At 38.9% G+C, this 104854-nt stretch overlaps 4 protein-coding genes across 4 annotated transcripts in view; all 4 read left to right on the top strand.

Annotated features, from left to right (window-relative positions):
* Positions 1–8156: 8156 nt before the first annotated feature.
* On the top strand, positions 8157–25135 carry LOC122985691 (NLR family CARD domain-containing protein 3-like). Its single transcript, XM_044356534.1, has 7 exons — positions 8157–8164; positions 9306–9553; positions 9688–11479; positions 14870–15043; positions 21600–21773; positions 24821–25034; positions 25130–25135. The coding sequence occupies exons 1-7, from the start codon at positions 8157–8159 to the stop codon at positions 25133–25135; spliced, it is 2616 nt and encodes an 871-aa protein (XP_044212469.1).
* Positions 25136–39794: 14659 nt separating this feature from the next.
* Positions 39795–55161, top strand: LOC122985690 (protein NLRC3-like). The gene is made up of 7 exons (XM_044356532.1): positions 39795–39820; positions 40008–40112; positions 42886–43121; positions 43256–45047; positions 49476–49649; positions 53863–54042; positions 55085–55161. Exons 1-7 carry the CDS (start codon positions 39795–39797, stop codon positions 55098–55100), a joined length of 2529 nt encoding a protein of 842 aa, XP_044212467.1. The 3' UTR covers positions 55101–55161.
* Positions 55162–69031: 13870 nt separating this feature from the next.
* Positions 69032–79246, top strand: LOC122985689 (protein NLRC3-like). Its single transcript, XM_044356531.1, has 4 exons — positions 69032–69137; positions 70339–70574; positions 70709–72497; positions 79060–79246. Exons 1-4 carry the CDS (start codon positions 69070–69072, stop codon positions 79244–79246), a joined length of 2280 nt encoding a protein of 759 aa, XP_044212466.1. The 5' UTR covers positions 69032–69069.
* An 18076-nt stretch (positions 79247–97322) lies between these two features.
* The window catches only part of LOC122985202 (protein NLRC3-like), a 24216-nt gene continuing 16684 nt past the window's right edge, over positions 97323–104854 (top strand). Inside the window, exons 1-5 of the mRNA XM_044355679.1 lie at positions 97323–97390; positions 98905–99009; positions 100206–100441; positions 100576–102131; positions 102441–102724. Coding sequence (XP_044211614.1) covers positions 97323–97390; positions 98905–99009; positions 100206–100441; positions 100576–102131; positions 102441–102724 — 2249 coding nt within the window. The remainder of the gene's footprint in view (positions 97391–98904; positions 99010–100205; positions 100442–100575; positions 102132–102440; positions 102725–104854) is intronic.

The following is a 104854-nucleotide window of genomic DNA, read 5'->3' as shown; positions in this document are numbered from 1 at the left end:
GCGCCACCAAATGACAATACAAGAAAACAGCAATCCATACAGACTTAAACCTGCAGTGTGGAACTTCTGTCTCCCCTATCTGGCAGTGACAGTAAATAGTAGTTACCTGAATGTAACTCCAGTTAAGTACTGTTACAGCTGTAAAATGGTGGATACATTTTTCTGAGCATCACAACTGACAAAATGACTTGTTTCACTATCTGGTGCTCATGCTCTATGGCCCTTCAGCTCTGGCAAACCAATCATCAATGGTTGACGTAAAATGCATCACTACTGGTGAACCAGCGCGGGAAACTCGCCACCAGATTAAAAACTCTGTATACTGTGAAGTATATATATGTATACAGAGAGATTTATCTGGCAGTGATAGGTTTAATCAGCAATGTGTGAACTTGTTTGGCTTGAATGTAGCGGACATTCATTTATAAGTAAAAGTTCTGCATTATAGGTTTAAGATGCAAAACAAGGAGAAATAAATACATGAAAAAAGACATTTTAAAAAATGTGAGGAGAGGAGAGTAAATCTAGTTAGAAATGTTCCTATTAATCATTTTGTCCATGAAATGTCAAAAAATAGAGAAAAATTAAAATTTAGGGAAATTGGTTTTACTTAACAAACACAATAAAAGAAACACACACACTAAGAAGAAAAAAGCAATCCAAGACATAGTCCACACATGGCACACATCCTTCATAAATACACTAAACTACTACACAGCAGCGTCCAGCAGTGCTCCTGGAGTACAAAGATTCAATGTGAGAGAAGACACAATGCAGCCCAGAAATATACACAATACTATACTTTCCACTGTGCAGCAATGACTACAGTACTGCTGTGAGTACCAGGAGTTTTTATGTGCTGCTGTGTGTTATAGAGAGCGATGGCTGATGGGATAAAGGAATTCCTCGCTCTGTTACTGTTGCAGCTGGAGGCCTGAAGACGTGGGCCTGATGGGAGGGGCTGAAGCTCACTGAACAGGGTGTTGTGGGTGAAGCAGCAGGTTTTCAGTCTTTGAGAATGAGATTGGAGGTTCAATTCTTTTTACTGACTCGACATTTTATGAGTCACTGACTAAATAGAGTTGGATTTTCAAGTGACTCGAGTCACCGAGTCAGTTGCCCAGAGCCTGGAGAATCCCCCACCGCTTAACAAACACTCGTCTACTGATTACAGCCGACAACTCGGCCCTGACTGGTACAAATAAATAAACCCCATGAAATATTTCTCTTGAAGAAGGTTTGTGATTTGAATAGGGGTGATAGTCAATATATTACACTGTTGAATGTCATGGTTGATCAATCAGAATCCAGTTGTAGTAAACTACTAAAAAGGACAAATTAAAATTGATGGATGGTTACTGTCTGTGGCGTGGAGCTTGTTGGTGAGTGAGTGATTCGTGCATCCCGAGTTAGACCTTCAGCTCCGGGCTTGGAGAGCGAATACTGAGCTGAAACAAGCACCAAAGTGGTTGCTTTTCTGAGATTTCATCCTAAAATGTCCTGAAACTATTAGAAAACATGAATCCATCAGAGCAGCGCTGCACTGTGACAGAAATAAAGAGGAAACACTGCGACATGAAGTTAGATGCTAAAAAATGTCTTTCTAAAGAAAAGAGCTCCATTACTAATATGAGAGGCGACATGTCGACTGTGATGCAGTTTTGTTGTTTCCAACTGAAAAAAGGACCAAGAAGAAGATATTTACCTGTTTTTCTATTTAGGTGTTTGACTATAAAACCTCCTGAAACTCTTTGTGGACAAAAACAACAACTGAGTGTAAAATCAGACAGCTCAGTGTAGACATGATCAGATTCAGGTGAAAGATGCAGCACAGATCCTCATTATTGATCTACTGAGGGAAAAGTAATCAAAGTAAAAAATCAGTCAAGTTCTTCTTGAACATCTACACTGGTTCTGTTGTTGAAGATTTTTTAGAGACAATTAGGACTGAAACTAACTTTTATTTTCATTATCTATGAATCTTTGCAGTATTTTCTTGATTCACAGTCTATAAAATGTCAGATAAAAGTGAAAATCACGTTATAATCTGCGACAGATGTTTAATTTTGTCTGACCAACATCCCAAAACCCAAAAATATTCAGTTTATAATGATTTAAAACAGAAAAGGAGCAAATCCTCAGAAGCTGGAACCAGCAGATGTCACTAAAACAATCGATCGATCTGCTTCTGTCATGTTGACCTGATCTGATGTTTATCTAAAACTATTGTATCTTTACTGGTTTCTAACCTTCATCACAGTGACTGAAGACGACACCAGGAGACTAATTGAGCTGCGAGCTGCTAACGAGTCTCTGTTCACCGGGAGGAGGAACACCGCCAAGCCGGCCTGGAGGTAAAGAAGCACAAGATAGAACATCTGCACTGATGTTCACATGTTCAGTCTGTGATCATTAAACCTCTGGAGCTTTATAATCAGTTTAATAAGGTTCCTCTTCATGTGTTTAATGAGATGTTTGACACCACAACAGAGCAGCTGCATGGTTATTGTACGTGTGTGTTTATATGATGTTGGTGTTGTTTGGTCTGCAGGGGAATAGTGAAGGAGATGGGTCTGACGGGGAAGATAACACCTGACCAGGTCGCCAAGAAGTGGGACAACCTGAAGACCAAATTCAAGGTGACAAACCTTCAGTTTCCAACCGTCAGGGTCGTGTTACGCTGAGAAGAAGTCGATCATATGACGTGTTTAGATGTGTTTACAGCTTGTTAGCAGCTGCAGTGGAAGGAGTTCAAAGTCTGTCGTTATAGATCAGTGAAGTGTTTTTCCTTGTTCTGTATTCAGTTTTCTTTAAACAATTTCCTGATTGTGACTGAACACAGAAACGCTCCTGGATCATGTGACCATCATATGTTTAAAGTTCCTCCTCTCAGAAACCTGTTCGTTCTTGTTCCTTCAGCTGGATGTTTGTTCTCGTCTCTGTGCAGAGTTTGTTTTCATTCATCTGCTGAAGGAGGAAATTTCTCTGTGCTCACTGAAAATCTGATTTTCAGGATGTGACATCACAGCTAGTTTGGAGCCAATCATGGTCCAGTGTTCAACTTACACAGTGTGATGATGAAACTTGAAGCCTCCAGAGCACAAACACTGAGAATGAACATTACAGTAAAGGAGGAGACATCTGGTGTCCAGCAGGAAAACTGTAGAAATGAAATATATTTACATATTCATAGATTCTGAATTTTTAATGAGGCAGAAGGAAGAGATGTAAGTTTTTTAAGGTATTTTATATACATCTTACAACATGTCAGGAGTGGATCTGTAAATTCTGACCATCAGTTCCAATTATTTACACTTTTGTTTCTGAGAAATCAAGTTTTGTCCGTTTTAGTTTCTAAATACTACAATACCCATGATCCTCAGCTGTGTTGCACTCGATTCACTATCAGTTACAGAAATAGTTTGTTTAGTTCCTCCACACACTTGAGTCCTCACAGTGTGAATCATGATTTGTTGTGTTTGGTACGTGATGAGTCTGTTGTTCTGCTTTAATTACAGTAGAATTTATTTGGGCGTCTGAGCCGAACTGAATTTTTCTCATTTTTGTATTTATTTGTATTTAAAAGTCGTCTGGCAGCAGTTTGTACCTCTCATGTGTTTCCATTACAGCACAAAACATCCAATTAAAATCTGAAAATAAACTGTGATGTTCAGGAGATATTTCCAGAATCTTCAGAGACTCTTTGAACCGTCTGGATGAACAAATATTCTGTCTGTTGCTCCATGAAAAAGACTGAAACCTGCTTCTGGATCCAAACAAAGATGGCGGCTGTAAAAAGATGTGAAACAATATTAAAAGGTGTGATCAGTTATATTGGTATTATGTTACTTTTTATTATGTTTTCATATAAAACAACATGTTCATATTTTTCTTGCGTTGTACAGAAAGTGCAGTGTCAGGTTATTTTCAGCTACCTGGACATGAGACCTTGAAAAGTAAGAACATGTTTTGTATGAAAATATAAAATAATTATTAATAATAGTGACGCAATATATCTAAATATAACTGACAAAAACCTTTCAGTCGTGTTTCACGTCGTACAAATTGAGCAGGAAGAGTCGACAGTTTTCAGCTTCCATATTTGTTTGGATCAGAAAACAAAGAAAATATTTTTCATGAAGCAACAGACGGAATATTTTTTCATCCAGAAGATTCTGAAACAGCTTCAGAACAGCAGGACGTGTTAGTTAAACATCTTCTGGGTTTTTAAAGATCAACATGTAATTATATTTCAGGAAATACAGAATGAATATTTGTGTTATTGTGTCATGAATATAACTGCCTACCAGTCAGAGCAGAGTGCTGCGTTTACATTTACAAACCAGAATAGAAACTTAAACTTTGACGTCAGATCTTCAGACCTTCACCGTCTACAACAAACTTCATAAATCACAGACAGAAACATAAACTGAACACTGCTGCAGAAGCCAGAGGAAACACCAGAACATTTCAGGTTTTTGTTGAGTCATTTTATGGTAAATTAACTCTTTTAAATATAATATTATAACATGAGACAGATGTCACGCGTCTTATCTTTACCAGGTAGAGTGACGTTTGAAGCTGTTTGCTGCTGCATTTGTAGTATTTTCTCTGGATAAATGAACCAGAACTTGTAGGACTGAAGCTGCTGATGAAGGAGATAAAAACTTACTCAAATGGTAAACAGACTGTACTTGTAAAGCGCTTTTCTAGTCTTCTGACCACTCAAAGCGCTTTTACACTTTGAATCACATTCGCATCCATTCATATGCTGAATGGATACAGGGGCCAACATGCAAGGTCCCAACCTGCCCATCAGAGGAAACTAACCATTCACACACTGATGCTGCAGCCATCAGGAGCAATTTGGTGTTCAGTATCTTGCCCAAGGACACATTGACATGCAGACTGCAGGAGCCGGGAATCAAACCACCAATCTTCTGATTAGTGGACGACCCGCTCTACCTCCTGAGCCACAGCCGCCCCGTCACACTCAAGTGTCCCTTACTACAGAAGACTTTTTGTTTTTAAGTGCTTTAAACACAAACTGTGATTGTTCTCCAGTTCAGACATTTTATAAATGCATTTTGTTTACACATCCTGGTTTCATTTGGTTTTAGCAGAAATCATCTAGTTGAGTGTTAAAGTTCATTCTTGGAAATAGTTTGATGAAATAATCTTAACACAAAGTCCACTTACTAGCTTTTTTCCAGAGCTTTCAGTGGATGAAGTTGTCACCTGTTGTCATGTGACTGAAGTTAAGACTCTAGTAAGTAGATCTTGTGTTAAAATCATTTTGTCAGACAAGTAAATCAGTTTTAATGAGTTCAGGTTGTTTCTGACCTCTGACCTCCACAGATAAGTTCTCTTCCTGTGGGAAACACTGACTTTGTCGTCGGTCCTGAACACAGACTCACGTCTTCTTTCTCTCTCAGACGTTACTGAGCTGTTTGGAAGCACAGAAGCTCCTTTTTAAAGCCTTCAGACCTGAGAGCTGCTCGGAGGCTCAGCTGTATGTTTCTTCTTCCTGTGAATGCAATAAACTGTGTTGTGTGGAGTCAATGTGTCCGAAACATCACGTCTGTCGGTTTGCTACATGCGTGTGAAATGTGTAGTTGATTTACATCACAGATGATTGTCTGCGGTCGGCTCTTTAACCAAAGCTCATCTGTTTGTTTGTAACGTCACATTTTACAGGAAGGACTGACGAGAATGACGTGTTCCTGCTGAAGCCTTCAATAAACGGACCAGAAAAAGAAAAGACATGCCCGCTTTACTAAAAGACATGCCCACTTTACTAAGATACCTCCACTTTACTAAAAGACATGCCCACTTTACTAAAAGATACCCCCACTTTACTAAAAGATACCCCCACTTTACTAAAAGACATGCCCACTTTACTAAGATACCTCCACTTTACTCAAAGACATGCCCACTTTACTAAGATACCCCCACTTTACTAAAAGACATGCCCACTTTACTAAGATACCTCCACTTTACTAAAAGACATGCCCACTTTACTAAGATACCCCCACTTTACTAAAAGATACCCCCACTTTACTAAAAGACATGCCCACTTTACTAAAAGATACCCCCACTTTACTAAAAGACATTCCCACTTTACTAGAAGATACCCCACTTTACTAAAAGACATTCCCACTTTACTAGAAGATACCCCACTTTACTAAAAGATACCCCCACTTTACTAAAAGCAATGCCCACTTTACTAAAAGACATGCCCACTTTACTAAAAGACATGCCCACTTTACTAAGATACCCCCACTTTACTAAAAGACATGCCCACTTTACTAAGATACCCCCACTTTACTAAAAGATACCCCCACTTTACTAAAAGACATGCCCACTTTACTAAAAGATACCCCCACTTTACTAAAAGACATGCCCACTTTACTAAAAGATACCCCCACTTTACTAAAAGACATGCCCACTTTACTAAGATACCCCCACTTTACTAAAAGACATGCCCACTTTACTAAGATACCCCCACTTTACTAAAAGATACCCCCACTTTACTAAAAGACATGCCCACTTTACTAAAAGATACCCCCACTTTACTAAAAGACATGCCCACTTTAACAAGATACCCCCACTTTACTAAAAGATACCCCCACTTTACTAAAAGACATGCCCACGTTACTAAAAGATACCCCCACTTTACTAAAATATACCCCCACTTTACTAAAAGACATGCCCACTTTACTAAAAGACATGCCCACTTTACTAAAAGATACCCCCACTTTACTAAAAGATACCCCCACTTTATTACAAGACATGCCCACTTTACTAAAAGACATGCCCACATTACTAAAAGATACCCCCACTTTACTAAAAGACATGCCCACTTTACTAGAAGATACCCCACTTTACTAAAAGATACCCCCACTTTACTAGAAGACATGCCCACTTTACTAGAAGATACCCCACTTTACTAAAAGATACCCCCACTTTACTAAAAGATACCCCCACTTTATTACAAGACATGCCCACATTACTAAAAGATACCCCCACTTTACTAAAAGATACCCCCACTTTATTACAAGACATGCCCACATTACTAAAAGATACCCCCACTTTACTAAAAGATACTCCCACTTTACTAAAAGATACCCCCACTTTACTAAAAGACATGCCCACTTTACTAGGAGATACCCCACTTTACTAAAAGATACCCCCACTTTACTAAAAGACACCCCCACTTTACTAAAAGACACCCCCACTTTAAAAAATGAGGAAATATATGTATTTGTGGATCGGTTAACAGTGAACTAATAGTCATGAATCTTATCAGAAACGTCTTCAACTAAATTTGAAACTGAATTAGAACTTTGTAATTGACTGCTGGCCTGTTGTTCATTCAACACATTACCTCTCTCTCTCTCTCTCTCTCTCTCTCTCTCTCTCACCACACAAACATGTAACTTCCAGTAAAGAAGAAGAAGGGAGGAGCAAACAGTAAAAGTGAAACTATTCAGTCAGACTCCATTTTAAAGTCAACAGAGCAGAAGGAAGAAAACAGTCTGAGGCAGGGTGAGTGTTCATATCAGAGCTGCTAATAATGATTACTGTCATTATTGATCAATCTGCTGATTATTTTACTGATTAATTGTTTGGTTGATTAAACTGTGTCAGAAAAATGTGAAATCACAGTGTTGACGTCTTCAAACGTTGTTTCCTTTGTTCTTTTGCTGGTTTCTGCGTCCTCACAGTGATGTAACGTGACACACTGCTGCAGTTCAAATAGAGAGAAGTCACAGTTAAGAATCACACAGATGTTTATCTGAAGTCTGTTTGTTGGATTTAAAGCAGAGTCAAAGTTTATCTTTGTGATGGATGGAAAACACACATGGTTGTAGTTAAAGTCATGTAAACTAATAAGAAGCTACTAAGTTGAGAGGAAGGACTGGGTTTATTATACTGTGTATGTGTGTGTGTCTCCAGTGTTACTGGTTTACCTCTCAGACTCCAGAAGATGAAGGATTTGGAGGAAGAGGAGGACGGAGCAGAGTCTCTGATATCCAGCTGTCTGTCTATGAAGAGTGACCGGTCTAAAGGTCTTCCTCCTCCAAACTTCAGTAATGAACCTGGACCCTCAGACACAAAGTAAGAGACTGTTTCTACTGTAAACTGACCTGAAGATGATTCAGTGAGACGGTTTCATTAAGGTTGTAGTGTAGATATGAAGGAAACACAGTAGAAAGAAATAATGAACTACCTTCCATTCAGCTGTAATCTAGAACAGATCTTCATGTACATGTTAACCAGAGACAGAGACAGGGCTGCTGTTGCTATTTGATTTTCCAGTCTAACAATCTAAAGTAGTAGCAGGTAACCCAGGGTGATATTTACTAAGGATTTAGTAACAAGTCACATTGTGTCTCCTTATTTACTAAAGGACTGCACCGGGGTTTTGTGCAGGTAAAATTGAAGAAAATGGAGTGTTTGGTCTCCTGCAATACAGAATGTGTTTTAACATGTTCCTGTTCAAAGACACAAAATATGGGAGGAAGTAATGGAAATGTATACAAACAGCCTGCTGCAGCTGATTTATCACTGCAGACTGACCACTGCAGCAGAGGAAACTGAGTCTGACATTTAACAAATGTGTAAAACTGTTGTATGACACTCACACAGAGGGAGAGAGATTATAGCAGAAACAGTGAGAGAGAGAAACACAAATGAAAAAATGCATTATGAAGATATTTAGCAGAGCTCTCTGTTCAGCACCACAACACAAGACAAAAGAGCAGCAGTCTGTTATTTTTCTGTTTTGCTCAGTTGCCTCCTGCTTATTTTTCCTGACTTTTAAAGTCTCATAGTAGCTTAAAGGAGCCCTGTGGAGTTTTCTTGTTAACAGACAAAAGTCATGTTTACATTGACTTACTGACCAAAACACATTGTGTGAATCCTTGTGGTCTAACAAATGTGTTGAATCCATTTCCCTCCTCATGAAACATTTGCAAAGTCGATTTTTGAAGCTAGTATTTTAAATCCTGCATTGTTTACATCCATGTTTACTAGTTTCCACTCTTCTTCTTCTTCTCTGCCTTTGCTGGCACATTGTTGTGTCTGTCTAATTACTTCTGAACCCTTGTAAATATATTATATATTATTTTATTTAAATTGAATGTGCTGAAGCTCAGAGCCTGAAGATCAAAAAAATGTGTAACTGTCCAAACACTGACAGTCTGGACTGTTTATGGAGGGAAAGAGCTGCATCAACTTGTGAGCTGTCGGTTGGCCACCATTAATGTCATGTGTCATAAAGAATGTGTTCATGTCCACAGAGAGAGGAAGAGGAAGAGGAAGAGGAGGGGTGTTTCTGTGGAGGAGCAGCTGTCCTGCTGTTCTTTGTGTCAGGACATCCTGAAGGATCCAGTCTCTACCAGCTGTGGACACTGGTTCTGCAGACAGTGCATCACCTCATACTGGGACCAGTCTGCTCCATCAGGAGACTCCTCCTGTCCCCAGTGTGGAAAAAGATCCAGAACAAGACCTGGACTGCAGACAGACAGTCAGACCAGCACTGTACAAAGTAAGACTGAAGATCTGTCTGCTGATGTCATCATCTCTGAAAACAGGACAGGAATCTACCTCCTCTATCCTACTGAAAATTAACACAGTCAGACATATTTCTTTTTAATTATACCTTTTTTTCTTCTCTTTCAGCAGAAAGTGGTCTGCAGGAGGTTTTAGATGAACATAAGATCAGTCTGAGGAGGAGATGTGAATGTGTGACTGAAGGAACTGATGAAGCAGGAAGTGAAACCCTCCTCAACAGGATCTACACTGAGCTCTACATCACAGAGGGACAGAGTGAAGACGTTAATAGTGAACATGAGGTGCGGCAGCTTGAAGCAGCTTCCAAGATGGAGACTCTCCATGACACTCCAATCAGGTGTCACGACATCTTTAAAGTCTTACCTGACCAACAGAAACACATCAGAGTCGTTCTGACCAATGGCGTCGCTGGCGTTGGAAAAACCTTCTCAGTGCAGAAGTTCACTCTGGACTGGGCAGAGGGCTCGGAAAACCAAGATGTCAGTCTGGTGATTCTGCTTTCGTTCAGGGAGCTGAACTTGATCAAAGATGAGCAGTACAGTCTCCTCATGCTGATCCATGATTTCCATCCAACATTACAGAAGGTCACAGCAGAGAAGCTCGCTGTCTGGAAAGTTTTGTTCATCTTTGACGGCCTGGATGAAAGCAGACTTTCACTGGATTTCAAGAACATGAAGGTCGTGTCTGATGTCACACAGAAGTCATCGGTCAACGTGCTGTTGACAAACCTCATCGAGGGGAAGCTGCTTCCCTCGGCTCTCGTCTGGATAACATCCCGACCTGCAGCAGCCAATCAGATCCCTCCTACATGTGTTGACAGGGTAACAGAAGTACGAGGCTTCACTGACGCCCAGAAGGAGGAGTACTTCAGGAGGAGATTCAGTGATGAAGAGCTGTCCAGCAGAATCATCTCACACATCAAGACATCCAGGAGCCTCCACATCATGTGTCTCATCCCAGTCTTCTGCTGGATCACTGCTTCAATTCTGGAGCACATGTTGACTACAGACCAGAGAGGAGAGCTGCCCAAGACCCTGACTGACATGTACTCACACTTCCTGCTGGTTCAGACAAAGAGGAAGAAGCACAAGTATGATGAAGGACATAAGACGAGTCCACAGGAGCTGACGAAGGCTGACAGGATACTTCTTCTGAAGCTGGGGAGGCTGGCGTTTGAACATCTGGAGAAAAGAAACATCATGTTCTACCAAGAAGACCTGAAGAAGTGTGGTCTTGATGTCACAAAGGCCTCGGTGTTATCAGGAGTTTGTACAGAGATCTTCAAAAGAGAGAGTGTGATCTTCCAGAAAACAGTCTACTGCTTTGTTCATCTGAGCGTTCAGGAGTTTCTGGCTGCAGTCTACATGTACCACTGTTACACCAACAGGAAGACAAAGGTACTGCAGGAGTTCCTGGGAAAACACTACAGGTACTCATCTCTGGATGACTTCCTGAAGAGAGCCATGAAGAAATCTCTCAGAAGTGAAAATGGCCGCCTGGACCTGCTTATGCGCTTCTTTCATGGCCTCTCTCTGGAGTCCAACCAGAGTCTCTTAGGAGGCCTGCTGGGTCGGACAAAGAACAGTCCACAAATCATCCAGAGAGCCATCAACAACCTGAAGACGATGAACAGTGAGGATATCTCTCCTGACAGAAGCATCAACATCTTCCACTGTCTGATGGAGATGAACGACCGCTCAGTACATCAGGAGATCCAAGAGTTCCTGAAGTCAGAGAACAGATCAGAGAAGAAACTCTCTGAGATCCACTGTTCAGCTCTGGCCTACATGCTGCAGATGTCAGAGGAGGTTCTGGATGAGTTGGACCTGATGAAGTACAACACATCAGAGGAGGGAAAACGGAGACTGATCCCAGCTGTGAGGAACTGCAGAAAGGCTCGGTAAGTCTGGATGTGATTATCAACATTATAAAGCTGCCATCAGTATTACAGTAAAGATTCACACATGCACACTATCAAAGTGTTAAACATGTGTTACACCTGCTTGTTGCCAAAGTTATACATGAGTAGTACTTCACTACAAGGAGTACTTGCAAGCACATTCACATGTGTCAAGACATCCTTATCACAAGGAAAACATATTGCTATTCACATTAATGTTTTTATTTTCATAGTGATGAGGATATCTTGACACATTGATTATGTCACTGGTCATTTTGATATAAATATCCTTCATTTCCCTCCTGTGGGTATTTGTCTGAGGAAGACCTGTAATCAGTTGAAATGTTACCAGTAAATTTAAATGGAGCTGTGATTCCAGTGTGTGAGTTCTCCTTGTATCCCAGTTGAATAGATTTTGTATCTAGCACCTATCCCACTGAGGGTTTGTGGATGTGAACACGACGACTCTGACTTATAGTGCTTCACTTCAAATGTTCTTCAGATGTTCAAATGCTATGAGAGCAAGAAAAACTTATTATTGTTGGTGTGTTTATACCTCACATTAGTAAACACAGTTATTCTGTTTATTTATAATGATTTTACAGTTTATTGTTCACCTTCTAGTTTTCTTCCTTTGGGTTTAATACAAATCCAGCAAAATATCTTCAGGTTACAAGTTTTAGTTGAAAATGTTTAAAGAGTCATTATTTCATCATAACAGACAACAGTATTTTCCAGTGGACAGAACCTGCTGTACCTTTCTATAATGTGTCTGTTTATTTTATATACAGACACATACATGTAATATCTGTGATCTGCTGCAGCTACCAGCTTGTATGAAGCCTGAGAGGCGAAACCCAGGGCATAAAAAGTCTACAAAGCTCTTCCTGCTGATAACACTTAATTGCTGTGAGTGCACGGTGATAATTGAAGAGACTCAGTTTGAAGCTGCTCAGGTTTTATGAGCAAGACAATTTCATTTGAACTTTGTGGAGACGCTCTGATATGATGGGTGCTTCTCATGATCTTATTTCATGTCTTCTCTCTCCTCGGGTGACCCGGAAATTGATCTGGAAATTGGTCTCATCATGAAGGATGTTTGAATTTGCTTATTTCTGTTTGGAGGAAAGAGGAGGCTGCCTGAAGGAGGGAGTAAACAGTACACAAGATCATCCTTCATCTTTTATCAAACTGACACAACCCTTTATTGGAAATCTGTAGTGATTAGACGCAGCAGCTGATCGGACTGATTTGATATTACATCACTAACATCTCAGTTTTATATCGAGACAAATAACAGAACCAACTCAGGTGTAATATCACTCCCAAGTTTAGATTTAATTTGTTTTCTGACTAAGTTACCATGGTTACTGAGCTGGGACTCATATAAGCCGCGGTGATGGAACGAACTCTCAGTCAAATTATCGAGGCTTATTGAAATAAACCAGGCTATCTCGTTAGCCAGCTTGATGGAACATCCCCCAGGATTTAAATAAAACTAAACTGAAGAGGGGATGAGGTGCAGGTGGAGCAGGAGAACAGGAAAGGAGCTGATTGGCTGGTGAAGACACAGGGAGCAGGGCAGGACTAACGAGGCTGATGCAGGGCAGGTGTGGAGGGAAAGTGAGGAGGGAAAAGCAGGCTGGGGAGGAGTACATGAACACAGGAAGGAAACACAGAGCAAACAGAAAACTAAAAACCCCCAAAACACAATGAGACAGATGATGTTCCTGTAAAATAAAATGCAGTAGTGTCTCAGATTACATTTTCCTCATAACAATTCCTTAAACTAAACACATGCTCTTATATAACAGCAGTGAGAAAGGTGAAACTGTCTCCTGATAGTTTGTGTGTAGGGAGATGGGCGGGAAGCTCAGGTGAGGGGAATGAGGTGATTGCAGTGATAGCAGGGCAGATGGGAGTGGCATAGTGCATCTAATGTTGAACACAAACTATATACAGACATCACTACTGTGGTGAAATAAGATGCTCATAAAAACTGGCAACTCATCGTATGAATGAGTAAAATTACATGAGCAAAAGGACTGGATAACAGAAGTGTAACACATAAATGATGATGGTTAAATACAACCTAAGAAAGTGATGTCTAGATGAAGAGTAACTAAGCCAACACTAAACAAGCCGCTCCATAACCAGCACTGTACATGACTAGATAGTCACATAAAGCAGTGAGGAAGAAAGTTGGTGTGAGTGAGACGTGAACTCTGTAGAGCCAGACTCACTCAGAGCTGAGAGGAAGATACATAGAGCCAGACTGTGACAAGGTAGAAAGTAAACATTGATGTCAGATATATTTACATATTTCCTCTTTCCTTAAAACATATAAACTACAAGTTTAAATTATTCCTACAAATTATGAGACGTTCTCATCATAACATGAATTATTAAATAATGAATTTACAAACAGAATATCAATGAATGCAGATGCAAATAACAAATATATTTTAGAAAAAGTTGCTGCCAGTAGAAATGTGTATTCAGTGTCTGAGCAGTTACAAACTGTTTGATGGATCTGTTCACAATATAACATGCAGATGTTTGTCAAACAGTTTATTTCAGGAGAAACATGCAGAGATGTTTCACGTTGTCTTTTGTCATGTTGGAGGACATCACTACATCACTGTGCTGGCAGTGGTAACTGTTATTATTCATTTTTTAGACAGTACATCACATTTAAAGTCCAGCACATCAAAAGACACTGAAGAGCTGTTAACACCTGTAGACTGACAGCTGACGTCACTTCAGATGACGCCTGAAAGGAAAGGACGTCCAGAAACATGTTTCCTTGATTCTTCTTCCCTCACATCTTTTCCTGCATCTCTCCCTTGTACCTTAGGTGGGAGGGACTCAAGACACAAGGATATGACTCAAGTGAGCAAAGCAAGGAGACATTTAAGACAAATAAGAAGCAATCACTGTGGACTTTATAGAAGCATAAATGCAACTCCATTTTCTTTGCCTTTGTCTGCAAGATGAAACCAAAACAGAGAATCCCATTAAAAAGTCTGCAGTACAGCAGCAGAGAGAGTGGGGAGAGTTACTGAATAGCTCAACTTTGATTTGAAGGGTAAATCACAACATGACACGTTTACATTACTTTCATTTTCAGATGCTTTTGTCCAAAGTGAATTACATTTTTTTACATACACGTACAATTTTGGATTGAGTGTGTTGCTCAAAGACACTTGGACATGTGGATAGAAGGAGCTCAAGTTTCAAACCGCCAACCTTGTGATTAATGGCCGACCAGCTCTGCCAACAGAGATAACTGAGCTATTCATCACATCTTAGTTTGTTTAGTGATCAAAATGCCTAGAATCTATATTTATTATTAAAGTGTATATTGTATGTATGTTATCTGCATTACAGACTTGATGGATGTGGACTCTCAGAGACTCACTGTGAAGTTGTGGCTTCAGCTCTGAAGTCCAACCCCTCCCATCTCAGAGAGCTGAATCTGAGCTTGAACCGTCTGTCTGACTCAGCAGTGGAGCATCTGTCTGCTGGACTGGAAAGTCCAAACTGTAGACTGGAGACTCTGATGTAAGTTCACTGACTGTCTGTTACTATTGTTGATCTTAATGTTTAACAACTGAACCTAATTCATGTACATACATAACTTACATCCATTAAGTTATTTTTTTCCCATATTTTCATTTTTTACTGTACAAAGTTTAGTCTGTAGTTATAAAAGATGACTGATTCTTAAAGAAACTATAGAAAATGTCCACTGTTCGTTGTTAAAGTCATGTCATGTTTATAATTTTTGGTTAAGAGTCACATCTGTATACAGAAGATCCTCTCAACTAATATCTGTTTTAAATGGATCAAGTTTCCTTGATGAAGGAGAAATATTTCTTTATTATGTTCTTTAATGTGTTTTAATGAATAATGTCTGATCATTGATATTGATCCTTCAGAACACACACAAACACACACACACGCACACACAGGGACACAGGGACACAGAGATCAATACAGGTGACCTCAGAGTCTTCAGTCCACACTGTAGACTGGAGACTCTGAGGTCAGACACCATTTCTTACTGCTGTACTGAGATTAATATGATGTGACAGTTGTGGTGACACTTAACTGCAGACATAAAGCTGATATTATGCTGATCCACACTGAGCCTCTGAACCACTGAAACTTTTTTTGTCTTTTATATTTAACAGTTTTTAACCTGCATCCTGTTGGGTTCAGGTGTTTGGAGTTTCCGTCTTCTAAACTTTAGGGCTGGACAAAAAATAAATAAAATAGTTGTGATTAATTGCAATTCTTATTTGATCAATAATCAGTTCTTGAAATCCAGAGAAAACTTTGCATTTGCACCTTTAGTCAGTAAACGTGTACATGTGCACTGTGTTGTGTGTATGCAGTGGTTACTTATTGTAAATGGTTTCAGTTAGAACTGTGTGACGTGTAAAATGTCTACTTTGTGGAAATCAAGTTATTACAATGTGCACAAAAATCTGATTTCAAGTTTGAAAGTAAGGTAGATGCTAGCTGCTATATTAGCTGCCCTGAGTCATGACAGTCCCATAGAAGGATGGCGGAAGGAAGATTGAGGTGGACGAGCTTGAAAGAGGCAGCGGGAAGAAATCAGGAGGAAAACAGAAGAAAGAAGAAGAAATTTGAAGTTACAGTGATGATAGAGAGAAAGAAAGAGAAATCCACTTGGCTGGAATAAAACTGATTGGGAACAAGGACAGATTTGGAGTTCTGTTGAACAAACATGAAGTCGCCAGTTGGATTAAGGACAAACTTGGTGATGTCAACTTAGTTGATGTTAAAAGAAATGGATTGATCATTGTTGGATGGGTTTCACAGACACGGCTGAAGAAGTTGTTGGAAATATGAGTTAGATGGTTAGCAGGTGTCATGTTTCTCACTTCATAGAAGAGTTCCAGTAAGTTGTTGACAGTCATTGAATGATCAGGATGAGTGACGGAGAAAAGTTTGAAACAAGACCAGGGGCCAGATGCATAAACGATACATACACACAAAAACCAGGCACACGCCATTTCCCACACATAAACTGGTATTTATAAAGACAGAATGTACAGTGAGAATGTGAACACCTCACGCATACTTTAGACCAGGCGTACACATGTTTTTTCTTAGAGATTGTTGTATCAAATTGTTGCAGAAAAATGTACCAGAGCAAAAAAACTAAACTCTCTCTTGAAAATAAAAATTGAGTCAGAGGTCCAAGCAGCAAAGTGTTCTTTAATGCCGGCAAAAAAGGGGAGCAATCAGCACTTTTACAATGAACCAAATCGCTCTGAAGGTTTTTTCTTTGGGGCATTGTTTTTATTCCCTTGGTTCGGCATAGGTCACACCTTATCATCCACCCTCCCTAATTTTTGACCAATTATTATGTTACTTTTATCTCCGTCACTCGTTGTTGGTCAAAACTCTTCAAAACAGGTTTTGAGCTGTTTGAGGATATGTACTGGCATATTTAATTCTACCTGATTATATCCAATTTTTATATAAGTATTGGGAATCATTTTAAACCATTATTGCCAAGTTGTCTTCTGGCCTTTTATTTTTTTATAAGTTATTCTAGTCATTTTGCACCCTTATTTCTTGATCTCCTCCAGAGAGTATTTTTTTAAGAGGTGAAGACTTTAATGCAGACCCAAGCAAAGTGACATGTAATACAAACACACTCAAATTTCTCCAGTGTATGATTATAATTCTTCTACCGTGCCTCTATACGTACATTGTGATTAAATATGGTTCATGAGATTATAACTACACCAATACAAATTGTATCACACTAGCCCTTATTGCTTATAAACTTATAAAATCAATATGCATAGCTTAATATTGTCTTTAAGCACACCAATGACTTTTAATGAAAGTACACCACAAGATCTGAGGCTGATGTGATGAGGTGGAGGTGAAATATAAGCTGAGAGACGGAATCTTTTAGTAAAACATTGTTTGTTCAGGTTGATAACCAGCTGCACTGATTGTGTGTGTCTTTGGGTTCTTTTTGGGTGTTTACACAGATATTTGTAAAATGTCAATCAAAGGCGCATTTATTAATTTAACATTGATTAATTATTTTTGTGTTTAATTTTGTCATTCCTTTAATTTACATAGGAGCCAACATTTTATTTTGCTCTTACTATTCTTTTTATTTTATCCTTAGTTGTGGCACACCTTGTAAAGTCGGTTTAGATATGAGCTACAAACTACAACATTGATTCCATTTCTGAGATATTACTGCTGACGATGGTTTACAGTCCATGTGATGAATTAATGATATGGATGGTATAAAGAGCTGTACAGCCATGTGTAATGGTGGCACGTAATGACAGCTATTCTGACTGTTGGAGAAACTCGCCGCTGCAACACAATTTAGTGAAACTGCACTTCTTCTTTCCCGTTTGTTTCATTGACAGCTGTACAGACTGATGAGACAGGTGACCAATTGATATGAAAACGGCTGGTTCAGGGTGTGTCTTCATCCATTTATGGTTAATTGTGGGAGCGGAAATGAGGCTTGTGCACGTGAGCTCAGTTCCTCAATGATTGAGATTTATAAAACAGAACCATGCGTACACACGGCTTTATAAATCTGATGAAAAGAATGCGTCTGCATGTTTGTGGCTTTATGCGTACACACAGTTTTAGTCATGAATCTACACAGAGTTTTATGCATCTGGCCCCTGGTGTGTTGCATTTTGAATGAGAAATCCTGCCTGACAAAGTATTCTTAGATCATATCAGTTACCCAGTAAGGCTGTTTGTTCCCAAACACATTCAGTGCAGACGTTGTTGGAAATGTGGACACAGCTGGCTTGTGTGTAGACATGATTTGGGGATATGTGGATAATGTGGAGATGAGACGTGCAGCAGCAGAAACTGTGAAAAAGAACGCCAGTGTAATCAGTGTGGGGGGAGACATGAGGCAAGCAGACAGATCAGTGACTGTGGTTATATTATCACTAGACTGGATAATATCAGATGTATAATTAAAATGATGGTGTAGGCAACTTAAGAGAACCAACTTACCAACATTACCATACTATTTGACATATTTTCTCTGTCACAAAATGTCCATTTACAAGCATCGCTGAAAGTTAAAAATTAAGTTGCAGTTGGAGATAAAGAAACAGGAGAAGGATATAAATAAGTGGAAACTGCTGATCACGTCTGTCCGGGTCAAATATCACTATAATATCATAACCTTTTCTTTTTCTTTATTTGTCATGCAGAAAACCATCTAATTGACATGTGTATATTTATTAGCCTACACGAATATAAAGTTACTGAATTTTATTGACTGTTTCATGATACAGTACAGCTGTTTCAAATGCATTGTGAGCATTTTTGAAGCAGCAGGTTCTGTCTTTTGCCAATGACAAGTTTCTTATTTTCCCCGGCGGCAGAACAGGCGAAGAGAGCAGTGAATTTCACTTAAATTTCTTCCCCCCTTTATTGCCATAAGCTTCAAGTAGACAACGTTTGTCACTGAGAGAAAATGACTTTCTGTCTCTGTCATGATGTCAGTGTTCACGCAGCAGCAGCTGCTTATCATGGGAGTAAAGTACAAAAATAGATTTACGTGGTTTAAAATGTTTTTCCACATGTTGTCATGTATGAAGAGACCCAAAATGATCCCTGTAGGTAGACTACTTGATTTCTATAGGTGACTTATTTAAACAGCATAAATGTTGTATATGAATGATTCTGTCTCAGAGCTTTTTGATCCATATAAACAGCTGATCACTGTAACTGTGATCACTATAAGCAGTTAATACTGTATACATTTAAACACAGCAGAAGGTCATAGTTTGGACTTTATTTAATTTTCTTATTGTCTTCACAGCTTGAACAAAATGAGTCAATGAATAAATAAATAACTTCAAAATAACGCTGGCACACTTTTATTTCTTAAATTATAAATGCTGAGCTTTTAAATAAAAGGGTTGTGAGTGTGAAAAGACTCTTGATGGAACCGTCTTTTGAGAGTCTGTTTCCGTCCGTCAGACATTCTTTGACACGCAGCTGAATTAAGTTTGACCGTTAACCTGCCACGGAGCAGCTAGTGCTGACTAAGTTACCATGGTTACTGAGCTGGGACTCATATAAGCTGCGGTGATGGAATGAACTCTCACTTAAATTATCGAGGCTTATTGAAATAAACCAGGCTATCCCGTTAGCCAGCTTGATGGAACACCCCTCAGGACTTAAATAAAACTAAACTGAAGAGGGGATGAGGTGCAGGTGGAGCAGGAGAACAGGAAAGAAGCTGATTGGCTGGTGAAGACACAGGGAGCAGGGCAGGACTAACGAGGCTGATGCAGGGCAGGTGTGGAGGGAAAGTGAGGAGGGAAAAGCAGGCTGGGGAGGAGTACATGAACACAGGAAGGAAACACAGAGCAAACAGAAAACTAAAAACACAATGAGACAGATGATGTTCCTATAAAATAAAATGCAGTAGTGTCTCAGATTACATTTTCCTCATAACAATTCCTTAAACTAAACACATGCTCCTATATAACAGCAGTGAGAAAGGTGAAACTGTCTCCTGATAGTTTGTGTGTAGGGAGATGGGCGGGAAGCTCAGGTGAGGGGAATGAGGTGATTGCAGTGATAGCAGGGCAGATGGGAGTGGCATAGTGCATCTAATGTTGAACACAAACTATATACAGACATCACTACTGTGGTGAAATAAGATGCTCATAAAAACTGGCAACTCATCGTATGAATGAGTAAAATTACATGAGCAAAAGGACTGGATAACAGAAGTGTAACACATAAATGACAATGGATAAATACAAACTAAGAGAGTGATGTCTAGATGAAGAGTAACTAAGCCAACACTAAACAAGCCACTCCATAACCAGCACTGTACATGACTAGATAGTCACATAAAGCAGTGAGGAAGAAAGTTGGTGTGAGTGAGACGTGAACTTAGTAGAGCCAGACTCACTCAGAGCTGAGAGGAAGATACATAGAGCCAGACTGTGACAAGGTAGAAACTAAACATTGATGTAAGATATGTTGACATATTTCCTCTTTCCTTAAAACATATAAACTACAAGTTTAAATTATTCCTACAAATTATGAGACGTTCTCATCATAACATGAATTATTAAATAATGAATTTACAAACAGAATATTAATGAATGCAGATGCAAATAACAAATATATTTTAGAAAAAGTTGCTGCCAGTAGAAATGTGTATTCAGTGTCTGAGCAGTTACAAACTGTTTGATGGATCTGTTCACAATATAACATGCAGATGTTTGTCAAACAGTTTATTTCAGGAGAAACATGCAGAGATGTTTCACGTTGTCTTTTGTCATGTTGGAGGACATCACTACATCACTGTGCTGGCAGTGGTAACTGTTATTATTCATTTTTTAGACAGTACATCCCATTTAAACTCCAGCACATCAAAAGACACTGAAGAGCTGTTAACACCTGTAGACTGACAGCTGACGTCACTTCAGATGACGCCTGAAAGGAGAGGACGTCCAAAAACATGTTTCCTTGATTCTTCTTCCCTCACATCTTTTCCTGCATCTCTCCCTTGTATCTTAGGTGGGAGGGACTAAGACACAAGGATACGACTCAAGTGAGCAAAGCAAGGAGACATTTAAGACAAATAAGAAGCAATCACTGAGGACATTATAGAAGCATAAATGCAACTCCATTTTCTTTGCCTTTGTCTGCAAGATGAAACCAAAACAGAGAATCCCATTAAAAAGTCTGCAGTACAGCAGCAGAGAGAGTGAGGAGAGTTACTGAATAACTCAACTTTGATTTGAAGGGTAAATCACAACATGACATGTTTACATTACTTTCATTTTCAGACACTTTTGTCCAAAGTGACTTACATTTTTTTACATACACGTACAATTTTGGATTGAGTGTGTTGCTCAAAGACACTTGGACATGTGGACAGAAGGAGCTCAAGTTTCAAACCACCAATCTTGTGATTAATGGCCGACCAGCTCTGCCAACAGAGATAACTGAGCTATTCATCACATCTTAGTTTGTTTAGTGATCAAAATGCCTAGAATCTATATTTATTATTAAAGTGAATATTATATGTATGTTATCTCCATTACAGACTTGTTGATTGTGGACTCTCAGAGACTCACTGTGAAGTTGTGGCTTCAGCTCTGAAGTCCAACCCCTCCCATCTCAGAAAGCTTGATCTGACCCGGAACAGTCTGTCTGTCTCAGCAGTGAAGCATCTGTCTGCTGGACTGGAGAGTCCAAACTGTAGACTGGAGACTCTGAGGTCAGTTCACTGACTGTCTGTTACTATTGTTGATCTTAATGTTTAACAACTGAACCTAATTTATGTACATACATAACTTACATCAATGAAGTTATTTTTTTTCCCATATATTCATTTTTTACTGTACAAAGTTTAGTCTGTAGTTATAAAAGATGACTGATTCTTAAAGAAACTGTAGAAAATGTCCACTGTTAGTTGTTAAAGTCAATTAATGTTTATAATTTTTGGTAAAGAGTCACATCTGTATACAGAAGATCCTCTCAACTAATATCTGTTTTAAATGGATCAAGTTTACTTGATGAAGGAGAAATATTTCTTTATTATATTCTTTAATGTGTTTTAATGAATAAAGTCTGATCATTGATATTTATCCTTCAGAACACACACACACACACACACACACACACACACACACACAGGGACACAGAGATCAATACAGGTGACCTCAGAGTCTTCAGTCCACACTGTAGACTGGAGACTCTGAGGTCAGACACCATTTCTTACTGCTGTGCTGAGATTAATATGATGTGACAGTTGTGGTGACACTAAACACATGTTTTTCCTAAGAGATCTGAGGCTGATGTGATGAGGTGGAGGTGAAATATAAGCTGAGAGACGGAATCTTTTAGTAAAACATTGTTTGTTTAGGTTGATAACCAGCTGCACTGATTGTGTGTGTCTTTGGGTTCTTTTGGGGTGTTTACACAGATATTTGTAAAATGTCAATCAAAGGCGCATTTATTAATTTAACATTGATTAATTATTTTTGTGTTTAATTTTGTCATTCCTTTAATTTCCATAGGAGCCAACATTTTATTTTGCTCTTATTATTCTTTTTATTTTATCCTTAGTTGTGGCACACCTTGTAAAGTTAGTTTAGATATGAGCTACAAACTACAACATTGATTCCATTTCTGAGATATTACTGCTGACGATGGTTTACAGTCCATGTGATGAATTAATGATATGGATGGTATAAAGAGCTGCACAGCCGTGTGTAATGGTGGCGCGTAGTGACAGCTATTCTGACTGTTGGAGAAACTCGCTGGTGCAACACAATTTAGTGAAACTGCACTTCTTCTTTCCCGTTTGTTTCATTGACAGCTGTACAGACTGATGAGACAGGTGACCAATTGATATGAAAACGGCTGGTTCAGGGTGTGTCTTCATCCATTTATGGTTAATTGTGGGAGCGGAAATGAGGCTCGTGCACGTGCGCCCAGTTCCTCAACGACTGAGATTTATAAAACAGAACCATGCGTACGCACAGCTTTATAAATCTGATGAAAAGAATGCGTCTGCATGTTTGTGGTTTTATGCGTACACACAATTTTAGTCATGAATCTACACAGAGTTTTATGCATCTGGCCCCTGGTGTGTTGCATTTTGAATGAGAAATCCTGCCTGACAAAGTATTCTTAGATCATATCAGTTACCAAGTAAGGCTGTTTGTTCCCAAACACATTCAGTGCAGACGTTGTTGGAAATGTGGACACAGCTGGCTTGTGTGTAGACATGATTTGGGGATATGTGGTTAATGTGGAGATGAGATGTGCAGCAGCAGAAACTTTGAAAAAGAACCCCAGTGTAATCAGTGTGGGGGGAGACATGAGGCAAGCAGACTGTCCAAAGAGAAAGAAAGAGATGGAAGTCATGAGAATCAGGTCCAAGAGAAGGCTGAGCCATGAGGAAGCAGCTAGGAATGAAAAGATTCAAGAAGTGAAGAACTAATCAGGTAGGAAGCATGATGAATATTGTTTTTGTGAGGACAAGATGAAGTTCTGAGCACTTCTGTCCATGGTGATTAAGTGTGCCGCTGAGGCAGAAAGGAAATCTGAGAGAATAGAGATTATTACTGGAGAGGAAGTGCAGAGGCTGCTGAGAGGCTTTCAGACTCTCTCAGAGCCTCAATTGAGAAGTTATATTAGAGAATGGGATGAGGGTAGGAATATATATATTAGTTTTATTTTATATATAATCATTTAGATTAAATAGGAGAACTGAGTCTTATTTTCAATCCAGTAGAAGGCAGTAATGTAACTGACAGTCCATGTGTTGCATTATGGGATAGCATTTATGTTTTTTAAATGTGCATAATGATGAAGCCCTCGCAAGTGATGCAGGTCTTTTATTATTCTTGCTCAACTGTTTTGCACATGTAGGCCTAAAACATATAGCTGTGTCATGTTTGAGTCTTTTTGCATTTTTACTTGTGTTTGGCTGCACAACATGAGTTTGTATAGATGGAGTCACTGGTGGAGCTGCAGAGTTTAAGAGGTGAAGTCACTACGTCTTTATTGAAGTAGCAGCATGTTGTCATTAATATTAAGGAGAGCTCTTTTTCACTGTTTGTATTTGACAGTTTTTAACCTGCATCCTGTTGGGTTCAGCTGAGTTTCCATTTTATAAACTTCTACATTCTATCAATCAATCAATCAGTCAATCAATCAAACTTTATTTATATAGCACCTTTCAACCAAATAAAATACAATTCAAAGTGCTGCACAAGTGACTGACAAAACGTAGGATGTTAAAAATGGATTTAGAGACTAATGAACACCAAAGCAATTAAAAAAGCAAAAAAGGTTCAATAAATAAGACAACAATAAAAAATGGGTAGTTAAGATAATAAAATATAAATAATAAAAGATAATACAAGCAATAAAAATAACAAAAGGTTGTAAAATACTACACATTATAAATAGATTAGTGAAATAGTAAAATGTTAATAAACAATTTAAAAAATTGATAATGATCAACAGTAAAATGTTGATAAACAAAATAGAATAAAATGAATCATGATGATAAATAAAATAAATATAAATAATAAAACCATAAAATGATAAAACACTACATAAAAGCCAGACTAAACAGATGGTTTTTAGTTTATGTTTAAAAATATGTATATTTTCAGCTGCTCTCAGATCCTCTGAAGGCTGTTCCAGCAGCTTCTAAACCTTCTTCACACTCGAACAGATTATGAAACATTGAATGATTTAAAAAAGGAACTTTGTTTTCTAAAGTGACGTCATTTATTCTTTATTCAGATTGGGGAACTGCAGTTTGTCAAAGATCAGCTGTGATTCTCTGGCCTCAGCTCTGAAGTCCAACCCCTCATCCCATCTGAGAGAGCTGCATCTGTGGGGAAACAAGCTGCAGAGCAAAGACATGAAGCTGCTGTCTGATCTTCAGGAGAGTCCAGACTGTAGACTGGAGACTCTGAGGTCAGTAGAGAGTTGGAGTCAGTCTGTGCTGGTTTCAGCAGTATTGTATTAAACACAGTTAGTATCAAAGCAAAGATCCAGTATTTCCTGGTGAACCTTCAACCTTCTCAGTGGCTGCTTTCCTCAGTGAAGCTGTGAGAGGAGAATGGTGACAGGCTTCAGTATTGGACATAAAGACAGAGAGAGAGAGAACAGTCAGCCAATCAGATCAGCCAGAAGCTTGTTGTGATCATGTGTTTGAGTTGATGTTAAGACGACTGTTGTTGTTGTGTTCATGTCTGCAGGAAATAAAGCTGGATTACAGCTGACAGCCTTACAAGATGTATAGAGACAGTGGTCCTCATCATCAAACTGTCCTACCATCAAATCTGATCTGAAAGTGTTTGTTCTCTCATTTCAACACTAAAGAATTGATCAGTTCATCTTTGTCAGAGCTCTAAGATCAGTCTGACTGCAGCCTGTGTTACCGGCGCCAGACCTAGGGGAAATCTGGACCGGCAGCAAAGGTTACACAGGCAAGGGTGCACTGTGTAGCCGATAAAAACATGGTCTGTGGACTGTGGATTAATAAGGGAGAGAGCCAAAGTTAGCGTCTTGCTCTAGCCGATGCTCATTTAATATTGACACAACAGTATAAAACTGTACATATTTCTCAGTTACGTTAGTTTCCTGAAACCTACAGCTTCAAGGTTCATATTTCACATTCACACAAAACATGTTATAGAAATAAAATAAATGTTGAAACCAAATTCACAATAAACAATATAAAACATTTTGTCAAAGAAAAATAACTTCACACAAATTCAAAATATGACTTACATTTCTAAATAAATAAGAATAGGCTTAACTACAATATAATGTAATATATGTATAAAATATAATATACAGCACAAAAATTATATTACCCAAAACACACATTTACTTTACTGACATTACTACAATCACTCCTATTTTAACACATACACCACAGTTACACTCATCCTACACTGATATAACGTACACAGAACCTTTCTGCAACATTAGCGTAACACTCCTTTGCACTTGCACTTAACCTCTTAACAAAATGGCGCGACTCTGCCTTGTTAACGAGCGACCGGAAGTGAAACTGGTTTGAATATAGCATCTCTATTTACCATTAACTCGCAACTGACTGGCTTATACTCTAAAACAATCTTTTAAACACATTTTCATATGTTACCACATGCAAAGGTCTGTAACTTTCACTGACAAAATAGTAGAAAACCAAAATTCACGGAGATAACTATTATCAATGTCGGCGCCCACGAAACATACAGCAACAAAAATACGTTTCAAATACATCTCTAAACCATGTCACAACTTCACAGAACGATTTGCAATGCATTTACATTAGTTATTAAACAAAGCTAATCATAGAAAAGCAAGTTTTAACATACCTGTGGATTAATAAGGGAGAGAGCCAAAGTTAGCGTCTTGCTCTAGCCGATGCTCATTTAATATTGAGCTGCGCATGAGCAGAGCAGATACGAGTGACCTCCTTCAGGTATCCACAGTGGCATTAGAGCGCTGCCTACTGACATCTTTGAGTATTGACCTGATGTCAAAACTGTATAAACAGAGTTAGATTAGTTCAAATAATTAACAAAAAATTAGGGGGTGTCTGTTTACATACAAAACTTAACATGTGGCATTTCCAACCCATTACACCTGCAAATCACTGGCTCTGATTTCACACAAGCATCATTACGTTTAGTAAACATGTGGTCTTTATACAGACCAGAACCTCTGCTGAAGTCCAGGAATCACAGCAGCTGTTTAGCTGAGAGCTCTGACTGATTGTCATGTGATGATTTAACAGCAGGAAAGATCTTCAAATCCCACAGAGACTCTGTAGCTTTCAACTTTTCTAACAGTTCACATGTATCAACAGTAAATCCATCAGTAAACTGATGAGTGAATGTCTCTGTTTCTGCAGTAATGATGTGTTCATGACTCTCAGCACTTTATTTCCTCTGTGTACTTGAGTGAAATCTGCAGAGTAAACAGACTTGATAGCAAAAGTCTGTGCAGGTGTGTGAGCTTGGAGCTCAGTGTGTTCACTCCAACACGTTAACATGAGAGCTGAAAGGAAGCAGGCTACGCTGCACAGCTGTTCCACTTCTGGTCTGAACAGGACTGAAGTCCCTGCTGCTCTTTATACTGGATGTGCTGCATCACTGACTGACAGCTGATGAAATGAGTCTCACTAAACACTGATTTATGACCTCTGTTGTTTCTTCTTCTCTCATCAGATGGGAGGAGATGTGGTGGTCTCTGTCAGAGTGTGAGTGAACATCCAGGAGTGTGTGTTGAGAGAGGATCAGCTGGATCCCGATGATCCATCTGGACCGGAGACTGGATCTGGATTTTGTCATCTTCACTTAAGTCTCTTAACTGACTACAAACTGAACAGTTATCTCTGGATTTTGTTGAATCAGCACTTTACAGATGTGTTATACATGAGCTGTTTGATGCAGAAAAGATTAAAAACAGGTGTTATAAGTCAGACTCTGACCCTGGGCCCATATTTATCAAGCATCTCAGAATCACACTGAGAGTTAACGAGGACTAAAACTAATTAATGAAGCAGAAGAGAATTTACTGTGACTGTCAGCAGGAGAAGGATTACTCCTGGGAGAGAGTGAGACGTCGCTGTTTTACCACAGTCAGAGCAGCAAAGTAGAAATAATGATGACGTGTTGTAGTTTTCACACAGTCTCAGCTGGAAATATGAAACAGTGGTAATTTAGTATATTATGTGTATAGGCAGGTAACCAGGCAGGTAACTTACCAAGGTTATGGAACAAAACTATGATGCCAAAATTCATTATAAGATGATATTTACAAAGTGTAAAGAAAGCCTGAGAAATAAATGTAGCCTATATGTTAATGAAGATAACAGGTAATTAGACTCAGCTGTGTGAAATGATCTTGGTTCAGCCACATGGTTTCACAGCCTGTAATAGTGCTGCATCTTGCACATATTGCACAGACACATGTTGCAAACCCTCTCCATGAAGAACATCTTCTCTTCCACTGTCCAATTCCTCTTTCAACTACTCCCCAAGTTAACTTGTGTTCTCTACATGAAGGTAAATACAGCGTAGCAATAGAAACATATATTGTTCAGGTGCATCCTCCTCTCTCAAATATCAGGCTGTAGCTCTGCTGTTATTTGAAGGAGCCTCAATAAAAAATAAGCCTATAAAATATTTGAGCTGTTGTAATGAAGTTGAGATATCCTTCATTATGCAGCTGACGTGATTGTGTGTAAATCAAAGTTTTAGTGGGCTGTAACTGAGGACCCTCGTCATGCTCATTATCTTTATGACGTGCATTAAGCCAGATCAAAGTTTGATTCATGACTTCCATCATTGTCGCTTCTGACAGAACCATCACTGTTGCACAGCTGCATTTTCCCCGTTACCATAAAGTGTAACATTGTGAGGACGTTCTGTATTTATTTAAATGATGTTGTGTAGAAACATCATGTGTTCTCCTCTGCATCACACACAAAGTCAGTCTCACTAATGATTCTGTTTTAGTCCAAACAATCTTTTAATAAGCTCAGTGTCATCAAGCGTTCCCAAAACATCTCTCCTCTCAGGGAATATCTCTGCCTGAACTCCATCTCCTGCAGCTCCTAAATATTGGCAGAGATAGGAATCATTTACCAAGTTTGGAAAGTTGATAAGAGGCTTTTTCTCCTAAAAGTAGAAGCAGAGATGCGTCACTCTGATCATTTTTGGCCAGTTAGGAGTGATTTCCTGCTCTGAGACGCTTGATAAATACAGGCCCAGATGTGACAGATGTGACAGATTGGATGTCCACAAATTTCATTCAGTTAAATTGTGAAAGAATTTATCATTGGTCCAGAAAACCTGCATGCAAGTCAAATCATTGTAGGAGAACCAGTTGATCTTTGTTTTTTCTGCAATCTCCAAAATAGCCCAAAGAAGGCCTGGGCTCAATCAATAATAACTTCTAACCTCTAAAGACATGGATGTATATTCAACTTCGTCTGGAAATGCCCTCAGGTAAACTGAGAACCCTTTCTTCACATTTAAATGTCAGTTTTGACTCCTCACAGAACCATCTCCTCACCCCAAACTCTCCCCAAACTGTGTGGGACAATCCCAAATGGAAATTATGACACTAATGATGCTACATGCTTTATCAACCCAAGTTTCAGAGGATATTGGATTAAAGGACCCTTTCCTTGGACAAATGCAGAGAGACTGTTTATCATAGTGAAACCTCATCCATTTGTTTGATGAGTTTGGACAACTCTACCTACATTTTATGTTCTCTTTTCACCTTCTAATCTCATACACACACACACACACACACACACACACACATTCCAAAGCACATCCTCCCCTGTTGCTTTCACCCTGGTGTGACTTCAGATAAAGATAGTCCAGACCTGTCGTAAATTCAGTTAAGCCTTTCTGTGTTCCTTAAAACCAGAAGTTTGATTCAGTGTTTCTTTAGTATATAATCATCTTGTAATCTATATATTATTGGTCACAAAGTAATTCCTGTTAAACCAGTCCAACTCGATCTTTCTGTGATAAAGTATAGCTGAGATAGAAATATCTAACTTTAATTGTTACATAGTAATGGAACCACAGTGCCATCTAGTGGACAACTTTCAATGAGGTTGAATGTTAAAGACAGACCTCTCCCAGTGTATGATGCATAATGTTTTATTATTGTAATATCTATTAAATTGCCATTAAACTCTATATAACTCAGTAGGAATGTGATATGTATGAAAGATACTTTGATAAGCAAAAAAGTAACACCAGTAGTTATAAAGTATGTTAGCTAGTATGAAAAGTAATTTGTTAAATAACTATAGTATGTTTTAATTAAGCTGCATTGATGATTGTTAACTTTGTGTGTTAATGGATGTATAGCCAACAAACTACATTCTGTTTTAACCTCATCAAAGGATTAAATTCAGGTATTGTGATGGTGATTACATTATAGATGTGTGTCTCCGAACATTTGAGTAACGTATCGTACATTTGCAATTTAGGGTTAAATCTGGATGATCATGGTGAGATAGTTAAATGGTTGAAATGTAATCAACTCAGGGAAGATCACGTGTTTTCTTTTGCGCGGGAGAACATCTATCTCCACCCACACAGGCCCATCTTAGCACCAGCCCTGATAAAAACAGTGTGCTGGCTACGCTCGCTCTCTCTGACACCCCGATACTCTGCTACGTAGACGTACGTTGCGTCCTGAAGACTTAATTTTCTCCACACTTTTTCCTTTGTATCACGTGATCTTCTAAGTTAACTTTTTCCCCTTTAAGGCACGTGCAGTATTGTTACTTCAGTAAAACAAATTTTATGTTGAAATTCTTTCACGCGTTTTATTTTGAAGTATAGTTTTGTTCGGCTGGCGAGATTATTATTGGAGTTATTTAGTAAGAAAGTCATTCAGTCAGAGACTTCAATTAAAACGATCCGCTCTCTATGGATCAATACCTCTTCAAGGTTTCAAGACCTTTATCCGTCTTTGTAACGGTGAACCCTGTGGTGATCTGGAGAATCACCTGAAGAGGCCGTAACGACATCACTTCTGCTTAAAGGCTCCTGCAACGTTCACGAGAGGAAACTCACCACGCAAAGTAGGCTGAACAACGCTACTCCTGCTCTCCATCTCCTTCATGATTAAGAGTTGGTGTCGTTTAAATTGAACTCTCTGGTTAATTCCTTAGAGAAGTTTAGTGAAGAATTAATTCTCCGTTAATTACGCTATTATTAACATTTCACCATCATTCATCCATAACTTCATATATGCCATTTAGAACATTTATTCTGGTTGATTATTCATTTATCTGTTTGCATTGAAATCTCATTTATTTACTGTTCATTATTTAGTTCAATAACTATATCTTTATCAGCATGTCGTTGTCTGTGGCTTCAATTTAAGCAGAGAATTAGATCACTGCATCGTAACACACTACATCAAACGTGAGACTGATAAGTTGTTTCTGTGTTTCTTCCCGGCACAGTTAAATTAGACTAATAATGGGAAGTGGTGCCCCTTTTCAAACAAGGATTTTGTATTAATAAAGGTGATGTTCCTACATCATATCTTGGTTCTGTGGTGAAAAACTTTGTATTTTTGATTCCAGTCTAAGTTTTGATGATCATATCAGCAGCTGGTCCAGTCCTGTTTTCACCATTAAAACATATTCAAATAATATCTATAAAACCAGCACAGAACACTGCTGCTGTCAGACTTTGAACTAAAAGCAGGAAAAGAGATCATATTACTCCATTTCTATCATCACTTCACTGGTTACCTGTTTGTTTTAGGATTGATTGTAAAGATTTGATTGATTACTTTTAAAGGCTCTTCATGGCTCCAGATGACATTTCAGAGTTGCTCTGTGTGTAAATATTAAAGGTATCTAGCTTTTATATGCAAACATATGATGTCACAATGAATAGTTTATATCTCATAACAATATTTAACAAGTCATTTGCATCAGGCTGTAAGTAAACACTGGAGCTCTATTAAGAGAAAGGATGTAACCAGCCCTGTTGCAAGACATTTCAATGAAAAGCAACATCACATCTCATCTCTATTTTTCACAGGCATAGAAGTGATGAAGTCCAGTCCAAGAGGTGGCAATGTCAGTTTTCTTAGTCATTCTCATTTTGGATTTTCTGTTTCCAAAGTTTATCTCTCAATTAATGAGTTTTTGTAGTGTTTTCTTAATACCTCTTAGTTATGTGGTTTTGTAGTGGTTTTTTTTATGATATATTATTTCTTATTATTTTTTATCATTTTGTATTGTTGTATAATGTATCTTTCTGCTCTATCTATACACAGCACTTCACAAAGCTTTTTATCTTTACTATTATTATTATTATTGTTGTTGTTGTTGTTGTTGTTGTTATTATTATTATCATTATTATTGTTGTTGTCCGAATAAGTGTTTTTAATGTACGCCATATCTAATAGGCACATTTTTGGATTAACACAGTTCTGCTGAGAAACACTTTAGTTTTTCTCTGAGATGCAAAAACGATTATCGAGGCTCAAATCAAATCTAGTCTTGTAATATTTATGTAAAATGTCATTTGTAATAATTCACCATGTTTATTTTTTTATTGACTCACAAAAGTACAAAGAGAAAGACAGAAAATAGAGAATTCTGACAGTTAATGAAGAAACAACTGAGTCCTACCATCTCTAACGCTCCCAAAACAATGTGAAAATCTGAAGCAAGCCTTTACCCTCAAACAATATCAGTCATAAACCTTATTAATGTCCTTCAATTCTCACTGTACTTACATCTTACAGCACAGGCAGCATGCAGTGTTCATACTGTAGAGCAGCACTGACAGAAGAAGAAGACAACAACTATTCAATTCATTCAAATAAAGAGAAAAAAGTCAAATCAAATGAAAAGGTTGGATTGATTTGTATTGTGACATTAAGGACTTTTCCACTGGTGCTCATGTTTCATGGATTCTGTCTCATTATTTTACAGTCTAAAAGCTTCCTTTTCTAACTTCATCATTTCTGTAGCTTCAGTCATCCGTTCTTTCTGAGTTGGCATATTTCAAACAATACAGTTATTGATGATGACCTTCTTAGTGAGCGTACATAGAGAAAGATCTTTTTACCACATTTCTTTAGTGACAAACTACAACATCCTGCTTTCTGTCACAGATGTAATAATCAAACAAACTTCTTCTTCTGCTGCAACAAAAAGACGCATCAAAAGTAGATTTTCTTTCAAGAAGTCACTAAAACAAAAACTGATCAATCTCACATAGATAAAAGCTTTTTTACTTCTTCTTTTTTAATATATTTTATCATCCAGTTTTATATACAATACCAGCCAAAACCTTGGACACACCTTCCCATTCACTTCAATGAGAAAGTCTGTCCTGTATATTTTTATTATATTTTATTTTTAGCTATTTATTTTAACTTTTTTTTAATAATAAATTACTTTCATCTTTTCAAACACAGTTTTCAAACATAGAATTATTTCACTTGATTTCTAATTTTTATATTTTGCTTGTTTTGCTTTTTCTTGTTTTGTTTTGTTGTTTTTTTTGAGCAACTTGATTTTAAATAGTTGTTTTGTAAGAAGGAAAAAAGCTGATGGGACCCAAATAAAAAAGAGAGAATAAATGCTTCTTAGCCCCTCCCACAGGAAACAAACTATCAACATGTTGTTGTTTTTGTTTTGTTTTGTTTTTGTTTTAATACACTGTTTCCCAAAGTCCAAGATGACGTCATCAAATGTCTTGTTTTGTCCACAACTCAAAGATATTCAGTTTACTGTCATAGAGACTAAAGAAAGCAGAAAATATTCACATTTAAGAAGCTGCAATCAGAGAATTTGGAACAGAAATATGTCTTTGAATGTTTGTGATGTTCTATATGTCCAAAAGTATGTGGACAGCTGAAAATTGCTGTAAGGTCCTTCCCCAAACTGTCAGCACAAGGTTTATTGTGTAAAATATCACTGTATGCTGTAGCTTTAAGATTTTCCTTCATTGAGACTAAGTGGCTTCAACCAAACCAGGAAACAAAAGGACACTAAAGTACGAGGCTCCCAACCAGGGAGTCAGGACCCCCACAAAGAGTCACAAGATCAATCCATAGAAAATCATCAAAAACATATTTCTGCTGCACAAACACAAAAGGTTGACTTTTCTCCATGCTGGCAGACGTGGCTTAGAGGATGAACCCTGATAACTTTAGTGATCCTCTGACTGTCCATCATGTATCATCAGCTCAACATTTCATTTGTCAATACTTTGCTTTATGAGCAAATACCTTCAGAAGGAATGACGTTCCCATCAGCCACAGAACATGTTAACATGCTGCACTAAGATGGTGAAGACGCTAAACATTATACCTGCTGTATATCAGCATGTTAGCATTGTCATTACACGTATGTTTGTTAGCATGCTGACATCATTTTATGTCTCCAGGACTCAGAAAACAATATAATCTGATCTGAACTGCTCACAACCAACAGACAGATGCAGCCTGTGATGCAGAGTCACAAGTAGACAGTTTTAGGGGAAAGGAACCACTCAGCTGTCCCTTTACTTTTGGCCATATACTTTATAATCAAAGCACAAAGGGCCACTTACTAGCATGGAAGCTTTCAAGCAGATCTCATGGCCTTCATTCAGTGAATAGAGCTGTTGTGTCTGTGATATTTGACCTTTAGTTTAGTTTCATCTTTGTGCTTAGATCAGATTTTCTCCATCAAATTTTCTTTATTTTAACTTTATACTCATTTCAAAGACATTTTCAGCTTCATTTTTAGGACATTTTACAGACAGAAATGGGGGAAAGTGTTAAGATGGTTTGGTTGGCATGCAGTCAATATACTGAGATTCATATGTAGTTCTTCATTTGAATAATAATAAAATCAATGAGTTTTCAGTGTGTAGTTTTGTGTCAGTGGATATATCAGCATATCAGGTTGTTTATTTAATTACACCCTCCTCTCTGTAAAATGTCCTGAAAATTACACCTTAAATATCTGCTAATTTACTGTTAAATAAAGCCTCAGCTAGATTTTGAATGAGGATAAAACATATTTATTCACATTTAGCCAGCTGTAATTATTAATGAAGTATGTTGTGCTTTAGTACTTTGATAGATTTATTGGAAGTTTGACTTAACATAGTAGATAGTTGATGAACTAGTGTAGCTGGTGAGCAGCTAATTACCAGCAGTGGAAGAAATACTCAGATCCTTTACTGCAGTAAAAGTCATGTGTTGTATTTGAAAAGCTTGTTATATTATCCATTGTGTCAAATCTTCATCTGAAAAGTAACTAAAGCTGTCAAATAAATGTAGTGGAGTAGAAAGTACAATATTTCCCTCTGAAATGTAGTGGAGTGGAAGTATAAAAGTCCATCATGTCATTCAGTAAAGAGTTATTGAAAATGTTTCATGGCTGCAACTAAGAATTATTTTTAGTATTGATTAATCCCAAATGTCTGTTCTCAGCATCCAAAGTGATTCTTCAAACTCAGTTTTTACTGAAGAAAATGAATCCCAGTTTAAAGGCTCTACTGCTGACAGGGAACATTTTGATTTTCAACACTTTAATGTGACACTGAAAACTAGTTTGATCTGGTTAATCAGTCGACCTCCAGCTGTTCATCTGAGCTGGAACTGATCTGCTGTAGCTGTTTCATTATCAGCTATTAAAAAACATTTTCACATCTTCTGTGATTATTGATGATGATTATTGATGATTGTTCTCAACATCACACACTCACAGAGCTGCAGTCAGGACAAACCTGTTTCTCTGAGAAGAAAAAATAAACTTGTATCATCAGGACTTTCTCACACACAGCAGAGTCTCTGCCAAACACTAGTGAGTACAGCTGATAATATTTACTGTAGTTATGGGACAAATGAAGCTTTCTGAAGCAGTGAATCAACATGAAGCAGTTCTGTTGAAAATGCTTCAGTTTCAAAGCATTTGATGGTCAAAATGGCGACATCTGCTGGACAACTTTGACATTGCTTTTATATGTAAGAATTCAGGGCAAGACGTCATGAAACAGACAAAATATAAGTAAACTCACCGCTGTCATCTGTCATATTTTATTCAATAAAGGTTATTTACCAAAAACTGTCTCAGTGTCTGATGGTCAAATATATGGAGATAATTAGTCATTTGTTAATAATGTTTATAGTAAGCTCTTACTACTTTTATTAACTCCGAGTTCCCGCCTCTTCTCACATCAACTCCGTGGGATCTGCGGACGAGCAGAGATACCAGAGCGGGTAGAGAGTTCCCCACTGCGGGCCGAACACTCCTGTCTTCAGTTACAGTCCTCCCCGTCTGCCTCTCTGGGAGGATACTCGCGGTTTTCTGGGCGACAGCTGACCAACTGCTGACCCAGACCCGAGGCTGCTTTTCAATACGCTAATTCTCTGCTTCTTCGCGTCCTCTCTCCTCCGTGAGCCGGAAACCGATCTCCCTCCGCCGTCATGGAGGATCTTCCGATCCCTTAAATGCACCTGGAGGAGACGAGGAGCGAGGAGAGAGGAGGCTCCAGGAGGAGAGTAGAGCGAGTAAACACGGGTGTATCCTATGCGGAAGTGTTTTAACGGACAGCAACACCCCTTTGATCCAAAGAGTGTGTATTGATTGATCAGCTGATCTGACGGGACAGTAAACAGTCGGGCTGTTATTGTAATACAGCAGATCAGGAAAACTACCTGTGGAGAAGGAATGAAAGTGTGATATCTTAGGGTACACGTCATCAGATAATGTAGTAACGGCCATAACCACATTATAACATGACCAACATGGGGGTACGACTTCTCTTGGTTACTGCCATAACATTCTGCGTAAGACTGTACATAATCCCTCTTAATGGCAAGTGGAACCAGAGCCCTCTACTGGCTCGGGGCTGCAATGACATGCAACAGTCACTTCATGACAGAAAGCATCAACAGCAGCTGATCATAGCCTATTTATTTATAAAATAAAGATGACTGAATCATAAAAACATTCTACTATTTTTCTTCATGAGCCAAAAGGCTTCTCCTTTTCTCCGTTTCAGTGCGTCTTAGTTCCTTCAGAAAAACATGACGCTGCGTCTCCTATAAAATCATCCTGAACCTGAAAAGCACGTCAGACTTTCACAAACTAAATAAGCAACATTTTATTTAAACATATTCTGCAGGCTGCAGCTGTTTCTATTGTTCCTTTATGTCGGTTCTGTTCTTTCAGTAATTAACAGATTTAAATTGTCTATTTGTGTCTTATTCTGTGACAGCCAGATGATGATGATGATGATGATGATGATGATGATTCATTGGAGGAGTTATCAGCTGTTTTCCTTCCAGCTATCAATATGTAGAAAGTATTAAGTAACAGTGCAAAGTGTTCATTAATTGTATATGAATTTTAATCACAAACTTTAGACTTTAAACTGTTACTTAGTCATTTCTATTGCTGACTTATTCATAATTGACATTTAGGGCTAAGTGAGTTATAACAACTTGTCGTCTCCTCAAAATGACGCCGTTTGATAAATTAAATTCCTCCATCCTCGCTGAGAGGAGCTAAGGCTCGAGGAAGAGGCGCAAGAGACGGAAGCGAGGAGACACGTCAGCGTAATGAAAAGCACCCCGAATGAACCGGACACTGGCTGCTGCATGTAGTCCCACGGTAACTCCGGGGTCGCTGGCTGGTGGCTGTCTGTCGTGTCGAACCGCTCCGGACTCTGTCTCTGGGTTCTTTCTCCGAACCGGGCCGTCTGCTCGTGTGTTCCGCGTCCTCCGGTTCCTCAGCTTGTCGCTCATTCTGCAATTAGTGGGATGACTGGAGATGTGTCTCTCCCAGTATCATTACTGCCCAGTTCATCATGCAAAATAATCAATACTTAAAACACACATAAACACATTCAAAACACACCAAATGATCAAGAATAAAAAAGTTACACAGCAAAACAAGTAAAAGTGTCAACCAACAACATGCAAAGTGAAATAACATCATACAAATAAAAACATGCAAAAGGCATTTCTGACCCTGTTACATTAGACTCAGAGTTTGTTCAACCTGCTTTCTGGAATAAACCCTCAGAAAATAACTGTTTTTAGTACAATGAAGAAGTCACACACACACACACACACACACACACACACACACACACACACACACACACACACACACACACACACACGTGACTTCCAGTGCAGAGGAAGAAGGGAGGAACCCTGAAAGTGAAAGTATTCAGTCAGACTCCATTTTAAAGTCAACAGAGCAGAAGGAGGAAAACAGTCTGAGGCAGGGTGAGTGTTAATATCAGGGCTGCTAATAATGATTACTGTCATTATTGATCAATCTGCTGATTATTTTACTGATTAATTGTTTAGTTGATTAAACTGTGTCAGAAAAATATGAAATCACAGTGTTGACGTCTTCAAACGTTGTTTCCTTTGTTCTTTTGCTGGTTTCTGCGTCCTCACAGTAATGTAACGTGACACACTGCTGCAGTTAAAATAGAGAGAAGTCACAGTTAAGAACCACTCAGATGTTTATCTGAAGTCTGTTGGATTTAAAGCAGAGTCAAAGTTTATCTTTGTGATGGCTGGAAAACACACATGGTTGTAGTTAAAGTCATGTAAACTAATAAGAAGCTACTAAGTTGAGAGGAAGGACTGGGTTTATTCTACTGTGTATGTGTGTGTGTCTCCAGTGTTACTGGTTTACCTCTCAGACTCCAGAAGATGAATGATTTGGAGGAAGAGGAGGACGGAGCAGAGTCTCTGATATCCAGCTGTCTGTCTATGAAGAGTGACCGGTCTAAAGATCTTCCTCCTCCAGACTTCAGTAATGAACCTGGACCCTCAGACACAAAGTAAGAGACTGTTTCTACTGTAAACTGACCTGAAGATGATTCAGTTTAATGTCATCTGATAACCTACATTACAACACTATTCTATTATAATTCTGTGTTTTTTAATTCAGTCACTAATCTTTTTGTTGTTTGAGTTTTGACTGCATTATTTTTTCATTTACAGCTTTCATTTTGTTTATAGATGCTTGATTTCTGTTCTGAAATGTTTATTAGTTGCTTCAACCAATATTTAATACAGGTTAAATTACAGAGGACAGATTGTTGTGTTTGTTTTCTAGACATGAACAAGTTAATCTGACAGCCCAGCATCAGGCAGCAGTGCCTTTAGTTTAAAACTATAATATGTAACTATTCTGCATTAAAATGTCTAAAAACAACTAGATCTATGTTATATGTTTTGTTGAGTTGTGTACTTACATTAAACCAAATGGTTCCAACAATTTTCAAACCCAGAGAAATTTGTAATTTTAATCAAGGTAAAGGTCTGTTTCATTTGGTCACCTGTCAATGGCGTCATACCTCCTCTACCAAAGAGTTTACACACACAAGATACATGCGTCAGCGTTGTGATTGTCCTCTACAGTGGCATCTACCAAACAATATACACCTACAAGATAATACATAGGCGTTGTGGTACCCGCCAGAAACTGTCATAAATCGACTCCTATTCTGTCTTAAGCCACATTTTATGATAAACTTTTTAGATCTTGGTCGTTTTTAACTGTATCTTTTAACCAGATGAAGGATTTTGAAGGACCTTAAATTATCAGAGAAACAAGTTGAGCAAAAGTTAGCAGCAGCTCGGCTAGCAGCCCCTCCCTGACATGCTGTGTCCGCCGTACAGCATCGGAGAAACACTAATTTTTAACGTGAAACTGCTTTATTCAGTGTTTTAACCAGTTTTAATCACCGGGTCTGTTTGTTCTGGAGATGAGGAGACCTCTTCGGATAATTCAGCTCATGCTAAAAATCTGCTGAACGTCTGGATCTTAAGTTATTAGAGAAACAAGCTGAGAAAATGTTAGCAGCAGCTCAGCTAACAGCCCCTCCCTGATGTCCTGTGTCCACCAAACAATGTCGGAGAAACACTGATTTTTAAAGTGAAACTGCTTCATTCAGTGTTTTTACCTGTTACCTCCCAGTAAAGACATCCTGAATGATGAACACTGGAGTTATCCTAACCCTGAGAAGCTGGTTGTTTAACAACAAAGACAACAACTCCCATGATCCCTTGCTGCTTCACACCGTCATCACACTCCATCTATTGTTATTGTTTTGATTGAGACCCCTAGTGGCTGAAATTACATGTTGTGTGTTTAACTGTTATAAATAAACTGTTATATAAAAATCATTTTTTGTCATTTGGCATTTTCACAGCTCACATGTCAGACTTTGTGTTCTTAAACATGTAGATGTTTAAAAACTCTTCACGCAAATATATCCAGCTGTAGATAAAATGTTTAGAACATGAAGAAGGAGAGATGAACATAACTATTTGTTGTCATTATTGAATCATGACCCTGAGCCATGTTTCATGTTAAACCTGCTCTTTACAAGAACTAATGATATGTGTAAAACAATTGTTGTTTCCACAGACAGAGAGCAGAGTCTCTGATATCCAGCCGTCTGTCTATGAAGAGTGACTGTTCTAAAGATCCTCCTCCAACCTTCAGTAATGAACCTGGACCCTCAGACACAAAGTAAGAGACTGTTTCTACTGTAAACTGACCTGAAGATGATTCAGTGAGACGGTTTCATTAAGGTTGTAGTGTAGATATGAAGGAAACACAGTGGAAAGAAATAATGAACTATCTTCCATTCAGCTGTAATCTAGAACAGATCTTCATGTACATGTTAACCAGAGACAGAGACAGGGCTGCTATTGCTATTTGATTTTCCAGTCTAACAATCTAAAGTAGTAGCAGGTAACCCAGGGTGATATTTACTAAGGATTTAGTAACAAGTCACATTGTGTCTCCTTATTTACTAAAGGACTGCACCGGGGTTTTGTGCAGGTAAAATGGAAGAAAATGGAGTGTTTGGTCTCCTGCAATACAGAATGTGTCTTAACGTGTTCCTGTTCAAAGACACAAAATATGGGAGGAAGTAATGGAAATGTATACAAACAGCCTGCTGCAGCTGATTTATCACTGCAGACTGACCACTGCAGCAGAGGAAACTGAGTCTGACATTTAACGTTTGGGAAAAGTCAAATGTGTAAAACTGTTGTATCACACTGACACAGAGGGAGAGAGATTATAGCAGAAACAGTGAGAGAGAGAAACACAAATGAAAAGATGCATTATGAAGATATTTAGCAGAGCTCTCTGTTCAGCACCACAACACAAGACTAAAGAGCAGCAGTCTGTTATTTTTCTGTTTTGCTCAGTTGCCTCCTGCTTATTTTTCCTGACTTTTAAAGTCTCATAGTAGCTTAAAGGAGCCCTGTGGAGTTTTCTTGTTAACAGACAAAAGTCATGTTTACATTGACTTACTGACCAAAACACATTGTGTGAATCCTTGTGGTCTAACAAATGTGTTGAACCTATTTCCCTCCTCATGAAACATTTGCAAAGTCGATTTTTGAATCTAGTATTTTAAATCCTGCATTGTTTACATCCATGTTTACTAGTTTGCACTCTTCTTCTTCTTCTCTGCCTTTGCTGGCACATTGTTGTGTCTGTCTAATTACTTCTGAACATTTGTTTGTTTGATTGATTGATTGAATTGTTTATTTAAGTGTGCTGCACCTTTCTGGTGCCCAGCCCATATGGGCTTACAAGACACTAGACAAAAATAACCAAGATGGCCACATGACATATCATAATGTACAGTTCCACAAATTCAGAAATAAAGCATTTCGGAACATTTAGTTTACATGGAAGAAATGTCCCATTATGATTGATACAATGTTCTCTGTCTTAGCTGCCAAGCATCTCCTATAAATCTCGCTAAAATAAAAATTTCCATATTAAAAAGCCAACTCAACACATCAGCATCGGATAACCAAAACAAATCGGGGTTTTTCAAGTCTATCTTTTCAAACAAACAATTCCTCAAGTCATTGTACAGAGGTAAATGAAATACAAAATGAAATTCATCCTCGACAACACAAAGATCACAAAAAACTATGAACATTCCTCTCCAGGAGTATCTTTATATCTGCCTACCTCAATTGCCAGTGGTAAAGTACCAGTTCTTAACTGAGCATACAGGGACCTTTGCCTTCTCTGTAAGTTTAGCTTTATATATGGTTCTGTATAATAATCATCTTTCATTTGAATGTAGTTTCTAAGCTTTGGCTTCTTATAAATGTCTTCCTTCCATTGCTCCCTATAAATCTTTAATAATTTTTGTGCAACTTTATTTATATTACACTGCAAGTTATTCCTGAAAATAAAATTCAAATCAGAAAGAGAAAATATTGCAGCAACCTCTCTCGACCAAGGATAATTGTGTGCTCGATCCTAGTTGAAGATCTTTTTGGTCAGTCTTTCCTCTGGCAACTGCATAACGCAGTTCCACAACCTAACCATTTCAACTCTCTGCTTTACAATAAATGACTCCCATCCGATGTCACCTTCAACAGCTTGCTTAGCAGTAAATGTATGCACCCCAAGAAAACACCTCATGGCTTGATTCTGGATGGCATTACATCTTTAAAACTCCACACACCTGCAGCATAAAATAAAATTGAGCCAACCATTGAATCATAAAGTTTAGTGAAAGTCGAAAAACTAAGCTCAGGACACAATTTTATTTTATTCATTACAGACCCTAGTGCTCTTCCTGCTGATTCTGCTTGTACTTTAATTCCCTCTGTAAAGCACATATTTTCATTCAAATCCAAACCAAGATATGTGTAAGAACGGGTGTACTTTAGAGGCATTGGTCCAAATTTAAATATATAGTTGCTTTGCCATTCACATTGCTTTCTAAAATGTATAATCTGTGTTTTGTCATCATTAATAGTCAGTCTCCATTTACTACACCATAAACTCAAAATATTTAACATTTTTTGTAAATTAATCTCTGTCTCTGCAAGCAACACAATATCATCAGCATATAATAAAATACTTAAATTCATACTATCAATCGCTATACCTAGATTGGCCTGCTTAATTTCTTCAGTTTAATCATCTACATAAAGGGCAAATAATGTAGGGGGAAGTACATCTGCTGCTTCACTCCAAATGGAGTAGGAAACCAGCCAGTCCTAAAATTATTTAGCTGTACACATGGAATCAGGGCAGTATACAAGGCTTTGATGGCCTTATAAAATTTGCCATCAATACCAGAACATCAGAAATCAACAAAACAAGCAAATGTATTTTTCTCTTCTTGTAGTTTTGCTCTCACCACTGAGGATATAACATAAATATGGTCAATAGGGAAAGAGCTGCATCAACTTGTGGGCTGTCGGTTGGCCACCACTAATGTCATGTGTCATAAAGAATGTGTTCATGTCCACAGAGAGAGGAAGAGGAGGGGTGTTTCTGTGGAGGAGCAGCTGTCCTGCTGTTCTTTGTGTCAGGACGTCCTGAAGGATCCAGTCTCTACCAGCTGTGGACACTGGTTCTGCAGACAGTGCATCATCTCATACTGGGACCAGTCTGCTCCATCAGGAGACTCCTCCTGTCCCCAGTGTGGAAAAAGATCCAGAACAAGACCTGGACTGCAGACAGACAGTCAGACCAGCACTGTACAAAGTAAGACTGAAGATCTGTCTGCTGATGTCATCATCTCTGAAAACAGGACAGGAATCTACCTCCTCTATCCTGCTGAAAATGAACACAGTCAGACATATTTCTTTTTAATTATACATTTTATTCTTCTCTTTCAGTAGAAAGTGGTCTGCAGGAGGTTTTAGATGAACATAAGATCAGTCTGAGGAGGAGATGTGAATGTGTGACTGAAGGAACTGATGAAGCAGGAAGTGAAACCCTCCTCAACAGGATCTACACTGAGCTCTACATCACAGAGGGACAGAGTGAAGACGTTAATACCCAACATGAGGTGTGGCAGCTTGAAGCAACTTCCAAGATGGAGACCCTCCATGACACTCCAATCAGGTGTCACGACATCTTTAAAGTCTCACCTGACCAACAGAAACACATCAGAGTCGTTCTGACCAACGGCGTCGCTGGCGTTGGAAAAACCTTCTCAGTGCAGAAGTTCACTCTGGACTGGGCAGAGGGCTCGGAAAACCAAGATGTCAGTCTGGTGATTCTGCTTTCGTTCAGGGAGCTGAACTTGATCAAAGATGAGCAGTACAGTCTCCTCATGCTGATCCATGATTTCCATCCAACATTACAGAAGGTCACAGCAGAGAAGCTCGCTGTCTGGAAAGTTTTGTTCATCTTTGACGGCCTGGATGAAAGCAGACTTTCACTGGATTTCAACAACAGGAAGGTCGTGTCTGATGTCACACAGAAGTCATCAGTCAACGTGCTGTTGACAAACCTCATCGAGGGGAAGCTGCTTCCCTCGGCTCTTGTCTGGATAACTTCCCGACCTGCAGCAGCCAATCAGATCCCTCCTACATGTGTTGATAGGGTAACAGAAGTACGAGGCTTCACTGACGTCCAGAAGGAGGAGTACTTCAGGAGGAGATTCAGTGATGAAGAGCTGTCCAGCAGAATCATCTCACACATCAAGACATCCAGGAGCCTCCACATCATGTGTCTCATCCCAGTCTTCTGCTGGATCACTGCTACAGTTCTGGAGCACATGTTGACTACAGACCAGAGAGGAGAGCTGCCCAAGACCCTGACTGACATGTACTCACACTTCCTGCTGGTTCAGACAAAGAGGAAGAAGCACAAGTATGATGAAGGACATGAGACGAGTCCACAGGAGCTGACGGAGGCTGACAGGGAACTTCTTCTGAAGCTGGGGAGGCTGGCGTTTGAACATCTGGAGAAAGGAAACATCATGTTCTACCAAGACGACCTGAAGAAGTGTGGTCTTGATGTCACAGAGGCCTCGGTGTTATCAGGAGTTTGTACAGAGATCTTCAAAAGAGAGAGTGTGATCTTCCAGAAAACAGTCTACTGCTTTGTTCATCTGAGCGTTCAGGAGTTTCTGGCTGCAGTCTACATGTACCACTGTTATACCAGCAGGAACACAGAGGTACTGGAGGACTTCCTGGGAAAAGACTACAGTTTCTCATGTCTGGATGACTTCCTGATGAGAGCCATGAAGAAATCTCTCAGAAGTGAAAATGGCCACCTGGACCTGTTTGTGCGCTTCCTTCATGGCCTCTCTCTGGAGTCCAACCAGAGTCTATTAGGAGGCCTGCTGGGTCGGACAGAGAACAGTCCAGAAATCAACCAGAGAGCCATCAACAACCTGAAGGCGATGAACACTGAGGATATCTATCCTGACAGAAGCATCAACATCTTCCACTGTCTGATGGAGATGAACGACCGCTCAGTACATCAGGAGATCCAAGAGTTCCTGAAGTCAGAGAACAGATCAGAGAAGAAACTCTTTGAGATCCACTGCTCAGCTCTGGCCTACATGCTGCAGATGTTAGAGGAGGTTCTGGATGAGTTGGACCTGAAGAAGTACAACATATCAGAGGAAGGAAAACTGAGACTGATCCCAGCTGTGAGGAACTGCAGAAAGGCTCGGTAAGTCCAGATGTGATTATCAACATTATAAAGCTGCCATCAGTATTACAGTAAAGATTCACACATGCATACTATCAAAGTGTTAAACATGTGTTACAGCTGCTTGTTGCCAAAGTTATACATGAGTAGTGCTTCACTACAAGGAGTACCTGCAAGCACATTCACACGTGTCAAGATATCCTTATCACAAGGAAAACATATTTCTGTTCACATTAATGTTTTTATTTTCATAGTGATGAGGATATCTTGACACATTGATTATGTCACTGGTCATTTTGATATAAATATCCTTCATTTCCCTCCTGTGGGTATTTGTCTGAGGAAGACCTGTAATCAGTTGAAATGTTACCAGTAAATTTAAATGGAGCTGTGATTCCAGTGTGTGAGTTCTCCTTGTATCTCAGTTGAATAGATTTTGTATCCAGCACCTATCCCACTGAGGGTTTGTGGATGTGAACACGACGACTCTGATTTATAGTGCTTCACTTCAAATGTTCTTCACATGTTACAAATGCTATGAGAGCAAGAAAAACTTATTATTGTTGATGTGTTTATACCTCACATTAGTAAACACAGTTATTCTGTTTATTTATAATGATTTTACAGTTTATTGTTCACCTTCTAGTTTTCTTCCTTTGGGTTTAATACAAATCCAGCAAAATATCTTCAGGTTTCAAGTTTTAGTTGAAAATGTTTAAAGAGTCATTATTTCATCACAACAGACAACAGTATTTTCCAATGGACAGTACCTGCTGTACCTCTCTATAATGTGTCTGTTTATTTTATATACAGACACATACATGTAATATCTGTGATCTGCTGCAGCTACCAGCTTGTATGAAGCCTGAGAGGCGAAACCCAGGGCATTAAAAGTCTACAAAGCTCTTCCTGCTGATAAGACTTAATTGCTGTGAGTGCACAGTGATAATTGAAGAGACTCAGTTTGAAGCTGCTCAGGTTTTATGAGCAAGACAATTTCATTTGAACTTTGTGGAGACACTCTGATATGATGGGTGCTTCTCATGACCTTATTTCATGTCTTCTCTCTCCTCGGGTGACCCGGATATTGATCTGGAAATTGGTCTCATCATGAAGGATGTTTGAATTTTCTTATTTCTGTTTGGAGGAGAGAGGAGGCTGCCTGAAGGAGGGAGTAAACAGTACACAAGACCATCCTTCATCTTTTATCAAACTGACACAAACCTTTATTGGAAATCTGTAGTGATTAGACGCAGCAGCTGATCAGACTGATCTGATATTACATCACTAACATCTCAGTTTTATATCGAGACAAATAACAGAACCAACTCAGGTGTAATATCACTCCCAAGTTTAGATTTGATTTGTTTTCTGATTCTCAGTCTATTTAACATTTTGGATTAAAATTTTCACTGTAGGCCTGATTAATAAAGGAAGCATAAAACAACTTTCATCATTCACTAGAAAGATATTTATTTTTATATTCCTTCTACTAATTTAGCCTGTGTCGTGGATGATATAGTCAGGGAGGGAAGGTGGGTCTGCTGTCTGTCAGCAGAAAACACATTTTAATTAAATATCAGTTTGTATGAGGCTGAAAATCCCTGTGCGTCAGGTATGTTGTGAAGAGCAGAGCAGGTGGACCCAAACACAGGAGACTGCAGGCAACAGGAACTTGAAGAATAAATCTTTATCCAGAGGGGTGTTCCATCAAGCTGGCTAACGGGATAGCCTGGTTTATTTCAATAAGCCTCGATAATTTAAGTGAGAGTTCGTTCCATCACCGCGGCTCATATGAGTCCCAGCTCAGTAACCATGGTAACTTAGTCAGCAGAACTAGCTGCTCCATGGCAGGTTAACGGTCAAACTTAATTCAGCTGCGTGTCAAAGAATGTCTGACGGACAGAAACAGACTCTCAAAAGACGGTTCCATCAAGAGTCTTTTCACACTCGCAACCCTTTTATTTAAAAGCTCAGCATTTATAATTTAAGAAATAAAAGTGTGCCAGCGTTATTTTGAAGTTATTTATTTATTCATTCACTCATTTTGTTCAAGCTGTGAAGACAAAAAGAAAATGAAATAAAGTCCAAACCATGACCTTCTGCTGTGTTTAAATGTATACAGTATTAACTGCTTATAGTGATCACAGTTACAGTGATCAACTGTTTATATGGATCAAAAAGCTCTGAGACAGAATCATTCATATACAACATTTATGCTGTTTAAATAAGTGACCTATAGAAATCAAGTAGTCCACCTACAGTGATCATTTTGGGTCTCTTCATACATGACAACATGTGGAAAAACATTTTAAACCACGTAAATCTATTTTTGTACTTTACTCCCATGATAAGCGGCTGCTGCTGCGTGAACACTGACATCATGACAGAGACAGAAAGTCATTTTCTCTCAGTGACAAACATCGTCTCCTTGAAGCTTATGACAATAAAAGGGACTCATATAAGCCACAGTGATGGAACGAACTCTCACTTAAATTATCGAGGCTTATCGAAATAAACCAGGCTATCCCGTTAGCCAGCTTGATGGAACATCCCCCAGGACTTAAATAAAACTAAACTGAAGAGGGGATGAGGTGCAGGTGCAGCAGGAGAACAGGAAAGAAGCTGATTGGCTGGTGAAGACACAGGGAGCAGGGCAGGACTAACGAGGCTGATGCAGGGCAGGTGTGGAGGGAAAGTGAGGAGGGAAAAGCAGGCTGGGGAGGAGTACATGAACACAGGAGGGAAACACAGAGCAAACAGAAAACTAAAAACACAAAAAACACAATGAGACAGATGATGTTCCTATAAAATAAAATGCAGTAGTGTCTCAGATTACATTTTCCTCATAACAATTCCTTAAACTAAACACATGCTCCTATATAACAGCAGTGAGAAAGGTGAAACTGTCTCCTGATAGTTTGTGTGTAGGGAGATGGGCGGGAAGCTCAGGTGAGGGGAATGAGGTGATTGCAGTGATAGCAGGGCAGATGGGAGTGGCATAGTGCATCTAATGTTGAACACAAACTATATACAGACATCACTACTGTGGTGAAATAAGATGCTCATAAAAACTGACAACTCATCGTATGAATGAGTAAAATTACATGAGCAAAAGGACTGGATAACAGAAGTGTAACACATAAATGATGATGGATAAATACAACCTAAGAGAGTGATGTCTAGATGAAGAGTAACTAAGCCAACACTAAACAAGCCGCTCCATAACCAGCACTGTACATGACTAGATAGTCACATAAAGCAGTGAGGAAGAAAGTTGGTGTGAGTGAGATGTGAACTTAGTAGAGCCAGACTCACTCAGAGCTGAGAGGAAGATACATAGAGCCAGACTGTGACAAGGTAGAAAGTAAACATTGATGTCAGATATATTATATATATAAAACATATAAACTACAAGTTTAAATTATTCCTACAAATTATGAGATGTTCTCATCATAACATGAATTATTAAATAATGAATTTACAAACAGAATATCAATGAATGCAGATGCAAATAACAAATTAGAAATTTTGCTGCCAGTAGAAATGTGTATTCAGTGTCTGAGCAGTTACAAACTGTTTGATGGATCTGTTCACAATATAACATGCAGATGTTTGTCAAACAGTTTATTTCAGGAGAAACATGCAGAGATATTTCACGTTGTCTTTTGTCATGTTGGAGGACATCACTACATCACTGTGCTGGCAGTGGTAACTGTACACCATTATTCATTTTTTAGACAGTACATCACATTTAAACTCCAGCACATCAAAAGACACTGAAGAGCTGTTAACACCTGTAGACTGACAGCTGACGTCACTTCAGATGACGCCTGAAAGGAAAGGACATCCAAAAACATGTTTCCTTGATTCTTCTTCCCTCACATCTTTTCCTGCATCTCTCCCTTGTATCTTAGGTGGGAGTGACTAAGACACAAGGATAAGACTCAAGTGAGCAAAGCGAGGAGACATTTAAGACAAATAAGAAGCAATCACTGTGGACTTTATAGAAGCATAAATGCAACTCCATTTTCTTTGCCTTTGTCTGCAAGATGAAACCAAAACAGAGAATCCCATTAAAAAGTCTGCAGTACAGCAGCAAAGAGAGTGAGGAGAGTTACTGAATAACTCAACTTTGATTTGAAGGGTAAATCACAACATGACACGTTTACATTACTTTCATTTTCAGATGCTTTTGTCCAAAGTGACTTACATTTTTTTACATACACATACAATTTTGGATTGAGTGTGTTGTTCAAAGACACTTGGACATGTGGACAGAAGGAGCTCAAGTTTCAAACCACCAACCTTGTGATTAATGGCCGACCAGCTCTGCCAACAGAGATAACTGAGCTATTCATCACATCTTAGTTTGTTTAGTGATCAAAATGCCTAGAGTCTATATTTATTATTAAAGTGTATATTGTATGTATGTTATCTGCATTATAGACTTGCTGTATGTGGACTCTCAGAGACTCACTGTGAAGTTGTGGCTTCAGCTCTGAAGTCCAACCCCTCCCATCTCAGAGATCTGGATCTGAGCTGGAACAATCTGTCTGTCTCAGCAGTGGAGCATCTGTCTGCTGGACTGGAGAGTCCACACTGTAGCCTGGAGACTCTGAGGTCAGTTCACTGACTGTCTGTTACTATTGTTGATCTTAATGTTTAACAACTGAACCTAATTTATGTACATACTTATATCCATGAAGTTATTTTTTTCCCATATTTTCATTTTTTACTGTACAAAGTTTAGTCTGTAGTTATAAAAGATGACTGATTCTTAAAGAAACTGTAGAAAATGTCCACTGTTAGTTGTTAAAGTCAATTAATGTTTTTGGTAAAGAGTCACATCTGTATACAGAAGATCCTCTCAACTAATATCTGTTTTAAATGGTTTAAAAGGTTTATTTGATGAAGGAGAAATATTTCTTTATTATATTCTTTAATGTGTTTTAATGAATAATGTCTGATGATTGATATTGATCCTTCAGAACACACACACACACACACACACACACACACACACACACACACACACACACACACACACACACACAGGGACACAGAGATCAATGCAGGTGACCTCAGAGTCTTCAGTCCACACTGTAGACTGGAGACTCTGAGGTCAGACACCATTTCTTACTGCTGTGCTGAGATTAATATGATGTGACAGTTGTGGTGACACTAAACTGCAGACATAAAGCTGATATTATGCTGATCCACACTGAGGATCTTAATGGGAAAGTCTATTTTCTTCTTCAGTGGTTTAGTCCATTGACTGTGTCAGAGCAATGTTGAGCTGCACATTTAAAACCTTCATATAACAAGAAAACTCTGTACTGGATAATTCACTCTGAACCACTGAAACTTTTTTGTCTTTTATATTTGACAGTTTTTAACCTGCATCCTGTTGGGTTCAGGTGTTTGGAGTTTCCATCTTCTAAACTTTAGAGCTGGACAAAAAATAAATAAATAAAATAGTTGTGATTAATTGCAATTCTTATTTGAATGATCAATAATCGATTCTTGAAATCCAGAGAAAACTTTGCATTTGCACCTTTACTCAGTGAACATGTGTACATGTGCACTGTGTTGTGTGTATGCAGTGGTTACTTATTGTAAATGGTTCAGTTAGAACTGTGTGACGTGTAAAATGTCTAATTTGTGGAAATGGAGTTATTACAATGTGCACAAAAATCTTATTTCAAGTTTAAAAGTAAGGTAGATGCTAGCTGCTATATTAGCTGCCCTGAGTCATGACAGTCTCATAGAAGGACGGCGGAAGGAAGATTGAGGTGGACGAGCTTGAAAGAGGCAGCAGGAAGAAATCAGGAAGAAAACAGAAGAAAGAAGAAGAAATTTGAAGTTACAGTGTTAGAGCCATTTGTATCTAAGACTGTGTTAAGGTCATTCCTTGGTTGCCACAGTGGGTGGCGTATTGGACAGCAGCATATGGAAATGCATATGTAGAAGAAGAGGCAATTACTCCTCAGGTGTGCTGCTTACCGGGAGAAGCACACAATTTTTTGACCGCTGTTTAGAGGCTAATCTTTAAGCCTTTTTGTTTGTTTTCATGCAAGTTATAGATATAAGTGTATGCATAGCAAATGCTTTATTGGTGCACAGTGATAAATAAACACACCTTAAGCGGAAGTCCGAGGATGTTTGATTTAGTACATGGAGCCGCCGCATAACGACGCGTCAATTACATGTCTTGGTAGCAGGCCCTCACTGTGGCTTAGGTTTTTTTTGTTTTGTCGAAATCAAGTCACGACAGTGATGATAGAGAGAAAGAAAGAGAAATCCATGTGAACACCTCACGCATACTTTAGACCAGGCGTACACATGTTTTTCCTAAGAGATCTGAGGCTGATGTGATGAGGTGGAGATGAAATATAAGCTGAGAGACGGAATCTTTTAGTAAAACATTGTTTGTTTAGGTTGATAACCAGCTGCACTGATTGTGTGTGTTTTTGGGTTCTTTTGGGGTGTTTACACAGATATTTGTAAAATGTCAATCAAAGGCACATTTATTAAGTTAATATTAATTAATTATTTTTGTGTTTAATTTTGTCATTCCTTTAATTTCCATAGAAGCCAACATTTTATTTTGCTCTTATTATTCTTTTTAATTTTATCCTTAGTTGTGGCACACCTTGTAAAGTCGGTTTAGATATGAGCTACAAACTACAACATTGATTCCATTTCTGAGATATTACTGCTGACGATGGTTTACAGTCCATGTGATGAATTAATGATACGGATGGTATAAAGAGCTGCACAGCCGTGTGTAATGGTGGCGCGTAATGACAGCTATTCTGGCTGTTGGAGAAACTCGCAGGTGCAACACAATTTAGTGAAACTGCACTTCTTCTTTCCAGTTTGTTTCATTGACAGCTGTACAGACTGATGGGGCAGGTGACCAACTGATATGAAAACGGCTGGTTCAGGGTGTGTCTTCATCCATTTATGGTTAATTGTGGGAGTGGAAATGAGGATCGTGCACGTACGCCCAGTTCCTCAATGATTGAGATTTATAAAACAGAACCATGCGTACGCACGGCTTTATAAATCTGATGAAAAGAATGCGTCTGCATGTTTGTGGCTTTATGCGTACACACAGTTTTAGTCATGAATCTACAGAACTTTATGCATCTGGCCCCTGGTGTGTTGCATTTTGAATCAGAAATCCTGCCTGACAAAGTATTCTTAGATCATATCAGTTACCCAGTAAGGCTGTTTGTTCCCAAACCCATTCAGTGCAGACGTTGTTGGAAATGTGGACACAGCTGGCTTGTGTGTAGACATGATTTGGGGATATGTGGTTAATGTGGAGATGAGACATGCAGCAGCAGAAACTGTGAAAAAGAACCCCAGTGTAATCAGTGTGGGGGGAGACATGAGGCAAGCAGACTGTCCAAAGAGAAAGAAAGAGATGGAAGTCATGAGGATCAGGTCCAAGAGAAGGCTGAGCCATGAGGAAGCAGCTAGGAATGAAAAGATTCAAGAAGTGAAGGAGAACTAATCAGGTAGGAAGCATGATGAATATTGTTTTTGTGAGGACAAGATGAAGTTCTGAGCACCTCTGTCCATGGTGATTAACTGTGCCGCTGAGGCAGAAAGGAAATCTGAGAGAATAGAGATTATTACTGGAGAGGAAGTGCAGAGGCTGCTGAGAGACTTTCAGACTCTCTCAGAGCCTCGATTGAGAAGTTATATAAGAGAATGGGATGAGGGTGGGAATATATATATTAGTTTCATTTTATATATAATCATTTAGATTAAATAGGAGAACTAAGTCTTATTTTCAATCCAGTAGAAGGCAGTAATGTAACTGATAGTCCATGTGTTGCATTATGGGATAGCATTTATGTTTTTTAAATGTGCATAATGATGAAACTCTTGCAAGTGATGCAGGTCTTTTATTATTCTTGCTCAACTGTTTTGCACATTTAGGCCTAAAAAAATATAGCTGTGTCATGTTTGAGTCTTTTTGCATTTTTACTTGTGTTTGGCTGCACAACATGAGTTTGTATAGATGGAGTCACTGGTGGAGCTGCAGAGTTTAAGAGGTGAAGTCACTACGTCTTTATTGAAGTAGCAGCATGTTGTCATTAATATTAATGAGAGCTCTTTTTCACCGTTTGTATTTGACAGTTTTTAACCTGCATCCTGTTTGGTTCAGCTGTTTGGAGTTTCCATTTTATAAACTTCTAAATTCAATCAATCAATCAATCAAACTTTATTTATATAGCACCTTTCAAACAAATAAAATACAATTCAAAGTGCTGCACAAGCGACTGACAAAACGTAGGATGTTAAAAATGGATTTAGAGACTAATGAACACCAAAGCAATTAAAAAAGCAAAAAAGGTTCAATAAATAAGACAACAATAAAAAATGGGTAGTTAAGATAATAAAATATAAATAATAAAAGATAATACAAGCAATAAAAACAACAAAAAAGTTGTCAAATACTGCACATTATAAATAGATTATTAAAATAGTAAAATGTTAAATATTAAATAGAATAAAATAATCGATAATGATCGACAGTAAAATGTTGATAAATAGAATGAAATAAATAATGATGATAAATAAAATAAGTATCAATAATAAAACCATAAAATGATAAAACACTACATAAAAGCCAGACTAAACAGATGGTTTTTAGTTTATGTTTAAAAATATGTATATTTTCAGCTCCTCTCAGATCCTCTGAAGGCTGTTCCAGCAGCTTCTAAACCTTCTTCACATCTGAACAGATTATGAAACATTGAATGATTTAAAAAAGGAACTTTGTTTTCTAAAGTAACGTCATTTATTCTTTATTCAGATTGAGCTTCTGCAGTTTATCAAAGATCAGCTGTGATTCTCTGGCCTCAGCTCTGAAGTCCAACCCCTCATCCCATCTGAGAGAGCTGGATCTGAGAGAAAACTGCAACCTGCGGAGCGAAGACATGAAACTGCTGTCTGATCTTCAGAAGAGTCCAGACTGTAGACTGAAGTTTCTGATGTGAGTAGAGAGTTGGAGTCAGTCCGTGCTGGTTTCAGCAGTATTGTATTAAACACAGTTAGTATCAAAGCAAAGATTCAGTATTTCCTGGTGAACCTTCAACCTTCTCAGTGGCTGCTTTCCTCAGTGAAGCTGTGAGAGGAGAATGGTGACAGGCTTCAGGATTGGACAGAAAGACAGAGAGAGAGAGAACAGTCAGCCAATCAGATCAGCCAGAAGCTTGTTGTGATCATGTGTTTGAGTTGATGTGAAGACGACTGTTGTTGTTGTGTTGATGTCTGCAGGAAATAAAGCTGGATTACAGCTGACAGCCTTACAAGATGTATAGAGACAGTGGTCCTCATCATCAAACTGTCATTCCATCAAATCTGATCTGAAAGTGTTTGTTCTCTCATTTCAACACTAAAGAATTGATCAGTTCATCTTTGTCAGAGCTCTAAGATCAGTCTGACTGCAGCCTGCAAATCACTGGCTCTGATTTCACACAAGCATCTTTACGTTTAGTAACCATGTGGTCTTTATACAGACCAGAACCTCTGCTGAAGTCCAGGAATCACAGCAGCTGTTTAGCTGAGAGCTCTGACTGATTGTCATGTGATGATTTAACAGCAGGAAAGATCTTCAAATCCCACAGAGACTCTGTAACTTTCAACTTTTCTAACAGTTGACATGTATCAACAGTAAATCCATCAGTAAAGTGATGAGTGAATGTCTCTGTTTCTGCAGTAATGATGTGTTCATGACTCTCAGCACTTTATTTCCTCTGTGTACTTGAGTGAAATCTGCAGAGTAAACAGACTTGATAGCAAAAGTCTGTGCAGGTGTGTGAGCTTGGAGCTCAGTGTGTTCACTCCAACACATTAACATGAGAGCTGAAAGGAAGAAGGCTACGCTGCACAACTGTTCCACTTCTGGTCTGAACAGGACTGAAGTCCCTGCTGCTCTTTATACTGGATGTGCTGCATCACTGACTGACAGCTGATGAAGTGAGTCTCACTAAACACTGATTTATGACCTCTGTTGTTTCTTCTTCTCTCATCAGATGGAAGGAGTGGTGATGATCTCTGTCAAAGAGTGTGAGTGAACATCCTGGAGTGTGTGTTGAGAGAGGATCAGCTGGATCCTGATGATCCATCTGGACCGGAGTCTGGATCTGGATTTTGTCATCTTCACTTAAGTCTCTTAACTGACTACAAACTGAACAGTTATCTCTGGATTTTGTTGAATCAGCACTTTACAGATGTGTTATACATGAGCTGTTTGATGCAGAAAAGATTAAAAACAGGTGTTATAAGTCAGACTCTGACCCTGGGCCCATATTTATCAAGCATCTCAGAATCACACTGAGAGTTAACGAGGACTAAAACTAATTAATGAAGCAGAAGAGAATTTACTGTGACTGTCAGCAGGAGAAGGATTACTCCTGGGAGAGAGTGAGACGTCGCTGTTTTACCACAGTCAGAGCAGCAAAGTAGAAATAATGATGACGTGTTGTAGTTTTCTCACAGTCTCAGCTGGAAATATGAAACAGTGGTAATTTGGTATATTATGTGTATAGGCAGGTAACCAGGCAGGTAACTTACCAAGGTTATGGAACAAAACTATGATGCCAAAATTCATTATAAGATGATATTTACAAAGTGTAAAGAAAGCCTGAGAAATAAATGTAGCCTATATGTTAATGAAGATAACAGGTAATTAGACTCAGCTGTGTGAAATGATCTTGGTTCAGCTACATGGTTTCTTAGCCTGTAATAGTGCTGCATCTTGCACATATTGCACAGACACATGTTGCAAACCCTCTCCATGAAGAACATCTTCTCTTCCACTGTCCAATTCCTCTTTCAACTACACCCCAAGTTAACTTGTGTTCTCTACATGAAGGTAAATACAGCGTAACAATAGAAACATATATTGTTCAGGTGCATCCTCCTCTCTCAAATATCAGGCTGTAGCTCTGCTGTTATTTGAAGGAGCCTCAATAAAAAATAAGCCTATAAAATATTTGAGCTGTTGTAATGAAGTTGAGATATCCTTCATTATGCAGCTGACATGATTGTGTGTAAATCAAAGTTTTAGTGGGCTGTAACTGAGGACCCTCGTCATGCTCATTATCTTTACGATGTGCATTAAGCCAGATCAAAGTTTGATTCATGACTTCCATCATTGTTGCTTCTGACAGAATCGTCACTGTTGCACAGCTGCATTTTCCCCGTTACCATAAAGTGTAACATTGTGAGGACGTTCTGTATTTATTTAAATGATGCTCTGTAGAAACATCATGTGTTCTCCTCTGCATCACACACAAAGTCAGTCTCACTAATGATTCTGTTTTAGTCCAAACAATCTTTTAATAAGCTCAGTGTCATCAAGCGTTCCCAAAACATCTCTCCTCTCAGGGAATATCTCTGCCTGAACTCCATCTCCTGCAGCTCCTAAATATTGGCAGAGATACGAATCATTTACCAAGTTTGTAAAGTTGATAAAGGGCTTTTTCTCCTAAAAGTAGAAGCAGAGATGCATCACTCTGATCATTTTTGGCCAGTTAGGAGTGATTTCCTGCTCTGAGACGCTTGATAAATACGGGCCCAGATGTGACAGATGTGACAGATTGGATGTCTACAAATTTCATTCAGTTAAATTGTGAAAGAATTTATCATTGGTCCAGAAAACCTGCATGCAGGTCAAATCATATCTTGGTTCTGTGGTGAAAAACTTTGTATTTTTTGATTCCAGTCTAAGTTTTGATGATCATATCAGCAGCTGGTCCAGTCCTGTTTTCACCATTAAAACATATTCAAATAATATCTATAAAACCAGCACAGAACACTGCTGCTGTCAGACTTTGAACTAAAACATTTCAGAGTTGCTCTGTGTGTAAATATTAAAGGTATCTAGCTTTTATATGCAAACATATGATGTCACAATGAATAGTTTATATCTCATAACAATATTTAACAAGTCATTTGCATCAGGCTGTAAGTAAACACTGGTCAGCCAATCAGGTGGCTTTAACAATAACTATATAATTTAAACTTGTAGGTGAGATCATGTGATCCAGCTGTGTGATCCAACTCTATCCAATCACATCCTTTACATCTTGTTTTCTACATTAGTGCAGCATCTTGCATGTATTGTACAACACTGCACACAGTGATAATGATGCAAACGGACTGTGGACACAACTTCATTAAAAACATGAAATGTATCTTCTCCACTGTCCAACTCATCTCCAGCTAAACCTCCTGTTGACTTTTGTGTCCTTACAGCTCTTTGAAATATATCTCTGCCATCAGCAGTTTAAAACTAATGAATCATTCAATCAATAAAGCCAGGATTTGCATGAATGCAGCTTGTTTTTCTATAAGTTGACACTGAGTGGTGGGAAATGAATTAGTGCTGATTATCAGCACAAATAAATATGGGTCCTGGTCTTTGCTGTCAGGGCTCTGGATCAACCTGTTTGAGGAGCTCAGTCTGATAAGTCATTATCTTCCTTTAAATCACTTCTTCAAACTCATTTTATCCACTGATCCACTGATAATTTTTGTTTTTTTATGCTGTACATCTTCAATGTGAATCTAATGTGTGTTTTACTGGTTCATTTTCTTCCTGTATGTGTGTGTTAGTTTTGTGTAAAACATTGTGTAACGTTGGTTTTGAGAAGTTTTATAGACTTGTGAAGGGAGGGAGGTGGGATGATGATGGTGGGAAACAAAGACCAAATTCTAATAAACATCAGTGGAAATAAATGAACTTGCAGTGTTTTTATTCTGTGTCAAGCTTCAGCTTCATGTATAACATCTATTTTTATTGTAGTTATTTTTTCTGTCTTTGTGTATAAATGAACCATATTTGATAGAATCTGTGTTCTTTGTTTTGTTTCTGTGGATCTGCCAGATTTTTTGCTTAACCACTGGACCACCAGGACGCCATCTGAGTTTTATGTTACGCTTTATTTTAAAGGTTCATTATTCTTATAATTTCTTATTAATTTGTTGAAAGTTTCCAGGAAAGAATTGTCTGTGTAATTTGGTCTATTTATAGATTTAATTTCCACCTGAGTTAATATTTATTCATCAGTCATTTATTATTGGAAACTTTATTCTCATATGTTGAATTGTATGTTTTTCTGTATATGAGACATGTTTGCAACAAGGAAACAGCGCCACCAAGTGACAATACAAGAAAACAGCAATCCATACAGACTTAAACCTGCAGTGTGGAACTTCTGTCTCCCCTATCTGGCAGTGAGAGTAAATAGTAGTTACCTGAATGTAACTCCAGTTAAGTACTGTTACAGCTGTAAAATGGTGGATACATTTTTCTGAGCATCACAACCCACAAAATGACTTGTTTCACTATCTGGTGCTCATGCTCTATGGCCCTTCAGCTCTGGCAAACCAATCATCAATGGTTGACGTAAAATGCATCACTACTGGTGAACCAGCGCGGGAAACTCCAGATTAAAAACTCTGTATACTGTGAAGTATATATATGTATACAGAGAGATTTATCTGGCAGTGATAGGTTTAATCAGCAATGTGTGAACTTGTTTGGCTTGAATGTAGTGGACATTCATTTATAAGTAAAAGTTCTGCATTATAGGTTTAAGATGCACAACAAGGAGAAATAAATACATGAAAAAAGACATTTTAAAAAATGTGAGGAGAGGAGAGTAAATCTAGTTAGAAATGTTCCTATTAATCATTTTGTCCATGAAATGTCAAAAAACAGAGAAAAATTAAAATTTAGGGAAATTGGTTTTACTTAACAAACACAATAAAAGAAACACACACACTAAGAAGAAAAAAGCAATCCAAGACATAGTCCACACATGACACACATCCTTCATAAAATACACTAAACTACTACACAGCAGCGTCTAGCAGTGCTCCTGGAGTACAAAGATTCAATGTGAGAGAAGACACAATGCAGCCCAGAAATATACACAATACCATACTTTCCACTGTGCAGCACTGACTACAGTACTGCTGTGAGTACCAGGAGTTTTTATGTGCTGCTGTGTGTTATAGAGAGCGATGGCTGATGGGATAAAGGAATTCCTCGCTCTGTTACTGTTGTAGCTGGAGGCCTGAAGACGTGGGCCTGATGGGAGAGGCTGAAGCTCACTGAACAGGGTGTTGTGGGTGAAGCAGCAGGTTTTCAGTCTTTGAGAATGAGATTGGCGGTTCGATTCTTTTTACTGACTCGACATTTTATGAGTCACTGACTAAATAGAGTTGGATTTTCAAGTGACTCGAGGCACCGAGTCAGTTGCCCAGAGCCTGGAGAATCCCCCACCGCTGAACAAACACTCGTCTACTGATTACAGCCGACAACTCGGCCCTGACTGGTACAAATAAATAAACCGCATGAAATATTTCTCTTGGAGAATGTTTGTGATTTGAATAGAGGTGATAGTCAATATATTACACTGTTGAATGTCATGGTTGATCAATCAGAATCGAGTTGTAGTAAACTACTAAAAAGGACAAATTAAAATTGATGGATGGTTACTGTCTGTGGCGTGGAGCTTGTTGGTGAGTGAGTGATTCGTGCATCCCGAGTTAGACCTTCAGCTCCGGGCTTGGAGAGCGAGTACTGAGCTGAAACAAGCACCAAAGTGATTGTTTTTCTGAGATTTCATCCTAAAATGTCCTGAAACTATTAGAAAACATGAATCCATCAGAGCAGTGCTGCACTGTGACAGAAATAAAGAGGAAACACTGCGATATGAAGTTAGATTCTAAAAAACGTCTTTCTAAAGCAAAGAGCTCCATTACTAATATGAGAGGCGTCATGTCGACTGTGATGCAGTTTTGTTGTTTCCAACTGAAAAAAGGACCAAGAAGAAGATATTTACCTGTTTTTCTATTTAGGTGTTTGACTATAAAACCTCCTGAAACTCTTTGTGGACAAAAACAACAGCTGAGTGTAAAATCAGACAGCTCAGTGTAGACATGATCAGATTCAGGTGAAAGATGCAGCACAGATCCTCATTATTGATCTACTGAGGGAAAAGTAATCAAAGTAAAAAAATCAGTCAAGTTCTTCTTGAACATCTACACTGGTTCTGTTGTTGAAGATTTTTTTTAGAGACAATTAGGACTGAAACTAACCTTTATTTTCATTATCTATGAATCTTCGCAGTATTTTCTTGATTCACAGTCTATAAAATGTCAGATAATAGTGAAAATCACGTTATAATCTGCGACAGATGTTTAGTTTTGTCTGACCAACATCCCAAAACCCAAAAATATTCAGTTTATAATGATTTAAAACAGATAAAGAGCAAATCCTCAGAAGCTGGAACCAGCAGATGTCACTAAAACAATCGATCGATCTGCTTCTGTCATGTTGACCTGATCTGATGTTTATCTAAAACTATTGTATCTTTACTGGTTTCTAACCGTCGTCACAGTGACCGAAGACGACACCAGGAGACTAATTGAGCTGCGAGCTGCTAACGAGTCTCTGTTCACCGGGAGGAGGAACACCGCCAAGCCGGCCTGGAGGTAAAGAAGCACAAGATAGAACATCTGCACTGATGTTCACATGTTCAGTCTGTGATCATTAAACCTCTCAGGAGCTTTATAATCAGTTTAATAAGGTTCCTCTTCATGTGTTTAATGAGATGTTTGACACCACAACAGAGCAGCTGCATGGTTATTGTACGCATGTGTTTATATGATGTTGGTGTTGTTTGGTCTGCAGGGGAATAGTGAAGGAGATGGGTCTGATGGGGAAGATAACACCTGACCAGGTCGCCAAGAAGTGGGACAACCTGAAGACCAAATTTAAGGTGACAAACTACAGTTTCCAACCGTTAGGGTCGTGTTACGCTGAGAAGAAGTCGATCATATGATGTGTTTAGATGTGTTTACAGCTTGTGAGCAGCTGCAGTGGAAGGAGTTCAAAGTCTGTCGTTATAGATCAGTGAAGTGTTTTTCCTTGTTCTGTATTCAGTTTTCTTTAAACAATTTCCTGATTGTGACTGAACACAGAAACGCTCCTGGATCATGTGACCATCATATGTTTAAAGTTCCTCCTCTCAGAAACATGTTCGTTCTTGTTCCTTCAGCTGGATGTTTGTTCTCGTCTCTGTGCAGAGTTTGTTTTCATTCATCTGCTGAAGGAGGAAATTTCTCTGAGCTCACTGAAAATCTGATTTTCAGGATGTGACATCACAGCTAGTTTGGAGCCAATCATGGTCCAGTATTCAACTTACACAGTGTGATGATGAAACTTGAAGCCTCCAGAGCACAAACACTGAGAATGAACATTACAGTAAAGGAGGAGACATCTGATGTCCAGCAGGAAAACTGTAGAAATAAAATATATTTACATATTCATAGATTCTGGATTTTTAATGAGGCAGAAGGAGGAGATGTAAGTTTTTTAAGGTATTTTATATACATCTTACAATATGTCAGGAGTGGATCTGTAAATTCTGACCATCAGTTCCAATTATTTACACTTTTGTTTCTGAGAAATCAAGTTTTGTCCATTTTAGTTTCTAAATACTACAATACCCATGATCCTCGGCTGTGTTGCACTCGGTTCACTATCAGTTACAGAAATAGTTTGTTTTGCTCCTCCACACACTTGAGTCCTCACAGTGTGAATCATGATTTGTTGTGTTTGGTACGTGATGAGTCTGTTGTTCTGCTTTAATTACAGCAGAATTTATTTGGGCGTCTGAGCCAAACTGAATTTTTCCCATTTTTGTATTTATTTGTATTTAAAAGTCGTCTGGCAGCAGTTTGTGCCTCTCATGTGTTTCCATTACAGCACAAATCTTCAGAGACTCTTTAAACCGTCTGGATGAACAAATATTCTGTCTGTTGCTCCATGAAAAAGACTGAAACCTGCTTCTGGATCCAAACAAAGATGGCGGCTGTAAAAAGATGTGAAACAATATGAAAAGGTGTGATCAGTTATATTGGTATTATGTTACTTTTTATTGTGTTTTCATACAAAACAACATGTTCATATTTTTCTTGTGTCGTACAGAAAGTGCAGTGTCAGGTTATTTTCAGCTACCTGGACATGAGACCTTGAAAAGTAAGAACATGTTTTATATGAAAATATAAAATAATTATTAATAATAGTGACGCAATATATCTAAATATAACTGACAAAACCTTTCAGTCGTGTTTCACGTCGTACAAATTGAGCAGGAAGAGTCGACAGTTTTCAGCTTCCATATTTGTTTGGATCAGAAAACAAAGAAAATATTTTTCATGAAGCAACAGACGGAATATTTTTTCATCCAGAAGATTCTGAAACAGCTTCAGAACAGCAGGACGTGTTGGTTAAACGTCTTCTGGGTTTTTAAAGATCAACATGTAATTATATTTCAGGAAATACAGAATGAATATTTGTGTTATTGTGTCATGAATATAACTGCCTACCAATCAGAGCAGAGTGCTGCGTTTACATTTACAAACCAGAATAGAAACTTCAACTTTGACATCAGATCTTCAGACCTTCACCGTCTACAACAAACTTCATAAATCACAGACAGAAACATAAACTGAACACTGCTGCAGAAGCCAGAGGAAACACCAGAACATTTCAGGTTTTCGTTGAGTCATTTTATGGTAAATTAACTCTTTTAAATATAATATTATAACATGAGACAGATGTCGCGTGTTTACCAGGTAGAGTGACGTTTGAAGCTGTTTGCTGCTGCATTTGTAGTATTTTCTCTGGATAAATGAACCAGAACTTGTAGGACTGAAGCTGCTGATGAAGGAGATAAAAACTCACTCAAATGGTAAACAGACTGTACTTGTAAAGTGCTTTTCTAGTCTTTTGACCACTCAAAGCACTTTTACACTTTGAATCACATTCACATCCATTCATTGGCTGAATGGATACAGGGGCCAACATGCAAGGTCCCAACCTGCCCATCAGAGGAAACTAACCATTCACACACTGATGCTGCAGCCATCAGGAGCAATTTGGTGTTCAGTATCTTGCCCAAGGACACATTGACATGCAGACTGGAGGAGCCGGGAATCAAACCACCAATCTTCTGATTAGTGGACGACCCGCTCTACCTCCTGAGCCACAGCCGCCCCCACTTTACTAAAAGACACCCCCACTTTAAAAAATGAGGAAATATATGTATTTGTGAATCGGGTAAAAGTGAACTAATAGCCATGAATCTTATCAGAAACATCTTCAAACGTTGTTTCCTTTGTTCTTTTGCTGGTTTCTGCGTCCTCACAGTGATGTAACGTGACACACTGCTGCAGTTAAAATAGAGAGAAGTCACAGTTAAGAACCACACAGATGTTTATCTGAAGTCTGTTTGTTGGATTTAAAGCAGAGTCAAAGTTTATCTTTGTGATGGCTGGAAAACACACATGGTTGTAGTTAAAGTCATGTAAACTAATAAGAAGCTACTAAGTTGAGAGGAAGGACTGGGTTTATTATACTGTGTATGTGTGTGTGTCTCCAGTGTTACTGGTTTACCTCTCAGACTCCAGAAGATGAAGGATTTGGAGGAAGAGGAGGACGGAGCAGAGTCTCTGATATCCAGCTGTCTGTCTATGAAGAGTGACCGGTCTAAACATCGTCCTCCACGCCTCAGTAATGAACCTGGACCCTCAGACACAAAGTAAGAGACTGTTTCTACTGTAAACTGACCTGAAGATGATTCAGTTTTTAATCTCATTTGATAACCTACATTACAACTCTGTTCTTTCATAATTCTGTGTTTTTTAATTCAGTTACTGATGTTTTTGTTGTTTGAGCTTTGACTGCATTATTTCTTCGTTTATAGCTTTCATTTTGTTTTAAGAGTGCTAGTTGCAATATTTAATGCAGGTTAAATTACAGAGGACAGATTGTTGTGTTTGTTTTCTAGACATGAACAAGTTAATCTGACAGCCCAGCATCAGGCAGCAGTGCCTTTAGTTTAAAACTATAATATGTAAATATTCTGCATTAAAATGTCTAAAAACAACTAGACCTACGTTCCAACTGTATCTTTTATCAGATGAAGGATTTTGAAGGATCTTAAATTATCAGAGAAAAAAGCTGAGCAAATGTTAGCAGCAGCTCGGCTCACAGCTTTTCCCTGACGTCCTGTGTCCTCTGAATAGCATCAGAGAAACACTGATTTTCTATGTGAAACAGCTTCATTCAGTTTTTACCTGTTTGTTCTGGAGAGGGGGAGACCTCTGCAGATACGTTGGCTGTCCTGTTGTGACACTGAATAGAAGACAGGTCTCAGCAGACAGCTGCAGCTTCTGTGGATCTTGAAGTTAATGTTTAAACAATGGGCATTTGCAGACCAGTTGGACTGCAGCTTTGTTGGTTGGATTGAAGGTGGGCTATGTTGAAAGAGGCAGGTGCTGTTTGGAGCACCGAGCTGGTGGACAGCAGCACTGGAGGAAGACTTCTGGTTTAACAGGATAATATTACAGGACTTTTTAGCCCAAGGAACATGAAAACTAAAGAACATGGAGCAGAAGGCTTTAGAGACTGCAGTGTCTGTGGTTGGAGGTCGATAAAGCTCACAGGACGAACTGAGAGGCCAGATAACTAACAAATAGGAGTCAGGGCTTTGAACTGGCTGTTTTCAGCAGGAGAGAACTACTGGCAGATGACTTTCAGCAGACAGGGAGGGATGTATTGTTCGTATTTTCTTAAAGAAATGCTGAAGTAGAGAGGAGAGATGACGCTTCACAGTACTTCTGGAGAACCAGACTCATGTCGAGGAATTGGAGGAAGACTCCTGGTATCCAGTGGGGGAGTTTTTAAATTAATCTTTGAATACAGAACAGAGATTTATTAAAAAGTTCTTTTGGGGGGGGGCGAGGGTGGTAAAATGAGGAAATATATGTATTTGTGAATTGGTTAACAGTGAACTAATAGTCATGAATCTTATCAGAAACGTCTTCAACTAAATTTGAAACTGAATTAGAACTTTGTAATTGACTGCTGCCCTACAGTTGTTCATTCAACACATTACCCCTCTCTCTCTCTCTCTCTCTCTCTCACCACACACACGTGACTTCCAGTAAAGAAGAAGAAGGGAGGAGCAAACAGACAGGAAGTAAAGTTGAAACTATGCAGTCAGACTCCATTTTAAAGTCAACAGAGCAGAAGGAGGAAAACAGTCTGAGGCAGGGTGAGTGTTAATATCAGGGCTGCTAATAATGATTACTGTCATTATTGATCAATCTGCTGATTATTTTACTGATTAATTGTTTAGTTGATTAAACTGTGTCAGAAAAATATGAAATCACAGTGTTGACGTCTTCAAACGTTGTTTCCTTTGTTCTTTTGCTGGTTTCTGCGTCCTCACAGTGATGTAACGTGACACACTGCTGCAGTTAAAATAGAGAGAAGTCACAGTTAAGAACCACACAGATGTTTATCTGAAGTCTGTTTGTTGGATTTAAAGCAGAGTCAAAGTTTATCTTTGTGATGGCTGGAAAACACACATGGTTGTAGTTAAAGTCATGTAAACTAATAAGAAGCTACTAAGTTGAGAGGAAGGACTGGGTTTATTCTACTGTGTGTGTGTGTGTGTCTCCAGTGTTACTGGTTTACCTCTCAGACTCCAGAAGATGAAGGATTCGGAGGAAGAGGAGGACGGAGCAGAGTCTCTGATATCCAGCTGTCTGTCTATGAAGAGTGACTGGTCTAAAGATCGTCCTCCAAACTTCAGTAATGAACCTGGACCCTCAGACACAAAGTAAGAGACTGTTTCTACTGTAAACTGACCTGAAGATGATTCAGTTTAATGTCATCTGATAACTTACATTACAACACTATTCTATTATAATTCTGTGTTTTTTTAATTCAGTCACTAATCTTTTTGTCGTTTGAGTTTTGACTGCATTATTTCTTCATTTATAGCTTTCATTTTGTTTATAGATGCTTGATTTCTGTTCTGAAATGTTTATTAGTTGCTTCAACCAATATTTAATGCAGGTTAAATTACAGAGGACAGATTGTTGTGTTTGTGTAGCGACTACTGGCAACAATGTAAAAGTCGCTGAGAGGCTGAGGTTGGGCCTTGTTTGCCGCTTGTCTGACACGCTACCAAAAAGATTCGCTGAGATCAAAAAATAAGTTTAATAACTTTTATTAATGAAAAGGATCAACTTATTATAACGTGCACAAAATATAGGCTACTCAAAATAATCACAGCGATCAGGTGTAAAACAGCGGTCAACAAAAAATACGACAACCCACTCACCCTCTGTCTTTCTTACCAGCTGGCATGCAGGTGAACAGGTGCTTATATTAACTATAGGATACCACCGCCCATATCCATGTGACCTGATTATCAATCACCGTGATCGTGCAATAATAAACAAACCAAAATAACCCAAAATATAAAACAAAAAATGACTACTTTGCAATTCATTCAAACTTGAAATTAAGCCATTCATGGTAAATGTTATGTATAAAGTTCAGAGTAATTTTAGATCTTTGTTATTGACAGATGACCTGCAATTGTTCACCACACACACACACACAAACACACACAAACACAAACACACACACACACGTGACTTCTAGTAAAGAAGTGGAAGGGAGGAGTGTGACGGGTCGTGTCTTTCTGTGGATTTATGGTGGATGTATCCCTGATGTCTATGGTGCAGGAAGAACGGCACGGCCACACAGGACTTGTTCTCATTCTGGCTCTCTTGACTCTGGTACTGGTACAAAAATCAGCAACACACAGTCACCGTCAATAGTGTGTCATGTAACTGCAAGCGTTCAGGTCTCTCCAGCATGAAAGTACCTTTCTTTGCTGAGGCGCGTACGGTGCGCAGAGAGGAACACTATTTGTGCAGTTACGCTATTATTCCACCAGGTGGCTCTAAAACTATGTACATACAAGACAGGCACATCTATTTTGAAGAAATTCATAATAGGGGTTATTTCTAACCCTGTTACAGGAGTAAACAGGCAGGAAGTAAAAGTGAAAGTATTCAGTCAGACTCCATTTTAAAGTCAACAGAGCAGAAGGAGGAAAACAGTCTGAGGCAGGGTGAGTGTTAATATCAGGGCTGCTAATAATGATTCAAGGTTCAAGGTTAATTTATTGTCATTTGCATGCTTACACATGTAAACGAAATTTGTACTCAGGTTCAGCGGCGTACAATGCAATAAGTCTAAAAATAATCTATAATAATTAGTCTGGGTTTATTCTACTGTGTATGTGTGTGTGTCTCCAGTGTTACTGGTTTACCTCTCAGACTCCAGAAGATGAAGGGTTTGGAGGAAGAGGAGGACAGAGCAGAGTCTCTGATATCCAGCTGTCTGTCTATGAAGAGTGACCGGTCTAAAGATCGTCCTCCAAACTTCAGTAATGAACCTGGACCCTCAGACACAAAGTAAGAGACTGTTTCTACTGTAAACTGACCTGAAGATGATTCAGTTTTTAATCTCATTTGATAACCTACATTACAACTCTGTTCTTTCATAATTCTGTGTTTTTTAATTCAGTTACTGATGTTTTTGTTGTTTGAGCATTGACTGCATTATTTCTTCGTTTATAGCTTTCATTTTGTTTTAAGAGTGCTAGTTGCAATATTTAATGCAGGTTAAATTACAGAGGACAGATTGTTGTGTTTGTTTTCTAGACATGAACAAGTTAATCTGACAGCCCAGCATCAGGCAGCAGTGCCTTTAGTTTAAAACTATAATATGTAACTATTCTGCATTAAAATGTCTAAAAACAACTAGATCTATGTTATATGTTTTGTTGAGTTGTGTACTTACATTAAACCAAATGGTTCCAACAATTTTCAAACCCAGAGAAATTTGTAATTTTAATCAAGGTAAAGGTCTGTTTCATTTGGTCGCCTGTCAATGGCGTCATACCTCCTCTACCAAAGAGTTTAAACACACAAGATACATGCGTCAGCGTTGTGATTGTCCTCTACAGTGGCATCTACCAAACAATATACACCTACAAGATAATACATAGGCGTTGTGGTACCTGCCAGAAACTGTCATAAATCGACTTCTATTCTGTCTTAAGCCACATTTGATGATAAACTTTTTAGATCTTGGTCGTTTTTAACTGTATCTTTTAACCAGATGAAGGATTTTGAAGGACCTTAAATTATCAGAGAAACAAGTTGAGCAAAAGTTAGCAGCAGCTCAGCTAGCGGCCCCTCCCTGACATGCTGTGTCCGCCGTACAGCATCGGAGAAACACTAATTTTTAACGTGAAACTGCTTTATTCAGTGTTTTAACCAGTTTTAATCACCGGGTCTGTTTGTTCTGGAGAGGAGGAGACCTCTTCCGATAATTCAGCTCATGCTAAAAATCTGCTGAACGTCTGGATCTTAAGTTATTAGAGAAACAAGCTGAGAAAATGTTAGCAGCAGCTCAGCTAACAGCCCCTCCCTGATGTCCTGTGTCCACCAAACAATGTCGGAGAAACACTGATTTTTAAAGTGAAACTGCTTCATTCAGTGTTTTTACCTGTTTTAGTGGGTCTGTTTGTTCTGGAGAGGGGGAGACCTCTGCGAATAATTCAGCTCCCAGTAAAGACATCCTGAATGATGAACACTGGAGTTATCCTAACCCTGAGAAGCTGGTTGTTTAACAACAAAGACAACAACTCCCATGATCCCTTGCTGCTTCACACCGTCATCACACTCCATCTATTGTTATTGTTTTGATTGAGAGCCCTAGTGGCTGAAATTACATGTTGTGTGTTTAACTGTTAGAAAAATAAACTGTTATATAAAAATCATTTTTTGTCATTTGGCATTTTCACAGCTCACATGTCAGACTTTGTGTTCTTAAACATGTAGATGTTTAAAAACTCTTCACGCAAATATATCCAGCTGTAGATAAAATGTTTAGAACATGCAGAAGGAGAGATGAACATAACTATTTGTTGTTATTATTGAATCATGACCCTGAGCCATGTTTCATGTTAAACCTGCTCTTTACAAGAACTAATGATATGTGTAAAACAATTGTTGTTTCCACAGACAGAGAGCAGAGTCTCTGATATCCAGCTGTCTGTCTATGAAGAGTGACCGGTCTAAAGATCGTCCTCCAAACTACAGTAATGAACCTGGACCCTCAGACACAAAGTAAGAGACTGTTTCTACTGTAAACTGACCTGAAGATGATTCAGTGAGATGGTTTCATTAAGGTTGTAGTGTAGATATGAAGAAAACACAGTGGAAAGAAATAATGAACTACCTTCCATTCAGCTGTAATCTAGAACAGATCTTCATGTACATGTTAACCAGAGACAGAGACAGGGCTGCTATTGCTATTTGATTTTCCAGTCTAACAATCTAAAGTAGTAGCAGGTAACCCAGGGTGATATTTACTAAGGATTTAGTAACAAGTCACATTGTGTCTCCTTATTTACTAAAGGACTGCACCGGGGTTTTGTGCAGGTAAAATGGAAGAAAATGGAGTGTTTGGTCTCCTGCAATACAGAATGTGTCTTAACGTGTTCCTGTTCAAAGACACAAAATATGGGAGGACGTAATGGAAATGTATACAAACAGCCTGCTGCAGCTGATTTATCACTGCAGACTGACCACTGCAGCAGAGGAAACTGAGTCTGACATTTAACGTTTGGGAAAAGTCAAATGTGTAAAACTGTTGTATCACACTGACACAGAGGGAGAGAGATTATAGCAAAAACAGTGAGAGAGAAAAACACAAATGAAAAGATGCATTATGAAGATATTTAGCAGAGCTCTCTGTTCAGCACCACAACACAAGACAAAAGAGCAGCAGTCTGTTATTTTTCTGTTTTGCTCAGTTGCCTCCTGCTTATTTTTCCTGACTTTTAATGTCTCATAGTAGCTTAAAGGAGCTCTGTGGAGTTTTCTAGTTAACAGACAAAAGTCATGTTTACATTGACTTACTGACCAAAACACATTGTGTGAATCCTTGTGGTCTAACAAATGTGTTGAATCCATTTCCCTCCTCATGAAACATTTGCAAAGTCGATTTTTGAATCTAGTATTTTAAATCCTGCATTGTTTACATCCATGTTTACTAGTTTGCACTCTTCTTCTTCTTCTTCTCTGCCTTTGCTGCCACATTGTTGTGTCTGTCTAATTACTTCTGAACCCTTGTAAATATATTATATATTATTTTATTTAAATTGAATGTGCTGAAGCTCAGAGCCTGAAGATCAAAAAACTGTGTAACTGTCCAAATACTAACAGTCTGGACTGTTTATGTAGGGAAAGAGCTGCATCAACTTGTGAGCTGTCGGTTGGCCACCACTAATGTCATGTGTCATAAAGAATGTGTTCATGTCCACAGAGAGAGGAAGAGGAGGGGTGTTTCTGTGGAGGAGCAGCTGTCCTGCTGTTCTTTGTGTCAGGACGTCCTGAAGGATCCAGTCTCTACCAGCTGTGGACACTGGTTCTGCAGACAGTGCATCACCTCATACTGGGACCAGTCTGCTCCATCAGGAGACTCTTCCTGTCCCCAGTGTGGAGAAAGATCCAGAACAAGACCTGGACTGCAGACTGACAGTCAGACCAGCACTGTACAAAGTAAGACTGAAGATCTGTCTGCTGATGTCATCATCTCTGAAAACAGGACAGGAATCTACCTCCTCTATCCTGCTGAAAATTAACACAGTCAGACATATTTCTTTTTAATTATACATTTTATTCTTCTCTTTCAGCAGAAAGTGGTCTGCAGGAGGTTTTAGATGAACATAAGATCAGTCTGAGGAGGAGATGTGAATGTGTGACTGAAGGAACTGATGAAGCAGGAAGTGAAACCCTCCTCAACAGGATCTACACTGAGCTCTACATCACAGAGGGACAGAGTGAAGACGTTAATACCCAACATGAGGTGAGGCAGCTTGAAGCAGCTTCCAAGATGGAGACTCTCCACGACACTCCAATCAGGTGTCACAACATCTTTAAAGTCTTACCTGACCAACAGAAACACATCAGAGTCGTTCTGACCAACGGCGTCGCTGGCGTTGGAAAAACCTTCTCAGTGCAGAAGTTCACTCTGGACTGGGCAGAGGGCTCGGAAAACCAAGATGTCAGTCTGGTGATTCCGCTTTCGTTCAGGGAGCTGAACTTGATCAAAGATGAGCAGTACAGTCTCCTCATGCTGATCCATGATTTCCATCCAACATTACAGAAGGTCACAGCAGAGAAGCTCGCTGTCTGGAAAGTTTTGTTCATCTTTGACGGCCTGGATGAAAGCAGACTTTCACTGGATTTCAACAACAGGAAGGTCGTGTCTGATGTCACACAGAAGTCATCAGTCAACGTGCTGTTGACAAACCTCATCGAGGGGAAGCTGCTTCCCACAGCTCTCATCTGGATAACATCCCGACCTGCAGCAGCCAATCAGATCCCTCCTACATGTGTTGACAGGGTAACAGAAGTACGAGGCTTCACTAACACCCAGAAGGAGGAGTACTTCAGGAGGAGATTCAGTGATGAAAAGCTGTCCAGCAGAATCATCTCACACATCAAGACATCCAGGAGCCTCCACATCATGTGTCACATCCCAGTCTTCTGCTGGATCATTGCTACAGTTCTGGAGCACATGTTGACTACAGACCAGAGAGGAGAGCTGCCCAAGACCCTGACTGACATGTACTCACACTTCCTGCTGGTTCAGACAAAGAGGAAGAAGCACAAGTATGATGAAGGACATGAGACGAGTCCACAGGAGCTGACGGAGGCTGACAGGGAACTTCTTCTGAAGCTGGGGAGGCTGGCGTTTGAACAACTGGAGAAAGGAAACATCATGTTCTACCAAGAAGACCTGAAGAAGTGTGGTCTTGATGTCACAGAGGCCTCGGTGTTATCAGGAGTTTGTACAGAGATCTTCAAAAGAGAGAGTGTGATCTTCCAGAAAACAGTCTACTGCTTTGTTCATCTGAGCGTTCAGGAGTTTCTGGCTGCAGTCTACATGTACCACTGTTATACCAGCAGGAACACAAAGGTACTGGAGGACTTCCTGGGAAAAGAAGACAGTTACCCATCTCTGGATGACTTCCTGATGAGAGCCATGGAGAAATCTCTCAGAAGTGAAAATGGCCACCTGGACCTGTTTGTGCGCTTCCTTCATGGCCTCTCTCTGAAGTCCAACCAGAGTCTCTTAGGAGGCCTGCTGGATCAGACAGAGAACAGTCCAGGAATCATCCAGAGAGCCATCAACAACCTGAAGAAGATGAACACCCAAAGAATCTCTCCTGACAGAAGCATCAACATCTTCCACTGTCTGATGGAGATGAACAACCGCTCAGTACATCAGGAGATCCAAGAGTTCCTGAAGTCAAAGAACAGATCAAAGGAACTCTCTGTGATTCACTGCTCAGCTCTGGCCTACATGCTGCAGATGTCAGAGGAGGTTCTGGATGAGTTGGACCTGAAGAAGTACAACACATCACAGGAGGGAAAACTGAGACTGATCCCAGCTGTGAGGAACTGCAGAAAGGCTCGGTAAGTCCAGATGTGATTATCAACATTATAAAGCTGCCATCAGTATTACAGTAAAGATTCACACATGCACACTATCAAAGTGTTAAACATGTGTTACACCTGCTTGTTGCCAAAGTTATACATGAGTAGTGCTTCACTACAAGGAGTACCTGCAAGCACATTCACATGTGTCAAGACATCCTCATCACAAGGAAAACATATTGCTATTCACATTAATGTTTTTATTTTCATAGTGATGAGGATATCTTGACACATTGATTATGTCACTGGTCATTTTGATATAAATATCCTTCATTTCCCTCCTGTGGGTATTTGTCTGAGGAAGACCTGTAATCAGTTGAAATGTTACCAGTAAATTTAAATGGAGCTGTGATTCCAGTGTGTGAGTTCTCCTTGTATCCCAGTAGAATAGATTTTGTATCCAGCACCTATCCCACTGAGGGTTTGTGGATGTGAACACGACGACTCTGACTTATAGTGCTTCACTTCATGTTCTTCAGATGTTCAAATGCTATGAGAGCAAGAAAAACTTATTATTGTTGGTGTGTTTATACCTCACATTAGTAAACACAGTTATTCTGTTTATTTATAATGATTTTACAGTTTATTGTTCACCTTCTAGTTTTCTTCCTTTGGGTTTAATACAAATCCAGCAAAATATCTTCAGGTTTCAAGTTTTAGTTGAAAATGTTTAAAGAGTCATTATTTCATCACAACAGACAACAGTATTTTCCAGTGGACAGAACCTGCTGTACCTTTCTATAATGTGTCTGTTTATTTTATATACAGACACATACATGTAATATCTGTGATCTGCTGCAGCTACCAGCTTGTATGAAGCCTGAGAGGCGAAACCCAGGGCATAAAAAGTCTACAAAGCTCTTCCTGCTGATAACACTTAATTGCTGTGAGTGCACGGTGATAATTGAAGAGACTCAGTTTGAAGCTGCTCAGGTTTTATGAGCAAGACAATTTCATTTGAACTTTGTGGAGACGCTCTGATATGATGGGTGCTTCTCATGACCTTATTTCATGTCTTCTCTCTCCTCGGGTGACCCGGAAATTGATCTGGAAATTGGTCTCATCATGAAGGATGTTTGAATTTGCTTATTTCTGTTTGGAGGAGAGAGGAGGCTGCCTGAAGGAGGGAGTAAACAGTACACAAGACCATCCTTCATCTTTTATCAAACTGACACAACCCTTTATTATTATTTATCACTGTAGTGATTAGACGCAGCAACTGATCAGACTGATCTGATATTACATCACTAACATCTCAGTTTTATATCGAGACAAATAACAGAACCAACTCAGGTGTAATATCACTCCCAAGTTTAGATGTTTTGTTTTCTGATTCTCAGTCTATTTAACATTTTGGATTAAAATTTTCACTGTAGGCCTGATTAATAAAGGAAGCATAAAACAACTTTCATCATTCACTAGAAAGAGTATTATTTTTATATTCCTTCTACTAATTTAGCCTGTGTCATGGATGATATAGTCAGGGAGGGAAGGTGAGTCTGCTGTCTGTCAGCAGAAAACACATTTTAATTAAATATCAGTTTGTATGAGGCTGAAAATCCCTGTGCGTCAGGTATGTTGTGAAGAGCAGAGCAGGTGGACCCAAACACAGGAGACTGCAGGCAACAGGAACTTGAAGAATAAATCTTTATCCAGAGGGGTGTTCCATCAAGCTGGCTAACGGGATAGCCTGGTTTATTTCAATAAGCCTTGATAATTTAAGTGAGAGTTCGTTCCATCACCGCAGCTTATATGAGTCCCAGCTCAGTAACCATGGTAACTTAGTCAGCAGAACTAGCTGCTCCGTGGCAGGTTAACGGTCAAACTTAATTCAGCTGCGTGTCAAAGAATGTCTGACGGACGGAAACAGACTCTCAAAAGACGGTTCCATCAAGAGTCTTTTCACACTCACAACCCTTTTATTTAAAAGCTCAGCATTTATAATTTAAGGAATAAAAGTGTGCCAGCGTTATTTTGAAGTTATTCATTTATTCATTCACTCATTTTGTTCAAGCTGTGAAGACAAAAAGAAAATGAAATAAAGTCCAAACCATGACCTTCTGCTGTGTTTAAATGTATACAGTATTAACTGCTTATAGTGATCACAGTTACAGTGATCAGCTGTTTATATGGATCAAAAAGCTCTGAGACAGAATCATTCATATACAACATTTATGCTGTTTAAATACCACCTATAGAAATCAAGTAGTCCACCTACAGTGATCATTTTGGGTCTCTTCATACATGACAACATGTGGAAAAACATTTTAAACCACGTAAATCTATTTTTGTACTTTACTCCCATGATAAGCGGCTGCTGCTGCGTGAACACTGACATCATGACAGAGACAGAAAGTCATTTTCTCTCAATGACAAACGTCGTCTCCTCAAACCTTATGACAATAAGGGGGGGGGGGTTTAAGTAAATTTCACCACTATCTTCGTCTATAATAAGGAACCTGCTGCTTCAAAAATGTGCACACTGCATTTGAAACAGCTGTACTTTATTTTGAAACAGTCATTAAAATTCAGTAACTTTATATTCATGTAGGCTAATAAATATACAAATGTCAATGAGATGGTATTCTGCATGACAAATGTTACACCCGTCCCATGTAGCTATTTAGTTAGCAACTGTAACTCTAACAAGTGTTGTAGTACTATGGGCGGGGCCCTAGGTACGTTTACCTGTGGCTGGCTGTGCTAACCTGGGTGACATAAATGAAATGACCAGCTTTTAAACTTTTTAACAAGACCATGAACTAGAAATATATGGCGGTGCCTCCACAGCAGGAATGTATAGTAGGAATCACCGATTTTAAATCCCACTAAGAATTATGTTTTTAAGTACTATTCCCAACTCACACCTTAATGAAATGTAAATACGACACACACACAATACTTTAAATGCAAATAATGAATTTAGTTAATGAAAACAAATATTTAAAACAATTAATAAAAATAAACAGGTATAAAAATATTACACAAAAATTAAATGCGTTTCCCTTTTTCTCTCAAACCTTTCTCAGAAGTTGTGACCTTTTTCTATCTTATCAATTTTGAAGCTCTTAACTAAAGGGCCCACACTCACACGCACACACTCACTCTGCAACCAAAATAAAATAGTGTCCTTAAAACCAAAACAAAAGGTTGCAGGCCTGAGTCGTTGCTCAGGAGCGTAGTGACCTAAAACAAATGGCCGCTTCACTTGCAAACACAAGCTGTCAAATAAAATAGCACATGCACTGGTTAATTGTTACTCACAAATCCCTGAGTTGAAACATGGGTGAAGGATGAGGAACGAGGTGATGCATGATGAGGGGAATGATTTGAACTGAGTTGGGTTACAGGCTGGCGGACGACAACAGTCCAGACGAAGTGATAGCTGAGCAGGAGACATCTACTCTTCCAGAGAGTCAAAGGAGTGTTTCCAGAGGGGTGAACTACGAAGCAAGTTCAACATATCCAGGCTTTCTTTATGTGAGCTGGCTCGACAAACCCTAAACTCACAATTAGAGATAAGTGGTATCACGATGGTGGTTATGAACTTTCTTTGTTAACTCGGGCTTTCTGCTTCAGGCTCTGTGCGGGTCCCCATGAAAGGGGGCGTTTGGCGCGTCATTTGACTCTTTTTCCACACAAAATAGACCAATCGCGTGTCGCCTACTTCAGTCAGGAGGGACAGGTCATTATAACGGAGAGCAATGAAGAATATAAATACATTATCACAGCAAAAAGCAACTCTGTTTCTGAACATAAGGCAAGAGAGGAATGCTGGCAGAAAATTGCTGATTGTGTAAATTTGTTAATTAAAAAATCAGGTAGTTGGTGAAATGGCGGCACTTTTTATCACTGATTTAAGCCGAAACTCGGAACATAACCTGCTCCGGACCAGGTTAGGTTTGCAGCATCATCGTGGTTTTATCTTTATTTGTTAATAAATGAGCATTCAGATCAGTGACTGTGGTTATATTATCACTAGACTGGATAATATCAGATGTATAAGATGTTTAAAATGTTTTTCCACATGTTGTCATGTATGAAGAGACCCAAAATGATCACTGTAGGTGGACTACTTGATTTCTATAGGTGACTTATTTAAACAGCATAAATGTTGTATATGAATGATTCTGTCTCAGAGCTTTTTGATCCATATAAACAGCTGATCACTGTAACTGTGATCACTAGAAGCAGTTAATACTGTATACATTTAAACACAGCAGAAGGTCATGGTTTGGACTTTATTTCATTTTCTTTTTGTCTTCACAGCTTGAACAAAATGAGTGAATGAATAAATAAATAAATAACTTCAAAATAACGCTGGCACACTTTTATTTCTTAAATTATAAATGCTGAGCTTTTAAATAAAAGGGTTGTGAGTGTGAAAAGACTCTTGACGGAACCGTCTTTTGAGAGTCTGTTTCCGTCCGTCAGACATTCTTTGACACGCAGCTGAATTCAGTTTGACCGTTAACCTGCCACGGAGCAGCTAGTTCTGCTGACTAAGTTACCATGGTTACTGAGCTGGGACTCATATAAGCCGCGGTGATGGAACGAACTCTCACTTAAATTACCGAGGCTTATTGAAATAAACCAGGTTATCCCGTTAGCCAGCTTGATGGAACACCCCTCTGGATTTAAATAAAACTAAACTGAAGAGGGGATGAGGTGCAGGTGGAGCAGGAGAACAGGAAAGAAGCTGATTGGCTGGTGAAGACACAGGGAGCAGGGCAGGACTAACGAGGCTGATGCAGGCAGGTGTGGAGGGAAAGTGAGGAGGGAAAAGCAGGCTGGGGAGGAGTACATGAACACAGGAAGGAAACACAGAGCAAACAGAAAACTAAAAACACAAAAAACACAATGAGACAGATGATGTTCCTATAAAATAAAATGCAGTAGTGTCTCAGATTACATTTTCCTCATAACAATTCCTTAAACTAAACACATGCTCCTATATAACAGCAGTGAGAAAGGTGAAACTGTCTCCTGATAGTTTGTGTGTAGGGAGATGGGCGGGAAGCTCAGGTGAGGGGAATGAGGTGATTGCAGTGATAGCAGGGCAGATGGGAGTGGCATAGTGCATCTAATGTTGAACACAAACTATATACAGACATCACTACTGTGGTGAAATAAGATGCTCATAAAAACTGGCAACTCATCGTATGAATGAGTAAAATTACATGAGCAAAAGGACTGGATAACAGAAGTGTAACACATAAATGATGACGGATAAATACAACCTAAGAGAGTGATGTCTAGATGAAGAGTAACTAAGCCAACACTAAACAAGCCGCTCCATAACCAGCACTGTACATGACTAGATAGTCACATAAAGCAGTGAGGAAGAAAGTTGGTGTGAGTGAGATATGAACTTAGTAGAGCCAGACTCACTCAGAGCTGAGAGGAAGATACATAGAGCCAGACTGTGACAAAGTAGAAAGTAAACATTGATGTCAGATATATTTACATATTTCCTCTTTCCTTAAAACATATAAGCTACAAGTTTAAATTATTCCTGCAAATTATGAGACGTTCTCATCATAACATGAATTATTAAATAATGAATTTACAAACAGAATATCAATGAATGCAGATGCAAATAACAAATATATTTTAGAAAAAGTTGCTGCCAGTAGAAATGTGTATTCAGTGTCTGAGCAGTTACAAACTGTTTGATGGATCTGTTCACAATATAACATGCAGATGTTTGTCAAACAGTTTATTTCAGGAGAAACATGCAGAGATATTTCACGTTGTCTTTTGTCATGTTGGAGAACATCACTACATCACTGTGCTGGCAGTGGTAACTGTACGCCATTATTCATTTTTTAGACAGTACATCACATTTAAACTCCAGCACATCAAAAGACACTGAAGAGCTGTTAACACCTGTAGACTGACAGCTGACGTCACTTCAGATGACGCCTGAAAGGAAAGGACGTCCAAAAATATGTTTCCTTGATTCTGCTTCCCTCACATCTTTTCCTGCATCTCTCCCTTGTATCTTAGGTGGGAGGGACTAAGACACAAGGATATGACTCAAGTGAGCAAAGCAAGGAGACATTTAAGACAAATAAGAAGCAATCACTGTGGACTTTATAGAAGCATAAATGCAACTCCATTTTCTTTGCCTTTGTCTGCAAGATGAAACCAAAACAGAGAATCCCATTAAAAAGTCTGCAGTACAGCAGCAGAGAGAGTGAGGAGAGTTACTGAATAAGTCAACTTTGATTTGAAGGCTAAATCACAACATGACACATTTACATTACTTTCATTTTCAGACACTTTTGTCCAAAGTGACTTACATTTTTTTACATACACATACAATTTTGGATTGAGTGTGTTGCTCGAAGACACTTGGACATGTGGACAGAAGGAGCTCAAGTTTCAAACCACCAACCTTGTGATTAATGGCCGACCAGCTCTGCCAACAGAGATAACTGAGCTATTCATCACATATTAGTTTGTTTAGTGATCAAAATGCCTAGAATCTATATTTATTATTAAAGTGAATATTGTATGTATGTTATCTGCATTACAGACTTGTTGGATGTGGACTCTCAGAGACTCACTGTGAAGTTGTGGCTTCAGCTCTGAAGTCCAACCCCTCCCATCTCAGAGAGCTGAATCTGGGCGAGAACAGTCTGTCTGTCTCAGCAGTGGAGCATCTGTCTGCTGGACTGGAGAGTCCAAACTGTAGACTGGAGACCCTGAGGTCAGTTTACTGACTGTCTGTTACTATTTTCATTTTTTACTGTACAAAGTTTAGTCTGTAGTTATAAAAGATGACTGATCCTTAAAGAAACTGTAGAAAATGTCCACTGTTGTTGTTAAAATCAATTATTTTTTGGTAAAGAGTCACATCTGTATACAGAAGATCCTCTCAACTAATATCTGTTTTAAATGGATCAAGTTTACTTGATGAAGGAGAAATATTTCTTTATTATACTCTTTAATGTGTTTTAATGAATAATGTCTGATGATTGATATTTATCCTTCAGAACACACACACACACACACACACACACACACACACACACACACACACACACACACACACACAGGGACACAGAGATCAATGCAGGTGTCCTCAGAGTCTTCAGTCCACACTGTAGACTGGAGACTCTGAGGTCAGACACCATTTCTTACTGCTGTGCTGAGATTAATATGATGTGACAGTTGTGGTGACACTAAACTGCAGACATAAAGCTGATATTATGCTGATCCACACTGAGGATCTTAATGGGAAAGTCTATTTTCTTCTTCAGTGGTTTAGTCCATTGACTGTGTCAGAGCAATGTTGAGCTGCACATTTAAAACCTTCATATAACAAGAAAAATCTGCACTGGATAATTCACTCTGAACCACTGAAACTTTTTTGTCTTTTATATTTGACAGTTTTTAACCTGCATCCTGTTGGGTTCAGGTGTTTGGAGTTTCCGTCTTCTAAACTTTAGGGCTGGACAAAAAATAAATAAAATAGTTGTGATCAATTGCAATTCTTATTTGATCAATAATCGATTCTTGAAATCCAGAGAAAACTTTGCATTTGCACCTTTACTCAGTGAACATGTGTACATGTGCACTGTGTTGTGTGTATGCAGTGGTTACTTATTGTAAATGGTTCAGTTAGAACTGTGTGACGTGTAAAATATCTACTTTGTGGAAATGGAGTTATTACAATGTGCACAAAAATCTGATTTCAAGTTTGAAAGTAAGGTAGATGCTAGCTGCTATATTAGCTGCCCTGAGTCATGACAGTCCCATAGAAGGACGGCAGAAGGAAGATTGAGGTGAACGAGCTTGAAAGAGGCAGCGAGAAGAAATCAGGAAGAAAACAGAAGAAAGAAGAAGAAATTTGAAGTTACAGTGATGATAGAGAGAAAGAAAGAGAAATCCACTTGGCTGGAATAAAACTGACTGGGAACAAGGACAGATTTGGAGTTCTGTTGAACAAACATGAAGTCGCCAGTTGGATTAAGGACAAACTTGGTGATGTCAACTTAGTTGATGTTAAAAGAAATGGATTGATCATTGTTGGATGTGTTTCACAGACACAGCTGAAGAAGTTGTTGGAAATATGAGTTAGATGGTTAGCAGGTGTCATGTTTCACACTTCATAGAAGAGTTCCAGTAAGTTGTTGTACAGTCATTGAATGATCAGGATGAGTGACGGAGAAAGGTTTGAAACCAGACCAGGGGCCAGATGCATAAATGATACGTACACACAAAAACCAGGCACACGCCATTTCCCGCACATAAACTGGTATTTATAAAGACAGAATGTGCGGTGAGAATGTGAACACCTCACGCATACTTTAGACCAGGCGTACACATGTTTTTCCTAAGAGATCTGAGGCTGATGTGATGAGGTGGAGATGAAATTGTTGAAGAAAATTCACTCAAGTCCTTGTTCAAAGTTTGCTGTGGTGGAAGTGTTTTAATAGCATTCCGGAAATGCGGTGAGCATACTGACACAGAGCTGGTCTGATACAGTAGACTGACCCAGAGCAGAAGAAGTGGAGAGACTTTATACAGTAAAGATCAAAGCACCAAATGGTGAACAAAAGCTACAGTATGGATCACAGTAGTGATCAACAATTGGTGAACCAAAGATAGGGGGTGAGGGCATTTACATACAAGATCATGGTTTGCCAGGGGCACGTCAGGAGGGGTCAGATCAGTAGAGGTCAGGAGGGTGACTAACAAATGGTAAACAAAGGGGTAGAAAGGGAGGGCATTTACATACAAGATCAAGGCAAATCCAGGGGCAATACAGGAGAGGTCACATCAGCAGGGGTCAGGAGGTGGAAAGGACACAAACTTGGCATATGTTTGATCAAAGAGTTGTCTCAGACGTTATTTGATTATCAGGTCTCCAAACTAAATGTGTTCTCCTTTGATGATTGAGTCTGCTCCCAAAGGGTATTCTTCTTCAAAATATAAGCTGAGAGACGGAATCTTTTAGTAAAACATTGTTTGTTTAGGTTGATAACCAGCTGCACTGATTGTGTGTGTCTTTGGGTTCTTTTGGGTGTTTACACAGGTATTTGTAAAATGCCAATCAAAGGCACATTTATTAAGTTAATATTAATTAATTATTTTTGTGTTTAATTTTGTCATTCCTTTAATTTCCATAGAAGCCAACATTTTATTTTGCTCTTATTATTCTTTTTATTTTATCCTTAGTTGTGGCACACCTTGTAAAGTCGGTTTAGATATGAGCTACAAACTACAACATTGATTCCATTTCTGAGATATTACTGCTGACGATGGTTTATAGTCCATGTGATGAATTAATGATATGGATGGTATAAAGAGCTGCACAGCCGTGTGTAATGGTGACGCGTAATGACAGCTATTCTGGCTGTTGGAGAAACTCGCCGGTGCAACACAATTTAGTGAAACTGCACTTCTTCTTTCCAGTTTGTTTCATTGACAGCTGTACAGACTGATGAGGCAGGTGACCAATTGATATGAAAACGGCTGGTTCAGGGTGTGTCTTCATCCATTTATGGTTAATTGTGGGAGTGGAAATGAGGCTTGTGCACGTGCGCCCAGTTCCTCAGTGATTGAGATTTATAAAACAGAACCATGCATACGCACGGCTTTATAAATCTGATGAAAAGAATGCGTCTGCATGTTTGTGGCTTTATGCGTACACACAGCTTTAGTCATGAATCTACACAGAGTTTTATGCATCTGGCCCCTGGTGTGTTGCATTTTGAATGAGAAGTCCTGCCTGACAAAGTATTCTTAGATCATATCAGTTACCCAGTAAGGCTGTTTGTTCCCAAACCCATTCAGTGCAGACGTTGTTGGAAATGTGGACACAGCTGGCTTGTGTGTAGACATGATTTGGGGATATGTGGTTAATGTGGAGATGAGACGTGCAGCAGCAGAAACTGTGAAAAAGAACCCCAGTGTAATCAGTGTGGGGGGAGACATGAGGCAAGCAGACTGTCCAAAGAGAAAGAAAGAGATGGAAGTCATGAGGATCAGGTCCAAGAGAAGGCTGAGCCATGAGGAAGCAGCTAGGAATGAAAAGATTCAAGAAGTGAAGGAGAACTAATCAGGTAGGAAGCATGATGAATATTGTTTTTGTGAGGACAAGATGAAGTTCTGAGCACCTCTGTCCATGGTGATTAACTGTGCCGCTGAGGCAGAAAGGAAATCTGAGAGAATAGAGATTATTACTGGAGAGGAAGTGCAAAGGCTGCTGAGAGGCTTTCAGACTCTCTCAGAGCCTCGACTGAGAAGTTATATTAGAGAATGGGATGAGGGTGGGAATATATATATTAGTTTTATTTTATATATAATCATTTAGATTAAATAGGAGAACTGAGTCTTATTTTCAATCCAGTAGAAGGCAGTAATGTAACTGACAGTCCATGTGTTGCATTATGGGATAGCATTTATGTTGTTTAAATGTGCATAATGATGAAACCCTTGCAAGTGATGCAGGTCTTTTATTATTCTTGCTCAACTGTTTTGCACATGTAGGCCTAAAAAATATAGCTGTGTCATGTTTGAGTCTTTTTGCATTTTTACTTGTGTTTGGCTGCACAACATGAGTTTGTATAGATGGAGTCACTGGTGGAGCTGCAGAGTTTAAGAGGTGAAGTCACTACGTCTTTATTGAAGTAGCAGCATGTTGTCATTAATATTAATGAGAGCTCTTTTTCACCGTTTGTATTTGACAGTTTTTAACCTGCATCCTGTTGGGTTCAGCTGAGTTTCCATTTTATAAACTTACATTCTATCAATCAATCAATCAATCAATCAAACTTTATTTATATAGCACCTTTCAAACAAATAAAATGCAATTCAAAGTGCTGCACAAGTGACTGACAAAACGTAGGATGTTAAAAATGGATTTAGAGACTAATGAACACCAAAGCAATTAAAAAAGCAAAAAAGGTTCAATAAATAAGACAACAATAAAAAATGGGTAGTTAAGATAATAAAATATAAATAATAAAAGATAATACAAGCAATAAAAATAACAAAAAAGTTGTCAAATACTACACATTATAAATAGATTAGTAAAATAGTAAAATGTTAATAAAACATTAAATAAAATAAAATAATTGATGATGATCAACAGTAAAATGTTGAGAAAACAAAATAGAATAAAATAAATCATGATGATAAATAAAATAAGTATAAATAATAAAACCATAAAATGATAAAACACTACATAAAAGCCAGACTAAACAGATGGTTTTTAGTTTATGTTTAAAAATATGTATATTTTCAGCTGCTCTCAGATCCTCTGAAGGCTGTTCCAGCAGCTTCTAAACCTTCTTCACATCTGAACAGATTATGAAACATTGAATGATTTAAAAAAGGAACTTTGTTTTCTAAAGTGACGTCATTTATTCTTTATTCAGATTGTGGCACTGCAGTTTGTCAAAGATCAGCTGTGATTCTCTGGCCTCAGCTCTGAAGTCCAACCCCTCATCCCATCTGACATGGCTGGATCTGAGAGGAAACATCCTGCGGAGCGAAGACATGAAGCAGCTGTCTGATCTTCAGGAGAGTCCAGACTGTAGACTGGAGACTCTGAGGTCAGTAGAGAGTTGGAGTCAGTTCGTGCTGGTTTCAGCAGTATTGTATTAAACACAGTTAGTATCAAAGCAAAGATCCAGTATTTCCTGGTGAACCTTCAACCTTCTCAGTCGCTGCTTTCCTCAGTGAAGCTGTGAGAGGAGAATGGTGACAGGCTTCAGGATTGGACAGAAAGACAGAGAGAGAGAGAACAGTCAGCCAATCAGATCAGCCAGAAGCTTGTTGTGATCATGTGTTTGAGTTGATGTCAAGACGACTGTTGTTGTTGTGTCTGCAGGAAATAAAGCTGGATTACAGCTGACAGCCTTACAAGATGTATAGAGACAGTGGTCCTCATCATCAAACTGTCCTACCATCAAATCTGATCTGAAAGTGTTTGTTCTCTCATTTCAACACTAAAGAATTGATCAGTTCATCTTTGTCAGAGCTCTAAGATCAGTCTGACTGCAGCCTGCAAATCACTGGCTCTGATTTCACACAAGCATCATTACGTTTAGTAACCATGTGGTCTTTATACAGACCAGAACCTCTGCTGAAGTCCAGGAATCACAGCAGCTGTTTAGCTGAGAGCTCTGACTGATTGTCATGTGATGATTTAACAGTAGGAAAGATCTTCAAATCCCACAGAGACTCTGTAACTTTCAACTTTTCTAACAGTTGACATGTATCAACAGTAAATCCATCAGTAAACTGATGAGTGAATGTCTCTGTTTCTGCAGTAATGATGTGTTCATGACTCTCAGCACTTTATTTCCTCTGTGTACTTGAGTGAAATCTGCAGAGTAAACAGACTTGATAGCAAAAGTCTGTGCAGGTGTGTGAGCTTGGAGCTCAGTGTGTTCACTCCAACACGTTAACATGAGAGCTGAAAGGAAGCAGGCTACGCTGCACAGCTGTTCCACTTCTGGTCTGAACAGGACTGAAGTCCCTGCTGCTCTTTATACTGGATGTGCTGCATCACTGACTGACAGCTGATGAAGTGAGTCTCACTAAACACTGATTTATGACCTCTGTTGTTTCTTCTTCTCTCATCAGATGGGATGATCTCAGAGTGTGAGTGAACATCCAGGAGTGTGTGTTGAGAGAGGATCAGCTGGATCCTGATGATCCATCTGGACCGGAGTCTGGATCTGGATTTTGTCATCTTCACTTAAGTCTCTTAACTGACTACAAACTGAACAGTTATCTCTGGATTTTGTTGAATCAGCACTTTACAGATGTGTTATACATGAGCTGTTTGATGCAGAAAAGATGAAAAACAGGTGTTATAAGTCAGACTCTGACCCTGGGCCCATATTTATCAAGCGTCTCAGAATCACACTGAGAGTTAACGAGGACTAAAACTAATTAATGAAGCAGAAGAGAATTTACTGTGACTGTCAGCAGGAGAAGGATTACTCCTGGGAGAGAGTGAGACGTCGCTGTTTTACCACAGTCAGAGCAGCAAAGTAGAAATAATGATGACGTGTTGTAGTTTTCTCACAGTCTCAGCTGGAAATATGAAACAGTGGTAATTTGGTATATTATGTGTATAGGCAGGTAACCAGGCAGGTAACTTACCAAGGTTATGGAACAAAACTATGATGCCAAAATTCATTATAAGATGATATTTACAAAGTGTAAAGAAAGCCTGAGAAATAAATGTAGCCTATATGTTAATGAAGATAACAGGTAATTAGACTCAGCTGTGTGAAATGATCTTGGTTCAGCCACATGGTTTCACAGCCTGTAATAGTGCTGCATCTTGCACATATTGCACAGACACATGTTGCAAACCCTCTCCATGAAGAACATCTTCTCTTCCACTGTCCAATTCCTCTTTCAACTACACCCCAAGTTAACTTGTGTTCTCTACATGAAGGTAAATACAGCGTAACAATAGAAACATATGTTGTTCAGGTGCATCCTCCTCTCTCAAATATCAGGCTGTAGCTCTGCTGTTATTTGAAGAAGCCTCATTAAAAAATAAGCCTATAAAATATTTGAGTTGTTGTAATGAAGTTGAGATATCCTTCATTATGCAGCTGACATGATTGTGTGTAAATCAAAGTTTTAGTGGGCTGTAACTGAGGACCCTCGTCATGCTCATTATCTTTACGACGTGCATTAAGCCAGATCAAAGTTTGATTCATGACTTCCATCATTGTCGCTTCTGACAGAATCGTCACTGTTGCACAGCTGCATTTTCCCCGTTACCATAAAGTGTAACATTGTGAGGACGTTCTGTATTTATTTAAATGAAGTTCTGTAGAAACATCATGTGTTCTCCTCTGCATCACACACAAAGTCAGTCTCACTAATGATTCTGTTTTAGTCCAAACAATCTTTTAATAAGCTCAGTGTCATCAAGCGTTCCCAAAACATCTCTCCTCTCAGGGAATATCTCTGCCTGAACTCCATCTCCTGCAGCTCCTAAATATTGGCAGAGATATGAATCATTTACCAAGTTTGGAAAGTTGATAAAAGGCTTTTTCTCCTAAAAGTAGAAGCAGAGATGCATCATTCTGATCATTTTTGGCCAGTTAGGAGTGATTTCCTGCTCTGAGACGCTTGATAAATACGGGCCCAGATGTGACAGATGTGACAGATTGGATGTCCACAAATTTCATTCAGTTAAATTGTGAAAGAATTTATCATTGGTCCAGAAAACCTGCATGCAGGTCAAATCATTGTAGGAGAACCAGTTGATCTTTGTTTTTTCTGCAATCTCCAAAATAGCCCATAGAAGGCCTGGGCTCAATCAACAATAACTTCTAACCTCTAAAGACATGGATGTATATTCAACTTCATCTGGAAATGCCCTCAGGTAAACTGAGAACCCTTTCTTCACTTTAAAGTTTTCGTTTTGACTCCTCACAGAACCATCTCTTCACCCCAAACTCTTCCCAAACTGTGTGGGACAATCCCAAATGGAAATTATGACACTAATGATGCTACATGCTTTACCAACCCAAGTTTCAGAGGATACCGGATTAAAGGACCCTTTCCTTGGACAAATGCAGAGAGACTGTTTATCATAGTGAAACCTCATCCATTTGTTTGATGAGTTTGGACAACTCTACCTACATTTTATGTTCTCTTTTCACCTTCTAATCTCATACACACACACACACACACACACACACACACACACACACACACACACACACACACACACACACACACACACATATTCCAAAGCACATCCTCCCCTGTTGCTTTCACCCTGGTGTGACTTCAGATAAAGATAGTCCAGACCTGTCGTAAATTCAGTTAAGACTTTCTGTGTTCCTTAAAACCAGAAGTTTGATTCAGTGTTTCTTAAGTATATAATCATCTTGTAATCTATATATTATTGGTCACAAAGTAATTCCTGTTAAACCAGTCCAACTCGATCTTTCTGTTATAAAGTATAGCTGAGATAGAAATATCTAACTTTAATTGTTCCATAGTAATGGAACCACAGTGCCATCTAGTGGACAACTTTCAATGAGGTTGAATGTTAAAGACAGACCTCTCCCAGTGTATGATGCATAATGTTTTATTATTGTAATATCTATTAAATTGCCATTAAACTCTATATAACTCAGTAGGAATGTGATATGTATGAAAGATACTTTGATAAGCAAAGAAGTAACACTAGTAGTTATAAAGTATGTTAGCTAGTATGAAAAGTAATTTGTTAAATAACTATAGTATGTTTTAATTAAGCTGCACTGATGATTGTTAACTTTGTGTGTTAATGGATGTATAGCCAACAAACTACATTCTGTTTTAACCTAATCAAAGGATTAAATTCAGGTATTGTGATGGTGATTACATTATAGATGTGTGTCTCTGAACATTTGAGTAACGTATCGTACATTTGCAATTTAGGGTTAAATCTGGATGATCATGGTGAGATAGTTGAATGGTTGAAATGTAATCAACTCAGGGAAGATCACGTGTTTTCTTTTGCGCGGGAGAACATCTATCTCCACCCACACAGGCCCATCTTAGCGCCATCTCCAAGGAGACGTACGTTGCGTCCTGAAGACTTCCGCCATTTTAATTTTCTCCACACTTTTTCTTTTGTATCACGTGATCTTCTAAGTTAACCTTTTTCCCCTTTAAGGCACGTGCAGTATTGTTACTTCAGTAAAATAAATTTTATGTTGAAATTCTTTCACGCGTTTTATTTTTAAGTATAGTTTCGTTCAGCCGGCGAGATTATTATTGGAGTTATTTAGTAAGAAAGTCATTCAGTCAGAGACTTCAATTAAAACGATCCGCTCTCTATGGATCAATACCTCTTCAAGGTTTCAAGACCTTTATCCGTCTTTGTAACGGTGAACCCTGTGGTGATCTGGAGAATCACCTGAAGAAGCTGTAACTACATCACTTCTCCTTAAAGGCTCCCGCAACGCTCACGAGAGGAAACTCGCCACGCAAAGTAGGCTGAACAACGCTACTCCTGCTCTCCATCTCCTTCATGATTAAGAGTTGGTGTCGTTTAAATTGAACTCTCTGGTTAATTCCTTAAAGAAGTTTAGTGAAGAATTAGTTCTCCGTTAATTACGCTTTCATTAACATTTCACCATCACTCATCCATAACTTCATATATGCCATTTAGAACATTTATTCTGGTTGATTATTCATTTATCTGTTTGCATTGAAATCTCATTTATTTACTGTTCATTATTTAGTTCAATAAATATATCTTTATCAGCATGTCGTTGTCTGTGGCTTCAATTTAAGCAGAGAATTAGATCACTGCATCATGACACACTACATCAGACGTGAGACTGATAAGTTGTTTCTGTGTTTCTTCCCGGCACAGTTAAATTAGACTAATAATGGGAAGTGGTGCCCCTTTTCAAACAAGGATTTTGTATTAATAAAGATGATGTTCCTACATCATATCTTGGTTCTGTGGTGAAAAACTTTGTATTTTTTGATTCGAGTCTAAGTTTTGATGATCATATCAGCAGCTGGTCCAGTCCTGTTTTCACCATTAAAACATATTCAAATAATATCTATAAAACCAGCACAGAACACTGCTGCTGTCAGACTTTGAACTAAAAGCAGGAAAAGAGATCATATTACTCCATTTCTATCATCACTTCACTGGTTACCTGTTTGTTTTAGGATTGATTGTAAAGATTTGATTGATTACTGTTAAAGGCTCTTCATGGCTCCAGATGACATTTCAGAGTTGCTCTGTGTGTAAATATTAAAGGTATCTAGCTTTTATATGCAAACATATGATGTCACGATGAATAGTTTATATCTCATAACAATATTTAACAAGTCATTTGCATCAGGCTGTAAGTAAACACTGGAACTCTATTAAGAGAAAGGATGTAACCAGCCCTGTTGCAAGACATTTCAATGAAAAGCAACATCACATCTCATCTCTATTTTTCACAGGCATAGAAGTGATGAAGTCCAGTCCAAGAGGTGGCAATGTCAGTTTTCTTAGTCATTCTCATTTTGGATTTTCTTTTTCCAAAGTTTATCTCTCAATTAATGAGTTTTTGTAGTGTTTTCTTAATACCTCTTAGTTATGTGGTTTTGTAGTGGTTTTTTATGATGTATTATTTTTTATTATTTTTTATCATTTTATATTGTTGTATAATGTATCTTTCTGCTCTATCTATACACAGCACTTTACAAAGCTATATCTATATCTATGCCATATCTAATAGGCACATTTTTGGATTAACACAGTTCTGCTGAGAGACACTTTAGTTTTTCTCTGAGATGCAAAAACGATTATCGAGGCTCAAATCAAATCTAGTCTTGTAATATTTATGTAAAATGTCATTTGTAATAATTCACCATGTTTCTTTTTTTATTGACTCACAAAAGTACAAAGAGAAAGACAGAAAATAGAGAATTCTGACAGTTAATGAAGAAACAACTGAGTCCGACCATCTCTAACGCTCCCAAAACAATGTGAAAATCTGAAGCAAGCCTTTACCCTCAAACAATATCAGTCATAAACCTTATTAATGTCCTTCAATTCTCACTGTACTTACATCTTACAGCACAGGCAGCATGCAGTGTTCATACTGTAGAGCAGCACTGACAGAAGAAAAAGACAACAACTATTCAATTCATTCAAATAAAGAGAAAAAAGTCAAATGAAAAGGTTGGATTGATTTGTATTGTGACATTAAGGACTTTTCCACTGGTGCTCATGTTTCATGGATTCTGTCTCATTATTTTACAGTCTAAAAGCTTCCTTTTCTAACTTCATCATTTCTGTAGCTTCAGTCATCCGTTCTTTCTGAGTTGGCATATTTCAAACAATACAGTTATTGATGATGACCTTCTTAGTGAGCGTACATAGAGAAAGATCTTTTTACCACATTTCTTTAGTGACAAACTACAACATCCTGCTTTCTGTCACAGATGTAATAATCAAACAAACTTCTTCTTCTGCTGCAACAAAAAGACGCATCAAAAGTAGATTTTCTTTCAAAAAGTCACTAAAACAAAAACTGATCAATCTCACATAGATAAAAGCTTTTTTACTTCTTCTTTTTTAATATATTTTATCATCCAGTTTTATATACAATACCAGCCAAAACCTTGGACACACCTTCCCATTCACTTCAATGAGAAAGTCTGTCCTGTATATTTTTATTATATTTTATTTTTAGCTATTTATTTTAACTTTTTTTTTAATAATAAATTACTTTCATCTTTTCAAACAGTTTTCAAATGTAGAGTTATTTCACTTGATTTCTAATTTTTATATTTTGCTTGTTTTGCTTTTTCTTGTTTTGTTTTGTTGTTTTTTTTGAGCAACTTGATTTTAAATAGTTGTTTTATAGGAAGGAAAAAGCTGATGGGACCCAAATAAAAAAGAGAGAATAAATGCTTCTTAGCCCCTCCCACAGGAAACAAACTATCAACATGTTGTTGTTTTTGTTTTGTTTTGTTTTTGTTTTAATACACTGTTTCCCAAAGTCAAAGATGACGTCATCAAATGTCTTGTTTTGTCCACAACTCAAAGATATTCAGTTTACTGAAATATGTCTTTGAATGTTTGTGATGTTCTATATGTCCAAAAGTATGTGGACAGCTGAAAATTGCTGTAAGGTCCTTCCCCGAACTGTCAGCACAAGGTTTATTGTGTAAAATATCACTGTATGCTGTAGCTTTAAGATTTTCCTTCATTGAGACTAAGTGGCTTCAACCAAACCAGGAAACAAAAGGACACTAAAGTATGAGGCTCCCAACCAGGGAGTCAGGACCCCCACAAAGAGTCACAAGATCAATCCATAGAAAATCATCAAAAACATATTTCTGCTGCACAAACACAAAAGGTTGACTTTTCTCCATGCTGGCAGACGTGGCTTAGAGGATGAACCCTAATAACTTTAGTGATCCTCTGACTGTCCATCATGTATCATCAGCTCAACATTTCATTTGTCAATACTTTGCTTTATGAGCAAATACCTTCAGAAGGAATGACGTTCCCATCAGCCTCAGAACATGTTAACATGCTGCACTAAGATGGTGGAGACGCTAAACATTATACCTGCTGTATATCAGCATGTTAGCATTGTCATTACATGTATGTTTGTTAGCATGCTGACATCATTTTATGTCTCCAGGACTCAGAAAACAATATAATCTGATCTGAACTGCTCACAACCAACAGACAGATGCAGCCTGTGATGCAGAGTCACAAGTAGACAGTTTTAGGGGAAAGGAACCACTCAGCTGTCCCTTTACTTTTGGCCATATACTTTATAATCAAAGCACAAAGGGCCACTTACTAGCATGGAAGCTTTCAAGCAGATCTCATGGCCTTCATTCAGTGAATAGAGCTGTTGTGTCTGTGATATTTGACCTTTAGTTTAGTTTAGTTTCATCTTTGTGGTTAGATCAGATTTTCTCCATCAAATATTGTTTCTGAAGCTCATGAATGAACATCCACAGTCAGTTGATCATTTTTGATTTCATCTCAGATTATTTCACTTGTTAAGTACTAAACCCAGTTTGGACTTTGATGTTTTTTGGTGAAAGCTTCATATTATTGATGTGAAGTTTTGTTAACTGTGGTTGTGTTGAAGGAAGCTGCTCTGTTAAGTCCAGTGTTGATATTCATCTGATCACAGAAACACGTTGATGGAAGACTGAGAATCTTAGTAGTGTTTAGTTTTGGACTCTTATTCCTTGACAGTGGACATCTCTGAGCATGTTGTAGCCTGATGTTAAGTGTCTCTGTAGCTGCTGCTCATTTTGATAGAAAATACAATCTACATGGTGCAGCGTTAAACCAATGATACACGTATGTTTAGATTCATCTGTCATGGTATTTAATAATAATATTCAGAGTGAAGTTGTATTTTCTTCACTGAGCGTCAGTCTGTCCAACATTTACTCTGCAGATCTGTTCACATCAGCATGAAAACATATTTTTATTATTAATATGAGGATATTTTTTGCCCTTATTGTAGCTGTAATGAACACTGTCATTCAAAACATAAATGAGGTAGATATGAAATGATATGATCCATCTGGAGTGTTGTAGAAAATCATTTGAACTGTGAGATGAAGCGGACAGAAAGTGGAGTTTCAGCACTGGACTGTCAGACTGTAGATGCTGTTTTTCTGTTTTCTGTTTGTCCAGCAGCAGTTCTGTTTCCTCTCTGCTGACGTGGAGCTGGACTCAAACTGACTCAGGAGGGAACCAGTAGCATCTCATGGTGCTCAAAACACAGCAAGCAGTCCTAATCTGAGCAAATAATGATGTAGAAGTCTGTCTGTGTGTGAGACAATTCCAGCTCAGCCTGGAGGTCTTCATGGGTCCAATAAAACAGACCTGCCTGTGTTCATACATGAAGTTTAAACAAACAAACCTGTGAAGACCTGAAGCTCAGCCGTCTGTTTCATGTTGATTTTCCTCCTTATTTTGTATCAGTGTACAATCAAGAGTCTGAATGTTTGCTGTAAAACTCCCAAAAAACAAAGCAAATGTGCTCACAGAGGTGGACTGATGACTGAAGCAGATTTTCTTTATTTTAACTTTATACTCATTTCAAAGACATTTTCAGCTTCATTTTTAGGACATTTTACAGACAGAAATGGGGGAAAGTGTTAAGATGGTTTGGTTGGCATGCAGTCAATATACTGAGATTCATATGTAGTTCCTCATTTGAATAATAATAAAATCAATGAGTTTTCAGTGTGTAGTTTTGTGTCAGTGGATATATCAGCATATCAGGTTGTTTTAATTTAATTACACCCTCCTCTCTGTAAAATGTCCTGAAAATTACACCTTAAATATCTGCTAATTAACTGTTAAATGAAGCCTCAGCTAGATTTTTAATGAGGATAAAACATATTTATTCACATTTAGCCAGCTGTAATTATTAATGAAGTATGTTGTGCTTTAGTACTTTGATAGATTTAGTGGAAGTTTGACTTAACATAGTAGATAGTTGATGAACTAGTGTAGCTGGTGAGCAGCTAATTACCAGCAGTGGAAGAAATACTCAGATCCTTTACTGCAGTAAAAGTCATGTGTTGTATTTGAAAAGCTTGTTATATTATCCATTGTGTCAAATCTTCATCTGAAAAGTAACTAAAGCTGTCAAATAAATGTAGTGGAGTAGAAAGTACAATATTTCCCTCTGAAATGTAGTGGAGTGGAAGTATAAAAGTCCATCATGTCATTCAGTAAAGAGTTATTGAAAATGATTCATGGCTGCAACTAAGAATTATTTTTAGTATTGATTAATCCCAAATGTCTGTTCTCAGCATCCAAAGTGATTCTTCAAACTCAGTTTTTACTGAAGAAAATGAATCCCAGTTTAAAGGCTCTACTGCTGACAGGGAATATTTTGATTTTCAACACTTTAATGTGACACTGAAAACTAGTTTGATCTGGTTAATCAGTCGACCTCCAGCTGTTCATCTGAGCTGGAACTGATCTGCTGTAGCTGTTTCATTATCAGCTATTAAAAACATTCTTCTCAACATCACACACTCACAGAGCTGCAGTCAGGACAAACCTGTTTCTCTGAGAAGAAAAAATAAACTTGTATCATCAGGACTTTCTCACACACAGCAGAGTCTCTGCCAAACACTAGTGAGTACAGCTGATAATATTTACTGTAGTTATGGGACAAATGAAGCTTTCTGAAGTAGTGAATCAATATGAAGCAGTTGTGTTGAAAATGCTTCAGTTTCAAAGCATTTGATGGTCAAAATGGCGACATCTGCTGGACAACTTTGACATTGCTTTTATATGTAAGAATTCAGGGCGAGACGTCATGAAACAGACAAAATATAAGTAAACTCACCGCTGTCATCTGTCATATTTTATTCAATAAAGCTTATTTAGCAAAAACTGTCTCAGTGTCTGATGTACAAATATATGGAGATAATTAGTCATATGTTAATAATGTTTATAGTAAGCTCTTACTACTTTTATTAACTCCGAGTTCCCGCCTCCTCTCACATCAACTCCGTGGGATCTGCGGACGAGCAGAGACACCAGAGCGGGTAGAGAGTTCCCACTGCGGGCCGAACACTCTTGTCTTCAGTTACAGTCCTCCCCGTCTGCCTCTCTGGGAGGATACTCGCGGTTTTCTGGGCGACAGCTGACCAACTGCTGACCCAGACCCGAGGCTGCTTTTCAATACGCTAATTCTCTGCTTCCTCGCGTCCTCTCTCCTCCGTGAGCCGGAAACCGATCTCCCTCCGCCGTCATGGAGGATCTTCCGATCCCTTAAATGCACCTGGAGGAGACGAGGAGCGAGGAGAGAGGAGGCTCCAGGAGGAGAGTAGAGCGAGTAAACACAGGTGTATCCTATGCGGAAGTGTTTTAACGGACAGCAACACCCCTTTGATCCAAAGAGTGTGTATTGATTGATCAGCTGATCTGACGGGACAGTAAACAGTCGGGCTGTTATTGTAATACAGCAGATCAGGAAAACTACCTGTGGAGAAGGAATGAAAGTGTGATATCTTAGGGTACACGTCATCAGATGCGACACTTGTCTTCAGTTGAGCTGGCTTTAATGTAGTAACGGCCATAACCACATTATAACATGACCAACGTGGGGGTACGACTTCTCTTGGTTACTGCCATAACATTCTGCGTAAGACTGTACATAATCCCTCTTAATGGCAAGTGGAACCAGAGCCCTCTACTGGCTCGGGGCTGCAATGACATGCAACAGTCACTTCATGACAGAAAGCATCAACAGCAGCTGATCATAGCCTATTTATTTATAAAATAAAGATGACTGAATCATAAAAACATTCTACTATTTTTCTTCATGAGCCAAAAGGCTTCTCCTCTTCTCCGTTTCAGTGCGTCTCAGTTCCTTCAGAAAAACATGACGCTGCGTCTCCTATAAAATCATCCTGAACCTGAAAAGCACGTCAGACTTTCACAAACTAAATAAGCAACATTTTATTTAAACATATTCTGCAGTCTGCAGCTGTTTCTATTGTTCCTTTATGTCGGTTCTGTTCTTTCAGTAATTAACAGATTTAAATTGTCTATTTGTGTCTTATTCTGTGACAGCCCGATGATAATGATGATGATGATGATGATGAGGATGATTCATTGGAGCAGTTATCAGCTGTTTTCCTTCCAGCTATCAATATGTAGAAAGTATTAAGTAACAGTGCAAAGTGTTCATTAATTGTGTATGAATTTTAATTACAAGCTTTAGACTTTAAACTGTTACTTAGTCATTTCTATTGCTGACTTATTCATAATTGACATTTAGGGCTAAGTGAGTTATAACAACTTGTCGTCTCCTCAAAATGACGCCGTTTGATAAATTAAATCCCTCCATCCTCGCTGGGAGGAGCTAAGGCTCGAGGAAGAGGCACAAGAGACGAAGGCGAGGAGACACGTCAGCGTAATGAAAAGCACCCCGACTGAACCGGACACTGGCTGCTGCATGTAGTCCCACGGTAACTCCGGGGTCGCTGGCTGGTGGCTGTCTGTCGTGTCGAACTGCTCCGGACTCTGTCTCTGGGTTCTTTCTTCGAACCGGGCCGTCTGCTCGTGTGTTCCGTGTCCTCCGGTTCCTCAGCTTGTCGCTCATTCTGCAATTAGTGAGATGACTGGAGATGTGTCTCTCCCAGTATCATTACTGCCCAGTTCATCATGCAAAATAATCAATACTTAAAACACACATAAACACATTCAAAACACACCAAATGATCAAGAATAAAAAAGTTACACAGCAAAACAAGTAAAAGTGTCAAACAACAACATGCAAAGTGAAATAACATCATACAAATAAAAACATGCAAAAGGCATTTCTGACTCTGTTACATTAGACTCAGAGTTTGTTCAACCTGCTTTCTGGAATAAACCCTCAGAAAAGAACTGTTTTTAGTACAATGAGGAAGTCACACACACACACACACACACACACACACACACACACACACACACACACACACACACACATGACTTCCAGTGCAGAGGAAGAAGGGAGGAACCCTGAAAGTGAAAGTATTCAGTCAGACTCCATTTTAAAGTTGCTGCCCTGCAGTTGTTCATTCAACACATTATCTCTCTCTCTCTCTCTCTCTCTCTCTCTCTCTCTCTCTCTCTCTCTCTCTCTCTCTCTCTCACCACACACACAAACCACACACACACACACGTGACTTCCAGTAAAGAAGAAGAAGGGAGGAGCAAACAGGCAGGAAGTAAAGTTGAAAGTATGCAGTCAGACTCCATTTTAAAGTCAACAGAGCAGAAGGAGGAAAACAGTCTGAGGCAGGGTGAGTGTTAATATCAGGGCTGCAAATAATGATTAATGTCATTATTGATCAATCTGCTGATTATTTTACTGATTAATTGTTTAGTTGATTAAACTGTGTCAGAAAAATATGAAATCACAGTGTTGACGTCTTCAAACGTTGTTTCCTTTGTTCTTTTCCTGGTTTCTGCGTCCTCACAGTGATGTAACGTGACACACTGCTGCAGTTAAAATAGAGAGAAGTCACAGTTAAGAACCACACAGATGTTTATCTGAAGTCTGTTGGATTTAAAGCAGAGTCAAAGTTTATCTTTGTGATGGCTGGAAAACACACATGGTTGTAGTTAAAGTCATGTAAACTAATAAGAAGCTACTAAGTTGAGAGGAAGGACTGGGTTTATTATACTGTGTATGTGTGTGTGTCTCCAGTGTTACTGGTTTACCTCTCAGACTCCAGAAGATGAAGGATTTGGAGGAAGAGGAGGACGGAGCAGAGTCTCTGATATCCAGCTGTCTGTCTATGAAGAGTGACCGGTCTAAAGATCGTCCTCCAGGCTTCAGTAATGAACCTGGACCCTCAGACACAAAGTAAGAGACTGTTTCTACTGTAAACTGACCTGAAGATGATTCAGTTTTTAATCTCATTTGATAACCTACATTACAACACTGTTCTTTCATAATTCTGTGTTTTTTAATTCAGTTACTGATGTTTTTGTTGTTTGAGCATTGACTGCATTATTTCTTCGTTTATAGCTTTCATTTTGTTTTAAGAGTGCTAGTTGCAATATTTAATGCAGGTTAAATTACAGAGGACAGATTGTTGTGTTTGTTTTCTAGACATGAACATGTTAATCTGACAGCCCAGCATCAGGCAGCAGTGCCTTTAGTTTAAAACTATAATATGTAAATATTCTGCATTAAAATGTCTAAAAACAACTAGATCTATGTTATATGTTTTGTTGAGTTGTGTACTTACATTAAACCAAATGGTTCCAACAATTTTCAAACCCAGAGAAATTTGTAATTTTAATCAAGGTAAAGGTCTGTTTCATTTGGTCGCCTGTCAATGGCGTCATACCTCCTCTACCAAAGAGTTTACACACACAAGATACATGCGTCAGCGTTGTGTTTGTCCTCTACAGTGGCATCTACCAAACAATATACACCTACAAGATAATACATAGGCGTTGTGGTACCTGCCAGAAACTGTCATAAATCGACTCCTATTCTGTCTTAAGCCACATTTTATGATAAACTTTTTAGATCTTGGTCGTTTTTAACTGTATCTTTTAACCAGATGAAGGATTTTGAAGGACCTTAAATTATCAGAGAAACAAGTTGAGCAAAAGTTAGCAGCAGCTCGGCTAACAGCCCCTCCCTGACATGCTGTGTCCGCCGTACAGCATTGGAGAAACACTAATTTTTAACGTGAAACTGCTTTATTCAGTGTTTTAACCAGTTTTAATCACCGGGTCTGTTTGTTCTGGAGAGGAGGAGACCTCTTCCGATAATTCAGCTCATGCTAAAAATCTGCTGAACGTCTGGATCTTAAGTTATTAGAGAAACAAGCTGAGAAAATGTTAGCAGCAGCTCAGCTAACAGCCCCTCCCTGATGTCCTGTGTCCACCAAACAACGTCAGCTCCCAGTAAAGACATCCTGAATGATGAACACTGGAGTTATCCTAACCCTGAGAAGCTGGTTGTTTAACAACGAAGACAACAACTCCCATGATCCCTTGCTGCTTCACACCGTCATCACACTCCATCTATTGTTATTGTTTTGATTGAGACCCCTAGTGGCTGAAATTACATGTTGTGTGTTTAACTGTTAGAAAAATAAACTGTTATATAAAAATCATTTTTTGTCATTTGGCATTTTCACAGCTCACATGTCAGACTTTGTGTTCTTAAACATGTAGATGTTTAAAAACTCTTCACGCAAATATATCCAGCTGTAGATAAAATGTTTAGAACATGAAGAAGGAGAGATGAACATAACTATTTGTTGTCATTATTGAATCATGACCCTGAGCCATGTTTCATGTTAAACCTGCTCTTTACAAGAACTAATGATATGTGTAAAACAATTGTTGTTTCCACAGACAGAGAGCAGAGTCTCTGATATCCAGCTGTCTGTCTATGAAGAGTGACTGGTCTAAAGATCGTCCTCCAGGCTTCAGTAATGAACCTGGACCCTCAGACACAAAGTAAGAGACTGTTTCTACTGTAAACTGACCTGAAGATGATTCAGTGAGACGGTTTCATTAAGGTTGTAGTGTAGATATGAAGGAAACACAGTGGAAAGAAATAATGAACTACCTTCCATTCAGCTGTAATCTAGAACAGATCTTCATGAACATGTTAACCAGAGACAGAGACAGGGCTGCTATTGCTATTTGATTTTCCAGTCTAACAATCTAAAGTAGTAGCAGGTAACCCAGGGTGATATTTACTAAGGATTTAGTAACAAGTCACATTGTGTCTCCTTATTTACTAAAGGACCGCACCGGGGTTTTGTGCAGGTAAAATGGAAGAAAATGGAGTGTTTGGTCTCCTGCAATACAGAATGTGTCTTAACGTGTTCCTGTTCAAAGACACAAAATATGGGAGGAAGTAATGGAAATGTATACAAACAGCCTGCTGCAGCTGATTTATCACTGCAGACTGACCACTGCAGCAGAGGAAACTGAGTCTGACATTTAACGTTTGGGAAAAGTCAAATGTGTAAAACTGTTGTATCACACTGACACAGAGGGAGAGAGATTATAGCAGAAACAGTGAGAGAGAGAAACACAGATGAAAAGATGCATTATGAAGATATTTAGCAGAGCTCTCTGTTCAGCACCACAACACAAGACAAAAGAACAGCAGTCTGTTATTTTTCTGTTTTGCTCAGTTGCCTCCTGCTTATTTTTCCTGACTTTTAATGTCTCATAGTAGCTTAAAGGAGCCCTGTGGAGTTTTCTTGTTAACAGACAAAAGTCATGTTTACATTGACTTACTGACCAAAACACATTGTGTGAATCCTTGTGGTCTAACAAATGTGTTGAATCCATTTCCCTCCTCATGAAACATTTGCAAAGTCGATTTTTGAAGCTAGTATTTTAAATCCTGCATTGTTTACATCCATGTTTACTAGTTTGCACTCTTCTTCTTCTCTGCCTTTGCTGGCACATTGTTGTGTCTGTCTAATTACTTCTGAACCCTTGTAATTATAGTATATATTATTTTATTTAAATTGAATGTGCTGAAGCTCAGAGCCTGAAGATCAAAAAACTGTGTAACTGTCCAAATACTGACAGTCTGGACTGTTTATGGAGGGAAAGAGCTGCATCAACTTGTGAGCTGTCGGTTGGCCACCACTAATGTCATGTGTCATAAAGAAGGGTGTTCATGTCCACAGAGGGAGGAAGAGGAGGGGTGTTTCTGTGGAGGAGCAGCTGTCCTGCTGTTCTTTGTGTCAGGACGTCCTGAAGGATCCAGTCTCTACCAGCTGTGGACACTGGTTCTGCAGACAGTGCATCACCTCATACTGGGACCAGTCTGCTTCATCAGGAGACTCCTCCTGTCCACAGTGTGGAGAAAGATCCAGAACCAGACGTGGACTGCAGACAGACAGTCAGACCAGCACTGTACAAAGTAAGACTGAAGATCTGTCTGCTGATGTCATCATCTCTGAAAACAGGACATGAATCTACCTCCTCTATCCTGCTGAAAATTAACACAGTCAGACATATTTCTTTCTAATTGTACATTTTTTTCTTCTCTTTCAGCAGAAAGTGGTCTGCAGGAGGTTTTAGATAAACATAAGATCAGTCTGAGGAGGAGATGTGAATGTGTGACTGAAGGAACTGATGAAGCAGGAAGTGAAACCCTCCTCAACAGGATCTACACTGAGCTCTACATCACAGAGGGACAGAGTGAAGACGTTAATACCCAACATGAGGTGAGGCAGCTTGAAGCAGCTTCCAAGATGGAGACCCTCCACGACACTCCAATCAGGTGTCACGACATCTTTAAAGTCTTACCTGACCAACAGAAACACATCAGACTTGTTCTGACCAACGGCGTCGCTGGCGTTGGAAAAACCTTCTCAGCGCAGAAGTTCACTCTGGACTGGGCAGAGGGCTCGAAAAACCAAGATGTCAGTCTGGTGATTCCGCTTTCGTTCAGGGAGCTGAACTTGATCAAAGATGAACAGTACAGTCTCCTCATGCTGATCCATGATTTTCATCCAACATTACAGAAGGTCACAGCAGAGAAGCTCGCTGTCTGGAAAGTTTTGTTCATCTTTGACGGCCTGGATGAAAGCAGACTTTCACTGGATTTCAACAACAGGAAGGTCGTGTCTGATGTCACACAGAAGTCATCAGTCAACGTGCTGTTGACAAACCTCATCGAGGGGAAGCTGCTTCCCTCGGCTCTCGTCTGGATAACTTCCCGACCTGCAGCAGCCAATCAGATCCCTCCTACATGTGTTGACAGGGTAACAGAAGTACGAGGCTTCACTGACGCCAAGAAGGAGGAGTACTTCAGGAGGAGATTCAGTGATGAAGATGAAGAGCTGTCCAGCAGAATCATCTCACACATCAAGACATCCAGGAGCCTCCACATCATGTGTCTCATCCCAGTCTTCTGCTGGATCACTGCTACAGTTCTGGAGCACATGTTGACTACAGACCAGAGAGGAGAGCTGCCCAAGACCCTGACTGACATGTACTCACACTTCCTGCTGGTTCAGACAAAGAGGAAGAAGCACAAGTATGAAGGTCATGAGACGAGTCCACAGGAGCTGACAGAGGCCGACAGGGAAGTTCTTCTGAAGCTGGGGAGGCTGGCATTGGAACATCTGGAGAAAGGAAACATCATGTTCTACCAAGAAGACCTGGAGCAGTGTGGTCTTGATGTCACAGAGGCCTCGGTGTTATCAGGAGTTTGTACAGAGATCTTCAAAAGAGAGAGTGTGATCTTCCAGAAAACAGTCTACTGCTTTGTTCATCTGAGCGTTCAGGAGTTTCTCGCTGCAGTCTACATGCACCACTGTTATACCAGCAGGAACACAGAGGTACTGGAGGACTTCCTGGGAAAAGACTACAGTTACTCATCTCTGGATAACTTCCTGAAGAGAGCCATGAAGAAATCTCTCAGAAGTAAAAATGGCCACCTGGACCTGTTTGTGCGCTTCCTTCATGGCCTCTCTCTGGAGTCCAACCAGAGTCTCTTAGGAGGCCTGCTGGGTCAGACAGAAAACAGTCCAGAAATCATCCAGAGAGCCACCAGCAACCTGCTGGTTCAGACAGAGAACCATCCAGAAATCATCCAGAGACCCATCAACAACCTGCTGGGTTGGACAAGGATCATCCAGAGAGCCATCAACATCCTGCTGGGTCGGCCAGAAATCATGCGGAGAGCCACCAGCAACCTGCTGGGTCAGACAGAGGACAGTCCAGAAATCATGCGGAGAGCCACCAGCAACCTGCTGGGTCAGACAGAGGACAGTCCAGAAATCATGCGGAGAGCCACCAGCAACCTGCTGGGTCAGACAGAGAACCATCCAGAAATCATGCGGAGAGCCACCAGCAACCTGCTGGGTCAGACAGAGAACCATCCAGAAATCATCCAGAGAGCCATCAACAACCTGAAGGGGATGAACAGTGAGTTTATCTCTCCTGACAGAAGCATCAACATCTTCCACTGTCTGATGGAGATGAACGACCGCTCAGTACATCAGGAGATCCAAGAGTTCCTGAAGTCAGAGAACAGATCAGAGAAGAAACTCTCTGAGATCCACTGCTCAGCTCTGGCCTACATGCTGCAGATGTCAGAGGAGGTTCTGGATGAGTTGGACCTGAAGAAGTACAACACATCACGGGAGGGACAACTGAGACTGATCCCAGCTGTGAGGAACTGCAGAAAGGCTCGGTAAGTCCAGATGTGATTATCAACATTATAAAGCTGCCATCAGTATTACAGTAAAGATTCACACATGCACACTATCAAAGTGTTAAACATGTGTTACAGCTGCTTGTTGCCAAAGTTATACATGAGTAGTGCTTCACTACAAGGAGTACCTGCAAGCACATTCACATGTGTCAAGACATCCTCATCACAAGGAAAACATATCTCTATTCACATTAATGTTTTTATTTTCATAGTGATGAGGATATCTTGACACATTGATTATGTCACTGGTCATTTTGATATAAATATCCTTCATTTCCCTCCTGTGGGTATTTGTCTGAGGAAGACCTGTAATCAGTTGAAATGTTACCAGTAAATTTTTAAATGGAGATGTGATTCCAGTGTGTGAGTTCTCCTTGTATCCCAGTTGAATAGATTTTGTATCCAGCACCTATCCCACTGAGGGTTTGTGGATGTGAACACGACGACTCTGACTTATAGTGCTTCACTTCAAATGTTCTTCAGATGTTCAAATGCTATGAGAGCAAGAACAACTTATTATTGTTGGTGTGTTTATACCTCACATTAGAAACACAGTTATTCTGTTTATTTCTAATGATTTTACAGTTTATTGTTCACTTTCTAGTTTTCTTCCTTTGGGTTTAATACAAATCCAGCAAAATATCTTCAGGTTTCAAGTTTTAGTTGAAAATGTTTAAAGAGTCATTATTTCATCACAACAGACAACAGTATTTTCCAGTGGACAGTACCTGCTGTACCTTTCTATAATGTGTCTGTTTATTTTATATACAGACACATACATGTAATATCTGTGATCTGCTGCAGCTACCAGCTTGTATGAAGCCTGAGAGGCGAAACCCAGGGCATAAAAAGTCTACAAAGCTCTTCCTGCTGATAACACTTAATTGCTGTAAGTGCACGGTGATAATTGAAGAGACTCAGTTTGAAGCTGCTCAGGTTTTATGAGCAAGACAATTTCATTTGAACTTTGTGGAGACACTCTGATACGATGGGTGCTTCTCATGACCTTATTTCATGTCTTCTCTCTCCTCGGGTGACCCGGAAATTGATCTGGAAATTGGTCTCATCATGAAGGATGTTTGAATTTGCTTATTTCTGTTTGGAGGAGAGAGGAGGCTGCCTGAAGGAGGGAGTAAACAGTACACAAGACCATCCTTCATCTTTTATCAAACTGACACAACCCTTTATTGGAAATCTGTAGTGATTAGACGCAGCAGCTGATCGGACTGATCTGATATTACATCACTAACATCTCAGTTTTATATCGAGACAAATAACAGAACCAACTCAGGTGTAAGATCACTCCCAAGTTTAGATGTTTTGTTTTCTGATTCTCAGTCTATTTAACATTTTGGATTAAAATTTTCACTGTAGGTCTGATTAATAAAGGAAGCATAAAACAACTTTCATCATTCACTAGAAAGAGCATCATTTTTGTATTCCTTCTACTAATTTACCCTGTGTCATGGATGATATAGTCAGGGAGGGAAGGTGAGTCTGCTGTCTGTCAGCAGAAAACACATTTTAATTAAATATCAGTTTCTATGAGGCTGAAAATCCCTGTGCGTCAGGTATGTTGTGAAGAGCAGAGCAGGTGGACCCAAACACAGGAGACTGCAGGCAACAAGAACTTGAAGAATAAATCTTTATCCAGAGGGATGTTCCATCAAGCTGGCTAACGGGATAGCCTGGTTTATTTCGATAAGCCTCGATAATTTAAGTGAGAGTTCGTTCCATCACCGCGGTTTATATGAGTCCCAGCTCAGTAACCACGGTAACTTAGTCAGCAGAACTAGCTGCTCCGTGGCAGGTTAACGGTCAAACTTAATTCAGCTGCGTGTCAAAGAATGTCTGACGGACGGAAACAGACTCTCAAAAGACGGTTCCGTCAAGAGTCTTTTCCCACTCACAACCCTTTTATTTAAAAGCTCAGCATTTATAATTTAAGAAATGAAAGTGTGCCAGCGTTATTTTGAAGTTATTTATTTATTCATTCACTCATTTTGTTCAAGCTGTGAAGACAAAAAGAAAATTAAATAAAGTCCAAACCATGACCTTCTGCTGTGTTTAAATGTATGCAGTATTAACTGCTTATAGTGATCACAGTTA

Source organism: Thunnus albacares, chromosome 7, assembly GCF_914725855.1.
Source record: "Thunnus albacares chromosome 7, fThuAlb1.1, whole genome shotgun sequence".
Taxonomy (NCBI): domain Eukaryota; kingdom Metazoa; phylum Chordata; class Actinopteri; order Scombriformes; family Scombridae; genus Thunnus; species Thunnus albacares.
The sequence above is the reverse complement of the archived record's forward strand: the minus strand, read 5'-3'. Positions and strand labels throughout refer to the sequence as shown.

Excerpts from the sequence above, each read along its gene's own strand:
- LOC122985691 (XM_044356534.1), top strand. Across the intron at positions 9,554-9,687 it reads TCAGACCAGCACTGTACAAA|CAGAAAGTGGTCTGCAGGAG; the intron begins GTAAGACTGAAG and ends CTTCTCTTTCAG. Across the intron at positions 11,480-14,869 it reads AGGAACTGCAGAAAGGCTCG|ACTTGATGGATGTGGACTCT; the intron begins GTAAGTCTGGAT and ends TCTGCATTACAG.
- LOC122985689 (XM_044356531.1), top strand. The coding sequence starts at position 69,070 with ATGAAGAGTGACCGGTCTAAAGATCGTCCTCCAAACTACAGTAATGAA. Across the intron at positions 69,138-70,338 it reads CCTGGACCCTCAGACACAAA|AGAGAGGAAGAGGAGGGGTG; the intron begins GTAAGAGACTGT and ends TCATGTCCACAG. Across the intron at positions 72,498-79,059 it reads AGGAACTGCAGAAAGGCTCG|ACTTGTTGGATGTGGACTCT; the intron begins GTAAGTCCAGAT and ends TCTGCATTACAG.
- LOC122985690 (XM_044356532.1), top strand. The coding sequence starts at position 39,795 with ATGTCAGACTTTGTGTTCTTAAACAT. Across the intron at positions 40,113-42,885 it reads CCTGGACCCTCAGACACAAA|AGAGAGGAAGAGGAGGGGTG; the intron begins GTAAGAGACTGT and ends TCATGTCCACAG. Across the intron at positions 49,650-53,862 it reads TGTAGCCTGGAGACTCTGAG|ATTGAGCTTCTGCAGTTTAT; the intron begins GTCAGTTCACTG and ends TTCTTTATTCAG.